Consider the following 122,550-nt stretch of genomic DNA (forward strand, 5'->3'; position numbering starts at 1 on the left):
GGCCACAGTGCAGCTGCAGAGAACACTTTGGAAACTGGAGCAGGCACTGGGGGATGGACTCAATCATGGTGGCCCTGACTCTGCACACGTGTGGTTCTGCAGTTTGAACATGAGGTAGTGTGCACTTGTGCACAGGTAGGTGATCATGGAAGACTCTGGCATTTCTCAACTGGGTCTCTATGGAACATCTGTTTATGTGCTGGATGGTAGACAGTGGTCCTCCCAAATGGGGCTCTGCTCTGGCCACTTGCCCCTTCCTGGATAGCCCTGTACTGCTGCCTGCCACACCCTTCAGCCCTCTCCCAGCAGGCCTGTAGCTTCCTCTGAAAGGACCCATCCCTCAGTCCTGCCCAGGTCAGGCCTGCTGGCCAATCCCAAAAGGCCACAACCATAGAGCTGGCACCATCACCCTCGAGGGAGGTTTGGGCACTCTGAGCTTCAGGACTGACCTCCTACACAAGGCCAGCCAAAACAGTGGAATTGAGTCTCCTTTGGGGTGCTCTGGAGGCTCTGGGGAGACAGGCTGTGGAGGTTGCATGGAGAGGCAGAGAAGGTGAGCAAACAGAAAGATAGAGTGAAACCTCTGAAAACTCTCCTCCTAGTGAGCTGTTCACTTCAGGTATTTTGCCACAGCAATGGAAAGCTGACTTTCAAACCTTTAACCTGCAATTAGGTTGAACCAAACTACTCCATTAAAGGCCACCAGTACCTGGAGAATCCAGTGGCAGAACAGAGAAAACTTGGAGGCTTCCTGATATACGTGTTGATGCAGGAGCCTCAAAAGACTGTGTGTGTTGTCTAGGGTGATGGGCACAGGACAGAAAGCAAGACTCCCAGGAGGTCTTTTAGCAGGTGGCTGTGAGGCCATCTTGTCCTGGTTTAATGATTTTTCAAGGCTAAAACTGTCTTCTTTACCTTCTTTTGTGGAAAGTGTTTCTAGGCTTGCAGGAAATTTTGCCTTAACTTTATTACACAGCAGAGCTGCTTGCTGCCAGTCTTCTTAGGGCTTGTAAGAGGGCTAGAAGCCTCCCCACCACCCTATCTCTTTCAGACCCCTACTCCTGCCTGGACCCTATGCCCCAGGTTCCCATCTTCCACAATCCTTTAGACCCTCCTCCTACCTGAACCCTGTGCCCCAAGTTTCCACCTCCAACACTCATTCAGAGCTCTCCACCACTGCATGGACCTCATGCACCCCATTCCCAGGGCCCAGATCTGCTTTCTCTTTCCCTGTGCCCCATTTCAGCTGAACCTGGATCTCTGCCACAGAAACTCACCCATGTCATGGGGCTCATCCTCAGGTACTACCTGCATCCACCTGGAGACCCTGAGGTTCTGGGTCTGGGACTCACTGTGGAAGGGAAAGAAAAAGAAGGAAGAGTCATACTAGAGGGTCATGGGAATGACCAGGGTCCCCACCAACATGATTTGAACTAGATATTGTTTCAAGAAACCTCTTTCCTTTTCCCACAGAGATTGCCTCCTAGGAAGTCTTTCCCTGCATCCTGTTCTAGGGGATCCCATAGAAAGGGAAGGAGGGTCCTGCCAGGACCTCTGATCTGCTGGGGCTAGGGACAGCACTCTCCACCCACTCTGACTATCTTGGCACCTCAGAAAAGGTCCAGAGAATTCCAGTTTCCCCTCATGCCCCCCCACACCCTGGACATTTGGCCAGACACTGGCTGGAAACCTGCCTCTTCTCCTGCCAGGCCTGACCTCCAGGCCCAGGTGGGAAGGGAAGCAGTAAGGGACAGGGGGTGTGTGAGACTCAGAAAGCCCAAAGCCCAAAAGAGCAATTCTGGGACAAACCAGAGGGGAGGGTGCTCAGGGATGCACACTTCAACAACACACTGCAGGCACCCAGAACCCTTCCTCCCACCATGGACATACCCATGCTCACTCCCTGCTCATGCACACCCCCACACACTGTGAATTTTGCAGGGAGAAGAGTTTGCCTGTTTCATTGTTTCTCAAAAGCCTTAAATCTGCTCATCTATTGTGTTGGATGCCTCTCACTCTCCCTCTTATATATGTATGTTCTTCTGTGTGTTGCTGTCTCTTTTTTTCTGTTTTAGCTATATGAATAGATGACCAGAGTGGGACCTGAGGTCCACTCTAGTTGTTTCCACTTAGGACCTGGTTGTTGGTTTGAGGGTTTCTCTCCCCTATTCTATCATGAAAGTATCATGAAAGCTCTATGGGGCTACAGTGTGTGTGTTTGGAGTAAGTTTCACTGTTACTTGTTTGAGCTGTAAGTGAGACTCATCAGCACAATCTCTGCTCTGTGAGCATGAAGTGTCCATATTCCAGCTTCTCTTAGAGAGAAGGAGGAGCATGGACTTTCAATAATATTAATAACATATTGCAGCCCTTAAATAAGTGTCTGTTGTGTACTTTGACATCTATAACACTAATTATCACCTGTGGAGTAATGGTGGGCTCAAGATTTAACATCAGAAACAACAATAAGCAATCATGAACTAGATCAGTCATTAACAAGCAGAGTCTTCTGTGTTATCTATGTTAATAATAAAGATATGAATGGATAGTAGTTACATAAACTACATAATTCTATCAGGGAGTGAAATTATAGTTACTTATTGAAGAGAACATATGATGGTAGGGAGAGAAAGTGTTTTAAATAATTAAAAAGTAAACAAAGGAGAAACTTGAGATAGGTAGCTTATGAAGGCAGTAAAGATGGAGGAGTAAAAGAATTACTAAAATAATAAAAGAAAGAAAGAGAGGTAGAGGGAACAGGAAAATATTTTTATTAGTAGGTGAAGAGATTGAAGAAGGAATAGCAAGAGAAATGAAACCACAGTACAAAGTAAAAGATGAAAACAAAACAAACCCATGTAAAATTTTGTCCCACCAAAGTCAAACCAAGATTAAATAATAAATGGGTACAAAAGAGAACAATTAAATAAAAGAAAAATATATGAATATACATGGGAACATATATTACATGAATAGAATTACGCACACACACACACACACACATACAATACACATACAAACCTTCCACACAGGAAGATCTCACATACACAGACCCAGACATATATACACAATCCTGCAAAATGGAAAAAAGTTTTTAAAAAAGAGAAAATAAAATAGAATATGAATGTGAAAGTAAAAATTAAAAAAAAGAAAATGGAATAATAGAAAAACTATTCTTAATTGGAAAAAAATTGCTTGAAAAAAATTGACGAAGGTCATCAAAATTGTGTTAAGAATGGATATCTGCTGCTTATGCTGAGGTGCCATTCTTTGAGATTTATCCTGGGGGCTCTATAACACAAACCCAGAGCTGGGGGTTATTAAGTGTATGTCTTTGTCTTTCTTCACAAGATGCCTGACATTGTGGTCAGGAATCAATACTGATTGTAGTAGTTCTCAACTTCCTGTTTCCTAGTGTAGGATGGGAGAAACTAGGGACATGAATGACTAGGACATTCCTGCAGTGGGGCTGGTAAAAATTTCCATAGCTAAAATTTGCTTTTTACTGAGTCTTTAAACTATGCTGATGGGTATTTGAGATTTGGTTCCCAGTCCCCTGTTGCTGGGGAGATGCCAGTCTTTGCTGAATGTCTGGGATTTGAACACCTACTGAAATTTCCACTCAGCATGAGAAGTCCCATCCTTGATAGGCTTCAGTCATCCCTATGACTGTGGATTACCAGAATCTGATCTGGAGTATAGATGGAACTGCCTGATCTTCCCCGATGCTCATATGGATTCCAGCCTCAAAGATATCTCTTTCTCTTAAGTCTCTGTTGTGAGTGGCAGAGAGGCGAGTGACTAGAATTTGGTTCCAAAAAAGTTGGCTTTATTGATACACTCGGGACAACACAATCTGTATCTTAACCTTAATATTCCCAATATCGCACTTCAATAAAATCATATGGCAAAATAACACACCTCAATCAAATAGTCCAAAGTCTTCTCTGTCTTTTCGGTTCGAACGACCTCTAATGCGATGTAACTTAGTCGGAGAGAAGAAGACGGCTAGTCTCAGAACTTCCTCTAGCCGATGGTCCGCGGATAGAGGACAGGCAGGCTCCGCTGGCCAGACCAACGGAGTCTCGGCAGTCTCAACGGATGATCGATGGGGCTCGCGAACCTGGCTGATGTGGATTCCTCAGGAGATCTGAACTGAGCTGAGGAGCTGTCTGAGAAGGGAGTTTATATACCCTTTTTCTTGGTTGTTTCCAGTTCTTGTCCAGATGGTGTCTTATCTCCCTGGTGCAGTGCTCTCTTGACATTTTGGCTTGCTTTCCACTAAGGGCTTGCCGTTTCTTTGTCAGACATCCAAATCTGCTCCTTTCAGTCTCTCCAGGCTGCATCACCCTGGTCACAGTCCTCTCTGCACCTGTTTCAATGGTGCTGGTCCAGATATAGTCTGGGTCCCAAGTAGGTGACTGCTGGCTCAGGTTGACAACTTCCTCTGCGATTTCCCAATCTGCAGCCTCTACTCACTACCACACAGCCACTTAGAAATGAGTCCCAGCACTGCAGCACTGATTTGGGTTGACTCTCTGCCCTTTGACAATTTATTTTAATCACTTTTCACTCAAATTTTCTCCACATCTCTTGATTAGTTAAGGTCAGCCTCCCTCTCTATTTCCCAGGTTCCCCAAAGTCAATTTTATTTTCCAGGTTTTCCTTATTTCTTATACTACATTTAAAGGTTTGACTTTCTGTGACTGGTTATTTTTCTGCCCAATGTTGAAATTCAGTGAATGCTCTTGGTCAGCCACCTTGCTGAGGAATACTCTGCACTTTTCAATCTTGAGTTGAGGACCTGATAAGTCCAACTTCCTCTATCCTGCCATCTTTCAGTCCCTCTATGTCCCTATATTTATTTGTATTTGACTATTAATCTGCACTTGTTTACTATGAAAACCATTCATTGGTTCAGTATTTACTGAGCACTGGCTCTAGGCCAGGCCCTTATAAGATAGTCTTTGGTCATTGGATGGTTTTCCAGCAGCATGAGATAGGTCCTTACACCACTGCAATGTCTGGTGGAGAGCAGCAGGAGTGTGGTGATAACTTGGAAGAGGGAACAAAACAATATGGCACTTCCAGAGGATATACCCCAGTAAATCTAGGAGTGTGTAAATCCTGAAAAAAAAAATGGGGAAACAGACAAGATCCCAGTCCAAAAAGAATATCATACACCATATATGGAGTTTCAAATTTATCTAAAAGTTCTGTGAAGCCAGGAAATACTTAATGTAAGCCTATGAGCTAACCATCAGATTCACCGTGTGAATTAGCAAGCTAGTAACAGTTTTACAGGTGATAGAAGAAGCCAGGTCAGAATTTAGGGTAATATACAGACACTTTGAAGATATAAAAAAGCAGAAGCATGAGAGAAGGACCTTAAAAACTGATGGGGAATTTCAGATGCCAGGATGTCCAAAACCACAGAAACACAGTTCCATGAGGAGACTTTCATAGATAACTTAGAAACCAGCATGGACTCATAATCTGTGTCCTGAACTCTCCTGTGTTGCTGTTAGACATTCCTCTTGTTCATTTTTACAAGAGCCTCTTGGGTATGCTCCTTGTTGAACAGATTTTTTCATGTTTCTTGAAATAGCCAACATCCACAAGATCCAGATTACTGGCTTGCATTCACTGAATTCTGAACTTTATGCAAAAGGAAGAATCACAGAACCAGTGAGCTAACAGAGCCTGCTCAGGAGTGCATCAGGGGTGATGTGCATATACTTGAAGAGACAGGTATAGACAATTTCTGTCCCCTGTTGAAGAAGGAATATTTGTGTTTAACATAAAGATATTTTCCAGCCCCACATAAGTAACACAAGAAAAAAACAAAGCAAAAAAGAAAAAAAATCTTTAAAATTCTGACAAGGAAAATACCAGATTTGAATAAAACCCATAAAGCAAATGAGTAACTATTAATAGGTGCCAGGATGAATTCATAGCACAGAAGGTACAAAAAAGTGATTGGTGATTATAAGTTAAAGAAAGAAACAAGGACTTTTAGAAAATAGGGCTTGCGTGCTTGTAAATTTAAATTGAAATGTGTGAGGAAGAGAATTATGTTTATCCTGATTTGAATACTACAGTATGTATTAAAATACTGTGTGGCATCCCATAAAATTTATTATTTTTGTTTTTGTCATCCATTTCTCATTCTAGCCTGAATGAAGGCCAAACCTGCAAGAGCTACAAAAGTTGCAGATGTGGAATTTGAGAAAAAGAGGCCCTGGTCTGCCACTGTGGCTCCCTGCAGTGCTGACAACAGTGCAAATGGGCCCCATCCAAAATAGTCATGTACATTGCCACAGAGTCCCTGAAATATGTCCAGTGAAGCTGGGAACTGAATGTTTCATTGTAATTAGTTACAGTAAAATTTAAATAACTACAGATGTGTATCAGGTACCACAGCTAGATGGTTCAGGTTTGGATGGTGAGCAACTCCTAAAAAGCTCAGAGAAACAGCATTTTCCTAATATTAATGAGACCCTGTGTTCAATTCCCTGTACCACAAAGAATTTAAGAAATTTTGCTCATATAGTCTATGAAATGGTAATGATGTTGGTGAAAACTTGCATTCTGCCACATTATGTTGAAGATACACTGGGATAGTGTCCAAATCTTTCTTTGAAAAGGTATAGTTATACACTTCAATTTGGGGGAATTATTCTTATGATGCATGATTTAATATTTCTCATTTAGTACAGCATGAAATCAATAATGCAACACAGGGCTATAAACACAAATTCCTTGATTTATTACCTGAGAATTCTTAAGAAGGGACTTGCATCTCTATACCTCTTGCTGTCCTTTGCAAATGATACTCCAGTAGCTGCACATCAGAGTGTTCCTTTGATGTTCAGATGAATTAATTTCATTACTACTACTTTACCTGACTTTAGTGAACTCTCAGGATAAGGAGTGCCTCATATATCATATCATTTTATTGAATATTCTAATAATTCACACTTTGCCAATTTTACTGCTTGGTTATAAATTTTTTTTTTAATCTTTCCATCTAAGAAAATAGTCTGCAAACAAAGTGGTCACTTACATACAGATAACTCACCAGAATTGGGGGTGAATTTTACAACTATCAAACATACTGAAAATAATTATGCTATTTAAGTTACTCTCATACAAACAATTACTAATCAAACTAAAGAAATATCTAATTATATAATGTGGTTGGTATTGGATTCTTGGCACATTGAATCAATGAGAAATAATTAAGAAAAAAATTTATTTTTTATTGTAAACAAATAGGGTACACTCGTTTCTCTGTACATGAAGTAGAGGCATACAATTTGTGTTATCATATATTCATATGGGGGAGAAATATTTCTAATCACTGTATTTTATAAACCAATATTAAAATAAACATTTTTAAAATTGATGAATTTCTTAAAATATTCAATAAAAAAGAAAAAAAATTAATCAAACAGTATTATACATTGTATGAATTTTATTTTTTAATATATAGAGGAAGGAATGGTGGTCAGATATTGTAAACCTGTATGGAAGATCAATGGAGTAGAAGAAAAATATAGAGAGGGACAGAGGGAGTAGGGACAGAAAAGGGGAGAAATTACTATAGGATTTGTCACAATTATGGTACGTGCTTGAATAAATATATCACAGTAAATTTCACTTTTATGTATATCTATTACGTTCCCAAACAAATAAATAAATGAGTGAGAGGAAAATAGTAAAGTACAGGAAGAGGTATGGGGGAGGAAATGCAGGGGACAGCAGAGGCTGAAATAGAATAATTAAAATTCCATATACATATGATTTTGTCAAAATTAACCCAAATATTATATATAACTAAAATGAAGGAATAAAAGATAGATGATAATAGATTTGTAGATAGATTGACAGATAGAAAAGTAAAATATGACCAGGACATTACCTATCTCATTTTTGTCCTGAGAAGTAACAATATGGTGACTAGAGAAGCACTGGTACATTGGTCTACTTTTGTCATCATGACTAAAATACCTGACAATAACAACTTAGGGGAGGGAATTTTTACTTTGACTTGCAATTTCAAAGCTTCTTGTCCATGGTGAGCTCACTTTATTGTTTTAGACCTGAGATGAGGCAGAACACCTTGGTAGAAAGTCGTGGCAGAGTGGGGAAAGGAGGTCTGACAAGTGTGGCTGTACTGGACATGGTTCACATGCATCTGGGCCTACATCAGGTCCTTTGTAGACCACACATAATGGCCAGGAGGCATGTTATGGGTGGGAGAGAACTGGGAAATGTGAATGGATGTAACCAGGGTCCAGTTGGTGGGCCTGGGTGGGGACCTTTCCATCCCTTTTCCAAACAAGAACTCTAGGAAGAATGATTATTAGAATGATGGTTTAGACTGAGTGACATGGATCGTCCTGTTGATGTAGCTCTCCATCAATGAAAGAACTAGAAATGATAAATTTCCCCTAATAAAACTCATAAAAATGAAAATTGAAGATTTACAACACTAAACAGGTATGGTTGTTCATGCCTATAATACCAGTGACTTGAGAGGATGAGGATCTCAAGTTTGAGATCAGCCTGCACAACTTAGTTAAAGCACCTCTAAAAAGGGGGTATTTAGGGATATAGCTCAGTGGTTATGTGCCCTTGGGTGCAATCCCCACTACTGAAAAATAAATGCTAAAAAAGATTTTAAAGCATATACATTATATGTATTTTTATGCAAATTTTCACCCAATATTTCTCTCAACTGACTGGTGGAAGAGATGGGACAGGGTAGTCTCAACTCAGGTTATCACTGTTTCTCATGATACCATGTAGGACAGGTGGAGGATTTGGACACTGAAAAGTAGAGTTGGGAGCAGGAAGGAGGAGCCCCCATTTCTGTGTAGCAGCTTCAGCAAATGTGACATTTCTACTCTAATCCTAATGAGCATGTTTTCCCTGCAGCCTCCCTGAGGTCAGAAGTCTCAGTGACAGTGTGGAAGTCTCTTTGAGCTGTGTGTAGAGAGGGGTGGAGGAGGAGTGATGTACCTGCAGAAGAAACCAAGGTACTGCTGCAGTTTTGACCTAATCACTCCTAGGCAGCTCTTCACTCAGCTGAGGACAAGAAAAAACACACAGAGAAAAAAGTGAAGTTAAGATTAAGATAAGACAATACTAGAGAAAAGGCTGGAGGACAAAAGATGATTCATAAAATGCACTGGTTTTCCTCTCTTTCCTGGGGGTCCTACTTCCACTCCTAACAAAGCAGTTTCATGCCATCCTGCCTGCAGACATAACGATCAAACTCCACAGAAAAATGATGGGGATGGAAGAGCCTGGAGCCAAGAGTGGAGGAAAACATTCAACGAAGAGTGCATAGATTGAGTGAGTGTGGATTCCAGCACTAGCTGCCACAGAGCTGTGACAACCAGAGCTGTGGCCTGCCCCCCCAATTGTTTAGAAAGTCAGGGATGATTAACCATATTTAGGAATCACGGGGACAGGTGTTAGGTGGAAGAAAAACCAGAAAATGCAGAACCACTGCCATCTGTTGGATAGAAAAAAAGTGAGTCTCTCCCCCTGACTCACTTTTTTCTCCTCCTCGCTTTTCCACTCTCTCTAGCTTACGCCCTTTTTCTTTCCTTTCTCTTTTCCTCTCATTTTCTCTTACCCTGCAGAGAGACACTCTGTTTGCTTAATAAACTCCCTTATGTTATTTCCCGTGTCCGGCGTGGTTTTTGTGGGTTTTCTTACACCTATTCAGTGTTCCTTCCAGGCCTATCTCTTCTCAGTTCTCTGCATGTCTTCTCTTCCAACGTTTTTAATATTGTTGTATTCCAACCAAAGAAAAGATGTCAATTACATGTGCTAGTTGGGGTGCGCAGTTGGGGGTCCAGGTCCTTGTGATACCTCCGTTTACAGGTGACAAGTTCCGCTCCTTCTCATGTTGAAGTTTGAACACTAGAGAAACACACCAAGGCAAGCATATTAAGCAGGTTTTATTTAAACATAATAATAAGTCTTCTCCCAGGAGGAAGAAGGGGGCCATGGCTGATGTTCTAAAGTCCCAAGAAGTGAGTGCACCATACATCTTTTATAGGTTAAAGTCTCTTTTGATCTCCAGTTCTCTCTCCCCTTATTTCTCCTTCCTGCCTATGTGACTAGGCCTGGTTTTGCATTAAGTGAGAAGCCATGGGCAGGGGAAGAACCAAGGTGATTCAGGCTAGTAAGGGCCCAGGGCGCATTAATTAGCAGCTCCTTGTTTGCAGTCCTTGATAAAAGCAGGTAAATTTGGTAATGAATGGGCTCCAGAGATCTTTGATATTCTATTCTCCCAGGGCAGTCTCCAACTTCTGTAGGCAGATGTCTTTCATGGCCTTTGTTTCCTTGATTTGACCGGATGGATCACCTATTTCTACACTAACTGCCTCTCCTTAATTCTGGTTTCACTTAGTTACTGACAGTGAGAGTGAAAACATCATTCTGTGGGGTAGAATAGAATGGGCTGAGCAAGAGAAGCTCAAGTCTCCTCAATCTGCAAATTTGTCAAACGTGCTGACTGTGAGGCGTTCCCTTCCCTATACAGATCTGATTGGGCTCACCCCATTTGCTCCCATTGGTTTTCTAGTAACACATATTTAGAATAATGTCCAAAATTATCCTATTGGTTACGTTAAAATGCAAAATTAGAATACTGCTCACTTTGTCCTTGAAAGAATGGACATTTTTTTTAAGCTGTCTGTTTTATCTCAACTCCCTAAGGTTTCCCTCCCAGTGACGGGAATGAAACCCTTAAAGCTGTTCCAAGAATCAGCCCCAAACAGAGAGTAAAAGAGTAATTGGAGCAAGATAGTATTCAGGCAGTTAAGACACCAGAATCTACACCCTGTTGTAAAACATTGTGAAACATGTTGTATGTTATCAGCAAACCCAGACCCCCTTTGAATTTTCCGGGCAGCTTTGTTCCTCTTTTCCCTTTCATGTGTGACCCCTCCCGATGTGTGGTCTCTGCCTTTATTAACCTACAAGATTTTCTGCTAGGGACTCGACTCCTCCACTCCTGACTGAGTCACGAGTTGGGTCCCAGCGCGCTGGAATAAACACCTCGTGTGGTTTGCATCAAGTGACGCCTCCTGCGGTTGATTGGGGTTGCCGTAGATCCATGGGACAGAGTTGGGGTTTCCTTTTTGGGGGCCTTACATCCTCATAGGTCATTTTATAATGCAAACCTGAGTTGGGAATTGCCATGGTGATAAGTTCTTAGTGGCAGGAGTTGTTCACTGCAATGGAACTTCTGGTAAATAAGAATGAGATGACTATCTTCCTGGTTCATCTTCCAGTGGCATTGTGCTGGTAACCTGCCTTGCCATCATGGAGTACCTGAACTCTAACACATACAAGCTAGGAAGCAAAACAAAGTGATTTCCATTGTTACATTTTTCATTTAAAAATGGAACATTCCTCTTACTGTTAGCTCCACCGGCAGCGAATTTACCCCAATGAACACCCCCACTAGTGTTTATTCTATTTTACCAAGCCCTTTGGCCCAAAGGAACAAAGAGAAAAAAGACAGTGGGGGACCCTGGGACACCATCCAATTCTCTGATACCCTTAGATTGGCTGGGTTTTACCCAGACACTGCTGGATTTTACAAAAGCACCATCCCACCTGGGCTGCCCTGGATCCAGCAGGCATTGCCAAGGCCCCACCTCATGATCCCCAAAGTTCCAGCCATTTCCTGGGAAGTGGGGTGTGTATGCGCACTCTGCAGGGGCAGTGGCTGTAGGCAGTGGTGTCGCCAGGGGCGCTGCGGGCATGGGTCCTAATGCCGCAGGGTGGGTGGTGATGGTTCCTTCCGTGAATTCAGCACTGCTTGAGTGGCTGCAGGCTTTCAGTGTTCACCTGGACAGAGAGATATTGTTCGGTTTCAGGGCGAGAGGTTTGCTGTAGGGCAGCTGAACTTGCACCAAAGAACTCTTCCTGAATAGGATCGAGAAGGTACTGTGCACTGCATGCAACCCTTGCTTTCTGTGACCGTTCGCCTTCAGGTCATGCTGGGGTTGAACTTTGTCACTAGCCCCAGACCTCATGGACAAGAACTGAGTGGGGTAGGGCATGCTAAAACCCATGTTTCTGGATGCGCATTGATCCTGATGAATGAAAGCTACACCGGAGCTTTTACAGAGGAGGAACTCTGGAAAACATGGTTTATATTGTGTTGCAGCCATTTCTTATTAGGAGAACATGGGAAAGCACAGGGATGATGATTGTAAGTTCAAGATCCACAATTGACAGATGCTGAAGATGGGATTCAGACCTCGGATCAGCAACTTTCCTTTATCCTCCCATGGATCAGGCATGGGAGGGCCCACTTTCTGGGTATGGAGATGGCCTGTGGGTTACAGAAGGAATCTGCATTTTATAGTTTTGAAGATTTTAGACGTGTGGATTGCACAGTCAGGGACTTAATTTTGCTGGTTAAATTTTAACTTAGGATGGTAGTTGTAAAAAGGTTAAAATTCATTGTTATCTGGGGAAATAGGAGTTCAAATCATGAGGGAAGAGTACTCAAATCTTGCCCATTGCTTTTCTTTCTCTGAGATCCATTGTTTACCAGAGTTTGATAATTTTCTGTGCCTCCATTTAGGACTATTTTTCAGTGGGGAATGGTCAAAGTCCAGAGCACTGCATTCAGTATCCGCCCCTTTCCTTCAGGGCGCATTGTTATTAAGAAAAGATTTACTGGGAGGTTAATGCTTGACTAGTTTCCCCTCCCTTCTACAAGGTGCATGTCTCTTTAATTTTCTTTGGAAGCTATCTTGTAGGAATATTATTTTCCATCACCCTTTGAGGAAATGACAAGTTGGCACTCAGAAAGTAGGAGAAACCTGTTTATTTTATGCTGGCTGTCCCAGAGAAGTTTAGCACTCCAAAACTCTAAGTCCTGATCCTCGGTTTCTCAAAATAATTGTTATTTGATGTCATCTTAGACCCATCCTATCATTGGAGATTTTTCTTCTTTAAAAAAAAAATTTCTATTCTATGTGACTGAAGGTCTTGTGCATTATCTCTAACATAAAGCGTGCTCACAGAAGAGAAAAGAAGAAACAGCTCCACTCACAGACATTTATCACATTTCAGGAGGAATTAATTAGACTCTGAGTGCAGTTATTTATTGGTCAATTCAACTTCCTGAAGAAAGGCTAAGAGAGGGGAGGGGAATTGGCCCCTTCCCCAGGTACTAGACTCTTACCATAAGGTTTTTGTAATTTCATTTTACAACCAGGTCTGGTTTTGCCATCACGCCTTCACTCAAGAAACGTGGAGAAAAAAAAAAAAAACGTGAAGAAAATGTTACCTGCATATTATGGGTGAAAAAAATGAAAGTAGTGAGAAATTAAGCAGTTTCCTGATATCCTTGCAATTTGTATGTATGTTAATGCTTGTTTTTTTGTACCAGTAATTGAACTCAGAGGTGCTTAACAACTAAGCAACATCCCCAGCCCTTTTTTATATTTTACATAGAGACAGGGTCTTGCTGAGTTCCTTAATTCTTCACTAAGTTGCTGAGGCTGGCTTTGAACTTTCCATCCTGCCTTTACCTCAAGCTGCTGGGATTACAAGCTTGTGTCACCATGACTGGCAGCATTGCAATTAATTAGCAGAAAATCAAGGGTGAAACTCAGGGCTTATGTTAGTCATGGGCCTCTTCAGAGTACAATCCTCATCATTTTTTATGTATAGGAAGCTGATCCAAATCAAGAATAAACCCTTTTGAGAAAGGAGATGGATGTAGGAAGTCAAATCTTTCACCTAATTCCTGTAGCTAAAGCACCCTGTGAGATTTGCTTTCAGGTCTTTCAGTGGGTCTTGTCTTTCTTGTTTTCCCCTTTGTCTTGTTTTACTGTGATGGAACTTTTTGCTTAAAATATCTTTTTAGTAAATGTTCAACATTTTTTCTAATTTCCAGAACATAGCAATGATGAACATAATGAAATCAATCCATCTGAGATCCATGGAAAATTTCTTCACTGAAGACAGTATGTATGGTTCTCTTTGGCATTGCCAATTCCCATTGTAAGTGTGATTGCATTATATTTATATTAGAAATAGCATATAGAGAGAGGCTGCCCTCTTCATTGTTGTTAATGAAGTAGAGATAATTTCTAGTCATACCAATTTCCTTTAAGGATCATACCAATTGCTATTATTGAAAGATCTGTACAATCCCCAGCACCACAAAAAAAAAAAAAAAAAAAAAGAAAGATATGTATTTCAGTATTTCTCCATGGTTCCATGGTGAAGCACAATCTTTAAACAATTCCAAACTGTTGTAGAATAATATTCATATAAAGTACAATAGAAATGAACACATACAAAAATGAGATGAAAACATCCAAGATACACACAATGCAAATTATATGTTGGTTTGTGTGGCATTCATTATAAGATGCTGTGCCTGATTCTAAAGGTTGAGTCTGAATATCTGTGCTGAGCTTTCTATGACCCAGGCATAGTCTATAGCAACCACACCTACTGTCAACATGTACAAGGACATCCCCCCAGAATGTGGAGACCCTCCCATAGGATGTCTGGCCGGACCTTAGCAGAGCAGTTGTTCCCCTCAAGGGAACTGCCTGAGTGGTTTTTGATGGTAAATTAATAGCTCTTCCCTAACACTTAAAATTCCAATGAGTTTTTATTTGTATTTAGGTTATCTATCAATATTTGCCCTGTGGTGAATTAAAACGGAGAATTTAAAAAACACTACATTCACATAAAATATTGTGAAACATAAAATATTACATGTTTACATACATAAAAGTGGCATTGTTGTAAAGATCTGCAAATCTTCAAATTAGAATACAGCTGTATTCTTCTCTTTCTATATTTTATTTTCACCTTTTATTATGTAACCTTTAGGAAATTCTACTACATACTCTTAGGAGAACCTGAATGAAAAGACAAATAATATTTTGCTATTAAAATAAAATAGTTTTGAATTTGTGGTACCCTAGAAGAAACTCTGGTCTTCCAGGATCTACCTTGACAACACTGCTCTATATTATTACATTTTAACATGCCCTATTGTCCACAGTGACTTGTTTGTATATAAATATCTTTTGTTATTTTGAAATTTTTTTGTTCTTGTGGTTATCTTCCTACTCAAGTCTTAATTTCTGGGCCCCATTTTTTCTAAATTTAAGCTTATAATATATGACTTATTTGGCTTTTCCATATACTCTACTGAGGTATAATTGATTTATAAAAACTAGTATGCATTTAGGTTGTACCCTAAGGAATCTTCAGCACTTCCAGGATAATAAATGTATCCATTTCCCCCAGAAGTTCCTTGCTTCCTCTTTATTACCTCCTTGTTTGCAAGAAATTGCTGTTGTGCCTTTTCTCACTATAAAATTTTAATACATTATATAATCATATATTTTTCATGTTCTTGTCTATCTTCTAGTAGAATTTTGACTTTCACATCTTCTGTGTATTGTTTTCTTTTTTTAGTACCGATTACTTCTTTGTGTATATTTAATTTGTTTATCCATTCACTTACTCACCTTTGCTGTACATGCAGAATATACATGCAGAACTGTATTTGAATTACTCTTGGTTGATGCCTACGAGTGGAATATGTTGACCTTGATGTAGGTGCACACTTTAAGAATCTGCCAAACTCTTTCCAAAGAAATAACCACATTACATTCCCAACAGCATGTCGAAAGTTACAACTGTTCCACGTTTTCATTAGTACATATTCATGGTCAATCCTTTCATTTATTGTTAATATCTTTTTCTTGTACTGGGAATTGAGCTCAGGGTCTTAAACACACTAGATAAATTTTGTACCTCTGAGGTGCATCCAGTTTTCCTTTTCTTTAGTACTTTGCAATTTACATAAGATGTCAGCCAAAACTCAGGTCGTGATGATTCTTATCTCTTGTTTTAGAAGGTTTTATATTTCAACACTTACATTTAGATCTATGATCATTCACACTTAATTGCTCATAGTGTGTGATGTGAGGCAGAGTTTGAAATTATTATTTATTTATTTTACATATGGTCACAAAGTTTTTCCTACACCTTTTGTGAAAAAGATTCTCCACTGACTTGGCATGTTTGTCAAAGCTTGCTTGACCACTTAGGTGTGAATTGGCTTGTGTCCTCTGCTATCTTCACTTGATCTCATTTTCCTTACACTCATTGATGTTTGCTGAGCTTCACAATAAGCTTGCTGTTCCTCCAACTTCTTTCTTCTAGTTTGACTCTTCTATACTCTTCACTCTTTTACTCCATTTTAGATTCAGCTTCTCCACAAGACTTGCTGGGGTTATGTTTACAGATACAATAAATTAATAACTCAGTGTAAGGAATAATGGAGATTTAAAAAAATATTGAATCTTTTCATATATGACCATGACATGTCACTCTATTTATATCATTTGAATTTATATTAGCATTTTTTTATGTGCCTAGTTTTCCAGGTATATGTCTTGAATAAAATTTTAATAACTTAGTTTTATTATTTTTAATGTATATTGTGCTTGGGATCCAACCCATTAACTCATATATGCTAAGGAAGCACTCCAAAACCCAGCCGTTGAGTAATATTAGTAAAAAATTTTTTGATTTCTTTTTTTTGGGGGGCATGGAATAGGATAGAAAGATAGCAAGCAAGCAGTATATTTTTTTATAAGAGCAAAGGTGATAAATAAAGTAACAGATTCCTCTGAAGAGAAGGGGCCCCACAGCCAGAGCCTGGACTCCTATATGAAAGTACTGACTTGGTCTTTTCAAAAGTTTTGGGCCCTCCTCCTTTTTCTATCTGCTCTGACTCCAGGCTCTTGCTTATTTAGTGTTTCTTGCTATTCCCATGCCCACATATCTGTTTTAGTCTTTCTGTTGGGTCTCTGCTCATGTCCATGGGCACATTTGTTAGCTAGATATTTGGCCTTATTTACAGACACTCTGTTCTCTCACTGTCTGCCATGCCTTTGGCTTCCTCCTTTGCCATCCTGCTCTTATTGCCCACACCATTCTAAATCTCCCTCAGGTTTTTATATTAATGTTTCTTTGATGGGTTGTGAAACTTATTCATAAGTACTCACACTTTTTGATATCTGTTGTAAATGGTGGTATATTAAAGTTCAATTTCTTCTGAGTGCAAAGAGCCATGTCTGCATTCCCAGCTACTCAGGAGGATAATGACATAAGTAAAAGTCAGTCTGAAAAATTTAAAATAAATTAAAGGTGACTGGGTTTGTGATTTGATCCTCAGAACAACCAACAATATCATTTTTGTATTTGTTGTTAAAATATAGAAGTGCAATTGATTTAAAATAATTTTTGCAGTGACATTAATTTTCAATTTTTTATAACTTGTTTCTGCAGAATTTGTCTATTTAATTGTTTTAATCTTTAATCAGTAAAAATATCTAATTATTAAAGAATATTTTGGAAATACAAATAAAATGGAAGAATAAAGTTATAATGTTATAATTTTTATTTTGAAAATATATTTTTCATGGACTTAAAACTCCAATATTTTTAATCATTTGATAACCATATTATTTGTTTTTTAAAAATATTTTATTTTGGAGCAGGTGAAAATTCATGTGCAGTTATAAGAAATAAATCAGAAATGTATACTTCACTTCATTTCTCCTAATGGTAAACCATCTTGCATAACTAGTGTACTGGCACAATTAGTAAGTTGGACTCAGTGTGCTCCAGTTTAAACCTAGTCAGATTCACCAGGGCTACATGTACTGGCAGTGTGCATGCTTCTGTAGCTATTTCATATATGACTCTTCAAATGCAGATGATCATTCAAGATTCAGATTATATCATAAGCATCCCTTGCAAAGACTTTTGTGTAAATTGGTATTATTTCCTCCTTAAATTATTTGTAAAATCTGTACACAGTGATGCATGCTTGTAATGCCAGGTATTCAACAATGTGTGTTAATGAATTTCACATTGTGTAAATTTTGTGGATTGGCTCATTTTGCCCAGCAGCATTCTCCAAGCAGGTTGCTGTGTTTGTCAGTAGGTTCTTCCATGTTATTTCTCAGTTATATTCTGTGGCAAGAACAAGCAGCCCTTCATTTGTCACCATCAAATTTGTGAGAATATTTTCAGTTTGCTGGGTGATTATAAATCTAGTTGTGGCATATTTATATCAGGATATTTGTGGAACTGTTTCCATTTTCGTGGGATGGATGCCAACGTGAGCCACTGCTGGGACCCATGCATAGTTAAGAGAGTGTCAAAGTACTTTTAAATGTGTTGTCTAATTTTACATTCCCACCAACAATATGTAAAGAGAGTCAGTTTCTCTGCCTTTTTACCAGAATTTGTTTTTATTTTATTCTGATGGATATGGGTTAGTTTCTCACTGAGGTTTTATTTCTATGTTTGAAGAGGCTAATGAAAAATTTTCATGTCTTTACTTTTCCTCTTCATTTATTGAATGATTACAGTTGATATTCCTCTAGATCTTGTATTCCATGGTCACATTAAAGTGATTTATTCTTGTAGGAGCTTTTTAGTATAATATTATACAAAGACAATTGCGTTGATGCTGACCATAGCTTTCTTTTCCTTCAGAAAAGAGGAAACATGATAAAACTTCCAGAACTTCCTTTTATTTTCAGTGTGATGAGTTTTCATTGTGAGAGGTATCAAATTGTGTCCAGTGCTTTGTTTTGCATCTACTAGAAAATTATTGACTTTAAAAGACTGATCCATTTTTACATTCCTAGGAAAATTCTCACTTGGTCATGATGTATTATACATATTTTACATTGCCAAGATCAATTTGTTAAAATTTTTAGAGGTTATGCACATGTCTTCTTGAGGTATGTTGGTCTATAGCTAATAAAACCGGCACATTGATGCACATCTGTTATCTCAGGTACCCTGGAGGCTAAGAACAGGATGTTTGCAAGTTCAAGACCAAACTCAGCAATTTAGTGAGAACTTCTCTGAAATTAAAAACTGCTAGGGATGAGGCTAAATGGTACAGCACATACCTACCATGTGTCATGCACTGGGTTTAATTTGCACTCCAATAAAAAATAGTTTGTTAACTTCACTAGTAAACCCACATGAGCCTAGACTTAATGGAAGTATTTTAGTCAATTCAAATTCTTGAATAGAATTTGCTCTGCTGGGAGCATATAAAGGTGTATTTTTTCACTCATATTCCACCTCCTCATGGCCTCTGTCTTTGCCCAGGTAGTTCCCCAAGTGTGTGTCTACAAAGTCATCATAACATTTACAGGTGGTATAATATTTATTTTCATGCATTAAGAGGCAGTACACGCATCATAGGCCTGGCATGGTCGCACACAACTGTGATCCCAGTCACTCACAAGGTGCAAGCAGGAGCACCACAAATCTGAGGCCAGTCTATTTAACATAGTGACACATGTATCATAATAAAACATTCTGAGGAGCAGCTCAGTGGCACAGCACTTGCCTAGCATGTGTGAAATCTGGGTTCAACTCCTCTCACTTAAAAAGAAAAAAAGATTGTGGAAGCTCTAGACTTGAGTTTTCTACTGGTAATGCCTATTTTAAAAGGAAACTGAAAAGGAATATGTTGCAAACTATCAGGGTTTAAAAAATCATTTAAAAAGGCAATAGTTGTGATCAAATTTTAAATTACCAAAACAAAACTTTAAATATGTACAAAAGTCTGGCAAGTAATATAATGAGCTCCCGTACATTTACTCTTCAGATTAAAGAGTTACACTCCATGATCAATGTTGTTTCAATTAGACTTTTATTCTTTATCCATTTGTATCCTAAAAATAAACAGTATTTAAATTGAATAGGCAGTACCAGTACTTCATTGAGAATGTAGGGCTTCCTGAACTTTGGATACTCTTGCCTCAGTCTCCCTGGGGCTGGGGTGAGAGTCATGGTCTGAAGGAGGAGCTTCAGGAGAAGGTTGTCTCAAGTTTAAGTCCTGCTGGGTCAGGTGCCTGGTGAGGGGCTGCAGGCCACCCTGTCTGCATCCCTTGCTACCCATGTTGGGCCTCTTACCTAGTGGTAAAGCCTGGTGAGTGCAGACAGGCTCTGCAGCCTGCCAAGGGGAGTGTTTTACCCATGAGGTCCTCTGCCTGTGCATGCCCCGGACAATCCATGAAGAAAACCTCTTGAGCTAGAGCTCGATTGCCAAGGCAAGTAGTGGCTTTATCTTTACTAAAGTTTATTTAATATAATTTGAAATGGTACATAAAGTGATTTGAAGAGGCCTTCATGTTTGACAAAGATGTGACCTCTAAGTCAGGATGAGGGGCTGAGAATTTTTTTAAAAGCCATCATTTAGCAGGTGGCACAGACCTGTAGTTCTTGAGCCCAGGAAGGATGAGGCAGGAGGATGAAAGTTTGAGGGTAGCCTCTGAAGCTTCAAGAATTTGTTTCAAAATAAAATAAGAATAGTGCTGTCACTCAGCAGTAAAGATCCCTGAGTTCAATTTTCAGTACAAATTACTTAGCTAAACAAATTAAAGATAAATCCAGGAAAGAATCTTTTGGAGATGAATTGGTGGCAGTTCTGCCAAACAGGATGCTGAACCCACAGGTGGGTACAGGGTTCCAGTGGGCCCAGGAGGGCCTCAGAGGCCTATGACAGTAGAGGCAGGGAGTCCAGACCTTGGACAGGCCTTGTGGAATCAGGCCTGCTTGAGAAGCCTCACAAGAATCTAGCAATGCAAAGGGATTCTCAGGCTGGAGGGCAGAGGCTGCCTGAATCCCTGGATGCTACCTAAAGACCAGACACTTAAGTGACTCCAGAATGTGGTCTCCCACTAGGGGTGTCCCTGGGCACCAGAGGGTCAGGAGTAAATGAGATTGGGACAGGAGGAATCATTAAGTGACCAAGTAGTTTTTCATGACTGAAGACCTGGAGGTCAGGAAGACATCCCTGGGAGCCAGAGGGACAAGCACAGAAGAACAGAGCTGTTCATCAGGTCTACAGGAAGAGCACTGGAGAGTGATAAGGTGTGGGTAGCCTCTGGAACTTGGAGATGTAGAAGAAAAGGTTAAAAGCAGGCTGTCCAAAACCCAGCTCCAGATGGATCCACAAAAAGATTTCTAAGAAGAAAACAGAACTGCAGGCATTTTTATTCTCTGTGTTTAGCAGACAGCAAGAGGTGTGCATTTGGGACTGATTTTTCAGCAAATTCTCTGTCCATCAGAAAGGCAACCCCCCCCCCCCACTGCTTCCTCTCCTGGGCCCCAGAAAGGGAAGTAAAAGAAGAAGTGTGTATGGTCCATTATGGCTACTGGGGCTCAAAGGCAGTGCACTGTGTTTTGGGTGTGGTTGGCATGCATAGCAGGGTCCACTGTGAATGAAGACTTGTTCTACAGGGTGGCAGCAGGTGGAGGTGGGACATCTTCAGAGCTTGACCTAGTGGCTAGCCACTAGGTCAGTGCAGCCACCCCAGGAAGCGGTACTCTGGAACTCTGTGTGGTGCTGGTGGGCTTCTGGCTGCTGTGTCCAAAATGCCTGAGGACAATGTAGAGGAGACAAGGATTATTTGTTTTTGGTTTTTAGATGTTCAGTCCATAGTTAGTCAATGCCATTGCTCTGGGTCCAAATTTAGAACATTGTAGCAGAATTACAGGGTCCAAGAAAGCTCCTCAGCTCACCAGAGAGGAGGTCAGGAGAGGGGCAGGTGAAGGGGAGGAGCTGAAATCCACAAAGTCTTGGCTCCTGTGACCTACTCCCTCCAACCATACCCCTACTTACAGTGATTGCCTAACTTTTCATCCATTTATTAATTCATCAAATGGATTAGTTCCTTGAGTAGGTCTGAGCTCCCGTGACCTCATCAGTTCAACTCTGAAGTTCCTGCACAATCCCACATGTGAGCTTGGTGGACAAATCAGGTCCATAGATACTACAGGCCCCTGGGCCAGATCCCCTCATCCAGGCAGTATTGAGGGTGCATTCAATATCTCTTCTCCTCTGCACACCTGGTGTCTGGTCCCTCCACTGTGCCTCACATGTGGTTGGGGCAGGGAGCTAACTGGACATGAGTATGAGGCATGCAGGAAGTTTCCATGCTCCTTACCTAGTACCTCTCAAAGGCCCTCCTGATAACATTGCATTGAGGTTGAGGCATCAACATGAATTTGGAGCATTGCACATTCAGACTGTAAGAGGGCAGGGGAGGGGTTCAACCACAGTGGCCCCACCTCAATCCTGGTTCAACTGGGTTGTGCTGCCAAGTCTGTCTGGGCAAAGGGGTATCAAATCCTTTGATCCAGTTGGAGACCAGTCCCTGACAGCACACACAAAGATAGAAAGCACCCAGAAAACCACTTCATGTGTGGGAACTCACACAAGTAATTTTATTAAGCAGACAACCAGAGTGTCTGTCCTGAAGTGAGTAAGAGAGAGAGAGAGAGAGAGAGAGAGAGAGAGAGAGAGAGAGAGAGAGAGAGAGAGAATGGCTGGGAGGTATTCCAAATTAGTGGAATTTAGTGGGATAATTTCAATCTGAACAAAGACTGATGAGAAAGTGTGTGGACTAATGATCTAGGTTGTAAAATGGTTTGTTGGGGGGGGCAGAATAGTGGCACCAGCCACATGGGAGGGAGAGATGGCTGCAGTCTTGTTAACCCATTGTCCCTTCATAACCACACCTGAACCTCTGTACTTGGACACCCTGCTTCAGGAGGTCACTTGTGCCCTGTTGAGGTCCAGAGGAAAGTGTACCCAGAAGCCCATTTGTTGAAGTTGGTCCCCAGTTTGTGGCACTGTTGTTACAGGTAGAACACTTAGGAGGCAGGACCTGGTAGATGAAGGACCTGGCCCTGCCACTCTTTGCATATCAGCTTCCATGAGGGGCACAGGCCTCCTCTGCCACACTCTTCTGCCATGTTGTACTGTGCTGCCACAGGCCAGAGCAGCAGCATCAGGTAACCATGAGGTAAAATCTCTGAAGCCTTTTCTCCGGGTGAGTTGTTCACCTCAGGTGTTTTGTCACAGCAACAGAAACCAAACTCTCACGACTTTAACCTGCAATTGGCTGAACCCTAGATAGTACATTAATGACCTTAGCTCACAGGAAAATCCAGGGGCCAGAATGAGAGAACTTGGAGGTCTTCTGCTGCAGGTCTTGATGCAGGAGCCTCAACAGTGTGTGTGCTCTGAGGGGTGCTGGGCGCAGGATGGGGAGCCAGATTCCAAGGCAGTCTTCTAGCAGATGGCTGTGAGTCTTTCTTGTCCTGGTTTAATTCTCATTTAAGGCTAAAACTCTTCTTTTCCTTCTTTTTGTGGAAAGTGTTTCTGGGCTTGCATGAGATTTTGCTTTAAATCTATTTCCTAGGAGAGCTCTTTACTGTCAGTCTTGAGTAGGGCTTGGAAGGGGGCTAGCTGACTCCCCACCTCCCAGACTATTTCAGACTCTTCCTCCTGCCTGATCTTGTGCCTCAGGTCTCCACCTGCCAGACTTCTTCAGAATCCTACACACCTACCTGACCCTCATGCACCCCATCCCCACATCCCAGACCTGCTTTTTCTTTCCCTGTGCCCACCTTCAGCTGAGACTGGAGCCCTGCCATTGAAATTCACCCATGTCTGGGTGCTTCTCCCCAAGCACTACCTGCATCCTCCTGGAGACCCCAAAGTCCTGGGGCTGTGACTCACTGTGGAAGGAAAGGGAAAGAAAGGAAGTGGCAGCCTAGAGTGCCTGGGATATTCCTAGGTTTCCTGCCAATCTTGACTGAGCTAGATATTTTTTCCAGAAACCTCTTCCTTATTCCCACAGAATTTGCCATGCCTTTTCCTTAGAAGTCTCTCCCTGCAAACTGGGTCAGGGCCTCCCATGAAAAGGGAGGGAGGGTGCTGCCAGGGCCTCTGATCTCCTGGGTCTGGGGGCAGCACTCCCCATGCACCCTGCCTGGCTTGGAAATACAGAAAAGATCCAGAGGCTCCCAGCCTCCCCTCCCTTTCACCACCCACCCTGGGCATTTGGCTAGATACAGGAAGAACCCCTGCTTTTCCCTTCCCTTCTAGGCCTGGTCTCCAGGTCTAGGGTGGAAGGGGAGGCAGTAAGAAACTAGGGTGGGTGAGGCTCAGAGACTTCAGAGCCCAAAAGAACAATCCTGGATTGGAGGGTGGCCAGGGATGCAAACTGCACCACCAGGTTGCAGACCCCCAGGACCCTTTATGCCAACGTGGGCATCAACATGCTTGCTCACTGGTCATGGGCACCCTCACATACTCTGTCCTCATGCACACTGTGTATGCACACCCCAAATACACTCCCAAACACACAAACTCTCCATTTGCACACTCAACATACACACCCTTCATGGACACTCACTCTTCATGCACTATCCATATGGACACTCCATCCTCGTACTCACTCATGCACACCCCACATGAACATTTTTTCATCTATAGTCCACAGACACACTCACTCATCTTGTACAACACATATGAACACTTACTCCTCACACACACTCCACATGGACTCTCACTCCATATGCACACTCCACTTGGACACACAACTCCTCAGCACTCTCTGCATACACAAGCACTCCTCAGGCACACTCCACATGCACACACACTCATGCACACACCAAATGCATACTCATTCCTCATGCACACTCACTCCTCATGCAACTTTCATATGCACAATCACTCCTCATGGAAACTCCACATGCACAGTCACTCCTAATGCAAAATTCACGTGCAACTCCTTATACACATTCCATATGCACTCATGCCTCATGAACACTGCACATGCACACTCACTGCACATGTGCATGCCACATGGACACTCAACTCCTCAGCACTCTCTGCATACACACTCAATCCTCATACACACTCCGCATGGCCACCCACTCCTCACACACTTTCCATATTTGCACTAATGCATTAATGCACTCTCCACATACACACACACTCCTCATGCACCCCACATGCGTATATACCCACTCCACAAGTGCACACACCATCTGCACAGAGTCACCACAATAGTTATGCACACAGCATACCCATGTTTCCTTATCATCTATGTGCTTGGAAAGCTCCAGGTCAAGTGTGACTCACTGCTGGGCCCAGAAGTAAGCTAGTCCTCCTCCTGCCCTACAGAATGGGGCTTTGTGTGAACTAAGCAACACTGGTGCCTTGTACACAGGTACAAATGTTACAGATGCTGGAATCCAGAGAGAATGGAGTTTATTTCAATTCAAGTCTACCCACATTCCTGATTAGGTGCCTGAATATCTGGTGGCCTGAGACCCTTCAGATGAGTGTGCCAGAGCATACTGTGTGTCCTGTGGGTAGGGGGATCCAAGACTCTGGGAGTATTTGGGGAGAATTTTGGATTTCTGGATGCCAGAGCAGGGGTAGCAGTGCAGGCCCAGTGCTGCTGGACAGGGACCAAGGCATGTAGGCCCCTCAGATGGAACCACAGCCAGACCATAGCCTCTCTCACCCTTGAGGGGTCATGGAGGAGTGACCCTGCTGAGCTTCTGACACAGTCCCATGATGAGGCTTCTTGCCCCTAACAGGCCTGCTGGACACCTGGCTCACTCATCAAACCAGGAGTACAGCAGGGACACCATCAGGAAAGTCAGACCTCCTCATGGCTGCTTGGGCTGCACAGGGTGATGACTCCTGAAGGCTCCTGACTGGCAAGCAACCCATCCTCAAGTCAACAAAAACAACAAAACCTACATGTGCTACCATTTTGAGGACACCCTCATTTTCTCTAACAATTCTAAATTAACCAATTTGTCAGATATCCTCCTATGTTTGAATCTGAGCCATGAGACATAGCAAAATAATATATATGTGAAGTCTGTGAAGGTACAGTCAGATCCCAGTCATGCTGTGACCACCTGAAACAAACTAAGTCCACTTGGTCACAAGTCTCTACTTTAGAATTCTATGTGGTCTTGTAGAAGTCTTCAGTGCCCAGTCTGAGAGTGAATTTTTTTTCTTTCTCTGTTTTAAGAGAGGGAGCTTATTTAGGAAAGCAAATTCCCATTTAAGAGTGCAGCTAAGTTAACTTGCTGCCTAGGGATCAGTCCCCTAAGTAACTTGAATAACCAGAGCTTACAGTGAGAGAGTAGAGGGCATGAAGGCCAAAAGCCTTCTTTCAGACAAAGAGATGTATCATTTAAGTGTGCAAAACCAAAAAGTTAATGTACCAGTCAAACCCCCTACACACATAAGCACAAAAAGAGAAACAGAGGCAGCATGGACATCCACTCTGAAGTTGATCTGAAGTTCAGAGCAGTCAGCTCAGGTGTGTTCTTGGCATCTGTGGTTTTTGGCCAGGGCTGGTCTGATGAGGGGGCCAAGGTCTCAGCTATAGCAGAGATTGGGGCAGTGAGTGCTCTGCTGTGTGAGTTCCTTCATAGCCTGGCACATGACTCAGGAAGGACAGCAGGGGTGTAGGTGGCTCCAGGATCAGGGCCACCACACTGTAGGCACTGCCAGAAACAGGCTATGTGCTTTTGTAATGGAATTCTGTTGTCACCATATGGAGTTTCCAGGAGGGAGAGGGTACTTAACTCAGCCCTGTAGGTTCCTGACATGCTTTAGAGAGGAATATCAGGACCTGTTAGCAGAGACACAGGCAGAGATTTATTCAGAAAGGCAAGGCACAGTGCAGAATCCATTCCTGGCATGAGGCACATTTTGGGCTTGTTAACTCTCCATGAAAAAATTCTGTAGATGGTGAAGATGAGGAGCAGGCATGGTGGGTCAGCCTGGTGGCTCTATTCCAGGGTTAATGTGGCAAACTGTGAGGTGGCATCTGATTTCCCCACAGGACCTGGGGTTGATGCTGCCTAGTGGATTGGAAGCTCCTGGACTGTACCTACATCTGGGATTTTGGACAGTCTCTCTCCAGACTTATTTTATTCTGTCTGCAAACACTTTCCATAAATTAACCTGGTTGGCTTGCCTCTCTCCTTTCTACCTGCCACAGTCACAAACACCCAATTGCTCTTTCAGAAAAGCAGTTCAAAAATGATCTCCCTGGAATTGAAATGGAGGACACAAATGGGCTCAAAGAGAGAACCAAGGTCAAATAACAGGGTGGAGGGGCCAGTGTGCTCACTGGGAAGGATTTACTAGGGTTACTGTTTGGAACCAGAATCATAAAAGTCATCTTTCCATCTTATCAGGAGTAGTGATAAAGTCAACACTGAATCTGAAGGACAGAAAGTCAGGACACAAGACTGAGCTTTGCAGCTGCAGGGACCATCTTTACCTGCAGCCCTGGACTAGGCCCTGGGAGCTGTATTCAGTGACTTCAGCAGAGGACCCTAGTCCTGCCAGCCTGGTCAAATTCTGTCTTGGGCCCAGGTCAGAGACCTACTCCTCGATTCACCACAGGTTGGACTCTGTGGCTGGCCTGCATCAGGAAAAAGAGGAAAACAACATGAAATGGGAAAACAAATTGGACAGCAGCTTGGTCTTCCTGGGAATACAGCAAATCTGTCCCCAACCTCATAGAGGGGCATTTAAGTTGGAGGCTGTTGTCTGATGGAGTAAAGTGTAGCTGGAGATGCAGTCCCCTGAGTTCTGTGGCACCCTCCTGGCCTCAGGGTCAGGGCTCCCATCCCTGGCATGTAGGCTTTGCCTGTGGGAAGCCCTGGCAGAGACAACAAGGAGCAGGTCAGTGGGACAATGGTTAGGACTGCAGAAATCTATTGAAGGCTTCTTGAAAATTCCCAGTTTTAAAGGAGTTGAGAAAAAAATGTGTTCAAGGACACAGCCCTTGTTAGATGTTACCTGAACATTCAGCAGTCTGTGGGCAAGGACCCCAGTTGTTCAGGCCTCTCTCTGACTTGCCAGGTGAAAAGCAGGAGAGCTCTCAGCATAGCAGGCAATGGAACCCTCCCACCAGAGCCCTGGGCTCCTCCTTGCAGAGCTTTGGTGGGAGAGTTCCTTAGGGGGACAACACAGTAAACTCTCTTTCTCTTATGGGAGATGTTGCAGTGGCCTTGTGGCTGTGGGAGCCTGTGACTTTAAATTTCATAATGTAGAAGGTAGGCCACTCTGGCAACTTGCTCTTGGAGGGACAAACCAGGCCACAGACATGTTACCTGCCAACCAGCACCTGCTTGTGCTAAGAGACTCAGTCCAACTGCCCCCTCTTGGGGACCTAACCTGATTGGTCCCATAGAGGGTCTTGGATGGGCTCCTGGAGGAGGCTGTGGGAGGAAACAGCCCCATCAGAGTTCCCAAAGACAATAGGAAATCTCTCAAGCTGGCAGAGCTGTGCAGAGAGTCCTGGGGAGTAGGTATGCTGGTTCTTCTGGGGCACTTGATGCCAAGAGTCTAGTTGGTGGTGCATATTAGAACAGAAAGACAAGTGATGGTGCAGAACCCAGACAGGAAAGCATTTCTGACCTACCAGCATTGTTCCCCAGTTGCAGAGGGTGCCCACCAGTGGGAACTACTGAGGGAGTCCACATCATGGGACCCTCACTGAACACCTTGTGCCTTCTTCCGTTCTAGGCCCAAGACCACTGTGGGAGTTTTGTGTGACCAAGCTGACCAGGTCACTCCCTCCTGGAGCTCCCTCTTGTGTGGGCTGGAAGGTGGTGTGGAAGCCACATGAGCCCTAGGAGCCCAGGTAGTGGTGGGCAGCTCTTCAGGGATCTGGAGTTGGACTTTCTCTAAGTGGGGCCGAACAGTCTTTATCCTCAGAACACAAGTGAACTTGAGTGTTTTTGACCTTAGACCCACTATACTTTCTGGCTGGTTTTAGTGTTGGTCTAACTCTTATAGCTTCCCAACATCAGGCCCTTGTGGAGGAAGGTCTCCTATTTAACAAGAAGTGGGCTGTGTCTGGCAGGATGCCCCACTTATGATGCCAGACACTCAGGAGACTAAGGCAGGAGGATCAAGTTTGAAGACATCCGAGCATCCTAGAGAGAATCTGTCTCAATATAAACCATAAATAGTGTTAGAAAGTATTTCAGGAGAAAAGTACCCCACATTCCAACCCCAGGGTTCTCCCCTCCCTGACAAGAAGGAGGAGCTATAGGGGAGAGGAACTCTGAGGAGGGTCCAGGCTTCAGCCCCTGGGATCTGAGCTCAGCAAATGAGCTTGGTGCTTGTGAATGTGGGTTTTGAAAACACTGATCCCCTAATCATCGCCAGGCTCCCTACAGTTCTTGGTAAATTCCATAAACTCTGAGTGAGGATGAATATGGAGTAAGGAGGAGAGAGCACCTGGGTCTCTCTGAATCAGGCACCCTCAACTATGCTGTTGTCCTGGGGCCACACAGGGTTCCTTTCCCTCTCCAGGGTCCCAGGCATTTCAACCTCCTCTAAAACCACAGTCCCTGGGGAAGTTTGTGGGTGAAGCAGGATGATAATTCAAACATATCCCACTCTGGTGCACTGGGGACTTTGGGCATGTCTGTTGTGGAGGGTCAGACTCTGCATGGTTACAGGTGACCTGCCCGAGGAGCCCTCATGCAAGGATAGGTTCAGAACCTGTGGTGGACTTTCTTCCCACCTGTCAACCAGGACCTCACAGGAGCCTGTGTAACTCCTGCTGTCAGGGTCAAAAGACCTGGTACTGCATATCGGGGTGGGGATCCCGCAGAACCAGGCAACAAGAGATGTGCACTTGCCAGGTAAGCGCTGGAGAAGGGGAGGGGAGAAGAAAAGACCCAGGGTTTCTCAGGGCTGAGCATGAGAAACCAATGGTGAGAGATCAGGGCTGGGGTGCCTATGGGCAAGGTGGGACAAAGAGACCCCTGGCTTTGGCAAGGACCGGATGGGAAACTGAGGCTCTTTTACCCAGTCTCAACAGTGACTGTGACTCCAACACTGAAGCCTGGACAATACACCCAAACCAATCATTTCTAGAACTCAGGGACATCAGGGTCAGAAACAGAACTGGAGCCAGACTCATCAGACCTCTGGCTGCAGTCAGTGGAGGCAGAGGTCATTAGGTCCAAGTAAAGGTTACACTGGGGCCACAGAGAGTCCTGAGGGAACCACACTCTCTCCAAGATCTTGGTAGCAATAATGGCTAAGCCTGCCCCTCCCCTACAGCATTGTGACATCACAAACTGTATGAGAGCTAAGGAAAGAAGCTGGGCAGGGCACCACATCCTGTCAGATATTGTTCCCTAATCAGCATGGGGAGAGGACACTTGGGAGGAGAGAAGGCAGGGAAGATCCCACAAGGGCAGAGATCAACCCCAAGGTCACATCAGAAGAGGGAACAAAAGGAAAAGAGTGCTGCATTCATGTGAATAATAAGTACATAAACTGTCCATTGAGTCAGGTCCCCAGGCCAGCAGTATTCATTCTCCTGTGCCTTGTGGTTGAGCACACTTCACGTAGGAGTTCTCAGTCTCCTCTAGATACTATTCTTAAGCTCATCTCACACACCTTTGCTCAGAATCTTCTGTGTTCTATGGGTGAATGCCTGTCTCCCACCAGTGCTCAGTTTCCTCTCATTATTTTGGGTGGGCAAACTTCAATCCCATGGTCACTCTCCACTGGGTTCTAGGCATCCTGGTTCTCTTTGTGAACTCTCAGCATTAGTCCCATTCTGGTTAATGTCAGTACACTATCTCTGGCCTTATGTGCATATCCAGCACACTACTGAGGTAACTTGGAGAATGTGGATACCTCCTCTTTTCAACAACCTCAATAGGTTTTGGTGCTGCCATTCAGACAGCCTCCTCACCAATGCCTGAAATCACAAAGCAACTTTAATGGTTGTCAATTCCAACAGCACTGAGGACCTTTTTTCACCATTCTTAGTTCAACATTTCCACAACTTTGCTCAAGTGGCTAAGCTCTTACGAGAGATGTAGCATGCCCAGGATTTCTGCCTTCCTTCTGACCAGTGGAAGAAAAGGATATATTTAAAAATTACCAAGATCTTCTCTCACATGTCATTGGCTGGTCTCTTCACCAGAAAGTAAAACTCATAGCACATCTGGATCAGGATCAATTCACACCTTCAAAGGAGAGTGTAAAATGTAGCCAATGACAATTTCCCATCATCATCCAGGATTTCTTTAGATCTTTTAAATAGAACCATTCCCACCATCCCTCAAGTCACTGGGACATTGTCCGAGGGACACTCTTGAAAAGGATCCAAAAATTCTGACACCTGTTGGAGAGAAACTCTCTTCTCTGGATCCTGTGTTCAAGGACACCTCATCTAATTTGGTTTAGTCTTTTCTGGGTTCTGCCCTAGATCTCCTTTCACTCATCATTTCCCAGGACATTTTGCATACTGGGGGTGAGCACGCCTCACCCATTAATGCTCAGACTCAAGTGGGTCTGTTTTGTGATAGCTTCTCTAGTAACATTGCTCATCCCTCTTTGTTGTAGCCACTAAGTTTGTCTAACCTAAAATTACTTAGTCTCTTCTGCATCTTGTGGGTGAGATCCCTTCACCTAAAAGTGCTTAATCTCCTCAGTTTCCTTTTTCTGTGTTACCTAACCATTCCTTGGTCATTCTATTCGGTGTCAGTTTGGTGATTGCCTCTCACTTAATAGTGCTCAGTATTCTCTCTGTCCTGTCCCAGGTTCCCAAGGAATTTTTTCTAATACTCCACTAGGTCCTGTCCTTAAGGAATCTTCCTTCACACACCATTGCTGTGTGTCATCTGAGTCCTGTGGATGAGTGCATCTCTCCAAACAGTGCTCAGTCCCCTCTGGGTATTGTGAGTGGACACACTTTCCCTACCAGTGCTCAATCTCCAATGAGTCCTGAGCAACCTTGTTCCCTTAGTGAACACTCTGGGTGAGCATCTTTCCTGCTAATGTCTTTACACCATCTCTGGCCTCACCTGCATATCAAGGTCAACATGACTATGAAAACCTGGAAACAATCTCAATAGGACTTTGTTGCTGCCAGGCAGACAGCCTCCTCAAAAATGCCTGAAAACCCAAGAGGATTTTAATGTGTCAATTTCAACAGCACTGAGGACCTCATTCCACCACTCATAGTCCACCAAGTCCACACCTTTGCTCAAGTGACTGAGCTATTATCAGTGATATAACATATCCATTATTTTTAACATCCCAGTGACCAGTGAATGGAAAGCATATATTTCAGTATTTTCAGGATATTTTCTGATATGTCATTGGCTGCTCTCTTTTGACAAAAGAGGAAACCTCCTAAGAACAGTCAGAACCAATGCATACTTTCAAGGGACAGTGTAAAATGTGCCCAAGGACAACTTCCCAGCACCATGGAGGACTTCTTCAGACCTTTGAAACAGGACCTTTCCCAAAATACCTGAGATCACTGAAACTTTGACCTAAGGGATACTCTCCAAAAGGTTCCAAAAATTCTGAGTGCTGTAGGTGAGAACTCCTTTCTCAAAAGACTTCGGTCTTCCCTGGATCCTATAGTCAAAAATACCTTATCAATCTTCGCTCTGTCTTATCTGAGTTCTGCACAAAACCTCATCTCAACCACCATTGCTCAGGATCTTCTGAGTCCTCTGGGTGAGTGCATCTCTCCCACCAGTGCTCAGTCTTCTCTGAGTCCTTCCCTAATTCTCCCCTCATTCTCCAATTCTCTGGGTAATGTGAGTTCTGTGTGTGAGTACCCCTCACCCACTTTTGCTCTGATTCCATTTGGTCCTCTTGGTGATAACTCTTCTGATAACATGTCTCAGCCTTCCTTGTTTAAGCTGCTACCTTTGCCTAACCTGTCATTTCTCAGTCTTCTTTGGGTCCTTTGGGTGAGCACACCTCACCTTACATTGCTCAGTTTTCTCGTTTTTTTTTTTTTCTTTTTGAGTTTATTTACTGGAAAGGTAAATTGCTCATCTGGCTCAGGGTCCATTTGGTGAGAGCCCCTCATCTTAGAGTGCTCAATCTTCTCTCTTTCCTGTTCCAAGGCAATCCTTGCTCACACTCCTCTGGGACCTGTGAGTTAGTGCCCCTAACCTGAGTGTGCTCAGTCTTTTCTGGGTCCTGTCCTTATTCTCCCCTTACTTACCATTGCTCAGGGTCATCCAGGTCCTGTGGTGAGCACCCCTCATATATAGGTGCTCAGCTTTCCAAGAATATTGTATTAAAGTGCCTATAACCTTCCAGGACTCTATCTTCTCTGTGTCCTCTGGGTGAGTGCCCCTCATCCAGCAGTGCTCAGTCAACTCTGGGACCACTGCATGAGTGCACCTCGCCTAGCAGGGCTCAGTTTTCTCTGTGTCATGTGCTGTGCTCCCATAACCAATCTTATGTCATCATCATCTGTCTCATGTGTGTGGTCATAGGTAGCGTAACTTGCTCAGTCTTTTATGGGTTTTGTCTTAACCTCACATACCCACCTTTGCTCAGGTCTTCTGAGTACTGTGCTTGAGCACCCCTATTCCACAAGTACTCAGGCTTCTCTGGTTTCTGAATTGATATTCCCTCCTGTACAATTGTTCAGGGTCCTCTGAGCCCTGTGGGTGAGCACTCTACCACCAGTGGTCAGTCCCCTGTGGGTATTTTTGGTGGACACACTTTCACCACCAGTGCTTCTTCTCCACGGATCCCTAGGCAACCCAATTTTATTAGTGAATTCTGTGGGTGAATCCCAGTCTGTCTAATGTCAGTACATCATCTCTGGCTTTATCTAAATTCCATACAAAACTACTGTGGAATCGTGGAGAGGTGTGGATATATCCTCTTTTCAATAACCTCAATAGGTCTTTGGTGCTCGCATGCAATCTCCTCACCAATGCCTGAAAATCCAAGACAATTTTAATGGATGTGAATTCCTACAGCACTGAGAATTCAGTTCAACCACAAATTGTCCAACATATCCACACCATTCCTCAAGTGTCTGAGGCCTTACGGGAAATGTAGCATTTCCAGTATTTCTGACATCTTTCTGAATTTTGAATGAAAATCAAATATTTACATATTTTCAGGATCTTCTCTGATATATCATTGGCTATTCTGTTTTGATAAGAGAGGAAACCTACTAGGAGCTCTGAGACAGGCCCTATGCACATCTTCAAGGGACAATGTGAAATTTGACCAAGGACAATTTCCCATCATCATGGACCACTTCTTCAGACCTTTGAAATTGGACCATTCCCACAATATCTGAGGTTACTGAAGCACACTTGAAAAGGTTTCAAAATCTCTAAACCCTGTGTAGGTGAGAACTCCTTCACAGAAGACTTCTGTGTCCTCTAGATTCTGTAGTCAAGCATCCCTCATCTGTCTTTGCTCTTTCTTCTCTTGCTTCTGCCCTAAATCTCTTCAAAACACCATTGATCAGGGTCTTCTGAGTCCTCTGGCTGAGCACCCCTCTCCCACCAGTGCTCATTCTTTTCTGGGTCTTCCCCAAATTTCCCCTCATTCACCAGTGATCAGGATACTCTGAATCCTGTTGGTGAGCACCCCTCACCTAGTAGTTCTGTTTCCACTGTTCTTTTGGTGATAGCCCCTCTCCTAACATGGCTCAGCCTTCTTTGTTTTATTTGCTATATTCACCTAACCTGTCCTTATTCAGTCTCTGTAGGTCCTCTGTATGAGCATCCCTCACCTTAATGTTCTCAGTCTACTATTTCCTTTGTCTGAGTTCCCTAACCATTCCAAGCTCATTCCTTTCTCGGTCCTTTTGAATACCCTTTACCTTAGAGTGCTCAGTCTTCTCTCTGCCTTGTTCCAGTTTCTCCAAGGCAACACTTGCTCAGACACCTGTGGGTCCTATGGGTTAGTGTCCCTCATGTAGCAGTGTTCAGTCTTCTCTGGGTTCTGTCCCTATTCTCCCTTACATACTGTTTCTCAGGGTCATATGAGTCCTCTAGTGAATGCCCCTTGCACACAGGTGCTCAGGTTTTCCTGAAAAATCAGGAACAGTGCAGGACATGGTGTTCATGAGGGAGAAGAGAAACCAGAAGCAAAATATCCAGAAAGAGTGAAAGAGGAACCAACAGAGATTGGCTGTTAGGGGGAAAAATGATAGAAAGAGAATCCAGGAAGAGAGACAAATGAAAGGGAAAGTACATATAAAGAGAATATAACTTAAAATTACAAAAATATACAGCAGAACTGTAAAACACCATGCAGATACCACTGTTCTCTGCACCAGCTACACACACACACACACACACACACACACACACACACACACAAACACACAAACAACCTGGTCCAAGTATGGTGTGCAGAGATATCATACAAGAAAAAACACAACAATAAAATAAAACTCTGTGCTGTCTGTGCCAGCATCTAAAAGCTTCTCAGTCCTTTTCTCTGACTTCCCACAAGACTATTGTTCCAGACAGTCCCTGGGAGATTCAGTCACTGTCTCACACATCTGTGCCTCAGATATTTTTGGTTTAGCCATGTTTGTGTTCCAAGTTCTTAATTCCACAATAATTTGGAGAGAGATTAATAGGCATGAGCAACCCTGAAAAAGACTAACTAGATGCTGGCAATCTGCACTTCCAAAAGGAAGACCCCAGGTGCAACCAAACCCGTAGGCACCCTGATGCTGAACTTCCAGATCCTGGCCAGTGTCCGCAGGTAGGGGCAGCTGTGTCCCAAGATGGAAGCAAACCAACTGGCAACCCAAATAAACCCTACAATCTGTCTTGCATTTAAAAATGGATAGGGCTTCATAAAACCAAACCTGAACTTTCTGGCAGTGAATTTCTGGGTAGTAGTGGAAATGTTAGTAGCAGGAGTCAGTGGCAGCAGGCAGAGGGATAGCAGCAGCTACAGAAGTCAGTGGCATTGACAATAGGTGGGGCGACTGTGGCAGCATCAATTGTGGCTGCAGCTGCAGGAGCACCCACAGAGAACACCTCCAACTGATCTCCAGGGAGCAACAGTGGCAGTGGCAGTGGCTAGCAACAGTGGTGACAGCAGGCATCCCAGTCAGTGTCAGGGGTAGCAGACCTCTGGGGATGGCCACTGTGACAGCATCAACAGCAGCAGCAATCAGAGAAAATACCTTTGTGTATTTTCAGCTGTGCCCCAAGAGAAAATCTCTTGGGCAATGGCAGCAGTTCCTGTGACTACAGCATCCAGAGAAGAAACCTTCAGAGTCCTTGGTGGTGTGAGCAGCAGTGTCACCCAGAGAATACACCTCCAGACATCTTTGATAGTGACCTCAGAGGCCACTGAGCCCCAACTCCCAGAGAAGAACTCTGGGCAGTGGTAGCATATGTGTCAGAGTCTGGGGAGGTCTCAGATTACACCAGATTTTTTTTGCAGCAAAAGCCATGGAGAATTGTGATGTTAGGTATGCTATAAAGTACAATAATTGTTTTGTATTTTGGAAAACACATCCAGCAGCAATGTTTCTGGTGGACCAAAAAACATTATAGACATGAAGAATAGTTTCATGGCTACTGCAGTTGTCCAAGCAAGAACTGGGTATCTTTCTGAATTGACCTGTAGGAGAGAGTAATGGAGAGTGAATCAGAGTACAGAATCCAAATGTGTTATCAAAGAGTTTGTGTCTGGTTGAAAGAATGAAATATGTTAGTAAAGTATATCTAATATGAAAACACTGTTTTGTGGTTTTTCACACTGGAAACAAAGTGGTGTAACATGGGGTTGGGTGAGTATAAAAGGCAGAGAAAATAAAAACATTTTTAGGAAGATTTGCATCACTATAAAGAAATAAACATGAGGCTCCTTATAAGAATAGGTTTTTTTTTTTTTTCTAAATTTAGCTCATAATTTTGGAGGTTCAAAGTCCAAATGTTATAGAGCAGGCTCTATGTTAAGAACCACCCTTGAGCTGTATAGTAGGAATATAGCCAGAGCAAGAGATTATATGAGGAACCTGGAATAGAGAGAATCACAGGAATCAGACTTGCTCCTTCTAGATTAATCCTTTTCCTTTGGCAAGAACCCAAGGACTGGCACAAAGAACTACCTCATGGCCCAATGACCTAAAGTTCTCATTGGGACCCCAGCTCTTAATGGTTCTCCCATCTCAAGATAGTCACACTGGGGGGTCCAGTTATTTAAGAAACAATCTGTTAAGGAGAACACACTGAAATCATATTCAAACTGCATTTATGTAAAACTTGAAATAACATTCTCTAACATGGAGCTCATTCATCACCTCTCAAGTGCCTTACATTTGTAATTAAAAATAAACATGTAGAATGAAGTGATGAGCTAACTCCCATCAAATCTTCATGTGCTAAATGACTGTGTCAATATCATATATTAAATTACCAACTCCTTCCCACTGGAAATCATTGAGCAGACATTTTCTCTTTTTTCTTCTACTGAGAAAAAGTTCATCGCTAAATTGCAAGAAAATAAATGCTTATGAGATTAAGAATGAAGACTTTTGAAATGCCTAAATAGATATTCCTCAAAAGAATTATGAAACACTGTGATCAGCCCCAGGTATTATGCCCATTAGTGCAGAGCAAAAGAGCTGCCCCACATATTAAACCACAATGTGCTCTTAACACACATTTTATTGGTACATTTATACAGTGTTTTTGTAAAAAAGACTTATTCATAAGTAATTTCTACCTCTTGTCTTTGGTTAAATTTAAATAGCCAACAAAGAACATGACTTTGAGGACATAGGTTTCTAGGACTAATTGGGACTAATAGTGTTGGTGTTTTGCCCAGATACCTGCACATAAGGAATGCTTGGTCATGCCTTCTTTCTCTAACTTCATAGTATTGGTGAAGAGACTAAGGATGGTGATATCAACTGTAACATAGTACTTGTTAAAGATGCCAATGTGTTAATATCTCTCAAAAGAAGCTGAATCATAATTCTGTGTATTAGCATCTAGAATACCAAATAATTTACATGTGTGTGGGCACTTCAGAGTGATGCTTATAACTTGACCTTTAGCTCAGTCTTCCCATTTGTCTCTCAGGGCCAGTTTTAGGAAATATTCTTAACTGTGATTTCCACCATAGATTTTCCTGGTCTAAGTGGCAGCATCAGTTATTAATATAATAACAAATATAATTCTAACATTAGGCCAGACTCAAGCACAGGTTCTGGATATATTCAGGAGAGTTTTATGTACATGGTTTTTCATAGGGATGTAATAGTACCTGCTCTGCATGTGTTTGGAATGATATGATCATTTTGTTGTATATCCCCATTGCTTTGGCTCAAGTTATTGCTGTTTTTGTCAGGGAAGGGCACCAGAAATTTAAAAGTAAAGGCTTATTTTGTCTCTATGTGGGAACTCATTATGCCTGAACCGCTCCTGCAACACAGAACAGAAAAGTTTGGTCTTTTCTGCATTACAAGGCCATTCTGTCTTTTGCTGGAGCAACAGCAGGTGAAAGAAATGTCCTGGCACCTTTAAAGGCATAGTTGAAAATAAAGAGGTGATCTGTAGAGCTAATGGTCTGGGAGAAATAAACCCAGAGAAGTAAAAGAAAACAAAGGAGGATGAGATGTGTGACAGGTAAATAGGTCCCAGGTGAATGACTCTGTCCACTTTTACTCCTGATAATGCTGTCTGTTCAGAAAACCTTACCCCAATACTTTTGTTTCTACCTACTTTTGCTTTTTTCTTTTTTTAAAATATTTTTGTTTATTGGTGATGAACCTTTATTTATTTTTTTTTAATGTGGTGCTGAAAATCAAATACAGTGCCTCACACATGCTAGGCAAGTGCTGTACCATTGAGCCACAACTCCAGCCCCCTTGTTTTTATTTTTCTTATTAGGATAGTGAGTATTCCCTTTTTTCATTTCTTTTTGATACTGGGGATTAAAACTAAGAGTATTTAACCAGTGAGCCACATCCCAGCCCATTTTATTTTTTATTTTAGGACAGTGTCTCACTGAATTAATCAGAGCAATTTTGTTGAGGCTGGTCTTAAACTTGCAATTCTAATGCTTCAGCCTCCCGTGATGCTTTAATTATAGACATGAACCACCATATCTGACTTGTTAGACCTCTTTTAACTTCCATTTGGTCATTGAGTCTTCTTTATGTTCTTCAGGATCCTCCATATTCATCAGGTATATTGCACAGGACATTTTAGTAGCTAGCTTAGAAAGTAACCCATCTTCTTTTCCCACAATATTACCCAGATTCAATGTATTATCCAACACAAAGAAGGCCTAGAAGAAAGCAGTTAGCTACACTCAGAAGGACTGGATAGGTGAATGCTAACAACCCAACAGTTTCTGTGATTCCTTAGACTTCACCAAAGGAGAGAATGTTTGGAGAGGAGAGAGAAACCAGGTTAGAAGCAGTGGGGTGAAGGAAGAAAGCACCAATTAATTCTGCCCAGCTCTACAATGTACTAACATGGCAGTTTGCACTCAGATGCTGGATCTCTTGTAGCCTTTATACCTCATAGGAAACATGAAGCTAAAATGACTAGATCAAGAATTGTGATGAAGACTGATTATAGAAATGCATGGACGTGAGAGCTTTAAATGAATAAATATGAGCTAGAGTAAATTTAAGCCATGAAAGGATTTTGATATTGTGATCCAGGACATTTGACAAGCCTGGCATCTGCTGCTTGGGCAGAGTTGATCTTTAAGAGGTATTCAGTCTCATCTCAATTCTATGCCCAAACACAGAAGGATTTGCTCAATATGTGACCCCTGATTTGCTCAATATGTGACCCCTGTGTTTTAGTTCTGCAGCCTCAAGTGCCCAGTGAGCAACTCCATTGCAAAGCAGGAAGATTCCCTGTCCACCTCTGCCCAGATCCAAGCAGCTTTTCAAATCCTCAAGAAAAGGAGAACTTACAAGGTGCAGAACTAGTCTTGGCTAGACCTTTGGTATTTCTATTGAAAAGGAGTAGATTTTTTGTTGTTGTTGTTGTGGTTGTTTTCCATCCATCCTAAAAGTAGATTCCAGGAGGCCTCCTGTTCATTTCAAAATCCATCTGGGAACAAACAAAACTGAATTTAGATCTCTAGAGGCAGATATGTGATATACTAAGGGTGGTTGAGGGACCCAGAGAGAACAAGAAAAGACATATCCCTTAGTCACATGTCACAGAATTCCATCAATCACTTGCTCTATCATTCCCACGTTCAGAAAACATGCCACTGTTGGCCCAGTCATCCTCTCATTGATAGGGCCAGACTTGTCTCCTCCAGAAATCTGTGGTAGCCTCACATGAAGTCATTCCAAATGATATCCCATTCTGCCCAATGTGTCTCTTTTAATACTGTCTAAAATCAGGAAAATTATTTTTTAAAATCTAAACTTCATGGTGCAGGACTTAACAGCCACAATGCCTAGTGGCAGAATTTTCTCCTTTCCATCTATTTGCCCAAGGAAATCATCAAGAAGACATTCTCCTTGTAGCTGCTGATTCTTTTATTCTTGGGACAGAACTCATCCCTATGTTAAAAAATGTGGAACAAATTTCAGGTCTTTTGTTTCTCTTTTAGGCAAGGGAAAGGAAAGGTTTAGACATAAAAGACACATGCTAACTCACCCTCTTTCTCATTATCAGAAAAAATAAATAACTGAATAGAGGAATATTCAGGTTCTACACAGTTCACATTTCCTTTTCTGGAGCGATTATTCTTTATTTTTCCTCCTATTGTAACCAAGTGGATATTTTGAGAAGAAGAAGTGAGACCAAAAAGGTGAAAGATTGTGTATAGATTTTTAAAAATGGTGTTTCATTGCAATATTGTCATAAACTTCTTTTGTTATTATATCATGATAAAATATTTGATATTTTTAAAACAAATTTTGTTAACTCACTATTAAATATGATTTACTTGATTCTCATTTAGAAAATGCCATTTCTTGGCATTTCCCTACTAGGCCTTTCTGTATTTGCCTCAGCTTGATCCCTTCCTTCTAGAGAGTTAATTATGTGATTCTGATGGGTCAACCTGGAGGACCTTGTGTTAAATGAAATAAACCAGGCCCAGAAAGAGTAGGTTTCACTCTTATGTAAAATCTAATGGAGTTGACCTCAAATAAAAAAATAAATAAATTTCCCAACCATTTCAACCAGTTGATTCCATGTAAATTTCTTTGGTCAGAACTGTATTAAACAATCACACTCATCTGTCAGACTGTGTAGAAAATTAAAGTTGGAGCACTGTATCTGTGATCTCTACATCTATGAATTCAACCGACAACTGGTTGAAACATTGGGGAGAGAATGTTCCTGTACCAAACATGGAGACTTCTTTCTTGTTATGATTCCATATGTTATATTCTGTAGCAAAAATACACATAACGTTTACATTGCATTAGGTGATATATGTCATTAAGACATTATTTAAGTTATATGGAGAGAATGTGTGTAGGTTTTGAGTATTGGAGTGAGGTTCTTCTGATAAAAGACAGACATGATTTGTGGGAATAAAAGGGTAAAGGAATAATAAAATAAAGTGGGCCCACTCTGCTGAGCCCCATGTCCTTTATTTTCCAAGAAGAATTTTATCTGCAGCCCTATCTAGCAGAAGTGAATCAAATGTGCCACATTCCTCAGCCAACTATTTGTTATCTGCAGGAGAAATGAATGTCAAATAATGCCAAAAAGGGGAACCATTACCAAATCCTGAAACTTAGGGAGATAATGATAATTTCTTCTATCAATAAAATATGTAAAAATTTGTGGTTAAGAATCCAATTAGAACCACTGAGCATGAGCCAAACTGACAGAGGTTTCATGGCACTGGGGACTTGACAGTGTGATTTCACCTTGTTGTCAGTCAAAACTCAAAACATGAACCTGGACAGAACAGTCTGGAAATTTCTTTGGGATTCCAATGAGTCTGGAGTGCAGAGGAGGCTCACTGTCCCTCTCTTCTCTGAGAAGAACCACTCTGTCCCTGGAATATGTCTTCTTTTCCTTCTCCCCTTACATCTAATAAACCTGCCTGCTACTCTGAGAAACATGTCTGAAATCTCTTTGTCTGAATTGACAGAATTTGGGTTTGGAGGGGGGTTTTCATGCTGCATCAATTTCCCAGAAGCCCCCAGTCCTGTAACAGTGTAACTGATCCCCCTCATATACCAAGTGATGGCTACTTAATCTTTGGTTTGTTTATTGTTTCCCTTAAAATAAATGCTGCTAATGAAAAAGGAGAAAGAAATATTAGGTAAGCAGCCAGAAGATTGCCACAGCATGTGCCTAAAAGGCTGTAGAACTTCATTTAGGTAAAAAAATAAATCTGCAGTTGGAACAAAGATAGACTCGATGGCCTGTTTAGCAATATTTTCCAAAAACTCAGCTTCACCAAGTCAAAATGCTCAGAGCAAGACTAGCATTAGAGCACCAGCATGGAACCCTCTAATAACTCAAAATGTTTTCATTTGCATATAATTATTGATTTCTTCAACAGGCTTAATGTTTAAGTTTATCTTCACCTTAATCCAATTTTATGTGTGCAGCAGGGAGATTCCAGTTCTTACTTGACTTTATGATATTATTAGTTACTACTATATTGTGAGTGACTTCAGAGAAAATCAGGTTTTTAAATAGAAATCATTCATCTCTCAGCAGGGAAACTCAATGACTTTATTTCCATGAATGTGTTTTCCTGCACTTGAGTAATTGGTTTTATGGTGATCTTACTTAAGGAACAGTTATTTCCTCCCTTAAATGTTGAATGGTGCTTTCCAGAATGAGATACATTATTTCCTGAAGCTCTGGTTATTTGCTTATGCTACCTGGAAATTTTCTGTGAAAGAAAATCCTTTAACTCATTAGAAACATGACAGATTAAGTGAACAGTATAGTTAAAAATTGCTCCAGGACTCAATAAAATTTGCAGAGTGCATTTCAATTACAAACATGCTCAAGAGAAACTCTGTGAGTTATCAGACTAATCCTTTCGCAGAAGGCAGAAATTTTTATATTTCATTCTCCATTAACACTTTTCTCCCATTCACTCTCCTGTTGTATCTGATGCTGTGACCCACATCTCAGAAATTTGTTTGCAAGCAATTGGATTGGCAGGCATGTTTGAGCAGGCCATTTTGGTTGAGGCTGGAACATCATCCCTGAAGCACAGACACCTGGGATACTGGCAGCATTCAGGCTGGTACTGTAGATGCAGCTCACCCTTCACAGTGTGAAAATCCACAAGAAGCAAGGACTTTGTTACCTATCCTGATTGCAAACAGAGACTGTGGCAATGTGGCCAAGTCTGAGATTAAGAAACTTGCTGAGAGCTGGTGCAGAGGAGAGTTCCGCATGGATCAGGCTTCTCCAGGGTAAACAACACCATTCTTTAGAAATCTTTGACACCATAAAATTATTCCCCCTCAGAGAGTACCAGAGTATAAGAGAGATCAGGTAATACCAGATTTCAAATCAAGTCAAGAAGTGTTTATAACATAGTAAGACTCATTCTCAAAATAAAAAATGACTAGGGATATAACTTAGGGGATAAGCTTGCTGGGTTCAATTCTCAGTACCAAAGATAAGAATAAAAGAAAGAATACCTCTTATGTGATATGCTGGGTATTCTAATTTGTCATTCTATAATAATCATTTTACTTTATCTACATATGTGCCTTAAAACATCATGTTATATATAATAAACATACACAATAAAATTTATTTTAAAATATGGGAAGGAAAAGAAGGATTTTAGGACATGAGCTCATGAGTGTCCATGTCCTCTATTCTGTACCATTGATCTACCTATTTTGGTACCAATACCATGCCATTTTTGTTACTATTGTTTTGTAATAGAGATGAAGATCTGGTATTGCGATACCCCCTGCTTCGCTCTTTCTACTGAGGATTGCTTAAGCTATTCTGGGTTTCTTATTCTTCCATATGAATTTTATAATTCCTTGCTCTATTTCTGTAAGGTACATCATTGGGATTTTAATTGGAATTGCATTGAATCTGTATAGCACTTTTGGTAGTATGGCCATTTTGACAATATTAATTCTTCCTATCCATGAACATGGGAGATTTTTCCATCTTCTAATGTTTTCTTTAATTTCTTTCTTTAATGTTCTGTATTTCTCATTGTAGAGGTCTTTCACCTCTATTGTGAGATTGATTCCCAAGTAGTTTATTTTTTTCGATGCTATTGTGAATGGGGTAGTTTTCCTAATTTCTCTTTCTGAAGATTCATCACTTATGTATAAAAATGCATTGGATTTATGAGCATTGATCTTGTAGCCTGCTACTTTACTGAATTCACTAATGAGTTCTAAGAGTTTTCTGGTGGAATTTCCAGGTTTCTCTAAATATATAATCATGTCATCAGTGAACAGGGATAGTTTGAGTTCTTCTTTTCCAATTCATATCCCTTTAATTTCTTTGGTTTTTCTAATTGCTCTGTCTAGAGCCTCAAGAACGGTGTTGAATAGAAGTGGTGAAAGAGGGCATCCCTGCCTTGTTCCAGTTTTAGGGGGAATGCTTTCAGTTTTTCACCATTTAGAATGATATTGGCCATGGGCTTATAGTAGATGGCCTTTAAAGAAAAGCTCATTCCAATACTTCTCAAAGTATTTCGTAAAATAGAAATGGAGGGAACCCTCCCAAACTCATTCTATGAAGCCCATATCACACTGATACCTAAACCAGACAGAGACACTTCGAGGAAAGAAAATTTCAGACCAATATCCTTAATGAGCATGGACGCAAAAATTCTCAACAAAATTTTAGCAAATCGCATACAAAAATATACTAAAAAGATAGTGCACCATGATCAAGTGGGTTTTATCCCAGGGATGCAAGGTTGGTTCAACATCCGAAAATCAATAAATGTCATTCACCATATCAACAGACTAAAAGTTAAGAATCACATGATTATTTTGATAGATGCAGAAAAAGCATTCGATAAAATACAGCATCCCTTCATGCTCAAAACACTAGAGAAAATCGGGGTAGTGGGAACATTCCTTAACATTGTAAAGACCATGGCTCAATTCTAATTGCTGTCAATATTTCCAGGAATTGGCACTGTTTCCAGACAAGTTAAGCACTGAATCAGGGTTTCTTGACTACTGGCACTTTGGGTCAGATTGTTCTTTGTGGTTAGGGGTTTTTGTGCATATTTAAGGTATTTGGTAGCATCCCTCACCTCCAGGCTTCTATAGATGAAACTAGCTCCTCAATTGAAGTTTTGACAACCAAAAATTTACCCAGACACTTCATGATTAGAAGATAACTGAGGTAAATAAGCATTAAATAAAAATAAACATGACCACCAGAGTGCCCAAGCATTTAGCTGAACCAACAATCCTTTTGAATTCTTATTTAAAATTTTCTGTTCCAGGTCTGCTTAACATTACCATTTTTGCAGGAACAAGATATCAGGAGTGAGGAGGGGTGATTCTAAGAAATGGATCACAGTGTTCTAAAAAGGATCTTGTCTCAGAAAAATGAAGCAGAAAGATCAGAAGTTCAAGGTCAGCCTGTGAAACTTAGCAAGACCCCGTTTCACATTTTAGGAACTTTAGATTACATAGAGGAAAATGACAGGGAGAAGGGGGCAGGGGTTTTAAAAATGGTGAAATGAGACAGACATCATTACCTATGTACATGTATGATTACACAAATGGTATGAATGCAGAACTATAGAAATGAAAAATTTTTACCCCTTTATGTACAATGAATCAAAATGCAGTCTGTAAAAAAACCCAAATAAATAAATAAATAAATAACAAAAGAAGTGTGAATGTAGGTCTGTGGTAAAATATCATTGGGTTCAATCTATAGTATTGAAAATAAATTTTAAGAAAGTTCTTTGGAATTTAGTATAACTTTCTCAATGTGGTTGTTATAACCTTTGATTTGCTTATTACTGGGTGGTCACCACTGTCATTGCCACATAGCTGGAAATTGCTGACACTGGGGTACAAGTCCTTAGATCAGTTTCCAAGTTCTTTTATGGGTTCACATTTTCACATTCTCACTTCCCTTATTTTCATGTGCTATGGTTTGGACATGGTTTGAGTGACCCCAAAAGTTTCATATGCTGGAATGTTACTCTCCTGTGTGGCCATGCTGGGAAGTGATGGATCATTAAGAGGTGGGGCTTCATAGAAGTGATTAACTCATGGAGGTACGGAATCAAAAAGGTTGTGTTCAGTTCCCTAGAAGGTGGGTTGCTATAAAATGAGATCACCCCATATACTTGGCCTCTTCTGTATGCTGCTTATTCCCTTTCTGTTTCTCCAACATGTTACAATATTGCTAGGGTGTGCTCACCAGGTCAGAGGTACCATATTTTTTGGACTCTTTAGCTGCATTAATTGTGATTTAAATAAACAATTTTTCTTTATAAAGTACCCAAATTAAGATATTTTGTTTTAGCAGCACTAAATGCACTAATACTCCACCATTCTTCTTGGCTTTTTATTCTCTAGACAACAAGCCCACCCAACAGCTTACCCCAATCCTGTTATGTTCTTTCTTCTTTGTTTACAGTTTACAGTTGCTTCTTCACTCTGGACCCCCCTTGGCTCCTTCTATTTTTACTTCCAGTTGTTTTCTGATGTTTCATGGCTTAACTCTGAGCTCATCTTTCTCCCCAGACAGGGTGAAGTGTTCTATCTCCCAAACATCAGCAATTAGGACAGAACCTTGATGCAACACAGAGAAGAAATATTACAGGCATTCTGCATGATTAGTGACTGTTCATGGGTCAAAGCCCCACTCACTATCACTGGACTCCCTTCTATCCATGTAGACTGAATGACTGACTCCCTTCATACACTCAGGCAGGAACAACAAATGAGATCAGGAGACTTATCTTGGTTCAGAATTCTTTCTGAAAACCATACAATAGCATCCCAGGCATGTTATACAAATGCAAAATACACTTTGTAGTGATAGAAATTTTTCAACAAAGTTAATAAAATTGAAATTACAGTGTACAGTGTTCATAATGGTTCTTAATATGAGTCCTTTTTGGATGCCACGTTACTTTGAAGGCCAACTAGAATCTTGTTGATCAGAAATAATTTTTACAGACAGTTAAATACACTGTAAATATTTAACTACAAGGTGATGCTTATGCCACTGAAACACAGTGGATCATCAACCTACCACCTGCTGGCAGAGTCATTTTATCACTTGACTTTTTTACAACTGAATTCTCCCACCTTCTCCACATTCTGGAAATACAAATAATGGGGGTAATATATGGAGTGCTTATTACTGGTCAAACTATCTGCCTCTACATTTATTTCTCCTGGTCACTTCTAAGGGTAAAAAACGTGGGGAACTGCCTCTGAATCAAGTTTACAATGGAGGCCAGTTCTGTAGACACACTAGTTGCTTGTACTTTTCTCACATCAATTCTCCAAGCTCCTAAGAGATATGAATTACTGGGTTGGCTAAACATGCTCAAACACTTGCTGTACTTTAGATGGATTTGCAATAATTCTCCATTTCATGTAAATTGTGAATATTTTGGGGCTAGGGATTTAGCTTATGGTAGAGTGCATATCTGCATGTACAAGACCCTGGATTCAATCCCCAGCACTGAGAAAAAAAATATATTAATATTGCCAACAATCTATTACTCCAAACATTGTTTCACCCTACATTAAAAATGAATGCTAATGTATATATTAATACACACAGAGGCATGCACACACACACCCACACACACACACACACACACACACACAGAATACTCACACAGAAATCATATCCATGGAAAACTGTAATGAAGCCAGAATTCTCTCTGACTTTATCACCATTCCTGAAGAAACAAATGACAGGAGATTCTGCACAGTGTGCATGCATGAGAACTTAGATGGGAGTAGCAAGCCTGGCTGTTTTGTTTGCTAGTTTGCAACCCTCAGGTAGCTAGCCCCCTGAGTCTCTTACTCCAGGAAAAATTAGAGGAAGCACTATTCACCTGATGAGGGTGGAGCATCACTGCAGTAGAAGCAGCACAATGCTCACTTCCTTGCTTTGAGAGAGAAAGTGCAGCTCTCCAGACTGGACTTGGTTAGGGCTACTAGGCCTGAGTGGCATTGTTATCTATTTCTCTAGAGATCTCTGTTGGAGTGTCTTTAAAAGAAATGCATGTTTCTTGAGATATTTTTAAATTAATATGACACATTTTGAGAAACAGAAAGACTGGTTCCATTTTTAAAATACAGTAGTTATATTTAAATATAAAATGACTTGTGATGTAAGAAAGATTCACAGCTGTTTGACAAATGGGAAGTAAGAAGGAACATCCCCCCCACCTGACCAACAGAGATAAACTGTGTACATTCCAAAGGCACCCAATCCAAGGGTACTTTCCTGCCCCAAGAAAATGAAGGGAGGAGGGCACGACTAAATGTATGTTTCTTTCTTTCTTTCTTTCTTTCTTTCTTTCTTTCTTTCTTTCTTTCTTTCTTTCTTTCTTTCTTTCTTTCTTTCTTTTTCCCTTTTCTTGTACCAAATATTTAACCCAGAGGTGCTTAATCACTGAGAAATATTTCAAGCCCATATATATATATATATACATATATATATATATATGTGTATATATATATATATATATATTTATTTATTTATTTATTTTGAGATAGTATCTTGCTGAGCTGCTTTCGGCCTAAGATGTTAAGGTTGGCTTTGAACTTTCAATCCTCCTGTCTCAATGTCTTTTTAATTACACAATGAAAGACATTAAAACAAAAGCAATTTTAGGGAGTACTGTGCACCCCATAATACTCAATGGAGGATTATGCCAAAGCTCTTCTGTCTTGAGCAGTAAGAGAGGAATCAAGTTTGGTTCAAACAAGCGAAATTTATTCATGCAATGCACACTCAACTTAACATTCCTAATAATAGCAAGTCACAAATACATAGAAGAGTCACTCCCTTATTCACTTAGAGTCCAATCCCCATGGACTTACTCAATGCAACATCTTTTAGCCAAGAAGTCAGTCAACAAAATCAAGGGGATTCTTCTCAGCCATAGCCTCTTTCAGCTCCTCAGATGTCTTTGTATGTCCTCAGGTGTCTGACAAGCTGGAGGCTGGATGGCTGTCATCATCAAAGTAGAGGTGGTCAGCCATCTGGCTTTGGTAACAATGGTCAGTCAGCGATCAGCAATAGCGTGGACAGAAGCTGGGGCATTCAAATGACAAAGTGACAGGGAGTACTCTGGTCATGGTGCTGCTGACAGTTTTCTCCAAAAGTCCAGGGGTTTAAGTAGTGATTTTCAGTCCAGTCATGTTCTGCTCTTCATTGATAAAGACCAGAGCATGACTATACTATACCACTCAAATACCACACAAATCATAGATAAAGGTTCATATTGGCATTGTTCTGGAGTGTCATCCTGCGATACAGCAAGTATGTCACCAGGTGCCCTTTAGATTTTAGTTTTACAAGTCCAGGCAAATACTAAATACAACTTATTATTACTACATAACACACAATTATAGCAATTTCTATTATTACCTTGTCTCATTACAGTCCACCTCCAGGCTCCCATGGGGTTTCACATATGTGGTAAGATGCCATGAGTGCCTAGATATAAGGTTACATATGTATTTAAGGTTTCATATCATAGCAAATGTTTTCAGAAGAATTAGTATGGGTCAAAAAAGGGTGACTACATAGATATAAAATTTATGATAGATATTTCAAAAGGGTTTTCATGAAAAGGTATTTCAGCATGACCAAAAATATAGTTTTGATTAATCCATATAATTCACGAAGAATTCAAGCTCATTTAGCACACCAATCAAAATCTTAATACTCTTAAAACTTAAGTCACACATGATTGAAAACTCATGTTTAAAGAAATTAAGTATAATGACATTCAGAGTGTTTAAAAAATGTATCTTACAATTCTCCTAATAATTAGTTTTGGAGAATAATTATTGCACCAGGTGCGTGTCCAATGTTGTCGAAGTTTTGTTCTCTTTCAGTTCCTCTATGCTGTAATATGATGTTTGATTCCCCCTGGGTGATAATCTATGAAACTAATCAAGTCATATATATATCTGTTTATAGTGATGAGGCATGTGTTTGGCTTCTGCAACATTGTGGGGGTGCATATTTGGTATCTTGGTCTGCCAAACAAATGTCAAATGATGTCCATGAAAAACACGTGTGATTCTGATTTCAGTAGTTAAGTCTTTGGATTGCAGGTGATTCTACAAAAAACTGTGAACAGAAAAAGTGGTAGAGTAAGTTTTAGTCCATGTGAATTTGATCTTATCATGTAGAATTATGATGTTCCAATATTTTTGTAAGAATTTCAAGAGCAATGCTCTAAGTGAATAGTTCTGAAGGGTGAAGGATATGTGGGTGCATTTAAGGTTTAGGCTGTGACATGTTCTTCTTACCCATGAATGTCTATTGGGCTCTCTTGTCAACTGGTATTTGACAGTGTGGTACCAAGTTGTGAGGGTTAATATATGTGATGTCACTTCTCAGTATGGTTGGCAATAGTCTGAGTAGATACTGAATACGTTGTGGTCTTTGTGTGTTCCAGAATATATGGTGTTGTTCTTCAATTGATTCTGTATGATGCAAAATATGGCTAAGTAGTTTGGATATATCAGGTCTGTTCATACATCTGTATAGATCCAACTTGAGGCATATATGAAATTTCATAGATATGTAGGTGTGTTTATTCAATTTCAGTACATGGGATATTATTAGTTGTTTTTCTTCATTGAAGGATTTTAAGAAAATAATTTGATAGAAAAGTCTTACATAAAATTCAGGGCAGAGAGGGCATGTATTGAAATGGCATAGCTGTGCTTTTTTGATCCTTTCATTCTGGCCACATGAAAACTGCTTTCTTTATGGCATGATTATGGAATTCTGTCCAAGTTGTCCCCCTACATAGACAAAGTAATATTTTGATCATTATTATTATAATGATCAAAATCTCCATAAAGTGTACACACTCCTTGAACCAATGCCAAGTGTTTCATCTAGTTACACATGCAAAGTCTGCCATGAGTGTACATCATAGGGCATTAAGGATGGTACACTTCTTTCTAATATTTAGATTAATGTAAGGCATTGTCAATAAGTTCTTTGGTACAATAAATTCTAGTTGGTCTGTGTGTTGTCACAATGTTTTTATCTCATGGGTTATTGTGTTTTGTAGGTATTTTAAGACTTTCATTTTGGGTGAACATTTTGTCTGATCTTTCTATTGAGTCCTTGATATTCTTGTATTCCTCTGATTCAGGTTTCGGTGTTTGGATGAAATGTCCAAGTCTGAAGGTCTGATTAGACACATAAGATAAGTGTGTAATTACAGTTGTACTAACTTCTGTATGTGTCACTGCCATGACATTATTGGATATATGTCATTCAGCAAGCAGTGTCATATTATCAAGGTATGGCATGTTATGCTGCTGTCTGATTGTATATTCTTGATTGCTGCAGGTTAATATTTGGTAATTACCTAGATCAAATATCTTAGTGTTAACTGAATATAGTGCTACTCTGGATGTAAGTAGGTCTGTGGAAAAGGTGTTGAATGCTATGATTGTCTTCCAGTTGAATAGGAGTCTTCAATATTAATATACCATGAGTGATCATGTAAGTTAACCCATAGATACTGTCCACATGGGATAATCCATTTTTCACCAATTCAGTGAGGGATAGCCATTGCATGATATTCCATGATGGCTGTTGTCATTGAAATGTCCCATAGGTGTATCTCACATTCCATTTTCACAGAATGATTCCTTTTGTGGGTCTAGCATTGTTTTGAACTGCTGTTATTCCTGTGTTCTTCCAATTAAAAATAGATTAGTAATTTCCTGATATGCATCTTACATTAAGGCATTAAGATTATCACACTCACTCTGTATCCTGAGTTTATTAATTGCATTATTTAAGACTTGGAGTCTCTTCTTTTCATTGGTATGGAAAGTGTTGCTTTCTCTTCTGAGTATGTCTTATTCCAGATGTAATTTGTCTAAGAGTACTACACTTGCATGTACTGATTTAGAAATAGAGTGTATTGCTTTGTTTTGTTTATCTGATAAAGACCACAATGAATCCACCTTAGCATGGAGTTCTGTCATTGCTTCTGCAATGAGTGTACCAATAGTTTCTCCTGCTAGAAAAGCACCAGTTGCAGCAAATTCTAGAGGTCTTCCCAGATTTTTTGCTCCTAAATAATAATATGTTTGGTCATAAGCTAATCAGTCCACCACACATCTCCCTTTCCTTGTTATTGATGTTGTTTAGTTGGAGTCTGAGGGATATGGATTGAATGGTGGCATTCGTGAGCATTCATACTTGTTTATGAGTGACAGGTATAAATCCGGGTGCATTTCTTGTTTTCATTGGTGTCCATGGTGGAAAAATAACTCCATGTTTTAAGTGTGCTGTGATCAACCTTTCTGTTGCATTAAAACCTCCCCTGTCAATGAAGCAGGAGGTTGTACTGTTACTCTTATGTAATATTCTCAATGATTCAATTTGTATGTGTATGATTTGACATATTTCAATGATATTCCCTCAGTGAGGTCAATTTCTTTATGTAAGATGTTGTGTGATACCATATCAATGATGTACCATTCAATGTCAAATCCTGGAAGTACCACATTAAAATAGTATGGAAATTTACCAATCTGTTTGACATGTTTCCATGACAAGAAGTTTATTCCTGTGGTGAGCCACCAGGATAGGGACCTGTTGTCTGCTTCTTTGATGTTGTAATGTACAATAGAGACATTCATCCAATTGCATGTTGGATTAAATGTGGCGGGTGAGACCCGGGGCCCAGGGTTACAATACGTGCATCCAAGATGGTGACTGGCAGAGAGCCAAAGGTCGTGCTGATGCCTTGAGAAAAACAAGAAGCATTTACTATTGGCTGTATGATAATTAGTTCAGTCGTTTAGAGGGTGGACAGATATATCTTACACGTATGCTTGAGCTCATGATTGGTTGACCTTTAATAGGATTGGATGGACATATCTGATTACAATTGCTTATGCATGAGACTGCTTATATATTGAGGGTGTTATCCAAATAAAGTGGAAGCTGCTTCATGAACTTCTGAAGAGTATGTGTCATTTGTCCTGCTGTTCAGTGGCAAGCAGCAAGTGGTGGCCCATATGGGGAGCAGTGAGCGCTCAGGTAAGTAATAAAGAAGAAAATTTTTCACTAGCACAGTCAACTAGCAGTCAAGCCTTAAGGTTTAACAGAAGGTTCCCCTAGTGAGGGAACGTGACAGAAGACTGTCCTAAGAGATAGCATTTACTACATCCTGTAGTAAATGAATATGTGTAAGATGTTGTTTGTGTTACCTTTTCTTGTTTGGTTTCTGTTTGTTGTTATTGTGGTAATATGAACATTTGTTCATTTCTGGCTGACTTCCAAAAAACCAAAATTTCAAGAACAGTTAAGAGAAGGGGAAAAGATATTAGAAACTGTAGAAGAAGAACAATCAAGTCGATTTTCTAAAGAGAAAGTAGATGTTCAGACTCAGAACAGGGATGTAACTGTGAAGAACAGGAGCTACCTGAGACAGAGCTAGAAAAGAAGTTCCCTCAGTGGCATTTAACCCCTACCACATCACGACTTCTGGTGTATAATCCAGATAACCACTCTTTTCCAAGTTTTAGGGGAGCATGTACCTGCTACACAGGGGCGGCTCCCAGACAGTGGGCCAATGTAGAATCTCAATCAGTGTTCCCAATATCCCCAGTATTTGAAGATCAAAACAATCAGAGATATCATCAAATATTAGATATAAAACTATTAAAACAATTAAAGAGGCAATTATGTCCTATAGAGTACAAGCTGCATTTACCATTTCTTTATTAGAGAATGTTGCAAGTCAAAATCTTACTCTGACTGATTGGGGTAATTTAGCAAAGCATGTTTATCTGGGGGACAATATCTCATGTGGAAGGTGGCTAACCAGGAGTTATGTTCTGATACTGCCTGATGTAATGCAGTTGTGGGCAATCCTCAATGGAATCTAAACATGCTGACAGGCCAAGGACCATATGAAGGGCAAGGTAATCAGATTAATTTCCACCCTGGTGTGTATCAACAAATTAACCCTCAACTTTTAATCTATCATTATATGGATGATATTTTGCTAGCTTATAAGGAAAAACCTGTCTTAGAGCAATGTTATAATTCCTTACTAAAGTCACTGTAAAGATGGGGCTTACATATTGCCATTAATAAAGTACAAATGACAGACACCAAAAACTTCCTGGGATCTATCATAAATGCACCTATGGTTAAACCCATAAAAATTACTGTTCGAGTGGATAAACTTAGAACTTTAAATGATTTTCAAAAACTTTTGGGTGGTATTAATTGGATTAGACATTACCTTCATTTACCAACCTCAAGTTTGGGCCCCATGTTTGATATTCTTAAAGGTGATTCTGATTCCCTTTCTAAGTGGGTGCTTACCCCTAAGGCTCGAACAGCTCTCAAGCTTGTTGAAACAGCTATGGAAAAGGTTCATCTTGATCATATTGACCTAGCTAAGACTTTATCATTCATTGTCTTGGCCACAAATAAGTTACCCACAGGAGTGTTTTGGCAAAAGGGTCCGATTCTATGGGTTTACATGAATTATGCCCCTAACAAGGTCTTATCCTTGTTTACTGAATCTGTGGCAGAATTAATCCTTAGGACATTAAAAGTATCCCTTTCTACCTTTGGATCACATCCCTCACAATCACTGCTCCATATATTACTGATCAGATACAATATTAATAATTCAAATTCATAGGCTTTAGTCTTTACTAGTACTTCTGCTGTGTTTGATAATCATTTGCCATCTGATCCTCTTCTCCAATTTTGGAGTCAACATCCTATAATTTTCCCTAAAGTCACCTGAAAAGAACCTATTATAAGAGCTACCCTTATATTTGCTGATGGATCAAAAAATGGTACGGGTGCTATTACTATAGATAATGTTACAGAAACATTGCTGTTTAATACTCTATCTGCACAACAAACAGAACTATTAGTAGCTATAGAAGTATTCAAAACCCACCATGAGCCTTTTAACCTATTCTCTGATAGCAAATACATTGTTAATGCTATTCAAAATTTAGAATTAACTGGTCTGATCTCCCTCACTTCCACCATCGCTAAATATTTACAATCTTTACAAAAACTTATCTGGGACAGAAAATATCCTTTTTTTATTGGGCATGTTCGGGCTCATACTGGCCTTCCAGGTCCTCTAAGTTTACACAATGATTTAACAGACACGGCCACCAGAGACCCACGCATCTTTAATCGCTTGAAATTGCAAAAACTTTTCATTCCAAATTTCACGTAAATGCTTCCACTCTACGTACACACTATAAAATTACTAAGGCAACAGCTTGGGACATAGTCAAGTCTTGTGCTAAATGTGCTACACTTACTCCTAACCCCTCATTAGGAGTAAATCCAAACTGACTTCAGCTCAATCATATTTGGCAAATGGATGTAACTCCTTATTCAGAATTTGGAAAACTACAATTCATTCATGTGTCTATTGATACCTTTTCAGAATTTATTATGGCCTCTGCTCATACTGGAGAAAAAACCAAAGATGTAATAACACAATGTTTGCACTCTTTCTCCATCCTCGGGGTTCCCAAACAAATTAAAACAGATAATGCCCCTGGATATACATCCCAGGCCTTTGAACAATTTTGTTCCACCTTTGGTATTCAACATGTCACAGGAATTCCCTATAATCCTACTGGACAAAGCATTGTTGAGCATGCCCATTTAATGCTGAAAAACACGCTTTATAAACAAAAAGGGGGAATAGGGGCATCATACAAATCCCCAAAAGAAAAAGAAAAATTATCTATTGCCTTGCTCATCTTAAATTTTTTAAATCTTGATTCTGAGGGCTGATCGGCTGCTGACCATCATTCAGAGCCTAAAAAAAATCTACCTCAAGTGCTCTGGAAGGACATTCTGTCAGGACAGTGGAAAGGCCCAGATCCAGTGTTAATTTGGACCCGAGGATCAGTTTGTGTTTTCCCACAGGACCCACAATTGCCAATTTGGGTGCAGGAGAGATTGGTCAAGTCCTCAACAGAGACCCAAAAACAGGGAGAAGATGAGGAGGCTTCTCCCACTGATGGTTTTGGCAATTTCTCACCAAGTTAATGGAGGAGACTCACGTGAACTATGGGGGATAGTAAAGACGTGGCCCTATCCTGTATCCCTTACCAACTCCTCTATTCTATATCCTCCTACTTTTACAACAATTGGCCACATTTCTTCAGTCTGCTGTACAATGGGGAAAAGAATGGTTTGGGTTTTTGTCTGGGGAAGTGTATTGTGTGTTGTATCTGTTCTGTGCATATAGTGTTTATACAAAATGTGTATACATTGGCACAGAGAAACAGCCATTATTTGCCAAGCTCTCATCGCAATTGATGCTGGCTCATCCCCCAAGTCTGGTTAAATATGCTGGACCGGTAGTCAAAGATGGGTAAGATTCATGGGGAGCTCATACCGACCTAAGACAGGAAATGAGGGCTAGAGCCTCATTGTCCAATGATGGGTAAGTATGTTGCTCTGCCGTGGACAACCTAAGACAGGCACAGACTCTTTTATAAACAGAAAGGGGGAAATGTGGTGGGCGAGAGCCAGGACCCAGGGTTACACCACATGCATCCAAGTTGGCGACTGGCAGAGAGCCAAAGGTCATGCTGAATGTGCCTTGAGAAAAACAAGAAGCGTTTACCATTGACTGTATGATAATTAGTTCAGTCGCCTAGTGCATGGACAGATATGTCTTACATGTATGATTGAGCTCGTGATCGCTTGACCTTTAATAGGATTGGATGACATATCTGATTACAATTGCTTATGCAGGAGACTGCTTATATATTGAGGGTGTTATCCAAATAAAGTGGAAGCTGCTTCATGAACTTATGAAGTACATGTCATTTGTCCCGCTGGTTGGCGGAAAGAAGCATTAAGGTTAAAAAAACTTTCACAGATTCACAGATCCTCGTAGCCCAATATTGTTACAGTGGGTTTAAGTTTGACTGGTGTAGGTTTTCTTCACTACTGATTGGTTATATACATCTCTTAGTATTTCATAATATGATACGTTTGTGGTTCCAATGTTGCTATGTGGCACATGGATGAGTATGGGAATGGAAGTTGGCAATTCCAATGTAGGGTTAAGTTATGTATGTTTCTCATATAGTATTGTTATGTTGTAGTGAAACCACGGGGATGAAGGATGAAAATGATAATGTGGTGTTGTGTCAGATATTGGAGGTTTTGAGTCAGAAGTGGTGGGTATCCTCATGAAACCAACTTGTATGGGGAGTTTGATGACTATCCAGACGGGATATTTCTCCTTTGGGATGCTTGTGTATGGGTCTTCATTTCATAGAGATGTTCTGTTGTGGAAGTAAAAGTGTGTTAAATTCCATGTATAATTTCCTGATAGTACTTTCCTGGTCTCATTCCAGTTTATCCAGTACCACCAATGACATGTAGTACCATTATTCATGGTGGTTCTTTAATGTGTGTTGGTAATGGCTGTCCAGCAGAATCCTTTTTCATTATGAACACTGGTTGGGTTGATGGAAACATTGTACACTGACTGATACCAGTCTGTTGAAGAAGTATTCAAAAAGTTACCTGGATATATCATGAAAGTTGGATGAAAATTTTGTTTTGGTGAGTCTGAAGATGTAACAGTGTCCTCATAGGGATATCTTGTTATTACCCATAAACATGTTTTGACATGTAGCAAAGTATCTTAACTTCTTTATGCAAAAGTATCCAGCTGTAACTAGTACAGAGTATCACTATGCTTCAAGACTTCATTTTCTGTTACATTGGTATCTGCAAAAATTCTACTCATGCAATAATATTAATTATTTCTTCTGAGCACTTCTTTTGCACTGGTTCCTGGTATAGCATGGAAGGAAATGGTTGTTGTATTGGATCTGTAAGTATCAGAGGCACTCTTTGTGTATGGTTACCTAGAGCCATAAATTTTTCACCAATTGCTTGTTGGAGGGAAAGAGATGTTGAATATTGTAAGATCTAGTCTATATGCATTGAGTATTTCAAAGTGTCCATAAGTTGGTGGGTTGGGGAAATCAGCAACACAGATGACTTTTGCCATTAGTTTATTGCTATTCCCATTATTAGGATACATGGAATATGGGACATTGCATACTGTATACTCAGAGAGTATTTTTTGTAAGTTGCATATTTGTTCCAGAACAGCTGGTTAAAACTGAATGATTATAAAGCCAAAGATTATGTCTCCAGAAATCAGGCACATGTCCTTCCACTTCCGTGTATCCTTTGTACAATCATTATATGATGTGATATTCTTTATTATGGAGCTTGGAGCCTTATGATGTTCAAAATGAGTAGTGGTAAAGGAAGTCATAGTAATTACTTCTGATGTAGTAGGGCTCAGAATAAGTGTGACTAAAATTGTGGTTAAAAGATGGATTCAAAGGGACATACCATGTAATTAATGTACTTTCCACAGGTGTGTTTGTTGGTGTGTTTTCTTCACCACACTTTCTGTGGGTGTGGAACGACATGAAGTGTATGGTTATCATGAAGTTTACATATAATAATATGAGAGTCATCAGAATTTGTATACTTTTGCCTAGATATTTTATGAGGCATGTCATACTGAGGCCAAATCTATGAGTTTTTTGAGTTTCAACTCAGTTATCTGTAGATGTTCAAACTGATGTGACAGGTCCTTGTCCAATGATGTCACCTGCTTGTAATGCTGAGTCATCACTAGAATGTATGAGGCATTTATCTGTCAGTAAAGTAAAGTTCCTCTTTACTTGGGACAAATTGTATGTAACTTAGTGGGAAAAGTTTCAAATGGGGAGGGTCTGTGTAGTCTGGGTCTGTTATTTAATTCACATACTGCTATTAACATTGCCTGATTGAGTAGTGTATTTGAGAGTAATCAGCTTCAGTAACCCATTGAAGCATTCTATATAGCCTGATGCTGTGGGATTATAGGCTACATGAAAATCTCATTGGATGTCTAATACTTCTGCTAATTTTTGTGTAAGTTTCATGGTAAAATGGGATCCTTGATCTGATGCAAAAATACATGGTGGGCCATATGTAGTGCACCATGACTATATTGTAAGTATAGTAGTAAGTTGGTTTGATTTTGATGTCTGTTTCACCAATCCTAGGTCAGAATAAGTGTCTACATTGTGCATACATACTGGTGTGACCTAATTGGTCATATAAAGTTTATTTGGAGTATATAGTTGAAACGTCTTGGTAAAGATGTGTGGGACAGTGAATTTCTTCTAAACCTTGTAGCTGCATTAGGGCAGTTTGGACATGTTCTGATAGTGTCAGCAAAAGCCTTCCATGATGGTTTGAGATTCCATCTAAGACACCAAGTGTATAAAGCATGCTTACCTATGTGACCCAATATTTTATGAATTTCCAGCAGCTCTGGTTTAGTAATAATTAGTTGATGATCTTCTTTTATGTAATCCCTCTCTTGAGGACTCCCAAAGGGACACAATTAAACTTTTAAACTTTCTGGCTGACAGAGGTTACAGGGTTTCTCCAGCAAAAGTGCAACTTTCCCAGCCTCAGGTTGTTCACTTAGGTGTCAGCCTCTCACCTGGATTTAAGGCCATCACTGTAGAGAGAAAAGCATTAATACAGAACACACCCACTCCATCCACCAAGGAAGAAATCCTTTCCTTTTTTGAATTAGCAGGATATTTACAATCCTGGGTCCCTAATTTTTCCATCCTGGCAGCTCCCCTATATGAGGCTTCATAGGGTACTTCCACTGAACCTCTCCTCAACACAGTGAAAGCCCCCTTCCAGATCTTAAGGAAAGCCCTTCTTTAGGCCCCAGCCCTACACCTCCCTGACTTAACCACACTATTCTATCTGTTTGTCTCTGAGAAAAGGGGATTCACCCTGGGGGTCTTAGGACACATGTTTGGTCCCACTTTTGGATCAATAGCATACCTGTCAAAGAGGTTAGACCCCACTATAAGAGACTGGGCACCATGTCTTAGAGTATTCGCAGCAGCATTTGTCTTGATTAAGTAATCAAAGAAACTCTCTTTTGGGGCTCCCACTGAAGTGCTTTCACCTCATCATCTGTCTAAGCTTCTTACTTATAAAGGTCTGCAAATGCCTCCACCCTGTCGGGTGTGTCAGCCTTACAAACTGCTCTTATTGAGGACTCTTCCATTTCCTTTAAAACATGCTCTCCTTTAAATCCAGACACCCTCTTACCCCTACCTTCCAAATACAGGCTTCTGCAACCCACAGCTGCCTTGAGACCCTGGAGCAGTTACTTCCCTGCCCCTCTAACATCCAGGAAGGAGCTCTAGGCAACCCTACCTTCATATGGTTTACTGATGGAAGCTCTTTTCTCCATAAAGGGATATGCCGAGCTGGATATGCCATTGTCTCTCTTTAGAAGGTAATGGAGTCAGGACCACTACCCAACAACACCACCAACCAACAGACAGAACTAATTGCCCTTACCCGTGCATTCACCCTCGCAAAAGGACAATCCCTCACAGTCTACACCGACTCTAAATAGGCTTTTCACATTATCCTCTCTCATGCTGCTATCTGGAAAGAGAGAGGCCTTCTTACTACAAAAGGAAACTCCATCACCAACTCTAGTTACATTCTAAAACTCCTTGAGGCTGTTAGCCTCCCAGCAACTATAGGCCTTGTATATTGCAGAGCCCATGAAACAAATCAATCATTCATCTCTTCAGGTAATAACAAGGCAGATAAGGAAGCTAAGAGGGCTGCCCTCTCATCCATGCCAGCCCCTATTATGACTGTCCATGATCCTTTGCCCCCACCACCCCCCAACAGGGAAATACTTTCCTATCTCCATCGTCTGTTTCACCCCAACATTTCTTCACTCTTACAATTTGCTAAAGCTCATCTACAACTGTCCTACTCTGATATCTCATTTCTAAAGGAACTCTCCTCCTCATGTGAAGTCTGCATGTGAACAAATCCTACAGCTGTCAGGCCCCCCATTTTTCCAACTCACCAAGCCCATGGCACCCTTCCAGGGTTAGACTGGCAACTTGATTTCACTCACATGCCCACAGTAAGAAATTTGAATAACTATTAGTTATAATAGACACCTTCTCAGGATGGATTGAAGCCATCCCCACCTCTAACTAAAGGGCAATAACTGTCTCTACCTTCATCCTTCATGAAATTATTCCTCACTTTGGAGTGCCTACTTCCTTCCAGTCAGATAATGGACCTGAACTCATTTCCCAAGTCACCCAACAACTTGTCAAGGTTTTCGGGGTCCCTTGGCATTTCCACATTCCTTTTCACCCAAAGCCATCAGGCAAAGTAGAAACCGAACTCTTAAAAATGTTTTAACCAAGCTCTCTTTGGAACTTCACCTCGACTGGGTTAAACTCCTGCCCCTTGCTCTACTGCGTCTTCGTTCACTCCCAAAGAAACTAACTAATATTTCCCCTTTTGAGTTAATGTACGGTCATCACATCCTGCCCCCTGGGATAGTGCCCCTTCCTTCCCTTCTCCTTTCTCAAATATCCATTCCTCTCCTAAATCACATTCGAGCATTTCTATGGGGTTATGAAGACTCCACCCTACCTAAACCTTTATCTGGCTTCCTTACCCAACCTCTTCATATAGGAGACCAAGTTCTTATTTCTCCTCCTCAGGAAGCTACAATCCCTCTATCTCCCAAGTGGCAGGGACCCCGTTCAGTAATCCTGGCCATGCCAACAGCTGTCAAGGTACAAAATTTACCAGGATGGTTGCACATTTCTCGGGTCAAGCTCTATTCTCAGTCCACTAACCCCTCTCCAGCTCCTATTCCACAGCCTTCTTCCAATGGATACTCAGCCACTCCGTGGGACCTCTCCATCTCAGACTGAAGATCATGAAACCCACCACCCTTTCTCCCATTCCAGAAATTGAGAACCAGACAACTGAAATATCAGAAAACCACACCCAGCCATGAGGACCAGATTCCTGTTTGTAATTTTTCTAAACACTGAATTTTTTCCAATAGAATGCCAGCTGAAAAAGGGAAGCCCTCTATCTTTTACTTCCATGTCAACTAATTAGCTTGTATTACAGAAAATATCAGGATCCTACAGAAATCCCAGCTACAGGTGTGCCCCCAGAGGAACTATCAGACCCTGACTCTTCTTGCCATGATGATATCTCTCCCCTGAATCAGCTCTACAACCACACTCAGCAGGAAGCAATTACAGAAGATGGACCTTCATCTATGTACCCAGAAAAAAATTTTTTATAAACAAAAAATTGGGGAATGTAAGGTAAAGCCCCTTTTTGCCCGTCCCCATCACCTGTCAATCTGCACTCCGCCCACCTCTTCCTTACTAGAATTTTGGGCTTATGCCGCCGCTTCCCATGTTATGTCCTAACATACTATTGGTTCCCTCCAGCCCACGAGATTCCAATATCTGGGAGAAGCCACGTGCCACCTTTTTTCTTTCGCCTCTTTCCTGGCCACATGCCATCTTGCCCCTTTTTGCCCCTTCTTGCCCCCTTGAATAAAAGTCCCTTGTGTGAGATCTCGTGTCTTCGGAGCATCTCTGGGAGCTGTCAGCGAATCATAAAACTGTCCCTTACAGTAACCTGCCTCGCCATCATGGAGTACCTGAACTCTAACATGTACAAGCTAGGAAGCAAAACAAAGTGATTTCCATTGTTACATTTTCCATTTAAAAATGAAGCATTCATCTTACTGTAAGCTCCCTCCAAACCACTGGTGGTGAATTTACCCCAACCAACACACCCACCAGAGTTTATTCTATTTTACCAAGATCTTTGACCCCAAGGGACAAAAAAATAAAAGTACACTGGGGGCCACTGGGCCACCATTCAATCCTTTGGGACCCTGACATTGGCTGGGTTTAACTCAGACACTGCTGGAATTTCACAAAAGCACCCTTCCACCTGGGCTGTCCCGGGTTCAGCAGGCACCAGCAGGCACGGCAAGGCCCCACTCTTGATCCCCAGAGTGCCAGTGATTTCCCTGGAGGGAGGTTATGCACGCACACTATACTGGGGCAGTGGCTCTACCTGGTGGCGTCGCCAGGGGGCGCTGCCAGCACGGGTCCGAGTGGCGCTGCGGGGGTGGTGATGGCTCCTTCTGTGACTTCAGTGCTGCTTGAGGGACTGCAGGCTTTCAGTGTTCACGTGGACAGAGCGATTTTTTTCAGCTTCAGGGCGAGAGGTCTGCTGTAGGACAGCAGAACTTGTGCCAAAGAGCTCTTCCTCGACAGGATCGATAAAGTACTGTGAACTTCAGGCCACCCTTGCTCTCTGTGACTTTTTGCTCTCAAACTATGCTGTGGTTGAGCTTTGTCACTGTCCACAGACCTTCTGGACAATACCTGAGTGAGGTAAGCCATGCTGAAACTCTGTATTTCTGGATCCCTCTTGAGCCTGATGAATGAAAGCTATACCGTCTCAGGGAAGGAACTCTGGGAAACGTGGTTTATACTGTGTTGCAGCCATTTCTTATTTGGTGAACTTGTGAAAGCACAGGGATGTTGATTGTAAGCTCATGGCCCACAAATGACAGACACAGGAGATGGGACTCAAACCTCAGATCAGCAAGGTTTGCTTTATTTTTAAGCAAAGTCAATCAGGCACAGGAGGGCCCATTTTCTGAGTATGAAGATGGCCTGCGGGTTACAGAAGAAATCTGGGTTTTATAGTATTGGAGATTATGGATGTGCAGATTGCACAGTCGAGGAATTAATTTTTCTAGTTAAACTTTTAACTTAGGAAGGTAGTTGTAAAAAGGTTAAAATTTATTATTATCTGGGGAGATAGGAGTTCAGATCTTGAGGGAAGAGTACTCAAATCTTGCCCATTGCTTTTCTTTCTCTGAAATCCACTGTTTCCCAGAGTTATGATAATTTTCTTTTCCTCCATTTAGGACTATTTTGCACTGGGGGAAGGTCAAAGTCCAGAGCAATGCATTCAGTATCCGCCCCTTTCCTTCAGGGCGCATTGTTATTAAGAAAAGATTTACTGGGAGGTTAGTGCTTGACTAGTTTTCCCTCCCTTCTACAAAGTGCAAGTCTCTCTGTTTTTCTTTGGGAGCAATCTTGTAGAAGTATAATTTTCCATCACACATTGTTGAGACAATGACAAGATGGCACTCAGACATTAGGAGAAACCAAAGTTAATTTTACGCCAGAGGTCCCAGAGAAGATTAGCACTCCAAAATTCTAACCCCTGATTCACAGTTTCTCACAATAATTATTTGTTATTTGATGTCATCTTAGACCCATCCTATAATTGGAGCTTTTTCTTCTTTTTTTTAAAATATCTAATCTATGTGACTGAAGGCCTCGTGCCCTGTCTCTAACATAAAGTGTGCTCACAGAAGAGAAAAGAAGAAACAGCTTCTCTCACAGACATCTATTACGTTTCAGGAGGGATTAGTTAGACTCTTAGTGCAGTTATTTATTGGTCAATTTGACTTCCTGGAGAAAGGCTAAGAGAGAGGAAGGGAATTGACCCGTTCCACAGGCACTGGACTCTGACATAATGTTTTTTGTAATTTTAATTCAAAACCAGGTCTGGTTTTGTCATCACTCTTTCACTCAAAAAAAGTGAAGAAAATGTTTCCTGCATATTATGTGTGAACAAATGGAAGTACTGAGAAATTGAGCAATTTTCTGATGGTATGGCAATTAGTTCGTATGCATGTTTGTGCTTGTTTTTTGGTACCAGTGATTGAACTCAGAGGTGCTTAACAACTAAGCCACATCCCCAGGCCTTTTTTATATTTTACATAGAGATGAGGTCTTGTTGTGTTTCTTAAGCCTTCATTAAGTTGCTGAGACTGACTTTGAACTTTCCATTCTGCCTTAGCCTCTCAAGCTGCTGGGATTACAGGCGTGTGCCACCATGACTGGCAGCCTTGCAATTAATTAGCAGAAAATCAAGGGTGAAACTCAGGGCTTATGCTAGTCATGGGCCCCTTTGTAGGATGATCCTCATCATTTTTAATGGATATGCAGCTGATCCAAATCAAGAATAAACCTGTTTGAGAAATGAGATGGATGTAGGAAGTCAAGTCTTTCACCTAAAGCACCCTGTGAGATTTGCTTTCCACGTCATTCAGTGGGTCTTGTCCTTCTTTCCTTCCCATTTGACTTATTTTGCTGTGATGAAATTTTTTGCTTAAAATATCATTTTGGTAAGTATTCATCATTTTTTCTAATTTCCAGGACATAGCAAAGATGAAATGAAATCAATCCATCTGAAACCATGGAAAAAGTATGATTTTCCATCACACTTTGTTGAGACAATGACACGATGGCACTCAGACATTAGGAGAAACCAAAGTTAATTTTACACCAGAGGTCCCAGAGAAGATTAGCACTCCAAAATTCTAACTCCTGATCCAGTTTCTCACAATAATTATATGTAATTATTCAATCCATCTGAAACCATGGAAAATTTCTTCACTGAAGAGAGTATGCATGATTCTCTTTGCCACTGCCAATTCACATTGTGTGATTGCATTGATATTTTTTATTAGAAATAGCATAAAGAGGGAGGCAGTCCTCTTCATTGTTGTTAATGAAGTAGAGATAATTTCCACTCTTAACATTTTTCTTTAGGGAACATACCAATTGCTATTATTGAAAGATATGTACAATCCCCATCACCACAAAAAAAAAAAAAAAAAAAAAAAGGAAAATAAAAGATAGATATGTAGTTCAGTGTTTCTCCATGGTTCCATGTTGAAGCACAATCTTTAAACAATTCCAAACTGTTGTAGAATAATATTCATATAAAACACTTTAGAAATGAACACATACAAAAATGAGTTGAAAACATCCAAGATACAAACAATGCATTTCATATGTTGGTTTGTGCAGCATTCATTATAAGATGCTGTGCATGATTCTAAAGGTTGAGTCTGAAAATCTGTGCTGAGCTTTTTATGTCCCAGGCATGGTATATAGCAGCCACACCTGCAGTCAACATGTGGAAGGTCTTTCTTCCAGAATGTGGAGACCCTCCCATAGGGTGTCTGGCCAGACATTAACAGGGAAGTTGTTCCCCTCAAGGGGACTGCCTGAGAGGTTTTTGATGGTGAATTAATAACTCTTCTCCAATACTAAAAAATCAAATGAGTTTTCATTTATATTAGGCTTTCTATCAATATTTGCCCTGTTGTGAATTAAAACTGAGAATTTGAAAAACACTATATTCACACAAAATAATGTGTACATATTATGTGTTAACATACATAGTATTTTTTGTAAAATATGTATTGATCACCAAAGAAATCAGTGGAAAGAATAGTATTATTGTAAAGTTCTGCAAATATTAAAATTAGAATACAGCTGGATTCCCCTCTTTCTATATTTTAAGTTCATCTTTTGCCACATAACCTGTGGGAAATTCAACTATACACTTTTTTTTTTTTTCTTGTGGTACTGGGGATCAAACTCAGGGCCTTGTGCTTGCAAGACAAGCACTCTATCAGCTGAGCTATCTCCTCAGCCTGGTCAACTATACACTCTTGGGAGAACCAGAATGAAAAAGGCAAATAACATTTGGCTTTTACAATAAAATAGCTTTGAACTTGTGGTACCTTAGAAGAAACTCTGTTGTTCCAGGATCTGTCTTGACAATGCTGCTCTTTATTATTACATTTTAACATGTTCTATTGCTCACAGTGGCTTGTTTGTATATAGATATCATTTGTTATTTAGAAATGTTTGTTTTGTTCTTGAGGTTATCTTCCTACTCAAGTCTTAATTTCTTGGCCCAATTGTTTCTAAATTTAAACTTTTGGGGCTGGAGAGAGAGCTCAGTTGATAGAGTGCTTGCTTTGTAAGCACAAGGCCCTGGGTTTGATCCCCAGCACCCCACCCAAAAAAAAAAAAAAAAAACTAAATTTAAACTTTTAATATATGACTTGTTGGGTTTTTCCATATACTTTACTGTGGTATAATTGATTTATAAAAACTTGCATGCATTTAGGTTGTGTCTTAAGGAACCTTCAGCACTTCCAGGATAATAAATATATCCATTCCCCCCAGAAGTTCCTTGCTTCCTCTTCATTACCTCCTTGTTTACAAGAAACTGCTGCTGTGCTTTTCTCACTATGAAATTTTAATACATTATACAATCATACATTTTTCATGTTCTTGTCTATCTTATAGTAGAATTTTGACTTTCACATCTTCTGTGTATTGTTTTCTTCCTTTTAGTACTGATTATTTCTTTGTGTATATTTTAATCCATGTATCCATTCACTTATTTACCTCTGCTGTACATGCAGAACATACATGCTGATCTGTATTTGAATTACTCTTGGTTGATGCCCAGAAGTGGAATTTGTTGACCATGACATAGGTATACACTTTAAGAATCTGCCAAACTCTTTCCAAAGAGATAACGACATTAAATTCCCAACAGCATGTACAAAGTTACAACTGTTCCAAATTTTCACCAGTCCATGTGCATAATCGGTCCTTTCATTTATTGTTAGTGTCTTTTTCTTGTACTGGGAATTGAGCTCAAGGTCTTAAGCATGCTAGGTAAGTGTTGTACCTCTGAGGTATATCCAGTTCTCCTTTTCTTTAGTACTTTGTATTTTACATAAGAAGTCAGCCAAAACTCAGGTCATGATGATTTTTATCTCTTGTTTCAGAAGATTTTATGTTTTTTCACTTACATTTAGATCTATGATCATTCCCCCTTAATTGCTTATAGTGTTTAAGCAGAGCTTAAAATTATTTATTTATTTATTTTTTTACATATGGTCACAAAATTTTTCTGCACCATTTGTGGAAAAGATTCTCCTTTTCCCATTGACATGGCATGTTTGTCAAAACTTGCTTGACCACTTAGGTGTGAGTTTGCTTGTGTCCTGTGTCTTCACCTGGTCTCATTTTCCTTATACACTGTGATGTTTGCTGAGCTCTGCAATAAGCTTGGAACTGGGTAGTGCTGTTCCCCCAACTTCTTTCTGCTGGTTTGACTCTTCTATACTCCACCCTTTTACTCCATTTTAGATTCAGCTTTTCCACAAGACTTGCTGGGGTTATGTTTACAGATACAATAAATTAATAACTCAGTGTGAGGAATAATGGAGATTTTAAAAAATATTGAATCTTTTCATATATGACCATGACATATCACTCAATTTATTTAGGTCATTTAAATTTAGTTTTGTTTTATGTGCACAGTTTTCCAGGTATATGTCTTGAATTAATTTTTAAGATCTTCATTTTATTTATTTATTTATTTTTTAATGTATATTGTGCTTGGGATCTAACCCAGTAACTCATACATGCTAACAAAGCTCTCCAAAACCCAGTCACTGAGTAATTTGGGTCAAAAATGTTTAGTTTTTTTTTTTTTTTTTTTTTTTTTTTGCATTGAATAGAACAGGAAGATAGCAAGCAAGCAGAATGTTTTTTACAATAGCAAAGGTAGTAAAGTAACAGATTCCTCTAAAGAGAAGGGGTCCCAGAGTCACAGCCTGGACTCCTATAGGAAATACTGATTTGTTCTTTTCAAAGGTTTTGGGCCCTCCTCCTTTTTCTATCTCCTCTGACTCCAGGGTCTTTTTTATTTATTGTTGCTTCCTATTCCCATGCCCACACATCTATTTTAGTCTTTCTGTTGGGTCTCTGCTCATGTCCATGGGCACATTTGTCAGCTAGAAATTTGGCCTTATTGGCATATGCTCTGTGTTCTCTCACTGCCCTGCCTTTGGCTTCTTCCTTTGCCGTCCTGTCCTTATTGCCCACACCATTCTAAATCTCCCTCAGGTTTTTATATTAATGTTTCTTTGATGGGTTGTGAAATTTATTCATAAGTACTTACACTTTTTGATATCTGTTGTAAATGGTGATATATTAAAGTTCAATTTCTGCTGAGTGCAAAAAGACATGCCTGCATTCCCAGCTACTCAGGAGGATAAGTAAACAGAAGTAAAGCCAGTCTGCAAAATTTAAAATACAATTAAATGCAACTGAGTTTGTGAGTGTCCCTGGATTTCATCCTCAGAACAACCAAAAATATTATTTTTGGTTGTTGTTCTTACAATATAGAAGTGCAATTGATTTAAAGTGATTTTTTCAGTGACATTAATTTTTAATTTTTTGTATAATTTTTATCTACAGAATTTGTCCATTTGATTGTTTTAATCTTTAATCAATAAACATATTCTAATTATTAAGGAATAATTTGGAAACAGATAAAATGAAAGAACAAAGTTGTAATGTTATATTTTTATTTTTAAAATATATTTTTCTTCGACTTAAAACTCCAATATTTTTAATCATTTGATAACCATATTATTTGTTTTTTAAAAGTATTTTATTTTGTAATAGGTAAAAATTTATGTGCAGTTATAAGAAATAAATCAGAAATGTATACTTCACTCCATTTCTCCTAATGGTAAACCATCTTGCCTCACTAGTGTACTGGCACAATTGGTAAGTTGGCTCAGTGTGCTCCAGTTTAAGCCTAGTCAGATTCACCAGAGTTACATGTACTGGCATGTGTGCATGCTTCTGCATCTTTTCCATATATGACTCTTCACCTGCAGATTATCATTCAACATTTAGATTTATATCATAAGTATCCCTTGCAAAGACTTTTGTGTAAGTTGGTATTATTTCCTCAAATTATTTTTAAAATCTGTGCACAGTGATGCATGCCTGTAATGCCAGGTATTCAATAATGTGTGTTAATGAATTACACATTGTGTTAGTTTTGTGGATTGACTCTTTTTACCCAGCTACATTCTCCAAGCAGGTTGCTGTGTCTGTCAGTAGTTTCTTCCATGTTATTGCTCAGTTGTACTCTGTGGCATGAACAAACAGCCCTTCATTGACCAACATCAAAAGTTCATGAAGATATTTCCAGTTTGGAGGGTGCTTATCAATCTAGCTGTGGCATATTTATATTGGGATATTTGTGGAGCTGTTTCCATTTCCTTGGGATGGATGCCAAAGTGAGCCACTGCTGGGACCCATGTGTAGTTGTTTAAGAAAGTGTCAAAGTATTTTTAAAGGTGCTGTATAATTTTATATTCCCACCAACATATGTAAAGCGATCTGGTTTCTCTGCCTTTTCACCAGACTTGTTTTTTTTTTTTTTTTTTTTTCCTTCTGATGAGTATGGATTAGTTTCCCACTGAGGTTTTATTTCTATGTTTGAAGTGGCTAACAAAAAATTTCCATGTCTTTACTTTCCCTCCTTTCTTGAATGAATACAGTTGATCTTCCTGTACATCTTGTATTCTATATAACATTAGAGTGATTTCTTCCTTGTATGAGCTTTTTAGTAGAATATTGTACATAGATAGTTGTGTTGATGCTGGACACAGCTTTCTTTTCCTTCAGAGTCTGGTTTTATATACTTTTCTTTATTGAACTTGATAAAATTTCCAGAACTTTTCTTTTAATTTTAGTGTGATGAGTTTTCATTACGAATTGTATCAAATTGTGTCCAATGCTTTGTTTTGCATCTACTAGAAAATTATTGATTTAAAAAGAATGATCCATCTTTTACATTCCTAGGAAAATTCTCACTTGGTCAAGATGTACTGTCCATATTTTATATTTCCAAGATCAATTTGTTAAAATTTTTAGAGGTTTTGCACATGTCTTCTTGAGGTATGTGGTCTATAGTTAAGAAAACCTAGGCACATTGGTGCACATCTGTAATCTCAGGTACCCTGGAGGCTAAGAACAGGAGGATTGCAAGTTCAAGGCCTAACTCAGCAATTTAGTGAGAACTTCTCTCAAATTAAAAACTGCTAGGTATGAAGCTAAATGGTACAGCACTTGCCTACCATGTGTCATGCATTGGATTTAATTTGCACTATAATAAAAAAATAAACTTTAAAAAAAGTAAACCCACTTGAGCCTATACTTAATGGAAATATTTCAGTCAATTCAAATTCTTTAATAGATACAGGACTGTTCAGGTTATCTCTTGTAAAATCTCATGTAAGATTTTATATTTCTAGTCTTTAAGGAAATGTGTCTATTTTATCAATGTCAATGAATTTGTAGACCGAAAGTTGTTGTAATCTTTTTTTATTTCTGTATTTTGAATTTTCATAGAACCTCTAGTGATATTACAGTTGCATTTTCTAAATGCATTCTCTTGTGATCAGAGCATATAGTTTGCATAATTAGAATCCTTTTAATTTTATTGAGAGTTTTGTGGATTAGACTAAGGTTTTGCCATGAAAGTGTTCTTCTTTATACCCTGAAAACCAGTAAATTTTGTCCTGTTGTTTTGGTGGAATGTTCCATAAATTAAATTAGGTCAAGTTTGTAACTGTTAAAATCTGTATCCTTCCAAATTTTCTGTTTACTTATTTTTTTTTAATTTGCTAAATGAATTAATTAGTAAAAAAAAAATGGTCTCATTACAAATATCTCAGTACCAGGGCTGTTAACTATAAATTATTTACACATGACCCAGCTATCCCACTCCTTGGCCTATACCCAAAGGACTTAAAATCAGCATACTACAGTGACATAGTCCCATCAATGTTTATAGCAGCTCAATTCACAATAGCCAGATTGTGGAACCAACCTAGATGCCCTTCAACAGATGAATGGATAAAGAAACTGTGGCACATATACACAACAGAACATTATTCAGCCACAAAGAATAGAATTATGACATTTGCAGGTAAATGGATGAAGATGGAGAATATCATGCCAAGTGAAAAAAGCCAATCCCAAAAAACCAAAGGCCAAATGATTTCTCTAATAAGTGATTGATGATAAATAATGGGGGCAGGGGGAGGTAAGGGAAGAATGGAAGAAGGATAGAGGGAAATGAGTGGTGGGGAGTGGGCAGGAGAAGGAAAGATAATAAAATGAGACAAACATCATTACCCTATGTACATGGTATGACTCTACTTCGTGTACAACCAGAGAAACCACAGTCATACTCCATTTATGTACAATGAATCAAAATAAAAATAAAAATTAAAAATTATTTACACATCACGAAGTATTTACAAAGTATTTTTCACATCACTCATCTCAGTTTACCCTTCTAACAATGTTGAAGAAAATACAGAGAACTCTTAAACCCCACTTCACAAGGAAAGGAGATTAAAGAAGTTAAATAGTTTGACCAACATCACATGGCCAGAGAGGGACAGAGGGAAGATCTGAGCCCAGGGATGACTCAACAGACAGTATGTCTTCTAGCAAGACGCTCTGCCTCTCTGCCAGTGCTCAAGCAATGCCTGAATTCATTTGCTCACCCGCCTCCATGGACATACCTTTCTTTTTTCCCCCTGTGTCTTCCCTTCTAATAAGGTCCTCTTTTTCCCCATTCTCTCCTGTCTCAGGTTCCATCCTGTCTCAGGATCCTTTGCTGTATTGATTCTATACTAGATATTTTTGCCTTTTACAAAGAACACCTGGGTTTCTATCTAAGGTTCCTCTGCAAAGTTTTATATTCTAATAATAGAAAGTGAAGAACACTTAAAAACCCACTTGGATCTAAGAGCTCCGCATATATCTTCTTTCTCTACTAAACCACAGTGATTGGATTTTAGATGCATTAAGCTGATCACTGCCTACTTCTTATTCTACTGTCTTTCAACATTACTGCATTAAAGGTTCACAGGATCCACTTCCCCTAAAAGAATATAGACATTACAAGTTCCATTTACACTAGACAGTTTTTTAGAACAATTATATAAACAGACAGCAAAATCCAAAAACATGCTTAACAGATACATTGGCCCTGGGACAAGTGCCCAGTTCCAGTAATTCAAAGTGTACCGGCTAGTGTCACCGGTTCAAAGTCACCTAAGACCTGATGTACATTGACTTCGATGACCTGAGGAATACATGTCAGGGTTTGACTCATCAAGTCCTTGCTCTCATCCAGAGTACCTCTGTCAGCTTATGATTCTCTCTACCACCCCCTCTGCCAGGTTCAACAGTGGCCATGGACAGGTTTGGGGCCAGAATGAGGAAGCCTGAATTAATGCTGGGATAGAAGATGAGGTTAAAACATTGCAGGGCAGTAAGGATATTTGGCTGCTGTCATCTGGGGACACCCATCCACTCAGCCATTCACCTCTGCAGATCTGCTCTACACCTGTCCAAGTTGAAAACATCTCTTTTGAATGCCTCATACAGTGCCTCTCAGGCTCGTCAACTCTTCAATCAATGCACATGGTTTGGGATAAAGCACTGAGCGATGAATTACAGCATTTGAACAGCTGCTCCTGTGGTTTGGAAATGACATGGTTCAGAAAGGCAATGAACAAGGCCTTTTCTGTGGCTCACTATGAAAACACTGTGAACTTCTTGGCCAGGCAACACAAGAATTGGGAGAGATTCCTCTATTCTCATGCTTTACTTCACTGTATAAGGACACAAAGTCTGGGTCCCAAACATCTTTCACTTTCAGGAGTGTCTGGATGACAAAGTTGCTTTCATTAGACAAGTGAAAGAGGACAGTAGCAGACTGCTATCTTCCCTGATGCAAGAACTTGGTACATGGAAAAATGTACAAACACTATCATCACTATCAATTCTGACTTGGTGAAGGAATATAAAAGGCTTTTAAGCCTGTTTCTCCATTGAGGATGATTACAGATTTGGACTTGAACAAGTTCAAATATGGAGAGATTGCTCCACCTGGCCTCTGCTGCTTCTCTCTTCCACCTCATCCGAGGATCACCCTACTCATTTAGAAGCTCCAGCTGAATGGTGAAAAGTTCTAAGCATCTCCTCAGTAGTGCCATGACTTCGTCCGCAGGGTCTGGAAGTTTGGTAACTGGTTCCACTGTATGGGAACATATGCATGTCCATCTCCCACATCTTAGAGGCCAAGTAAAAGGGCTTAAGAAAGATGTCACAAATTCTTATCAGCTGACTCTTCATGTAATTACCCTCTAGGAAACCTTTGGTAATCCCCAAACTGTTAGGATATTCTCAGTCACGTTAAGGGTCTCTACAAAATCAACCAGGTCTTTACAAAGCTCCATCTAACTTTCTTCACTCTGGTGAGCATAACATACCAAGAGGGAGAGATTTTCTTTGGGAGGAGATTCTAGTGCTTTCTTCTGTGATAAAACTAAAGATGTGGGCTGCCTCTGCCTTTTTCTAGAACTTGTCCTGGTTTTGGAGGCCTGTTAGCTTGACAAGTTCACTCTGCATTTGTTCATGTGCTTACAAAGTACTGAATTATTCTCTTCCAACACTGGGCTCCGTTCTGAGAGGATTCATATATTATGTCTTTCACAGATAACATGGATTTTAATCATCTTTTTTAGGGCATGAACTTCTTTGTGTCAACAGCTCTTATATTCAAAGGCAACAAAAATCTCCATCTTTGCTGCAGCCTTTCCATGTTCCTAAGATCTGCTAACTTTCTGTTACTGTAACAAAATACTTAAGATAATCAACCTAAAAAGAGGAAACATTTGTTTTTGGCTCAGTTTCAGAGGCTTTAGTCTGTGGTTGGTAGGCCCTGATGCTTTGGGGCCTGTGGTGAGGAAGTACCTCATGGAGGGAATGCCTGAGTAGAGCGAGACACTGACCTTATGGTGACCAGGAAGCAAAGAAACAAAGAAAGTGTGGTCCTAAAACCCCTTTGAAAGGCAACTCTCCAATGACCTAAAACCATCTATTAGGTCCAATTTCTTAGCACCAAGCTGGGGACCAAGCTTTTAACATACAGATCTTTGGAGGACATTTAAAACCCAAACAATAGCAATCTGCTATGATTCTTTAATATTTTCTTGACATTGGCCCAATCTTTCAAAGGCGCAGAAACCTAAATGACCTCCTTGGTATTAAATACACACACACACTATCCAGGCATTTGGAATATTAGACAAACTTGTATACTAGTATTACTGAATGAAGGAGTTGGGTGCTGCATCCCAAGAGCTCTGATCCATTCTAGACTCCATCAGATTCTTTGGGAACTGGAATTTGGAAGGAGATAATGACCAGGTTGCTAGGATGACCTTCACTTGCAACTCACTAAGGTTTCTGGGATTTAGTTTGCCAACATTCTTCTAATTGTGCATATCCTTCTTGTCCCAGAGTGTGTCATCCCCTGTGGTTTGTGAGTTTACTTCCTACTTTGCAACAGGAAAGATCTAGAATTTCCCTATTGATATAACCTTCAGAATACCTTCTTGGCTATAGAACCAGCATTTCTGTAGAGTAAGTAAAAATTATCCCAGTTTGAAAAAGTAAGATCTACATGACTATTCATAGGTAGGAAAAAGAAATACAAACAAAGACAGTTGCAAAGTTAACAAGAAACGGTATTTCTGCCAAGGACATGCTATATGTATAAGGTGTCATATTAACCCTCTTCTTTGCATATGGCTTTCTTACAGAGAAATTTTTTTTTAAATCAAAGATTTTCAGAAACGTGCTGTTCAAAATTTTGTCAGAATAAAGAATTCCACTCTTGCTCACATAATCTAAGTGACTTTAACACAGAAAAGCAGCTTGGCCTGGTGCCAAGCCTCAGAAAGAGTTTTCTTTTCTTTTTTTCCCCGTAGGGTTCGCCCCACCCATTTTGATGCATAGGGGGTGGGCCTGAAAGCCACCCTACAATGATTGACACAGATTGGAATACAGAAACTGTTCTAAATCAGAGCCCAGATTGTTTCCCTCAGAACATTAGTTTCTAGCATTTCTTTTTTATTGTAAACAAATGAGATACATGTTGTTTCTCTGTACATGGCGTAAAGGCATACTATCTGTGTAATCATAAATTTACATAGAGTAATGTTGTTTGATTCATTCTGTTATTTTTTCCCTTCCCCCCACCCCTCCCACCCCTCTTTACCCTCTATACAGTACTTCCTTCCTCCATACTTGCCCCCCTCCCTAACCCTAACTCTAACCCTAACACTAACCCTTCCCTCCCCCCCATTATGTGTCATCCTCCACTTATTAGCGATATCATTCGTCCTTTGGCTTTTTGAGACCAGCGTATCTCACCCAGCATGATATTCTCCAGTTTCATGCATTTGCCTGCAAATGCCATAATTTTATCATTCTTTATGGCTGAGTAATATTCCATTGTATATATATACCACAGTCTCTCCATCCACTCATCAATTGAAGGGCATCTAGGTTGGTTCCACAGTCCGGCTATTGTGAATTGAGCAGCTATGAATATTGATGTGGCTGTATCTCTGTAGTATGCTGATTTTAAGACCTTTGGGTATAGGCCAAGGAATGGGATAGCTGGGTCAAATGGAGGGTCCATTCCAAGTTTTCTAAGGAATCTCCACACTGCTTTCCAGAGTGGCTGCACTAATTTGCAGCCTCACCAGCAATGTATGAGTGTACCTTTTTCCCCACATCCTCGCCAACACCTGTTGTTGCTCGTATTCTTGATAATCGCCATTCTAATTGGGGTGAGATGGAATCTCAGGGTGGTTTTGATTTGCATTTCTCTCATTACTAGAGATGTTGAACATTTTTCCATATGTTTGTTGATTGCTTGTAGATCTTCTTCTGTGAAGTGTCTATTCATTTCCTTAGCCCATTTGTCCACTGGATTATTTGAATTCTTGGAGTAGAGTTTTTTGAGTTCTTTATAGATTCTGGAGATTAGCGCTCTATCTGAAGTATGATTGGCAAAGATATTCTCCCACTCTGTAGGCTCTTTCTTCGCATTGCTGATAGTTTCTTTTGCTAAGAGAAAGCTTTTTAGTTTGAATCTATCCCAGTGGTTGATTCTAGCTTTTATTTCTTGTGCTATGGGAGTCCTGTTAAGGAAGTCTGATCCTAGACCAACAAGGTGAAGATTTGGACCTACTTTTTCTTCTATAATCTGCAGGGTCTCTGGTCTGATTCCGAGGTCCTTAATTCATTTTGAATTTAGTTTCGTGCATGGTGAGAGATAGGGGTTTAGTTTCATTCTGTTGCATATGGATTTCCAATTCTCCCAGCACCATTTGTTGAAGAGGCTATCTTTTCTCCATTGCATATTTTTGGCACCTTTGTCTAGTATGAGAAAACTGTATTTATTTGGGTTTGTGTCCGTGTCCTCTATTCTGTACCATTGATCTACCTTTCTATTTTGGTACCAATACCATGCCGTTTTTGTTACTATTGCTTTGTAGTAGAGTTGAAGATCTGGTATTGCAATACCCCCTGTTTCACTCTTCCTGCTAAGGATTGCTTTAGCTATTCTGGGTTTCTTATTCTTCCAGATGAACTTCATAATTGCTTGCTCTATTTCTGTAAGGTATGTCATTGGGATTTTAATTGGAATTGCACTGAATTTGTATAGCACTTTAGGTAGTATGGCCATTTTCACAATATTAATTCTGCCTATCCAAGAACATGGAAGATTTTTCCATCTTCTAAGGTGTTCTTTAATTTCTTTCTTTAATGTTCTGTAGTTCTCATTGTAGAGGTCCTTCACCTCTTTTGTGAGATTGATTCCCAAGTATTTTATTTTTTTCGAAGCTGTTGGTAATGGGGTAGTTTTCCTAATTACTCTTTCTGAAGATTCATCACTTATGTATAAAAATGCGTTGGATTTATGGGCATTGATCTTGTAACCTGCTAATTTACTGAATTCACTTATGAGTTCTAAGAGTTTTCTGGTGGAATTTCCAGGTTCCTGTAAATATATAATCATGTCATCAGCGAACAGGGATAGTTTGAGTTCTTCTTTTCCAATTCGTATCCCTTTAATTTCTTTGGTTTGTCTAATTGCTCTGGCCAGAGTCTCAAGAACGATGTTGAATAGAAGTGGTGAAAGAGGGCATCCCTGCCTTGTTCCAGTTTTTAGGGGGAATGCTTTCAGTTTTTCACCATTTAGAATGATATTAGCCATGGGCTTAGCATAAATGACCTTTACAATGTTAAGGAATGTTCCCACTATCCCTATTTTTTCTAGTGTTTTGAGCATGAAGGGGTGCTGTATTTTATCAAATGCTTTTTCTGCATCTATTGAAATAATCATGTGATTCTTGACTTTAAGTCTATTGATATGGTGAATGACATTTATTGATTTCCTGATGTTGAACCAACCTTGCATACCTGGGATGAAGCCCACTTGATCATGGTGCACTATCTTTTTAATATGTTTTTGTATGCGATTTGCTAAAATTTTGTTGAGAATTTTTGCGTCGATGTTCATTAAGGATATTGGTCTGAAATTTTCTTTCCTTGATGAGTCTCTGTCTGGTTTAGGTATCAGTGTGATATTGGCTTCATAGAATGAGTTTGGGAGGGTTCCCTCCTCTTCTGTTTTATGGAATACTTTGAGAAGTATTGGAATGAGCTCTTCTTTAAAGGTTTTGTAGAACTCGGCTGAGAACCCATCTGGTCCCGGACTTTTCTTTGTTGGTAGGCTTTTGATGACTTCTTCTATTTCAGTACTTGAAATTGGTCTATTTAAATTGTTTATGTCCTCCTCGTTCAGTTTAGGCAATTCATATGTCTCTAGAAAACTGTTGATGTCTTCGAAATTTTCTATTTTGTTGGAGTATAGATTTTCAAAATAGCTTCTAATAATGTTTTGTATTTCAATCCTGTCTGTTGTGATATTTCCTTGTTCATTTCGAATTTTAGTGATTTGGGTTTGGTTTTCTCTCGTCTTCTCTTTGTTAGTGTGGCTAAAGGTTTATCAATTTTGTTTATTTTTTCGAAGAACCAAGTATTTATTTTGTCAATTTTTTGTATTGTTTCTTTTGTTTCAATTTCATTGATTTCAGCTCTGAGTTTAAATATTTCCTGTCTTCTACTACTTTTGATGCTGTTCTGTTCTTCTTTTTCTAGGGCTTTGAGCTGTAGTGTTAGGTCGTTTATTTGTTGAGTTTTACTTCTTTTATTAAATGTGCTCCATGAAATAAATTTCCCTCTAAGTACTGCTTTCATTGTGTCCCAGAGATTTTGATATGATGTTTCTTTGTTCTCATTTACCTCTAAGAATTTTTTAATTTCCTTCCTAATATCTTCTGTTATCCATTCATCATATAATAGCATATTGTTTAATCTCCAGATGTTGGAATAATTTCTGTGTTTTACTCTTTCATTTATTTCTAACTTCAATCCATTATGATCTGATAGAATAGATGGTAGTGTCTCTATCTTCTTGTATTTGCTAACATTAGCTTTGTGGCATAATATATGGTCTATTTTAGAGAAGGATCCATGTGCTGCTGAGAAGAAAGTGTATTCGCTCTTGGTTGGATGGTATATTCTATAAATGTCCGTTAATTCTAAATTATTGATTGTGTTATTGAGATCTATGGTTTCTTTGTTCAATTTTTGTCTGGAAGATCTGTCCAGTGGTGAGAGAGGCGTGTTAAAATCACCTAGTATTATTGTGTTATGGTCTATTTGGTTTCTGAATTTGAGAAGGATTTGTTTGACATACATGGATGAGCCACTGTTTGGGGCATAGATGTTTATGATTGTCATATCTTGCTGATTTATGCTTCCCTTAAGCAGTATGAAATGACCTTCTTTATCCCTTCTGACTAACTTTGGCTTGAAGTCCACATTATCGGAAATGAGAATGGATACTCCAGCTTTTTTGCTGAGTCCATGTGCATGGTATGTTTTTCCCCATCCTTTCACCTTTAGTCTATGGGTATCTTTTTCTATGAGGTGAGTCTCTTGCAGGCAACATATTGTTGGATCTTTCTTTTTAATCCAATCTGCCAGTCTATGTCTTTTGATTGATGAATTCAGGCCATTAACATTCAGGGTTATTATAGAGATATGATTTGGTTTCCCGGTCATTTGGTTCATTTTTTAAATTTTATATATTTATTTGTTTGACACAGCTTGGCTCCTCCTTTATTTGACAATTCCTTTAGGATAATTCCTCCCTTTCCTGATTTGCTTCTTTGTTTTTCATCTCTTCCTCATGGAATATTTTGCTGAGAATGTTCTGTAATGCTGGCTTTCTTTTTGTAAATTCTTTTAGCTTTTGTTTATCATGGAAGGATTTTATTTCATCGTCAAATTTGAAGGTAAGTTTTGCTGGGTATAAGATTCTTGGTTGGCATCCATTTTCTTTCAGGGCTTGAAAAATGTTGTTCCAGGCCCTTCTAGCTTTTAGGGTCTGGATTGAAAAGTCTGCTGATATCTGTATTGGTTTCCCCCTGAATGTAATTTGGTTCTTTTCTCTCACAGCCTTTAAAATTCTGTCTTTATTTTGTATGTTACGTATTTTCATTATAATGTGCCTTGGTGTGGGTCTGTTGTAATTTTGTATATTTGGAGTCCTATATGCCTCTTGAACTTGATTTTCCATTTCATTCTGCAGATTTGGGAAATTTTCTGATATTATTTCATTGAATAAATTGTTCATTCCTTTGGCTTGTTTCTCTAGGCCTTCCTCAATCCCAATAATTCTTAAATTTGGCCTTTTCATGATATCCCATAGTTCTTGTAGATTCTGTTCATGATTTCTTACCATCTTCTCTGTTTGTTCAACTTTGTTTTCAAGGTTAAATATTTTGTCTTCAATGTCTGAGGTTCTGTCTTCCAGGTGTTCTATCCTATTGGATATGCTTTCTATGGAGTTCTTAATTTGGTTGATTGTTTCCTTCATGTCAAGGATTTCTGTTTGGTTTTTTTTCAATATCTCTAACTCTTTATTGAAATGATCTTTTGCTTCCTGTATTTGCTCTTTTAACTGTCGATGGGTGTGATCATTCAATGCTTGCATTTGCTCTTTCATCTCATCGTTTGCTTCTCTGATAATTTTAATTATGTACATTCTGAACTCCTTTTCTGTCATTTCTTCTGCCATGCTGTCATTGGGTTTTATTGATGTAACATCTAGATTTGTTTGCGGCATTTTCTTTCCTTGTTTTCTCATATTGTTCAGGTATCAGTGGACCGCTGAGATATTGCAGATTTCCTCTATTGACTTACAATGTCTCTGAAGATTTCTATATATATCCTCCCTTAGCCTTCAGTAGGCTGAAGTCTTGGAGAAAGTTGATAATGCGGTGCTCCACAAGGAAGCTGCCTCTCTAGGAGTGGTGGCCTTCAGGTGGGGTATAATCCCTGCTAGTGGGCAGAGGTGCCTCCACTTGTTGACCAATGGTCATCCAAAGGGGACCTAGGCTGCGGGCTGAGGCAAGGCCTGTTTGGGCCTGAGTCTCTAATTTTACCGTCCTTGTGAGGAAACCTCACCCGGCAGGAAAGACTCACCCAGGGGGGAGGTCTCGCTGGTCAGTTCCCTCCTAGAAGTTCCCCTCAATTTACAGCTACCGCCTGGGCTGGGTGCCTTCCTCTGCAAAGTTCCCAGGGACCCGGCCCTACCTCCTGGGCCTGGGAGCCTCACCCTTCGCAGATGAATCTCCTTAGGCTGCCCCTCCTCAGAGAATCTGCCCGCAGGCCTGGAACCTTCGCTCCGTCCTAAGCCTGTCTCTGTGCGGCTCTTCCACCCAGAAGCCTCCTAGATCCTGGGACCCTGCTCTGCACCTAATCGCCTGGCTATGCGGCCCCTCCTCTGAGCAGCCATCTGGGGCCCCGTACAATCGCTCTGAGACCCAGAGATCTGCCACACGCCTCTTCCTCCAGACAGCCGCCCAGTATTCCGGTGCGGTCACTAGGAGTCCAAGAAACTCACTGTGTGCCTCCACCTCCCACCAACCACCCGTAGCCCTGGGCAATCAATCACTCCGAATCAAAGTGACCCTCCCCGTTCCTCCTCCTTCTCCAGATAACCCCCCGAGTGTTCAGGAGCGGTCGCTCTGAGTGGCTCTGAATCCACGTGACCCCCTGCACGGGTCCTCTGAGCAACTGCCCGGAGCTCTGGTGCGGCCACTCAAGACCAAGTGACCCACCACGCTTCTCCTCCAGGCAGCCCCCCTGTGTTCAGGCGCTGTCACTTTAAGTCCAAACAACTCACCACTCGCCTTCTCCTCTGAGCAGCCTCCTGGAGCACTAATGCAGTCACTGGGAGTCCAAACGACCCGCCACGCTCCTCCTCCTCCTCCTCCTACTCCTCTGGGCAGGCCCCGGGGTTCAGAAGTGGTCTGAGTCCAAACAGCTCGCCCCGCAGCCCCTCCTCTGGCAACTGCCTGTAGCTCTGGTGTAGTCACTCTGAATCCAAGCAGCAGCGCTCCTCTTCCTGCTCCTCGTCCTCAGGGCCAGCCCCAGTGTTCAGAAGGAGTCATTCTGAGTCCAAACAGCTCGCCACGCAGCTTCTCCTCTGGCAACCGCCTGTAGCTCTCATTTTACTTTTTAATTGAGTGGATTGTTGAGATCACAAAAAATAATTATGTTATTTTTCCTCTTCTTTCTTTTTTTATTTTGGCACTGGGGATTGAACTGAACCACATCCCAGCCCAATTTTGCATTTTATTTAGATACAGGATCTCACTGAGTTGCTTAGCACCTTGCCATTGCTGAGGCTGACTTTGTAGAATCATGATTCTACTGCCTCAGCCTCCCAAGCTACTGAGATTATAGGTTTCCTCTTTATTTTTTATCATTTTTTTCTTCATATATTTAGCAGTCTTTAGGAGTGCAATGTTTAAGATCATTTTGTGCTCTTATGGATTGATCCCTTTCTTAAATAACCTTCTTTATTCCTGATATGATGGTATCTACCTAGAAGTCTATTTTGCCCCATAAAAAGTTTTCAAGAGCAGCATCCCTAGTAATAGGACTGAGTGACATTATCATATACCTCCTGACCTAATACAAGGGTAGGTACCTGTTATATGGTCACTTAGTGCATGTGACAGCTCTGACCTTGAGCACATTCTCTATATTTAGGGATGGTTCCAGCACCCTCATGTGTTCACATCCTACCCTCCAGATTACTCTTTCAGTGCTGTTGTTTCCCTGCTTATAGATGATGAGATATTCAGGTGGGACATTCCTTGTCCAGTGGAGGACTTCTTTTTTTTTTTTTTAACATCTCAAAAAAAGTTGAATTTATTATTTTACAAAAACATTATGTAAGTCAAAGAGAATAATCAAGTTGTTTCATGGACTGGAAGGTGACTTATTAATTCCCTTTCATTTCCAAACCTCATCAAGCAGTCACTACATTTATGAGGTAAGTCAGCCGAATGCTTGAAATCTAGATGAATTTTAAGATCTTCAATCTGTCCTGTTGAATATTCACAATATTGACATAAATAAATCCCTTCAGATAAATGTGAATTTAAATGCTTGCAATATTCTAGCATGCTTGAAAAGCCCTTCCCACAGTCATCACAAACATGAGGAAATATTTTAGTATGTTCAATAGCAACATGCCTGTTAACATTTGTATGAAGTCTACTCCGAAAACCACATACTTGACATACAAAGAAGTTCTTACATTTGTCAAAGGTAATTTTGCTTAAGAGGCTGTATTGTCCATGTTCTCCATTGTTATACTTATCGCTTAGTTCTATTAATTTACATGCATGTTCATTTACCACATGGCTATGCAAGTCTTCTGGATCATTCGTCTCATGTTCACAGAACTGACACAAGTACTGTTCATCACAGCTGTGCTCCTGGAAACGTAAGTAGAGTTCACTGCTTGAGGAGAACTGCATGTCACACTGCTCACACCAATACAAGTGATCGCTAAAGTGGGTGTCTGCAATGTGCTGGCTGAGGTTCTCAAAAATTACTGTCCTGTAATCACAGTATTTAGAGATGTAGGGATCCTCTTCATGTAGTTTGGCATGTTCGATCAGAAGCATGTTGGTAGAGAAGCTTTCCTTGCATACTCGACACACATTTGAATCAGTACGTTTATGTTTCAGGATCATATGCTGTTTTAAATCAGAAAAATATTTACTATTGAATTCACAAAGTTCACATTTATAGAGGCCACTGCTATTAGCTCTCAGTAAAGGCCATTTCTGCTGGGCAGTCACATTCAAAGCTTGGCTCTTGTCCAGAATTTTACAAAGTTTAGCTGGTGGTTGTTCATCAGTTTGGTCTTGGAGACTCTCGGAAGAATTGTTTTCTGTCTCTATGTCATAATCCTCCGAAATTGCATATACTTCTACAGCAATGGGGACATCCTCAGCGGTGTGAACTTCTATAGGACTCTCCTCTTGAGTTTGTTGGTTGACTGATTCGGGTGAATCACACTCTTCATCACAAATTTCTACATCAGCAGATTTTTCTGTAGAAAAGCCAGTGTGGTCTATAATTCTAAGTACAGGACTGGGAACCAGATAGTTCTGATTTCTGTTTCTGGCCTTGATTCCATCTGCAAATTTTGGCAAGTCATTTGATGTCTCAGTATCAGAATCATCATCTTTGTTGTCAAAATATTTTAAGTCTGGCTGTCTCATAGAGCAGACACTGTAACAATGATCAGAAAAAATCCCATTGAATCCATCTGCAATTCTGCTTATTCCAGAGGAATCTGAATAACGAGAAGGATGTAAAGTCTTCCTTTTTCTTTTTTTAGGATACTCATTCATATCTTTTCAATTTGGTATAATTCTTAATATTGCAGTTAGGAAAAATGAATTATGACGTTTCCACAGATGGTAAGAAAAATACCTCAATTTTAGTGATGAAGAAACATACTCAGTGAAAGTCAAGTCAACTAAGAAATGGCAAAACCAGAGATGCAAATACATGTCTTCTGATTCCTGGGCATTGAATAGGTAACTTTATGTGGGTACATCTTTGTGGCTAAGCACTGCCACCACCAAGCTACATCTTGTTTCCAGTTCTTACTCAGCCAGCAAGTAGAAGAAGGGGAAGAGAGTCACCTAAGAAAAACGTTTCCCCGGGGCCCGGTCTGGCCCAGGCACAGCTGAGGTGGCGGCGGCCGGAGCTTGGGCGGAGGGGACCCACGGCGGCAGGCGACCCCGCTCAGGCCCTTGCGCTCCCGGGCGCTCTGCCAGGACGGGCCCTCTCCCTCCCCCACGCCCTAAGCCCCAGTGGAGGACTTCTAATGGAGATCCCAGAGTCTGACTTCAAAGCTCTGTCAGTCACTTTGACCTACTCACAGTGCTCTTCCTGAGGTGGTGAACTGTGGGTTCATGATGTCTTTCCTTGGTTGAAGTAAATATTTTTTTCAGAAGAGAAGGTCTCAGAGTCATGCCTTAATGTTCACTTCTCTTCTCTGCTGAAAGTCTCATTTGGGTTCATCTTGTTAAGCACTGAGGAGCAGAAGCCAATTAATTGACTGAAGTCCTACTTGGCTGACCTTTGCATTTCACATTTGCCAGCCAATTGTGCCCTTTCCCATAGACATCATCTTCATTGTCCTTGGAGTTTTCACATGTTTACTGGATAAGGGACTGTTTCTGTGGAATGACTGATCTGTCTTTCTTCCAATCAAGCCAGCAAAACTCCTTTTGTGACTTCTCTGTCACTATAGGCTTACACAAGAATTTATATTATTGCCAGCACTTAGAATATCAGTGTTTATGATTCACAGCACCTTTCAAATGTGTGGGCTGGATGGGATGTCCCCATGCATACACCAAGGGCTAATTTCCAGTGGGCTGTGTCTCCATCCAAGGTCACTCATCTAGGAAGAACATGACCAGAGTAGGACACAGCCTTCTGAGTCCACATTCATTACTTGGACCACGCTCACTCCTGCTTTATTGGGATCATAGAATAGTCAACCCTCCCAGGATGCCCTGCACCAATTCTTCTGTAGGACTGCTGTGTCCTAAGCTGCTTCTAAGTTTATTTTATTTTTCATCAAGAGAACTTTTAAACATTCATGAAAGCATGATAAGATACATTTCCATGTACAGTAGTGTTCAGTACTTCTGGACTGCATGTTTAACCATTTAAACATGTAATACTAAAGCATAAGAATGCTTCATTTTTGCATTTTACTTACTATTGTACCTTTATGTTTAATAGTTTTCTTGAATCAAAATTCAGATAAATGCCACACACTGTCATTTGCTGAGCACTATGTTTGTTTATCCCTCTCTTTTCCCTTCTTGTTTATTTATTTTTGTACAAGGAATTGACCCCAGGGGTGCTTAACCACTGAGCCACATCTGCAGCACATTTTATTGTTTGAGACAGGGACTTGCTAATTTTCTCAGGGCCTTATTAAGTTTCTAAGGCTCACTTTGTTTTGTTTTCTCTTGGCTTTGGTTTTGGTTTTGGTTTTCAAAAATGATGTGTTCACATTAATATTTTAAAGGTCAAAAACTGGGTGTTGTCAGCCTCACTATTCTATAACTAGTAATCCTGTGCTGAACTCCTACTGGAGATAAGCCTTAAGTGGTGGGAACAGAAATTTTCTTATAGTAATAACATTAACAGGTCACTTTTGTTGGCAACAGCTGGTACTAGGGTGTGCATAAACAACCATTTGCCTTTGACACAAAATTCTTGAGGCTAAGGCTGATGTTGAAATTGCAATTAATAAAAAAAAATTGCCACCTTTCTGCCTCAGTATCCTAAATTGGGTTGCTGAGATTACATGTGAGTTTTTAAATTTATTTTGTGTATAATTTACAACATATATGTGGTTTTGAGATGTATATTCATATATATATATACATATATTTATATGAATATACATGTAATCTTCTGAAATACTTCCTTCTGGAAAAATCTCTTTTTTGGTAGCAGATCCTGAGTCATTAGTTCAACTGGGAAATGTTTCCACCCCCTACTCTATTCCAGACCACATGTCTTTTAAGAAATCTTTATAAAATGTGGACTTTTTTATTCATGCAGGCTTGGTCACTGAGAAGCCTAGGACTTCTTTGTCTGGTGTGTAGTTTGATGGGGTGTTCAAACTTGATGGTCACCAATTGAGCTGAGAGTGTCTTCAAAGATTTGTGCTTTCTTTTCTCAGGTCTATATTGGGACAGAGGCCTGTAAAGTATATTTACTCTCTTTACAAAGAAAGAGGTTGCTGATTGACCATTTGGTGAAAGAAAAAAATATCACAGCACTGAAGTAGAACAGAACTTTGAAGGAGTTATATCAAGAAAACCTGAAGATACATTTAGCATTTGACAGTAAATTGTTTGTGTGTGTGTGTGTGTGTGTGCATCTGAGTCTGAGAGAAAAAAGCAAACCAACATTTCAATATACCCAAATATTAAGACATAAGACTTAAGTAATGTGGCTTTGAGTTATGCATTTTACAAAATCAGATTAAAATGGCCACAATACTCTTCCAGGCTGAAGATGAATCTACTTGAAACTAATTTGTGCATTTGCCTTTGTTGATTTCAGGGGAAATAAGGAGAGTGAAGTTCAGCCTTCATATGGGGGCACAGTCATAGACACCATTAAAAAGCAGAATATTTGGTATTCTGGGTAAACATTTGGTGGCAGGCCAGTCCACCTTTCTTCCCAGAACCTTTCTCCTTTGATTCCTTTTCTGCCCATCTAGCCAACCTATCATCCCTGATAAGCTTGCAGCTCTCTTGAGCCTACATTCTTCTAAGTTGTCTTTGCCAGTCCAGATGTGTCATGGGGTCCTCAGTGATTTTTCTCATGAGTCTGTCAGTTCTGGTCCCAGACCCTCCCTCTTTATTCTACTATATCATCTGCATTCCACTGTCACCTCTGGTCACTTTCATCTTTGGGAACTTTTTTCTGGATGATGCTGGCCATAGTATTTGGGCTGTGAGTTCAGGGGTCCCTAAGCTCTACCCTGAGCCCCACCACTTGGAAGTTGTAAGCTCATTTCCTTTCCTTGCTGTGTTTTTATCAGCAAGAGGAAATAGGTGATGATGAGACCTGCCTTGTGGAGGTGACGAGTTGGTAGCCTGCAGTGTGGGAATGTGCAGTGTGTGCAGAAGCATTACAACACTGCTTTCTGCTGTAACCATGACAGCTAACACCACTATTGTTAATTGAGAACCCAGCATTCCAGCATTGGTGGGAACAGGTCACAGGCCTTGGGTTTAAGAAGGGTTTGGCATGTGAAAAAATGGAACAATGTGGCCAGTGACCACCTCTACAAAGCTTATTGTGCACTGAAGCCTGGTGGGTAGTGTCCACTAGCATTTACAGGGACACCACGTGAGGGGGTAAGGAGCAAGATGAAGGCCAGAGAGGAAGGCAGAATCTTACCCACATACACTAGCTTTTGGCAGAAAGGCCTTGTTCTACCTCCTATGTATTAAAAGCTTTTACTTTTCCAGTTAGTCACAAAAGGCCAATTTTTTATTGTTTTTATCATTCAATGGGGGAAATGCCACTATTCACAAAGATCAGTAGCTTTAATAGGTGTACTTCTTGGGGATAGATGTGGAATCATAATGAGTATCAATAGTAAATACTGTTAGTGCCTATCATGATATAAGGACTTTTGAAAGAAAAAACATTCATTTCTTTTCAAAGATTTTCAATTTTTTAAATGTATTATTTTAGTTGTAGATGCCACCAATACCTTTATTTATGTGGTTCTGAGAATCAAACACAGTGCTCACACATGCTAGGAAAGCTCTTTACCACTGAGACACAACCCAGCCTTGAAATGTTCCCTTTTATTTGAAGGGGGTGCATTTTCTCCTTCACACCAAATCCCCATCTTCCTTGAAACTCTGATCAAGAAATCAAACCTGACATTCAACTTGTCCAAGCACTGAGGCTGGTAGGAATGGTAGTCACATAGCACTACTAAACTCAGTCCAATGTCAAAGAACTAGTTAGACTGTTTTAGATTGTTGGAATATTCTGACTAAAAAACTTTCTTTACACTAATTAATCTAGAATTCACCTCTCTACAACTTCTATCCACTTGTCTCATCTCTACTCTCTGAAGGAAGGATCAATGAATTTCTTTCTTTGATATAATTTGGGAACTACTTATATTTGTGGGTGGAAAAAAGTTGAAGTACATGTCAAGAGCCAACATAATCTAACATTAAATATCAAGTGGAAATAGTGCCTTGTCACCAATCCTATGAAACACAACCCGTACTTAAGTTTACAGTGCACCAATCAGAACACTGCCTCTCCATTACACAGGGGGCAAGAGAATTTTACCCAATGTTATATGATCACTGTCAGACACATCAGAAACTCAGCATCATCATACATGCTCCTGAAAACATTACACAACACATTGTCACTTCAGTACTCATTCTTCATGATACCATGAATTACAAAATGCAAACTCCAAAAATGCAATATCACCTGATGTAAGAAATTGGTGCCAGCACAAAAGTTTAGGCATAACAGGAAATGAATATACTAGAAGTAATGCTATTATATACTCAAGAGTACACTAGATAAATTTTCAACATAATCCTGTAACTATAAAAAGAATAGGAATTTAAAAAATAAGAACATAAAAAATTTAAAAGAAACAGATACATTTCATATTTGATAATGTAGGTAAACTTAAAAGTCACTATTAAGATCTCTTCATTTTATGTGGTAGGAGGACATAGGGGATGGAAAGATAGAATGAAACAGACAGTATTACCCTAGGTGTATGTATGATTACATGAATTGTGTGAATCTACATTGTATACAACCATAGAAATGAAAGTTGGACCCATTTGTATACAATGAATCAAACTGCAGTCTAAAATTTGTTTTAAAAATTTAATAATAAAAAAATATTTCTTCCATTTCTTATCAGAAAAAAATTTTTCTTTTACCTTCAGCTTCTCACAAAAATAAGCATATATTTGTACCAAAGCTCTCCTAAGGAACCTATAAGTTTCTAAGTTATATATAAAATAAATAATGACTGTGTTTTCTACTATGAATTACAGTAGTAATGAGTTAATTTATTTTCTCTTCAGTCTGTACCTAAAGTAATTATATAATTTGTATTGATAGCATAGATTGATATATGCCACCACAGTAGCATAGAAGCAGCAGTGTTCTGACTTGACCTGTATTAATCATCTTCCACTGGCAATATCTTCAGGGGTAAAGAATGTGTACTTAAAAGAAAAACAACTGCCAAATGACTGCTAGGGAAAGTGTCCTGCAGTAGAGGTGAGCAGGAGGAAATTCATCATCTGGGCTATTGTCAGTGACAAATACATGATTAAGTTTTATGTTTTTGTGAATTTCCAAACTTGTTGCATTTTATAGCAAAGACCTCTGACTCAACAAATACTTTCATGTTTATACTGTAGTCAGTGAATTAAAGCCAGAGTTTTCCAGGACAAGCTCCCTTTTTCAACATAGAAATAAGACAAAACCCAGAATCCTGGATTTATGAACTCATTTATTCACTATTGATTAAATGTGGTCCTTTGCCATAATAGAGACATATTATCAAGGAATGGTGATGACTAAAATATAAAACACACTCTAAGTGAGAATGGTTTAGATGAAGCATTTAACATCTGCCAACAATAATCACCTAATATGTCCCTACCCACGGGACTGCAACAGGAACCTGGAGGATTGGGAGAGAGAAGAGACACGAGAAATGGAGACAAGACAAAAGCCTGATCAAGTCTCATTTATTGGGGGAATAAACCCAGTTCATATCAAGTAAAAAAGCCAATCAGGGGAAAGCTCGCGAAGGCAAAACTTGTCTGCGCGCCAGAACTCAAACAAGGAAGTATACTTGGCCAGTCATGGAGCACCACGCAATCTAGCCTGATACACACCTGGTATTGTCTGACAGTTACGTGTGCAGGAGAGGCATATCCCACCAGCATCTGGCAGGCACCATCTTAGCTCAACATGTGGCGAGGCGGGGGCATGGCCTGCTGGCTCCGGACATTAATACACAGTTTTATATTTGGAAGAGACCTTGAAAGTCATCTATTCTTTTTCCATATCATTGATGAAGAAGCAAAGGTAATGTACAAGGAGCAGGAACTCCCTAAATATCACCTGTTAAACTGCTCATCAGTGACACAGCCAGGACTATGGAGCTGGGCTCTCCCTTCTTCAAGCTCTGGTCCATTTTCCTGATTAAAGAATTAAGTACAGTCCAAATATTTATAAAAAAAATGACAGTGCTAGAGAGATTAAGAAATAAAATCTTATTATAAGTGCAAAATTGATATTTTATATATCAGACCAGCAAGAACTTTGATTCCTGTAAAAAATTATTAATGTGCATATTTTAGGCTTCATCACTAAGGTTAAGGACAATTTATAAAATATGACTTTTTCTTCCCTTCACATACACAAATTTTTAATTTTTTTCCTACCAAGATAGACTTAAGTACATTCAAATTCAGGATAGTCTTTTAAAAATGTCACAACTTTTAACCAATTTGTGGAGTAAAACCCCCAAAACTTGGAGATTCATAATCTTTTATAGGTATGAGTATCTTTAAAACATGAAGTAATTATCCCAACCCAGTTTATGCCCTCTGCCTGTCTTTTTCAGGCTTCAGAAATTTATTAAATTATTTGAATGCAATAATTATTTCCCCTCTGAGATTTAAATACTAAGCAACAAAAAAGTCTGTGAAACTTAACTGCCCAACAACTCGTAAAATGACTCAACTTGTAAGCCATTTGCTGAACAATATCAATTCCCACATTAAAAAAAATAAGTAGGGGCTTTGGCTGTGGCTCACTGGTAGAGTGCTTTCCTAGCATGTCTGAGGCCCTGGATCAATCCTCAGCACCAGTTGAGTATTTATAGCACCAGTTGACCAGTTGGTCAGTTGAGTATTTTAACAGTTTTGCAGAGCTTTAAAGCAGAGAATCCAAATGTGTGCTAGTTTCTGTGTCAGAGTGACAGCTTGACTGTCAACTTGGAGTGTGCTGTGTGTGGTCATCATGGGTAGAGTGAAATTTGAGGATTGAGATTCAGAATTCAAACACTGTGGTAATTCTGGTCAAGTCTCATGGTGAGTGACTGGGTAATTAGTTCAGGGTGCTGCCATGTCCATTCTCAGGGGTCCTTTTATGAGTGTTAGGTGAGGAGGTTGCATGTGGTAAGGTTGATAAGAGTCTGGGTCTGGTGTTCCTGATATGACTTGGAATGTCCACATATGTCCAGGTACTACTTGATTTATTTTTTTATAAGTGAATGCACATAAATTATTTATCAGTTGTACCTGATTGTGTCTTCAGGCAGATGGTGGTGATTTAATGGTACAAGCAAGGTGTTGAGCCATCTATCTTGACACTTTTACTCAAAATGGAGTAGCTATGGTAAATTATTTTTCTACAAGATGGAGTAATTCAAGTTGAGGCACAGCCTGAAAACTACTGTTCCATAAACCATAAGATGTGTAGAAAAGTCTCAAAGAAGGTTATGTGCAGATGCTCAAAATCTAAGAATGCATAATCCAGGGACTTGAGTTCATGCCCTAAATTTTTATGGAATCATATTTTGTTTTTATTGATGATTCACATAACATAAAATTTAACATTTTAAAATATATGTATGAATGTCTTTAATGTATTCACTATCAGTTCTTTTGAGGATGGAGCATTTGTGACAATTCAAGAGATGCAGATATCCCAGTGCAGGCAGAGGGTACAGAGGACCTCAAACAGGACAAGGCACAAACAGACAAAGCCGTGACTGCTCCCAACCTCATGCACCTAGTTTTGAGAATTTGGCCTCCTCGCAGATCTATGTACATTTGAGGAAAAGTAGGTAGGCAAGGATCTGCTTGGGCCTGCCCCTGAGAGGTGCTCTATTGACCTCTGAGGTCAAGGTGGGACTCTTGTTCTTCTAGATGCCTCTGACACTGCCATGACTTGACCTCAGCTTCCGGTGGAGAGGGGAACTGGGAGACTGTTTGCCTTTGGCAGAACCTGGGGTCAGTGTTTGTCTGAGTGTAACCTCTTCCCTGTCCCTCCACTCTGGGTCTCCAGTAAAGCTACACCCACCACCATTCTTGCTAGTAAAGGTTCTGGAACAGTGTAGAGGCAGGGGTGGGTGAATCACCTCATGTTGCAAAAGGCACATGTGGACTTTCCAGGGCTGGGATCCCCTGTGCCTGAATCTTCTTCTCCACAAGATAAATGAGGCAAATGTCACACATACAGGAAAAAAGCAGCAGAACTATCTAGATTTTGCAGTGCATGAAAAGTTGAGGGAGATGCCTTCCATGATGCCCACTTGCTCCTCAGATCCGGGGGACAAACTGCACTTGTGAAAAGCAGTGTTTTCAAAATTCTCTGAACATTCAGAAACGGAGGCTGGGTAGGGGCAGGACAATAGTCAAGATGGGTAGAGAAAAATGGTGGACCCTATACACAGCCAAGTAGAGCTATGTCTAAAGCTTTGGGGCCTGATGGATCCCACAACACCACATCTGCCTTGAAAAACACATGGAGGAATGGGTTAGGGCTTTACCTACACTCCAAGCAGCCCCTTGAGTTCACTTCCAGGTAACCCCCAAAGCACAGAGCAAGTTACACAAGACACCCTAAAAATGAACAACACACAGAGTTCCCCCATCCCCATGTCATTTAAATTAATCTGGTTGACCCATAGAAAACAACAATATATATTTAGTTTTTCCTCTGTACACATATATACATTTATTTATGGAACCCACTTCTCACCTTTATGATGGCAGGAGCTGGGGATGCTAGAAGAGGTGAAAATAAAGGGCTCAGAGAACGTGAAGGAAGTGGAGAGGTAGCAGCAAAGAAGGGAATGGATCCCTTTCTTTCAGATAGGGAGTATAGGAGCTCCACTGACACTCATCCTCCACTGCCGGTGACCAGCCCAAGCAGCAGAGTCCAGGGGTCCTTGATGGCCTGAAATATAAAAGCCCCGAGTGATTAGACGGCGCAGCGTCGGCGATGGACAGCAACCACACAGACTCAGGTCAATGTTAGGTTGCTGACAAGTTTATTGAATTCTTTTTACAGTTTATATACCCTTACACTTTTCATTAAAAAATATTTATGACTTCATATGAAGAAGAAAGTTCTTAGAAGTTTATCAATAGATAACAGAAGTTAGGTCTGCACAGTTAGCCAATTAGCGCCATCTGGCACATCCATGTTACTCGACATTTCCCCACAATGAACTATCCTTGACTCCAAACTTACAAAAGCAAGTTGATGTATACCACTTGTTTTTCTTAGAAGTTTAACTTCTATTTGATCTCTTACCGCTAAGATTAATTATAACTTCTAGTAATTTGTTATTAATTTTTCATGACTATAATTACATGTCTATGCTATGTTAAATCATATTATACTATTAAGAACCAAGTTATTATCTTCAAAGTAAAAAATCTTCATCTAAAAGAACTAAAACTTTTCTTTTGAACTAAATATAATGTATTTCTGTGGGAGGCTCATTACTTTGTAGAAGAAACCAGATGTAATAAATATGTTGATCACTGAAGCTAAGAGAATCACTTATATGTAACTAGATGTCTGGGAATCTTGTAAAAGTTAACAAAAACATCACAAGACATATTGCTTCAGAATGTCCACCATTCCCTATAGGAATATTAGTGCTTTGTGTAAACAAATGAACTTTATTTTACTGGAATTGAGTTGACTCATATGAACTGTTTGTGTTCCCATCATCCTTCAACCGAAGAACTTTATTAAACATGATTAATCCGCGTAATATTGTGAATTCTGGTGAAAAACAAAAAAGGAAGAGAGATTAACACTGAGGAAGGGGCTCCAGCTTTACTCAACTTACGACGAGTCCTTGCTATCGTCTTCCAGGGAAGGCCTTGGCAGCACCCAACTTATGACGAGTCCTTGCTATCATCCTCCAGAGGAAGATTACCAACCTCTGGCATGGGTCTTTATGCACCAGGCACACTTCCCTGGCATGAGTTTTATGTGCTAGGCGCCCCCGCACTCCACACCCAGCTGGTAGGAGGATGGTGTCTGCAGGCAGTTTGAGGCACCCCAGTTGACAGCCTTAGTAGCCCCACTGGCTGTTGAAGGAGGAGTGAGGGGGTAGGGTAGGCAGCAGGAGTGAGGGTGTTGGGAACTGGGAGAGCCATGAGAAGGAGTGGCAGGGCTGGGTAGGGAGGAGAAAGTGGCCAGCAGTGTGGCAGAGCTAGGATCATTGTTGCTTTATTGATTAACCCAATGAAATCCTTTATGACATATTAGACATTTCTGATTGGACTGCTTTTGTAACCCTTTTTTTTTTTTTAAATCTTACAGTCCTTTTGAAGATGTCCAGAATTTTTACAATTGTAACAAAGTTTATGGGGGAGTTTAAAGCATTAGTCAGTAAAGCTGCTTTATGAGTTTCAGTTCCAATATTTTGACATGCCTTTAATAAATCAGAAAATGCAGTATCCACTTTATGGCAAATAGATCTTATTACTTACTTACAATCTTGGTTGGCATTTACGTAAGTCAGTTGTTTAGTGTTAGTAAGTCAGTTGTTTAGTCAGTTGTTTAGAATATTGGCAGCTTCCAAATTGTCTACTTGTCTTTTAACAACTTTACTCAATTGGTTAAGAAAATTATTGAAAGTCTCTCCTGTGACTTGTCCAATTACAGCAATGGACTTGGAAGGATTCCACGTGTCTGGGATCCCCCTCCATGCTTTACAAACTAAGGTTCTAATCTGGCAATGGCAGCGGTTGGCAACTGAGCTTATTGTTGTAATGTCCTTCTTAGCCCCTTGCCAATCAAGCCATCATAATCAATATTAACATTGCCTTGAGCATTATCCTCAGCTTGAGCACAGGCTAAAAAATCTGTATTTTGGGCAGGAGAAGTAACCATTTTTACCAAAGGTTTCTAATAATTGGGAACCAAGGCATAACCATTACCCAGCACCTTTTTCATATTAAGAGTGAAAATTACTATTTTTTCCACTCTCTGACACCATTCTTTTTAATTTTTTAAACACAGCAAAAGGCAATTGTTCACATTCTGACTGATTAGCATTATTTAATCTAATTGTGCAGACAATCAGAGTATGAGTTCTCTGCAGTTGCCTGCCTGAGACATTCAGATAAATGAGACTGGACTCCGGGAGGAAAAGGAAGAGGGAGAAGAGTAGGAATGCAAGGAGATGGCTGAGGAAAAAAAAAAAACTTCAATCTTAGAGAATACTGGAGAAGCTTGTAGCTCTGTCAATGCTATTTTTGAGACAGGATCTCAATAATAATACCAAGCCTGTAACACAGATACAGGAGCCCTTGTCTCCTCATGCAATATTTTACCTATATATTCCCAATTTTGGGGTCTTAAGAACCCACTCCTCTGATTTCATGGACAGTAAAAAATCTATTTCAAATAGCAAAGCAGCAAGATCAGAATTACTTACAGTATGTTTAGCATTATGAAGCAAATAAAGTTTAGCTCTATGATGACATTAAGGGTCAGACAGTGAATTCCCCATAACTTACCAGTGGGATCAGTACCAGCCAACGAGTGATGCACATTAAAGCCTGTTTTAGGCAGTAAGCTATCCCCTTTTCCCATCAGCGCATCAAGAAGTGTCCCTGTTCAGCATCCCAGCTGTGAAGATTAATTGAGGTCCAGCTAAAAGGATTAAAGAAAGAGCTAATCAAGAGGCAAGAACACAGGATGGTGAAGAGCAAGAAGTGGTTTCTGTGAAAAAGCTAGGCTAGTTTATTATCTATTCCAGGGTCATATCAAGTAACTAAGGTTACATAGTACAGTTAGCTTTGCACATGTGCAGATCACATAACTTGTTTGCTTTTCGGAGTCCACTAGTACCAAAGGTTATTATAATAAGAAAATATCTCCAGGCCTCAAGGACAGAGGAATTGCAGAGCATTCCCAAGCCACTCAAACAGAGCACCTTTTATCCTAAGGAGTTTGCTGAAATCAAAGAACTCTCACTCCTCTGTACATTGACTGACCTGAAATCCCTTCTTTTTTCTGCTGTATGATATCTGCAATGTGAAAAACCTGTGGCCAGTATGAAGTGAGTCAGAATAATCTAATTTGGGGAACTTTTTGGTTGTAGATACTTCTGGATTTTGGACACAAAATCATATAGGATAAGATTTGTCAAATCCTAGATATATGCATCATAATTATTGTTTTCTAAATGATATATAGTAGAGATAGCAACCAAAGGACATATATTTTTGGAAATAATTGCATATTTTTTCTTCAAAAGTTCTCATGAACATTTTAGATTTATTTCTTTTATGAGTCATATTCAGACTCTGGGCCTGTGATGTGCTTTTCTGTACCCTGTAATCTCCTAGCATTAACTTGAAGGAATCTAGGATGATAGCTCAATTTCTGGAGTTACTTAACATGAAAGATGGAAAAAAAAATACATTTGTTCTGCTCCTGGGATGTCTTCCCTAGTTACTCTATTCAAAATGGAGAGAAAATAATATTTCTCCAGACACATCCTCTATATCAGGAGCAAATCAAACTTTGAGGAGCTTTGAAGGAACTTCATATAGTTCTGCCTCTGGGTAGTTACCTCTGTGCAGCTGAACTTCCATTTAATATCCAGAAACTTGTGTTTTCTCATCTCTAAAATGGGAATAATTTTAGAGGACACAGATGAATCGTGCGCTACATGGAGGTTAGTAATACATGTATGTGCTGTGGCCACAGCTGACAAAGCTGGGAAACACTGTGTAGATACTGATTGTTTAACCATTATCTGCCACGTCCATGAATTTTTTTTCAAAAGCTTTTAATAACCTTTTCACTGTAGGCATGAATGCCATCCACAATCCCAACATAAAAGGTTGAATTTTTCTTGTCTAAATTCCAAATTTGAATTCTCTGGTGGTTAAAGGTGGTACAACTAATTGTGTTTCTTAGAGTGCTTTTACTCTGTGTCCCCAATAAAAGGGTTGTCTGTTCCATGATTCTATCACCCATGTTCAACTATATTTAGAAAATGACCTAGAAATTTGTATTTTTTTCTGGAGCATTGAGATTACTTCTGACTGGTGTCATTACTTGTTATGAACTGAACCAGAATTTGCCCAGATTGTAGAAAAGGAACACCATAAAAAACCAGGTACTTAAAAGGTTTTGTTTATATGAAATATATGTGCATATTTTATGTATACACATAGGTTCAGGCAAGTCTCTTACCTGCTTTTCTTTTAGGCGAGGAATACAATTCCTTACCTCTATTTCTTCTCAGGTCCAAAAAAACAGGAGAGACACTGCCCTGAGTGAAAGCAGGAGATTTAAGCACAAAGCTTCCAGAGGTAGGTTTTCTTCCTCAACATGTGGGTCATGGTCTATTCCATTCCAGATACCAGAAAGCAAGCAAAATATATTGATAATTATATATATGCACACATACAATTGTAGAAACTCTGATTTTTGAATAAGTGCCACTAATCCAGTTTCAATTTCTACTCGTTCTGATTTCAGTGATTACACTCAAGATTCATTACAGAGAGATCATGGCTGAAAGTCATATCCTTGATCCTATATTCATTCAGGTGCATTCACTTGCATTCGGAAAAACGCATCAATTGCTTACCAGTTCTCCTGTGATATGAGAAAAATTCATGGGAGAACTCCCCTAATCAAAGGGGAGGGAGCAGGCTCTGGGCAGCTAGGTCATGAAGGGTGCAGGGCTTCTAGGCTCTGGTAGGAGAGGGAAATTTGTTGCACTCCCCAGAGGGTATGTGAAGCCTTGGGCAACATGAACTGTGAAGCCTGGCTCACATGACATGGCGCCTGCACTCCAGATTCCACCTGAGGTCACAGGGGAGCGGCCCTAGAACGTGGTGGCATCACGGATTCCATGGCAACCAGAGCCCATTGGGCTCCTGGCCCCTTCAAGCTCACATTCAAGACAGGCTCCGGCTCAGCTGTGAGGATAAGAGGGTAGAAGAAAGGAGTGGGTGCCAGGGTCTTGTTTTTTCTAAAGAAATGATTCTATCCTTGTTGCCGGGTCAACTAGAAACCAGGCGGTAAGCAGCATGCAGCCCCGTGGGCGATAAATCCCGTCATATGCAGGCAGGACCAAGGTTCCCACTGAAGCCTGACAGCTCGCATTTCCACCCAGGCCCATTAGGGGGCGCTGTGCTCCTTTGGCCTCACCATTCACACTGACTGCCGGCTCTCCTGGCTCTACTGCAAGCTCTTAGCCCCCACAAGGTCCAGTGGAACAGGCTGGGACCGAGGGGGGCCTGAGAAGACATGACTCAACAAGCTTACCACCGGCACCAGTGGATTTTCCTTTCGGCCCCATTCCTCCAGGACCTGGAAGGCCCGGGTTTTCTTCAGAGTCAGGAATCTAGCCTAGAGGCCAAGCAGCCACACAGAGGGATGGGCGATGAGCGCTCAGCTCAGTACAGCAGGCAGTGCAGCGCTGGGGCTTAAGTGATCATCGAAATGGGACAGGTCCCATTCTACCTGTCGGGTTTCCCCTGCTCAGCTACAAAGTCTGCAAAGGAGACAGGTGGAACATGGGATGTGCCTGTTCCACGTGAAGTCCTCTGGCTCCTCTGGTGGCTCATGAAGAAAGGAGGGAGTTACTCACTCAACATGTCGGTTGGAGGACAGGACTGACCTGACAAGAAAGGAGAGTTGTTCTGTGCTCACTCCAACTGCCAGGCCCCACCTGCTCGGCTGCTGCATTTCCAATCCGCTGCGCCCAGAAACTTACCTGGCGGGATTTTTCCAGGGGCATGTCAACGCACCTCAGGAGGCACAAATGCCTTGCCCATCTGCATTCACCCAATGGTTCGTCTTCCTGACCAGACAAATGCCCCTCGGTCCCAAGGTGAGTGCCATATTGCCAGGAGTCATCTTAGAGCCATGGGAGGGAGCAGCCTACAAGTCGGTGAATGAAGTAAAAGCGTGGTGATGGCATGATGAGCACAGCTTCACAAAGCATAACACCAGCTTTGAACATAGACCCTGCTGAACGTGGAATGGTGCAGAGCTTCCAACCGGAAATTTCAAAAGGGCAGAGTAAGGCCATTTGAGGGGGGCAAGAAAAGGTGGAGAGGGTCCTCCTGGTGAACAACTTCAGAGTAGATGCCCTCTGAGACTCGTCATTGTTCATGGTAAACCCACAAATTCCTCGACATACCTACAGCCTCATCATACACTGCTAATTCAGGAAGTAGTTAGTTTGTGTTCGTTCTGTATGCAACCATGAACACCGACCCTAATGTCATTTCAAGTACATCAATGCCCTTGAAAAGTCCTTTCTCATTCTCTTGCTCCCAAGGGTCAGTCGAATATACGTACACTGATTCCTATATTTTTCTGGCACAAGAAGCATGAGCAAAGGCTTTCCTTACATCACAGCACCTACCCCACGACCTACAATTTTAAGTAGCTGATCCAGGAATACGCAACACTAACCCCTGGCTCTCCATCCGAATGAAGAGTTCACCACAGTCTCAGAAATTTAATCCCCTAATGGTCTATGAATATCCAAGTGTGAGGACCCTACATCAGCAATACCTGAATATCAAACCAGACGTGGTTCCATAATAACCAACATTTTAATAGAATTACTGAGAAGAAAAAGCATACCTCAAGCATTTGCAAAGTGTCATATCCGCTTTCTTTCCTGACATGTTTCTATCCCCCACCCACAGGCCATATGCCTAATGTCTCTGGTTTCCTCCTTCCCGTGTGAGATCTTGGAAAGAGGTGTTTTGTGTCATTCCTTACCCTCCAAAGCACAGTGCATTCATTCCTAGATCCCAGGTATACATGAGAGCAACTCACACCCCGAGTTGTTGTTACACTTCACCCAATTCTAGGCTGCATCTCTTGAGGAGGTCCATCAAAATTAACAAGAGTGCATACAAGGGCTCCATTTCTCTTGACACTGGAGCTCCAATGATATTGGGAGAGTAGGTTGTAAATCCTCCGTGATAGTCCTGAATGCTACCAATAGAGGCTCACATCGATTCAGCCCCAATTCCTACCCTTATTCATCAAGAAGTCACAAGCAAGCCACTGCAAAGACAAACTCTCGGAGACATTCCAGGGACAAGAGCGGCTGTCTTTTGTGCTTCCCCTCCTGGTTTTCCAGTTGACATTGAGGTTCACGTGGAAAGTGCTCAGGTGTGCAAGTCCCCTTCATGGGCCGAGGATGTGGGAGTATGTCCAAAAAGCCTGGATAGAACAGGTATAAGTGAGGCTGTGATTTTGAATTTCCTGCCACCGAGCCCTGGCAAACAATGGGCAAGGGAGGAAGGTGGTGAAGAATTATTTGCATAAGCCTACTCAGGAGAGAGCCCTGAACTCTGTCCTAAGGAGAGTAGAGTGAGGTCATGGAAGGAGTACTCTGAAGAAATGCAGGTGATTGTGCAGCACTGTTCTCTTGGAGCACATTTACAAACTGAAATGTGTCTGAGGAAATGGTTCGCAGGTGAAACTGGTGCTGTTTTCCAGTGTTGATACATTTTGTGAGGAGGGCAGAAAGAAAATTAAGAAATGAGAAGATGGAGGGTTGGGAGGCTCCGATTGGGTCCTGTTTGTTTGTAATCTCCGTAGTGTAATAGTGCTGTGCTCTCGAACCCTGGTCTGCATCCATGGGGGCAGGCTCTCTATGTGATGGTCTATATGGCCAGCACAGGCATGTGTGCTCTGAGTTACAACACTTGATCACTACAGTCCTAATTGGTGCAAAAGTAAGCAGACAAGCAATCATGACCAAGCCAAACAATTCCTAAGGAATTCTTTATCCTCTTGTTCACTACATTCTAGCAAGGAACTCTTTTGCATGTCAATACCCAAGACCAGCGGTGTGTCCTGTGGAACAAATTTTGCAGCTCTTCGCTTAAGGAGGAAAACAGAGATAACTGATCTCTAATCACAAATTGGTATCAGGAATGCTAGAATGCCAGGAGCAGGGGCAAAGGCTGGACTATGTGGGATTGAGAATATGCTCAATTCGTGACTACGAATGGAGACTTTGGAGATCATTCACGTATGCCACCCGAACCAATATATTCACAATCTACTGATTGATCCCTGCATCCTCTTTTTCTCGTATTGTTCGGTTTGTCATTTTCTTTTGAATAATTCTATTCAGCAGAGACCTGTGCACAAGCCAGTTTTGGTGATGGATCTTGCCCATCACCTCAGGAAAGGGTGAGACCAAGGAAGTTGTTCCTCCTGTGCTATGCCTGTTTCCCTCAGTGAGGGGGTTCTTCAGCGATTTAGCCGGATGTTCTTGTGAGATATAGCAAAGCAAAATCAAGTATTGATGGTGCATGGGGTCTAGGGTCCCAGAAGCAAAACGTGGTGGCGAAAAGAAAACATTCCTCATCCAGTTTAAATTTTCTGCTCGTTATGTTTTCAGTTATTACTCTTAAGGTTCACTACAGAGAGATCGTGGCTGAAAGTCATGACTTTGATGCTACATTCATTCAGGTGCATTCACTTCCACTCAGAACAACGCATCGATTGCTTACCAGTTCTCCTGTGATATGAGAAAATTTCATGGGAGAAGTTCTCTCATCAAAGAGGAGGGAGCAGGCTCTGGGCAGCTAGGTTCTTAGGGGCGTGGGGTTTCTAGGCTCAGTTAGGAGAAGGCACTTGGTTGCACTCCCCAGAGGGTTTGTGAAGTTGGGCAACATGAACTTTGAGGACTGGCTCACGTGACATGGTGCCTGCACCCCACATTCCACCTGAGGTCACAGAGGAGCAGCCCAAGAACATAGTGGCATCCCGGATCCCATGGCAACCAGGCACCATTGGGCTCTTGGTGCTTCAAACACACATTCAAGGCAAGCACTGGCTCAGAGGTGAGGATAAGAGGATAGATGAAGGGAGTGGGTGCCAGAATCTTGTGATTTTAAAGAAATTATTCCATCCTTGTTGCCCGGTCCAGTATAAACCAGTCTGTAAGAAGTATGCAGCCCCGTGGGCAAGAAATCCCTCCATATCCAGGCATGTCCAGGGTTCCCACTGAAGCCTGACAGCTCGCACTTCTACCCAGGCACGCTAGGTGGTGCTGTGCTCCGTTGGCCCCACCATTCATACTGACAGCCTGATCACCTGGTTCTACTCCTGGCTATTAGCCCCCACAATGTCCGGTGGAACAGGCTATTAATATCAATTTCAACTCTATTTATTCTCTCAGTGTGAATACTAGAAATATTTAAAATACTCTTGTGTGTTAGCTGTTGTTTTCATTGGATATTAATGTTTTAAAGGGTTGTTTCCCTTTCATAGTTTAGTCTGTTTTCTACCAAGAACAGAGAGCAGAAAAGTTACATAACTTTTATCGTAATTGCCATTATATTATTTTTATTCAGGAATAATATACTAGTGTATATAATCCATAAACAGAAATGGCATTGTACAGCAGGTTAAATGCAAATGTTCTACTGGTAGGAAAGATCCCACTTCTAGAAGGAAACATTGCCTTAAAATAGCAGCAGCTTGAGTCTCAGGTGTGCAATTCCCAGACCACAAAGAGAAAAAAATTAAGCTGCACATAATCACCTGTCATTCTGGTCTTATTCTTTTCTGGATTGGATATTATCCAATGTCAATCCCACACATGTCTCCTTGATCTCAGACTTAAGAAGCATGGTCTGAATTCCCATTCAATCAGGAGCACTTAGATCTGTCCAATGCGTGAACTGCCAGGTAGTTCGGGTTGGGTTTCCACTGGCTTCTCTGTTTCTGTTGAGTCCACCTTATCTGCCTTTCAGCTGTAGGTTTCACTCTCCTGCTTTGGAGACCCAGGTTGATCCACTGTGCAGGGTTTGAAGATCTCTAGGGACAAGTACTGGCTCCTGAGACCCCAAAAATGGTGAGTGGGCAGTGGCATGATGAGTCTGGGGAGGAAGGCTGATGGAAAAGTGGGAATGGCTGATGCAGGAATAGGAGCTAGCAAAACCGGACTCTGTGCAATCTCTGGACTCTGCAGGCCTGAGCCCTCCTGTGGGGCAGTGTACCCTCAGTCCTGCTGGACATCAGATGGGGAGCACATCAGTGGCACAGACCCTTCACTGCCTTCCTTATCCTTGCAGGGCATCCTTGACCCATACGTCAAATACTCTCTGGCAGGTGTGTGCCGGTGGCTCAGCATCATCTTGGTGCTGGTGATTAACAGGTGGGCCCACTATCATGATCAAATCTCCACATGCCATTTTTCTTGCATGAGAGCAGCTGTGGTCTATAGGAACCTCACCTCCTCCTGAGCTAGCTAATTTTCAATTTTACTTTCTTCTTTACTTTTATTTTTATTGTGTTGCTAGAAGTTGAACTTCAGTATATTTACTACTTGGATACATCCATAGTACTTTTATTTTTTTAATTTTGAGAGAGGTTCTAGGTTAGTTGGTGAGATTTGACTTGTTATGATTTGATTTTTGTAGAATTTTCTATTACAATTAACTGTACAATTTTTTCAAAATGTGTATTTAGTTTCTATTGTGATTCCTTGAGGATTATTATAATAGTATAATTTCACAATATACATGAATGTACTCCTTTTCCTCTTATAATTTAAAAATTTCTTGGCTAAAATTATGTGTAATTTTGTGAATGAATTTTAGAACTTCATAATTTGGTTTCTTATTTCATTAGACGTAAAACATGTGAATGTTTTATAATTGCATTATACTTACACATAATATTTGGGTTCATTTTTACATAATCATAGAAATATGGAATATGGTTTGCTCCATTTTATTACCCAGTAGTTCCTCTTTTCCTCTTTTCTTACCATTTCCTTTTTTCTTTTATTTATAGTTTTACAAGTTATTGCTTTATAGATACATAAAAGTAGAATTTACTCTGATATATTTATATAGGTCCATAATTTTACTGAGATATATTGTAGGTTAATTTAGGAGAAAATTGTCTTCTTTGTAATGATGAGTTTTATCATCTGCACATGGGATGTGTGAGTGTGTTATTTGCTTCCAATATTTATTTTCTCTCAAGTTAAATATTTTTTTTCTTTCTAAACATGTATACATGTGAAATAAAACATTAATATTACACATATATAAAACTTAAACATGGTATTGTATATTTTTTAAACTGGACATAATATAGCTAAAGATGTGAGTGGCTCCTAGTAAAAATTTTTTCTACAGATTATTTTTTATCTCTTCCAAGGTGCACACGCATTTGAACCATTCCCCTAGGATTTTATGTTTCGTGTTTGGATGAGTTCTGTTGGGTTCTTACATGTTATCATGGTCACATATGCTGTAATTTATAAAGTCTCTGTGACAGTGAGCATCATATATCTTCATTAGCAAAAGTTTCCACAAATGATAATAAACTTCTCCTGAGTTTATGAATATTCATTTGCTTTATATCACCATCAATATTATAGTTTGTCTATAGTAAAATTTTATTTTATATTTCTCTAAATATTTCTAATATTTCTTTGGATTTCAAAATATTTATGTTTATTGAACACTTAGATATAGATATTCCCTGTATTAGTTGGCAGTTCAAGGCAATTGCCTGTGATTTTTTTGTGGTTTCTGTCTTCAAAAATAAAAAAAAAGTATTCAAAAAGGCAGATAAAGTTGGATTCCAAGGAAAAAAAAGGTTTTGCTTCTAATTAATAAAAGAAAACTTATATTTTATACCCCTGATTTTGTATTGTAGGTATCTTTTATGTTTTATAGTAGGAGGTTATTTCAAATAAAATCTAGGGCTTCTCTTAGGAAATTCTAACAGGAAATATAAATAAGGAAAATCTCACTTTCCTATGGATTCAGAAAAGTGAATAATTTTACTAAAAATCATTGTTTAAGAAAATTCTTGAATGACACATTCACTAAAACAGCCACTCCTCTTCCTTAAATGTTGAGACTAATGACACATTAGCTAACTCAGGCTGATTCCTTACTCGGTGGTGAGTGAGCAAGATCAAGGCCTCAAAGGCAGTTTCAAAAGTTAATGATGCAATGGAGAAAAGATAGCCTTTTCAAAAAATGGTGCTGGGAAAACTGGAAATCCATATGCAACAGAATGAAACTAAATCCCTATCTCTCTCCCTGCACAAAACTCAACTCGAAATGGATCAAGAACCTCGGAATCAAACCAGAGACCCTGCATCTTATAGAAGAAAAAGTAGGTCCAAACCTTCAACTTGTTGGCTTAGGATAAGACTTGCTTAACAGGACTCCCATAGCACAAAAAAATAAAAGCTAGAATCAACCACTGGGATAGATTCAAACTAAAAAGCTTTCTCTCAGCAAAGGAAACTATCAGTAATGTGAAGAGAGAGCCTACAGAGTGGGAGAATATCTTTGCCACTCATACTTCAGATAGAGCACTAATTTCCAGAATCTATAAAGATCTCAAAAAACTCTACACCAGAATACAAACAATCCAATCAACAAATGGCCTAAGGAAATGAACAGACACTTCACAGAAGAAGATCCACAAGCAATCAACAAACATATGGAAAAATGTTCCACATCTCTAAAAATAAGAGAAATGCAAATCAAAACCACCCTAAGATTTCATCTCACCCCAATTAGAATGGTGATTATCAAGAACACAAGCAACAATAGGTGTTGGCGAGGATGTGGGGAAAAAGGTACACTCATACGTTGCTGTTGGGGTTGCAAATTAGTGCAGCCACTCTGGAAAGCAGTATGGAGATTCCTCAGAAAGCTTGGAATGGAACCACCATTTGACCCAGCTATCCAACTCCTTGGCCTATACCCAAAGGACTTAAAATCAGCATACTACAGAGATACAGCCACATCAATGTTCATAGCTGCTCAATTCACAATAGCCAGATTGTGGAACCAACCTAGATGCCCTTCAGTTGATGAATGGATAAAGAAACTGTGGCATATATATACAATGGAATATTACTCCTCCATGAAGTATGATAAAATCATGGCATTTGCAGGCAAATGGATGAAATTGGAGGATATCTTGCTAAGTGAGATAAGCCAATCTCAAAAAACTAAAGGATGAATGATCTCGCTGATAAGCGGATGAGGACATATAAGGGGGGATATGAGGTGTTAGCGTTAGGGTTAGGGTTAGGTTTAGGGTTAGGGATAAGGAGGGTGGTAAGAATGGAGAAAGGAAGGACTGTGTAGAGGGAAAAGAGGGGTGGGAGGGGTGGGGGAAGGGAAAAAATAACAGAATGAATCAAACAATATTACCCTATGTAAATTTATGATTTTCAATTAGAGAAAAAAAATTCTATTAGAGGATTAATGTACTGAGTTTATTAAAGTTGCCATAACCCAGTAAAAAAAAAAAAAAAAGTTAATGATGATAAATCGGACCATCACCAGGGATTCCGTGAAAGTGATCAGCTCTTGATTGCCTTATAGTCCTATGGGACTCTTACCTGCGTTAACTCCCCATGCCGTGCTGATCTTTAAGCTGATTGGTTACTGCCTAGCCTTCACCCTACATAAAAGCTGTGGGACTTCCTCAATAAACAAGTTCCTGCTGTGACTGGTGTCCCTAATGCATCTGATTGTCCTACGCCCGGAGGGCTGGGTGCAGGTGATCAGTCGGCCCTACCTTTCCCAGTTTGGCCTTGTTGGAGAGTGCCCCCTTCTCTTGCCTCTGGTCAAGAAGAGCAAGGGGGCTAAAAACCCCAACACTTAAAGATTTATTTTATAATGTTTTTGACAGTGAATCATGCATTCTCTTTTCTGGATTGTGGACACAAAACCATATAGGATAAGATTTGGCAAATCCTAGATATATGCATCATAATTTATTGTGTTCTAAATGATATATAGTAGAGATAGCAACCAAAGGACATATATTTTTGGAAATAATTACATATTTTTTCTTCAAAAGTTCTCACAAGCATTTTAGATTTATTTCTTTTATGAGTCATATTCAGACTCTGGGCCTGTGATGTGCTTTTCTGCATCCTGTAATCTCCTAGCATTAACTTGAAGGAATCTAGGTTGATAGCTCAGTTTCTGGAGTTACTTAATGTTGGGGGCTGTGCCATGTTGGTGGCGCCAGGATCGTGCCTGATCACATCGGCAGTGAGGAGGTTAATTGACATAAGCGCACTCAGGTGATTTTCTCATCCACGCACACAATGTATGCACATGTGCTCTCAAGCACTAATTGCCTGCTTGGAGCGTCTCACCTAATCTTTGCTTAAGAGGTGTGGCCCTGCTCTCCACCTCCTGGAGGTGATATAAGCATAGGCGGAGTAAGACCGAGACACAGCAGCCATTAGCAGAAAAGCAGTAGAAGAAGACTCACGCACGGAAGCAGCTAGACACGCCACAGCAGCCATTAGCAAAAAAGCAGCTAGACGCGCGGCAGCAGCCAGAGGAAAAAACATGTGGCAGTAGCTAGTAGGGACATATGCAACAGCAGCCAGAAGAAAGGAAAAACACGCGCAGCAGCAGCGAGTAGGGGCAGCGGCGGAAGGCAGACCATGGAACGGAGAACTGAGACGTATCACTAGGTCACCTTAGGTAGACGTACCCTTAGTTCACAGGATGCAGGACTTTAAGGTGTAGCAAGTCTCTCTTCCTCTAAGCAAAGCCTGTCCTTCTCTCAAAGTTTCTCTCTCTTAAGCAAAGTCTCTTTCTCTCTGATGAGCAAAGTCTCTCTCTCTCTCCTCTCAAAGCAAGTAAACCTCATTTCCTCTATCCTCTATAAGTAAAGAAGCAAGAAAGTAGTGCACTAAAGAGAAAGATAGAAGTGCGTCACTTTTCACTCCACCACCCATAAGACCCCTGCAAGTTGTTGCTGCAGGCGGTGACAAATATCCACGGATTTTGGAACCACAAAGAGCCAGCGACACTTAACTTGAAAGATGGAAAAAAATACATTTGGGTCTGGAGCTGACAGGTCATGCCCCCTGCCTCACCTCATGTTGAGCTAAGATGGCGCCTGCCAGATGCTGGCTGGGCGTGCCTCTCCCTGCACACATAACTGTCAGACAATGCCAGGTGCATCAGACTAGATTGCATGGTGCTTCACGACTGGCCAACTACACTTCCTTATTCGAGTTCTGGCGCACATTCTCCTGATTGGTTTTTGTACTTTATATTAACTGGGTTTATTCCCCTAATAAATGAGACTTGATCAGGCTTTTGTCTTGTCTCCAGTTCTCGTGTCTCTTGTCTCTCCCAATCCCCGCTCCCCCCTCCAGGTTCCCGTTGAAGTCCTGCGGGTCGGGACACATTTGTTCTGCTCCTGGGATGTCTTCCCTAATTACTCTATTCAAAATGGAGAGAAAATAATATTTCTCCAGACACATCCTCTATATCAGGAGCAAATCAACCTTTGAGGAGCTTTGAAGGAATTTCATATAGTTCTGCCTCTGGATAGTTATCTCTGTGCAGCTGAACTGCCATTTAATATCCAGAAACTTGTGTTTTCTCATCACTAAAATGGGAATAGTTTTAGAGGATATAGATGAATCCCGCTCCTCATGGAGGTTAGTAATACATGTATGTCACAAGCGGCAAGGAGGAGTCAATGAGAGTAAATTTGGCCCAAAATCAATTGGCTTTTATTTGATGCTGATCACACAATTATTTATAGTTAATTCTAACTTTTAGTCACACCAATATCACACATAACTTAATCACTAAATTATTATAAGCCCCGAATAAACAAGACTCACTCCTTACTGAGAGCCATTCCTAAGGTCCACACCTGTGTGACGTGTCTTGAGTCAAAGGGCAGCGACTCCCAGAGGTCAGTCAGGAAGACAGCTCAGGAGATCTTGCTGGTGGGCTCCCTCCGGCTGGAGTCCTGATCAGCGAGGATGGTTGGAAGGTGAAGGAGGGTGATGAGGTCATGGCAGGCAGGCCTGGCAGAGACATCTCTGGCAGGATGCACACAGGCAGCTCCACTGTCACTTCCACAGGAATGTCTTGGTCATGGTCAGGATAATGGATGTTCCAGCAAGCAATGAGCAAGTCAGTGAGTCCCCTTCAGGGTTGGTGCAAAACTGGCATCATTGGTGTAAAATGGCGACTGGAGCTAGGCTCATTCTGAGTCCTTTTAAATCATTTTTGTCAGACCCTGCCAGCTGGTCTTGGTCTGAGGGAAGTTAGTTACCTTACTCTGGGTCAGTTGCACGTGTCTTCAACTTGGGGCAACGTCACATCATTACCTCATTACAGCACAGAGCACTCAAGTTACTTTTCGCAAGTTACACAGAACAGAGTCAAGAAGTTGTTTTTTGTAAGTTACACAGCACACAGAATGTCACACATTTATCTTTGCTCCTTACAGTGTATGTGCTGTGGGCACAACTGACAAAGCACCTGGGAAACATTGTGTAGATACTGATTGTTTTACCATTATCTGCCACTTCCATGAATTTTTTTTCAAAAGCTTATAATAACTTTTTCACTGCAGGCATGAATGCCATCCACAATCCCAACATAAAAGGTTGAATTTTTCTTGTCTAAATTCCAAATTTGAATTCTCTGGTAGTTAAAGGTGGTACAACTAATTGTGTTTCTTTGAGTACTTTTACTCTGTGTCCCCAATAAAAGAGTTGTCTGTTCCATGCCTCTATCACACATGTTCAACTATATTTAGAAAATGACCTAGAAATCTGTATTTTTTTCTGGAGCATTGAGATTACTTCTGGCTGGTGTCATTACTTGTTATAAACTGAACCAGGATTTTCCCAGATTCTAGAAAAGGAATCCCATAAACAATCAGGTACTTAAAATGTTTTGTTTATATGTAATATATGTGCATATTTTATGTATACACATAGGTTCAGGCAAGTCTCTTACCTGCTTTTCTTTTAGGCGAGGAATACAATTCCTTACCTCTATTTCTTCTCAGGTCCAAAAAACAGGAGAGACACTGCCCTGAGTGAAAGCAGGGAGCTTTAAGTGGAAAGCTTCCAGAGGTAGGTTTTCTTCCTCAACATGCTGGCCATGGTCTATTCCATTCCAGATACCAGAAAGCAAGCAAAATATATTGATAATGATATATATGCACACACACAATAGTAGAAACTCTGCTTTTTTGAGTAAGTGCCACTAATCAAATTCTAAAACAATAAGAAAAGTTGTATGAGTTGTATGGTGTAGTGTAGGTTTTTGGACTTTTCAATAAGACACTTTTTTTTTTTTTTGTACTGGAGATTGAACTAGGGCACTTAACTACTGAGACATATCTTCATCACTTTTTCATATTTTGTTTAGTGACAAGTTCTTGCTAAGTTGCTGAGGCTGGTTTTGATCTTGCAGTCCACCTACCTCAGCTTTACAAGATGCTGGGATTAGAGGTGTGTTCCACCATTAGTGGCAAAAAAAAAAAAAAATATCTTGATTCCAAGTCCACTTGTTTATTTAGTGACTTTCATTGTAGGATGGAAAAAATATCACGAACTGGCAATTAGGTCTAAAGCCAAAATGCAAGATAAGTAGTTGATTTTAGTCCTGAATCCTCAATGGCCTGTCAAAACCATGAGATCAAGGAGATAGGTCCCAATCATAAATCTTATTTTTTAAACTTTTTCTTTAGTCAAAAATGTTAAAAGGGGGAAAGGTATGTATGATACATATTTCAACTCCTATTCTCCACCTGAAACTACTCCACTTGGAGACAAAAATGTGTGAGATAATTTATTTTCATTATAAATCATACACTAAAAATAAGTATTATTTTACTGGTTACACAGACAAGAGTCAAAGAATTTTACTCTTCTAATAGGTTTCAAATTATGGGAGCTACATAATCTATATAATTATCAAATTAAAACTATCACATGTAACTATCAAAGTCAAAAGTAAAATCAAATGTGTGTAGTAGTTATCTGATGCATACATGTGCATCTATGCAGTCACACACACAGGTAGATTACATAGTTATAGTGTGTTAGCATGAGATGTGTGGAGGATACAGAGGGCAAAACATTTGTTGTTGCTGCCATGTACCTCCTTCTCTGACCCAGAGTGTAAGGGCCCACCCTTCCTTCAGCAGCCATCATCACCACCATTCATTCTCAGAAGATGGTCTAGAGCACCAGTACTTTCTCTGTCTCCTAAAATAGGGCCTTGAAATGGACAGACAACATTTCAGAGACTTGTTCACAAAGATTTTACTTTCAAGGTTACTGTGTAGGACAAGGAAAGGAAGCAAGGAAAAGGTGGGCTTGTCACTCCCAGTTCCATAGCAAAAAACATACCAGGAATTTTATATGAAAGTGTGATCCTCCTCCTGAACCACTGGGATTTCAGGTATGTGGACCATGCCTGACTCAGATAATACCTTTAAAACCTGCAAAAATTACAACTCATCTCACAGAATTTATTTCAGTACTAATTCTTCAGTTCCTTTCAACATACTGTTATTAAGAAGTTGAACTCTTGTTCACAAAAGGATTAAGGCAATAATTTTACCCCTTCAGATGGCATGAGGGTATTCAAATATACAAAATGTAATTTTGCTCTCTTAATGTTGTTTGAACTAACAATAGTTCCACCATTGTCCCTACCTTTGTTGGAAACACTCAAAAAAGTAATATAGAATCCCCTCCCCCTGATTCCCAGGCCAAATGTTCCAATACCCTCAAAGAATTTCTGAAAAGATGAACACTACCAAATCCCCCAACAGTGACTTTTTTCTAGGTATCTGCAGAGTTGCCACAGAGTACTGAAGTTTATCCATCCTTCATGTTTTATGCACTGGTGCCTCCTTTGCATCACTATTCCATATGTTTGGGACCATTATTAAGTAAAATAGGCTTATTTGATCACAAATGTGATATTCCAACAAGCTGATAACACACAGGTAGTATATACAGTATGGAGACACTGGACAAAGGTATGGTTTATGTCTTCAGAGGGATGGAAGACTTCCTGCTGAAAGGCTGAGTAGTGTGCCCAAGGTCACATGCTGTGATATATGAGAGCCAGGATTTGAACCCAGGCAGTCTGATTTTCCAGTTCACATTCTTAGGTACCTTTCTGATCATCAACTCTTTTAAATGTTTACTAGTTATAAAATCCTAAAGATGTTAAGGAGAATAGTGAGTTAAAAAAAACTGTGCTAAATCAGTGACATTTTCCATGAACAATTCAGAAATAGTATTTTTGTTAAATTTAATCACTAGATACTATTTAAAAATTTCATGACTTCCACAATTATTTCTTCAAAATATCAAAGAAAGAACTAGATTGTACTCAGGACATTTACAATTTATTCAAAGTGTAATGGGTGAAGATCAAGCACTAAATAAGTAGACAGTCCACTCACAAAAAAAGGATCAGAGAGGAGGCAAAGGCAGGTTGCCAATGCTTCCTTTCTCTTCAATTTTAATTAACATGAGTATTGTTTCACATTTATTTATACACATAAAATTCTTAAATTTAACTGAAAATTTAAACTCAGTAAGTTTAACCCATAAGCAGCAGCTTCAAACCAGATTATGATTTCTCTTTATTTTTCCATTTTAAAATTAAGAAAAAGATAATGAAAGTATTGAGAGTGACTTAGTTATTCAAAGCATTTGGCATGATAGATTTTCAAATAGAATGCCCAATTCTACAAAGCACAGAAAAATAATAATTTAAATCACTAAATTAGGAAATAATGGTTTCTCAGTGATTTTATAGAATGAAAGATAGATGTTAAAAAGACCATGAGCATAGTCTTCATAAAGGTGATTTTCTAAATACAAAAATAACTCAGCATATACCATTCTCAACATTGATTCATGCAATAAGTTATGGACCTCAACTATAAAAATGTACACATTGCACACATCACCAGAAGATATAAGTTATCTTTCAGATATAATTATTTACCTGTTCTAATAATGGGCAAGTCTAGATGGAAGAAGGAAAGATCCATGCTCTCAAAAGCTAAGGAAGTTCTAAGGATGCCTCCTCATTTATAAACTTCCAAGGTAAAACAGCACAATACCATCAGCAAGTACTAAAACCAAGCATTAAAACATGAAGAAAAATCATTCTGGGTGAAGCATGAACTAGTGCTTCACTGGTTGTCTGATCCTAAATTTACTAATTTGTCCACAACACACTTTTCCCCAGGGAGCTTTCCAATTTATAATTTTATTGAGGGTAAAACTGGACCTCTTCCCAACCAGGTTGTAGAGATGAGTTTGTTATGTCAGGTTTTACCCAAAGATGATGAACGCTCTAAAGATAGGCTTCCCAGGCGCCTGCTCTCTTCTCACTTTTTTTCCTCATGCCTCCCAAACTCTGCCTCTGCTTTGCTGATCTCTTATTCTTTTATTTCATACTGAATTCACTTCCTATTGACTCATGTCTCCTCAAAAAAGCTGGAATTGCCTGAAAAGTCTGCTTCCTGGTCACTGCATGCCACCAGGCTTCCCTGATGCCTCCTCACCAGTTTCACTCCTGTGTCATCTTATCTCTGTTTTTCTATAAATATTGTAGATTATTGGGCTTGCATCTCTTCTCACTAGAATCTCCCCCTGGAAGAGCTTGTCCACTAACATGGTTTCAAGTACTCCCTCCACAATGATGATTCCCACTTCTGCTTATCCAGTTCCAGGTTTCCTGTGAGCTCCAGACCTGTGTGTATGCAAATGTCCAATCTCTCTGTCTAGGATTTTCATATGTTTCAAAGCCATTTGAATCCTGCTTTCTTAACTATAAAAAAAGTTTACCAAAAAGCTCAAATCAGGTCCTGACTCCACTTTAAATTCAACCTATCTTCAAGAACTGACATTCTTCTCCTGACTTTTTTTTATTTGTCCACCCTACTTCATTTCTTCTACCCTGTCTTAACCAAGGCTTCCAGTGCCAATGGACAGGACATGTGCAGAAGCTTACTAAGTATTCTGTTCCAATTTGACCCTTGCTTTCCATTGTTGAAAGAGTAGCCAGGTCTTAAACAAAATTAGATCATAGCACTGCACATGGAAAACTCCAAACATGTTTCCCACAAAAAAGTCCCAGGTGACTACGACTTTGCTCATCTCACATGTATCACCCTCCTCTTAGCAGTGCAGCCACTCTGGCTTTCTTTCAGGCCTTGGAATTCACCAGATTTCTGTTGACCTTACCTCCAAATGCTGTGCCCAATATTTAGCCCCATCTCTTTTTGTCACTGGGTCTTCTTTCAAATTTTGGTTGAAATGTTTTATCCTTAGACAGGGCTTCTCTGATCCTGTCCTAAGATAAGAAACCAGTAGAATGTGGCAAAAATGAGGCATCTGACAAAAGCCTGTTGAACGAAAGAGTGTTCTTTCATTACTCCAAAGAACTCAGACCAGAAAATCACCAATAAAATCATTCAGTGATGTATAATTATGCTCAGCAAAAGATAAAAGGAAAGAAAAAGAGAGCTGACTTTAAGATCATGAATGTTGTCAAAATGCCATGCACTGTATATTACTCCTGTATTAAGTGTTAATGGACAAATATTTAAGACAAAGCTTCATGGTTTCTGGAGCTAGAGAAGAGTTAAAAATGGGAATGACCACAAGTGTGTACATGGTTTTCTTTCACAGTAAAGGAAAATTTCTGATTGACAGTGGTATAAGTGCACAAACTGTGGATGTGTGAATGCCCTAGAACTGGAACTGACACTTCACAAATGAATTTCATGGTAGGTAGATAGCACCTCAATAATTTTTTTTTAATACAAGAGTACATGAGATGAACTGCTATGAGGAAGCTATAGCCCACTTCACTAGACCACAAACCCTAAGTAGTGAAGCCTTTTATTGCTCTTTAGAGCCTAGTACAGTGGTGAGACTTACAAACTGAATAAAGACTACTGAATACTAAGGACCAACTTTGAAACAAATAATCCAGTCATTAGACCTATCTAGGTTTTGGTCACTCTGATTACAGAAAAGCATGAGCCTTCATGAGAAATGACTTCACAGGTATGAAATTTGGTAGTTCAAAAAACAATAAGGCTTCTCTCCAGTATAAATTCTCTGATGGTGAGTAAGGTGTGAATTTGTATAGAATGCTTTACCACATTCTTTACATTGGTATGGTTTCTTTTCAGTATAAATTCTGTGATGGCAAATAAGGTGTGATTTTTCATTAAAACTTTTGTCATATGCTATAATTTTGTAGGGTTTTTCTCCAGTATAAATTCTCTGCTGGTGAATAAGACCTGATTTTTGATAATATGATTTGTGATATTCACTCTCACTTAACTTTTCCATATTGTCCTGTGTTGTAAATAGTCAGGGTCACAACTTCTATGTTTTCCATTAATTACTTTTTGAAATATATGTCTTCTGTCCTGAGCAGGTGAAATTTCTTTGGTATTATGAGAAGTCATTGCTGAAATGAATGAAAATTAAAACTAATACTTGGTAGACTGGGAGAAATATATTTTCCATGCATAGTATAGGAAATTATACCAATGTTAACAACCTTGGGACCTCATTCATGTAGTAAATTAACAAATCCAAGGCCATCATTACTATAGAAACTTATATAAAAATGTACACACAATTATGTTGTAAAAATTACCCAAATTATTGTAGAGAGCACAGTATCCAAGATAAGAACATTACTAGGGAGAGCAATATAGTAGAGGGAAAGACTATCTTACTTTTATTAACCACAGCCTTTCCTGCTCCCTAATGCAGCATTGCACAGTTAGAAAAAAAATCTACAGACTACCTTCACTCTCAGTAGAATAAAGGAAATATTAAACATACCTAAACATTTCTGGCTTTTTGAAGATTGTGTGAAAACTGGTTTCTGTCTACCAAGACACAGAGATCTGGAACTAACAGGTTTTGAATGCTAATACAATGGATATTCAAGAAGTTTAAAAAAGGTAGGGAATCTTAAGAACAAATATGAACAAAATTTTAGTGAGAAAAATATACACATATATATAGAATGCATCCAAACAAGTTTGAGAGGCACTAAAACCCTTGCAGAGTCTATGTCAAAATTACATGGATTAAGCCAACACATGAAAATCAAGACTAATAAATTGCTTTTCTAATGTTTCTGTTATTTGCTTATTTGTTTCATTGACAAATTCAACTATGTATTTACTAATTATATCATTGTTCTTAATGTATTTACACATAGTGAAATGACAAATGTAATGTTAATAACATGAGCATTATTTTGTATAATTATCTCTTTTGTGCTGAAAAATGTTGCACTTTTTCTATTAGTATTTATCAAGAACATATTACATAGCAGTCACCATGTGGAACAACAAAACTCTTGACCACACTTTGCCCATTGAAATAAAAATTTGTTCTCCGAATAACAATATGCCAACACTCCACAAAACACAGTATCTGGTGGTCACAACTCTGAATTTCTAACTTTCACATGTGAATCAGATGCTCTTGCAACTGACTGCTGAATTTCACATAGTGCAAAGTTCTGCATATTAATCCCATATCATGTTAAATGACAGTATATTTTATTTTATACGTGAATAGTAATAGCATATAAATACTATGTTTTTACTCATTCAATCATTAATGGGCACATTGGTTTATTCTAAAACTTGAATATTGAGAACAATGCTTGCTCTGAACACAATACTGAGGTTATATCTTCAACATGCTGATTTAATCTCCTATGGATGCATATATCATACTGGCATTTCTGGATCACGATGAGGTCATTCTACTTTTATTTTTTTTAAATATGTGATGCTTGAGATTAAACCCAAGAGTGCTATTCCACTGAACTACAACACAAGCCATTTTAAAATTATTTGAGACATATTGTTTCTAAATTTCTGTGACTTGGGTCAAACTTGGAATTCTTTTGCATGCCTCCCAATTACCTGCGATTTCAAGCATGTAGCTTTAAACTGTACTTGACTACTTTTTTATTTTTTAAAATCTTCCATACTGTTTTCCTCAAATGATTCTATAATCTACTGTTGACTTTTTCTATGGACAAGTCAATTAAAAATACTACAGAACATGAAGATAAATAAAATCAGTTCTTAATTAAAGTAACAAACAAAAATATTAGTAATCAAACATCAGATAAGTGAGAGTTATGAATTACCCAAAGGATGCTAAATAACCATTCCAAGGAAATTTTGTGAGCTAAATTCAGAGATAACTTTTTAATGTAAATAAGCAGAAATTCTGTATGTGAAGATGTCCTTACAAAAAATTATCTGAGAGGCAGAAATGATGTGCAAATCTATAATCCTAACAACATGGGGGATATTGTGTAAGGAAGACCATCAGTTCAAAGCCAGTCTTAGCAACTTAGTGAGATCCTTTGAAAAATTAAAAACCTATAGAACATATCAAGGGAAGTGGGACTAAAAATATATGAAGAGAAGTGTGAGAGAAATCAAAGCCTGCCACTATGAATAGCAATGGATCACACATTATACCATTAAGAAAATTATGGAAAAAATTATAATATAGAAAATAGCTTACAAAGTAGTAGTGAGTTCTTTACTTTTAAAGTTGTATTTGATTATTAATGAATTATTATAAAGCAAATCAAAACAACTTGACTAACAAAATTAAATATAAAAGAGGAAAGTGCCAGTGAATTCTGGCAGAGAGAGAGCGAAGAAATGGAGCATGACCTGCTCCTAGGAGCCTTCTCTGGCCCTCCAGCCCAAGGCTGCTGGGTAAGATGGGGGTTCCAGGGAAAGGTCAAAATCCACCCTGCAGATCCCAGAATTCCCACTGTGACTGCCCACTTGTTGTCCTAGGCTGTGAATGTTTGGGAGCTCTGCCTGCATGACCTTATAGTGGTATTCATCTTTCTGACCTCAGACCCAGGAATCCTTTGCTGTCAATCTCCTGGCCCAATCCTGTCCACCCTATCCAAAACTTGTACTGAGAAAATGGCACCACTGTGTGGTGGGGGCATGGTATTTCAATAACTATGGTGGCTAACCAAAAGTGCTGAGTCCAGCAGGGGGCCAATGGATGACAGGAAGTTTGGCCAATCAGCACAGACTAGGACCCTCCATGTTAACTCTGTGCATGCTCCATTCAATAACACCTTGTCCTGAGAAGGCAAATGTCTCATTCATCCCAGAAGGTGAGAGAAGCTGTGCAGGTGACAGATGGTGCTGGGAGTCAGCCCAAGCAACTTGCAGATTCCCTGAAGAATGGGTGGAGTCAGCGCAGAGGAACATCACCCATCCCTGGAGCAACTTGAAGCAAGTGCTGCTCAGATTTACTTTAGCTCTTATTTTATAGTATTAAGTAGAGCAGAATTAAACAAGATACAAGTTATAGAGAAATTACCTCAAAATTTGTCATTGACCATACTTTCCAGCAGGTGTCTAACACATAGAGGGTACATTAACATCAATTTCCTATATTTACTTAAAGTTGCTCACATAAGCCTATTACAGTGAAAGATATTTTCCTGTTTTCCTCCTACTGGCCTTTATTTATCCTTTGGTGTCAGATCTATTGTTAGCATAATGACTATTTTATTTTAAGTTAAATTTACCAAATTGCTAAGCAAAGCATGCACTTAATCTTTAATTCATATTATTGTTTTGATTTAACCTTAAAGGTCTGCTCTAGTATCTAAACAAGCTCAGTTTATACTGTTAGGTTATTTTATTGCCAAACAATCAGTTTGAGTACCTAATTTTATCCTATTATTCTTTATGTCATTGATTTATCCTCTACCTATTGTAATACATATGTGAAACCTAAGCCAGCACAAACTACTCATAATCAGTTAATATGCAATGAAGGAATTTGATCTTAAGATATTTTTCTAGATGTTTGTGTATGCTGTTTTTTTCTTCTTAACTTCTACATTTCCAGGGTGACCCATGGCGTCCAAACCTTTGAAGGAAGGACAAACATTGGACATTTGTCCATTTACCATTAATATTAATTATGCATTCACCATTTTCTTTTTTTATTGTAAACAAATGGGATACATGTTGTTTCTCTATACATGGCATAAAGGCATACCATTTGTGTAATCATAAATTTACATAGGGTAATGTTGTCTGATTCATTCTGTTATTTTTTTTTCTTCCCCCACCCCTCCTACCCCTCTATTCCCTCTATACAGTCTTTTCTTCCTCCATTCTTGCCCCCTCCCTAACCCTAACTCTAACCCTAACACTAACCCCACCCTCCTCCCATTATGTGTCATCATCCACTTATTAGTGATATCATTTGCCCTTTGGTTTTTTGAGATTGTCTTATCTCACTTAGCATGATATTCTCCAATTTCATCCATTTGCCTGCAAATGCCATAATTTTATCATTCTTTAGGGCTGAGTAATATTCCATTGTATATATATACCACATTTTCTTTATCCATTCATCAATTGAAGGACATCTAGGTTGGTTTCACAATCTGGCTATTGTGAATTGAGCAGCTATGAACATTGATGTGGCTGTATCTCTGTAGTATGCTGATTTTAAGTCCTTTGGGTATAGGCCAAGGAGTGGGATAGCTGAGTCAAATGGTGGGTCCATTCCAAGTTTTCTAAGGAATCTCCACACTGCTTTCCAGAGTGGCTGCACTAATTTGCAGCCCCACCAGCAATGTATGAGTGTACCTTTCTCCCCACATCCTCGCCAACACCTGTTGTTGCTTGTATTCTTGATAATCGCCATTCTAATTGGGGTGAGATGGAATCTTAGGGTGGTTTTGATTTGCATTTCTCTTATTATTAGAGATGTTGAACATTTTTCCATATGTTTGTTGATCGCTTGTAGATCTTCTTCTCTGAAGTGTCTATTCATTTCCTTAGCCCATTTGTCGATTGGATTATTTGTATTCTTGGTGTAAAGTTTTTTGAGTTCTTTATAGATTCTGGAAATTAGCGCTCTATCTGAAGTATGAGTGGCAAAGATATTCTCCCACTCTGTAGGCTCTTTCTGTGCATTGCTGATAGTTTCCTTTGCTGAGAGAAAGCTTTTTAGTTTGAATCTATCCCAGTTATCAATTCTTGCTTTTATTTCTTGTGCTAGGGGAGTCCTGTTGAGGAAGTCTGGTCCTGAGCCGACATGTTGAAAATCTGGACCTACTTTTTCTTCTAAAATCTGCAGGGTCTCTGGTCTGATTCTGAGGTCATTAATCCATTTTGAGTTTAGTTTTGTGCATGGTGAGAGATATGGGTTTAGTTTCATTCTGTTGCATATGGATTTCCAATTCTCCCAGCACCATTTGTTGAAGAGGCTATCTTTTCTCCATTGCATGTTTCTGGTCCCTTTGTCTAGTATGAGAAAATTGTATTTATTTGCATTTGTGTCCATGTCCTCTATTCTGTACCATTGATCTACCTTTCTATTTTGGTACCAATGCCATGCCGTTTTTGTTACTATTGCTTTGTAGTAGAGTTGAAGATCTGGTATTGCGATACCCCCTGTTTCACTCTTCCTGCTAAGGATTGCTTTAGCTATTCTGGGTTTCTTATTCTTCCAGATGAATTTCATAATTGCTTGCTCTATTTCTGTAAGGTATGTCATTGGGATTTTAATTGGAATGCATTGAATCTGTATAGCACTTTAGGTAGTATGGTCATTTTAACAATATTAATTCTTCCTATCCAAGAACATGGAAGATCTTTCCATCCTCTAAGGTTTTCTTCAATTTCTTTCTTTAGTGTTCTGTAGTTCTCATTGTAGAGGTCTTTCACCTCTTTTGTGAGATTGATTCCCAAGTATTTTATTTTTTTCGAGGCTATTGTGAATGGGATAGTTTTCCTAATTATTCTTTCCAAAGATTCATCACATGTATAAAAATGCATTGGATTTATGAGCATTGATCTTGTAACCTGCTACTTTACTGAATTCACTTATGAGTTCTCAGAGTTTTCTGGTGGAATTTCCAGGTTCCTCTAAATATATAATTATGTCATCAGTGAACAGGGAGAGTTTGAGTTCTTCTTTTCCAATTCATTTCCCTTTAATATCTTTGGGTTGTCTAACTGCTCTGGCTAGAGTTTCAAGGACAATGTTGAATAGAAGTAGTGAAAGAGGGAATCCCTGCCTTGTTCCAGTTTTTAGGGGGAATGCTTTCAGTTTTTCACCATTGAGAATGATATTAGCCATGGGCTTAGCATAGATGGCCTTTACAATATTAAGGAATGTTCCCACTATCCCTATTTTTTCTAGGGTTTTGATCATGAAGGGGTGCTGTATTTTATCAAATGCTTTTTCTGCATCTATCGAAATAATCATGTGATTCTTGACTTTAAGCCTATTGATATGGTGAATTACATTTATTGATTTCCTGATGTTGAACCAACCTGGCATCCCTTGGTTGAAACCCACTTGATCGTGGTGTACTATCTTTTAATATATTTTTGTATGCGATTTGTTAAAATTTTGTTGAGAATTTTTGTGTCGATGTTCATTAAGAATATTGGTCTGAAATTATCTTTCCTCAATGTGTTTCTGTCTGGTTTAGGTATCAGTGTGATATTGGCTTCATAGAATGAGTTTGAGAGGGTTCCCTCCTCTTCTATTTTATGGAATACTTTGAGAAGTATTGGAATGAGCTCTTCTTTAAAGATTTTGTAGAACTAGGCTGAGAACCCATCTGGTCCCAGACTTTTCTTTGTTGGTAGGCTTTTGATGACCTTTCCTATTTCATTACTTGAAATTGGTCTATTTAAATTGTGTATGTCCTCCTCGTTCAGTTTAGGCAATTCATATGTCTCTAGAAACCTGTTGATGTCTTCGAAATTTTCTATTTTGTTGGTGTATAGATTTTCAAAATAGCTTCTAATTATGTTTTGTATTTCAATCATGTCTGTTGTGATATTTCCTTATTCATTCCGAATTTTAGTGATTTGGGTTTTCTCTCATCTTCTCTTTGTTAGTGTGGTTAAGGCTTATCAATTTTTTTTTATTTTTTTGAATAACCAACTATTTATTTTGTCAATTTTTTGTATTGTTTCTTTGTTTCAATTTCGTTGATTTCAGCTCTGAGTTTAACTACTTCTTGTCTTCTACTACTTTTGGTGCTGGTCTGTTCTTCTTTTTCTAGGGCTTTGAGCATTCACCATTTTCATTTTA

The 122,550-nt window shown here is 40.0% G+C and overlaps 1 protein-coding gene and 1 long non-coding RNA gene across 6 annotated transcripts; one reads left to right on the forward strand and one right to left on the reverse strand.

Annotated features, from left to right (window-relative positions):
- Nucleotides 1–14,017: 14,017 nt before the first annotated feature.
- LOC306652777 lies at nucleotides 14,018–111,167 on the forward strand. 5 transcript variants are annotated; one of them, XR_013761530.1, is made up of 4 exons: nucleotides 14,018–14,055; nucleotides 91,705–91,764; nucleotides 92,194–92,291; nucleotides 103,322–103,622. It is a non-coding gene; the product is annotated as an uncharacterized lncRNA (long non-coding RNA). The 5 variants fall into 5 exon arrangements; XR_013761531.1 differs by lacking the exon at nucleotides 14,018–14,055 and adding an exon at nucleotides 65,310–65,388 and having other exon boundaries at nucleotides 103,322–103,621; XR_013761532.1 differs by lacking the exon at nucleotides 14,018–14,055 and adding an exon at nucleotides 110,406–111,167 and having other exon boundaries at nucleotides 90,995–91,764; nucleotides 103,322–103,422.
- Nucleotides 82,784–84,636, reverse strand: LOC306652780 (zinc finger protein 639-like). The gene has a single exon (XM_079125487.1). The coding sequence runs from the start codon at nucleotides 84,299–84,301 to the stop codon at nucleotides 82,844–82,846; it is 1,458 nt and encodes a 485-aa protein (XP_078981613.1). The 5' UTR covers nucleotides 84,302–84,636; the 3' UTR covers nucleotides 82,784–82,843.
- Nucleotides 111,168–122,550: the final 11,383 nt, after the last annotated feature.

This window comes from Sciurus vulgaris, assembly GCF_902686455.1.
Source record: "Sciurus vulgaris genome assembly, contig: HiC_scaffold_579_arrow_ctg1, whole genome shotgun sequence".
NCBI lineage: Eukaryota > Metazoa > Chordata > Mammalia > Rodentia > Sciuridae > Sciurus > Sciurus vulgaris.

Coding starts and splice junctions, on each gene's coding strand:
- LOC306652780 (XM_079125487.1), bottom strand. CDS start 84,301: ATGAATGAGTATCCTAAAAAAAGAAAAAGGAAGACTTTACATCCTTCT.